Source organism: Hoplias malabaricus, chromosome Y (assembly GCF_029633855.1).
Source record: "Hoplias malabaricus isolate fHopMal1 chromosome Y, fHopMal1.hap1, whole genome shotgun sequence".
NCBI classification, from domain to species: Eukaryota; Metazoa; Chordata; class Actinopteri; order Characiformes; family Erythrinidae; genus Hoplias; species Hoplias malabaricus.
The window spans coordinates 75,510,153-75,623,272 of NC_089820.1; the positions used below are offsets into that span (position 1 = coordinate 75,510,153).

General features: G+C 42.5%; 3 protein-coding genes across 4 annotated transcripts; 1 reads left to right on the plus strand and 2 right to left on the minus strand.

Annotated features, from left to right (window-relative positions):
* Nucleotides 1-38,601: 38,601 nt before the first annotated feature.
* Nucleotides 38,602-41,393, minus strand: LOC136679092 (BMP and activin membrane-bound inhibitor homolog). The gene is made up of 3 exons (XM_066657380.1): nucleotides 40,927-41,393; nucleotides 40,291-40,542; nucleotides 38,602-39,587 (listed from the first exon to the last, which is right to left on the minus strand). Exons 1-3 carry the CDS (start codon nucleotides 41,000-41,002, stop codon nucleotides 39,166-39,168), a joined length of 750 nt encoding a protein of 249 aa, XP_066513477.1. The 5' UTR covers nucleotides 41,003-41,393; the 3' UTR covers nucleotides 38,602-39,165.
* A 2,079-nt stretch (nucleotides 41,394-43,472) lies between these two features.
* LOC136679569 (WW domain-containing adapter protein with coiled-coil-like) lies at nucleotides 43,473-55,060 on the minus strand. 2 transcript variants are annotated; one of them, XM_066658178.1, is made up of 13 exons: nucleotides 54,871-55,060; nucleotides 54,055-54,088; nucleotides 52,138-52,324; nucleotides 51,206-51,294; nucleotides 50,464-50,579; nucleotides 50,265-50,380; nucleotides 49,605-49,853; nucleotides 47,182-47,304; nucleotides 46,350-46,498; nucleotides 46,032-46,132; nucleotides 45,663-45,828; nucleotides 45,451-45,578; nucleotides 43,473-43,927 (listed from the first exon to the last, which is right to left on the minus strand). In XM_066658178.1, exons 1-13 carry the CDS (start codon nucleotides 54,945-54,947, stop codon nucleotides 43,858-43,860), a joined length of 1,605 nt encoding a protein of 534 aa, XP_066514275.1. In that variant the 5' UTR covers nucleotides 54,948-55,060; the 3' UTR covers nucleotides 43,473-43,857. The 2 variants fall into 2 exon arrangements, with proteins under 2 accessions (XP_066514275.1, XP_066514276.1); XM_066658179.1 differs by lacking the exon at nucleotides 54,871-55,060 and adding an exon at nucleotides 54,329-54,621.
* A 2,034-nt stretch (nucleotides 55,061-57,094) lies between these two features.
* LOC136679354 (MAGUK p55 subfamily member 7-like) lies at nucleotides 57,095-112,317 on the plus strand. Its single transcript, XM_066657829.1, has 18 exons — nucleotides 57,095-57,174; nucleotides 59,207-59,325; nucleotides 64,726-64,807; nucleotides 66,624-66,700; nucleotides 66,943-67,086; nucleotides 73,796-73,874; nucleotides 74,043-74,128; nucleotides 74,278-74,352; nucleotides 74,494-74,690; nucleotides 75,918-75,982; nucleotides 81,185-81,193; nucleotides 81,414-81,455; nucleotides 92,502-92,672; nucleotides 99,290-99,370; nucleotides 104,581-104,674; nucleotides 108,530-108,638; nucleotides 110,246-110,389; nucleotides 112,135-112,317. The coding sequence occupies exons 1-18, from the start codon at nucleotides 57,147-57,149 to the stop codon at nucleotides 112,312-112,314; spliced, it is 1,782 nt and encodes a 593-aa protein (XP_066513926.1). The 5' UTR covers nucleotides 57,095-57,146; the 3' UTR covers nucleotides 112,315-112,317.
* The last annotated feature ends 803 nt before the right edge of the window (nucleotides 112,318-113,120 follow it).

The window sequence follows — 113,120 nt, forward strand, 5'->3', positions numbered from 1 at the left end:
ATATTAGTCAAACCTACAATAAGTCTCTGGTGTTTTAAGGGGCCCTTATCCTGAAAAACATTTTTCTTACTTTATATTTATAACATAATAATAATATGACACATTAAAAATAGAAAATAACTTGCTTATACTTCCCATACTGGTTCATTCCCAGAAGTCAAGCACTAAAGTCAAGGAAAAGCTCAACATGGGTGTGATGTTATTTTGTACCTGTGCCCTTCATCAGCTAATCTGAGAAGTCAGGTCATTAATCAAAGACGCCTAATGCTTTACAGGCAGTCGTTTTTAAAGCAAAGTACTGTTGGGGGCTTCTAATGCTGTGTGGTGGAAAAGTAAATGCCAAGAGAATTACTGAATTATGATACAAGAACAACAATGTTGCAGTTAGCGCAGCGAGAGGGCTTTTATTAGCCTGGATCAGTCATCACCCCCTCAGTATTTATATGGAAGGGGAGCGGAAAAAAAAAAGACATGGCAAGAGAGCACAGAACACCACCCCAAAAAAATGTGTGTGTGTGTGTGTGTATATATGTGTGTGTCGGGGGAAGTGGCTCTTCACTCACTCTCACGAAGTAGCTCCATAAACCAGCGCTTCACACTCAGCACAGACTTCGGCCCAATGAAAACACTGTAAAAGCAGGAAAATAAATGTTCCAGTTGTTTCCTCTCGACTAAGGTGGGGGTAAAGAGGGTACACGCTGTTCTCAGGATTGTTCGCTCCAGTCAACCGAAAAGTTAAAGGACACAGGAGCAGGGAGAAGAGAAAGAGGCATAAATAAATAAACCAAAGAACAGAATGTGCATTCCAATACTGAGGACCAGAGAGAGAGACTGAGTCACCAAATGTGACTGGCATTACCAGGCACGGTCATCATTCTCTACTTTCTCAGAGAACAGGGGTACAGTGACAATCAGGGGCGTCGTAGTGGGGTGAAAAGTCGGGGGGCAGAGTTCCCAGGGCCCCAAGTTGAGGGACGGCCCTTGAGGAGTGGAATTTTATTTTCCTTTAAATATATAATTTAAAGATCACAATAAATGGTAAATGTAATGTTTCGGGTAAATAAATCAGTTGATTAATGGAATGTGTCCTAGCCTACATATAGTGTCTGAGGACAGGCACCCTCACCTCAAATGGCTTTGTCCGCCTTCCCCGGGCTTTTTAACTAGGCGCATTAAACTTGGCATTTACTCTACTGAAGTGGCACCCTGCTGAAAGACAGCATGCCCAGCTTGCATGTTTTAAGTTAAATGTGATGGTTTAGCTGAACTAAAAGCATGATTAACCTGACCAAGCTGGACCATGCAGGTTGACCCCCCATGACCAGGCTGGTTGACCAACATGACCAGCACCACCAAGCATGACCAAAATCAAATGCAACATATGCTATGCTGGTCAAGAGCTGGTCAACCAGTTAGCTTATCAGTATAGGGTATGTTTTCACTAAATCGCCAGCTTTCCCACCACCTTGACCATCAAAGACCAGCTCAAGACATCTGAAACCAGCTACCTGATCTTAAACTGGTCTTATGCTGGATTTTTCAGCAGGGCAGTGCGAGTCGTATCCGTGCTATGGAAGACGATGCCCAAGAAAGCTAAATCCGGTTTTCAGAAAAGAAACAGAGGCAGGAAAGAAGAAGGGGGAAAAAAGAAATGAGGAAAAGCAACTACCAACAAATACATTCCCCAAGAAAGTTGAGCCTAAATGTGAAAGCAAATAGCCTACATTAAATGAAGTCTTATGGATATAAAACGCTTCAATACCACCGCCATAGTCAGTGCTAAAATCTGCATGACACAAATTCGGAAATAGCATGATGCATTATCTGTAATCTGAGGTAAACACTAAATACGTTTTTGTTTGCATATATTTATGCTGTAGCTAATGTGATTAGCAGCACTAAAGTCATGCTCTGTGTTTTACAGTGGCCTATGTTTGGCTATAGCCTAATTAGAACAAGAGACTAAAGGCAGTTCCATCTAATGTTGACTTTCTTGTCACAGCCATAAGAAAAATATAATACCACATAGTTTTTACGATGAAAATGATTATATGAAATTTGCGGAACACTGAGGAAGTGGTTGAGGGGGGCCCATAGGCACCGCTTGTGCATAGGACCCAGAATTTGGTGCTATGCCCCTGGTGTAAATAACCCCAATAATGACAATCAAGGTTCCTCCAAAACTGTCTCTGCTTATGCTTAAATGGTTCTCCTCCATGATGGACAATCTGCTGTATATGTTTTCTTAGGTGATTTCAGTACACTTTTTATCAAATTCAGGGGAATGGTTCCTCACCATTCTGCTGGTCTCTGGTCTGTTTGCACAGTTGAAAATGGCCCTGTAATTGCGCTACAGCTCTGGATCAGTAAATGGGAAAGAAATGTGTCTCAGACCAAAATAGCTCTGCTTTTCTCTCCAATTTATTGTCCACTCAGGCGTGACGGATAAATGGCATCTGGGGGTGTTTGGATGGTGGAGAGACCGCTGAATTTTTTAAATCATGAAAAGAGATTAGGATGTTGCTCTATTTCTCCTCAACAGGTGGGTAATATTTACTTATTTTACTTTTATTTTGATGCATAATTAATGTGGAACTGACTCCAAATTTGGGGTCACTCAATTTGCATGAAAGTAAACACAGTCTGAAAGTGCTACAAAACTAAACAGCTCGGGTTACAAATGAGTTTCCAACAGTGAATAAAAACTTACAGACAAGTTAAACTTCAACCACCAACAAACTACAGTTGGTTCCTTATTGAAACATACTGCTCAACCATGAAAGATAAATAAATGCTGTAAGAAAAGTAGCTTTCCAGAATCACTTATGATGCCTTTACAGTAACTTTTTTCTAAATGATCACTTAAGAACTTGCCCCACTTGAACACTTCTTATTTGTACCACTCATTTCTCGCTAGCAGCTCAACACCATGGCACAACCTTTCAAAAACAAAGTGCAAACATTTCTCGAGTGAATGTGAGACCACAGTAATGAGGGAAATATTTGAATAGTGCACTCTCAGATCTTGACACTGATCTTGGAGCGTAAAGATCTGAGCGACTTTGACAAAGGCCAAACTCAGTGTTTTGGTCAGAGCATCTCCAAAAAAATAGGTCTTGTTGGGTGTTCCAGTACAGTGTGCTCAGTACGTAACAAAAGTGGTCTAAGGATTGACAACTGGCGAAGCAGCAACAGGGTCATGGACACTTTAGGCTCACTGATGCATAAGTGAACTGAAAGCTAGCCTGTCAGGTCCATTCCCCTAGCAGAACTGAGTTATCACAGGTTGTTATTCACTTCTCCTATCAGTGGTTTTAATGTTGTGGTCGATAAGTGAATAAATGGCCGGTTTCCAAGCTGATGTTACTAGATGATCTGGTTATAAACTGTAACCATTGAATGGTAATTTAGCCAACAAAGAAAAGCCACATTAATAAAAGACATCATCTGAAACAACACCTCAGATAATGTAACAATTTCTGGATTAATGCTATTCACACTGATAAACGATGGCACAGCAACTGTACTGTACCTTCAGAAAAACACCAGCGCACTGAGTGGCGTAGACCTGCTGGACACTGAGAGATGCCACATGCAGAGCCCACAGGTCCAGACATGCCGTCTGCAGAGGTAGTTGTTTGCATTCTCAGTAAACAGCAACAGGAAATAGCTATGGTATGAAACCCGAAGAGCCTGGCACTCCACTCATCCAGTGTGGTAGGAGTGCCAGGACTTTACTGGCGTGGTTTATTTGTGGGTTACACTTAGGTGCTTTTCATTTCATTTTTTTATATTACCTACGAATGTAACCTGCTATTAAGTTTAGTGTAGGTTCACTATAAATTGGGACCTTCTGAAATAGCTGCACATAAGCTTAAGGTCACCATTCCCAATGCTGAACTGTGCCTACAATCATTAAATTTCAGTCATTATCTGTTGGATGAGTTGGTGTGGTGTTTGTGACACAAAATTAATCATCCGACATCAGTGCCTGAGCTCTTTTTTTTTGGCATGGGTGTCATATTGAGGACTGATTGTCTGGTTACGGAGCACAGCACTATGTAATCAAACGGGGAAGACGGATCAATTTATATCATACACAGCTCCTCTCTCTGCGCTGGAGAGATTCTCACAACACATAGAAGCACATTGCATAATGTGAGGTTAAAAACTGTTATATTTTGTTAGCCACGTTAGCATTTTCATCAAAGGATCTAATGGAAAACTCTTAACACGTCAGAGTATAACAAGGGTGACCAGATCTGAGATGGTGAAAAAGAACCTTTATTTGCTACACAAAACATGGGAATTTCTTTTTTAATTCACCCGAGAACTTACATTTATGTTTCGGCATAGCTGCTCGTGATGAGGGTGGGTACATGAGCTTTGCCTGATGTAAACAAGGACTACTGACGTGCAGACTGACCAAATGTTTACAGAGAAGGCTATCGACCAATAACGGTAGCTCTACAGTCAGACCGTCCAATCAGAAGATTTTAGGCTACTTCACCACGACCCCTTCTCACTCAAGCGAACCAATTGGAGTAGGGGAGGGCGGGACTAGTTTGTGAACAAAACGCTTCTCGAAGTTCTATGTAAACTCTAGAAAAACAAAATCCTGGACGTTTGTGAAATTCTGCCCGACATTTTTTTTTAAGTCTTAAAAAGAGGACATGTCCGGGTAAAAGAGGATGTCGGGTCACTCTAAGTATAACTCGCTACTCTCCTCTTTTGTCTGAATGAGTTATTCATACACAGATCATATACAAGCTTCAGTAATCATGTTATTTCACTCATGTTTGTTTTAGAGTCTAAGAGATTACAGATGCAAACCAAGAATTGTTTTGTCTCAGTCTTTTCCCCTGTTTACAGGTAAATAATCTGATCCCACTGTCCCTGAGCTCAGAGAGTGGAACAGATTCTTGGAGGATAATGTTTTATTGCAACTGTCTGTTTAAATGATTCCTCTAATTTGGCTTAAAGTTGAGTGAAATGGTTCTGCTTGTCTGAAAATGTATGATCAGTGAGTGATGTTCCTGCACCGCAGCAAAACTGAGGCTGAATCTAAAATGTCTCTCTGCAACCTTCGTAGGGCATAGTTCATTCATTCATTCATTCATTATCTGTAAGCGCTTATCCAGTTCAGGGTCGCGGTGGGTCCAGAGCCTACCTGGAATCATTGGGCGCAAGGTGGGAATACACCCTGGAGGGGGCGCCAGTCCTTCACAGGGCAACACAGACACACACACGCATTCACTCACACACTCACACCTACGGACACTTTTGAGTCGCCAATCCACCTACCAACGTGTGTTTTTGGACTGTGGGAGGAAACCAGAGCACCCGAAGGAAACCCACGTGGTCACGGGGAGTGAGGTGAATGCGACACTACCTGCTGCGCCACCATGCCGCCCGCATAGTTTCAGACATAAATTAACAGTGTCTGCACTCACATAGGAACAGAGCTCTGTTTACAAATGTGACATGCACAAATGAGTTAGGGATCCATATTTATATTCCTGTCATTTTAATGACCGAAAGAGGACTAAAAGTGTGGAGAGCAACAATAAAACTATATAGATATCAAAGTTTTATTTGGGTGGTGTGTTTGAGTAATGAGTAGGTCTCCAACATGGCTGCCACTGTACACTGTGATGTCACCTGCAAATTTAAATAAAAATATATTATATATATTATATATTTTATTAAATATTATATATTTAATAAAAATATATAAAATGAAAAGCAAAATAGATGTCCATTTTAAGTAAAGCCAGGAGCCACATCTTTACAGTCCTACTTACAATAGGCATGACCTGCCCTCAGGGCTCCACCTCCACACGCTGCACAAGGAGTCCGTCAGTCATTCCGATGCTGATGAAAGTGTCTCAGAGGTTCACAAGCGGACCTTTGTTCACAGAGCTGGAGAGAGCGGTCTTCCTTCAGACCACCAGGCAAGCAAAGAGGAGGCGGGGCAGCGAGGGACAAGAGGGTCCTGATGACAGGCTGCGATAAACGAGTGTAACTGCAGCTCTTTCTCTCTCTCTCTCTCTCTCTTTCTACAGGCCCAGACACATCAGCCAACATCAGAGAGAGAGAGAGAGAAAGGTGGGGGGTGGTACAATCAAGACTAAGTGTGTAGTACCATTTCCCTGCCCTCCCCAGCCTGGAAAGAGGTAAAAATGTAGGAGTTACGTGGCTATTCTGGTACATCTATTCAACATGTAGTCATCAGTCTTAAAGAGGGAGAAATAATTAAAGGGCAGCCTGGAATTCCACTGCATCATTATGAGTTCAAAAGTGTGGCAAAAGCATGTGAATAGATTTATTCTGTTCTTCACGATAATATTGCTGTAGTTCAGATGAGTTAAAGATGAATGTAGTGTATTAATACTCAAACGTTAGAATAGTTTAACCCAATATTTTATTTTTATTTAATAAAATTAATTCATTCATTCATTTTTTCATTGTCTGTAAGCGCTTATCCAGTTCAGGGTCACAGTAGGTCTGGGGTCTACCTGGAATCCTTGGTCACAAGGTAGGAACATACCTTATGGACACTTTTGAGTGTCCCCTTACACCAACGTGTGTTTTGGAACTGGGGGAGGAAACCTGAACACCTGGAGGAAACCCACGCGGACACAAGGAGAACACACCAAACTCTTTACAGACAGTCACCCGGTGCAAGGCTCAAACCCACAACCCCAGGAACTCTGGTGCTGCCCCTTTGTTGAATAAAATGACAAATGTAATTTTTATTATACAGCAGTTAATATAAAATGACAAAACATTGTGAGAATGTTTGAATTAAAACTATACACAATAAAACACATCATACACATATTTGTAACACCTTGCATTGGCAGTTTGTTGGGCTCCACTTAGAGAGTGAGACAGACTGAGCGCTGGGATGAGAAACAAGGAGAGACGACTGCTGCGATGCACATATTATTCACACAATTCATACAGCGTTCATACAAGTCCCTGATGATCCCTAAAGGACACACCAGCCAACTGCAGACACGACACACGTAGTTGACTATCCTCAAACAGCTCTATGTTTAAGTTAGGCCACTGTCCATTGGTTTTACCTTCCCAATTGAGACCAACAAGCTCTTTTCTGGAACTATCCCACGTTAAAACGCTGACCTGTCATTGGCCATACTGCTGCTCCAACAAACTTTCTGTTTTCTGTTTCCTTGGAAAGCAACCATTCTCCCACTGCTTTTCCTGACCACATCCGTGAGTCAATAGACGAATCCTTGTGTCAGATTGGTGACTGGGCCACTGACTCTTCACTTCAGGCACATTTGTGGTAAACCAGCCCAGAAGCTAAGACTGAACGGCACCAGGAAGACGCATCAAGCTGCCCTTTGTTTCCAGTGGGCGATTGCTTCTTCTGCACCAAACTAAGGGGCAGGGCACTAAAATGTACAAGGAGTTACAGTCTGCTCTCCCAGGTTATTTATGTTCTTTCTTTTTCTATATGTCTTTGTAAGACTAGAATTAGCTTCAGACAGGCTTCAAACTATAGCCCTATCCAGATTAGATCAAATTTCCATGGAGTCCTGGGGTAATTCTCTCCTGTGCAGGGGGTCCTCTGTAGTTAAGTTTGAATTAACCACGTCTGTGATTTTCCCCGACGTCCTCTGAGAAAATTGCAGGCTGATTTACCTCCTGTTTTTCACTGAACTCAGCATTCATCTGATAATTTTAATACCATCTGTATGAAAATCTCCACATTTTACCAGGCAGATTGTGCTTTATGTTGGATAAATACCAAATAGGTAATTGGGCACTGCCGCACACCGTATTTAGCCTCTGAGGGCACATTTCCATTGATACTCCCAGAAGATGTTTTCAGAGCAGCAAAAGAATAAGAAAATGGAAGAGTTACTAAACAATTTAATTGGTGCATACCCTTAAAAGTAAAGGTGCTGCAAAGAGTTCTTTAAACAGTGCCATGGAAAACCACTTTTGGTTCCATAAGAATCATTTTTGTTTAAGGGATGTGTAAGTGTGAATAACCTTTTACATTTTTTTTTTTAAAACTATCACTCGATCTTTACGATTTTCACTCATTTAAAGGTATTAGCAAAAATGTCTCTTTATGGAACCAAAAGTGGTTTAAGGTTCTCCAGACTTCACCTGAGAGAGCGTTATCAAAAGAATGAAAATAAAAATAAAATCAATGAGAAAATGGAGATGACACCTGATTAAAGGAATGATTATAATGGCAGCTTATATTACCATTGTGACAAAACAATATATAATTCAGAAACTCACTGATCTTCTAGTATTTCATTTCCATTTGGATACGAGAGTTTTATCACAATTTATCACAGAGGAGGAAAGTAATTACAGACATCCCCCTGAAAGGCTATTCCAATCCGAAGAGGGTTTGAGGAAACATATTACTGCCATCTTCTGAGTCTATTAAACATGGGCTTGCTCTAAGACACATGAGGCCAAACCACCACTTCTTTTTGAACTGCTGCTGATAATTTAAATTTAAATTTTAAAAGGGTTCAGCTTTAAGAAAATAAGGAACGAGACAGGGATGAAGTGAAAGCAGAGAAAGGCAACCCCATTCTGATAAACACGCCTGGCTGGGCTCCTGGAAGACAGATTTATTGCTGAACTGTTAAGACCGGTTCTCTGAGCTCGTACAACGATAACACTGGGTATGAGTGTAAACAGGGAATTAAACAGAAAGGAAGCCCTTCCTGAAACACAATTATAACAGGAGCACGCTTAACGTCCTTAAACACCTGTGTACCTCAACTGCTCAGTTGAACAGGAAAAAAAAAGGAAAAAAAGATACAGTGAACCTAAATCTGTTCGTTTATCTGCAACCACTTCATTCTGATTGGGGTCACAATGGGGCCAGAGCCTACCCAGAATCATCCAGTCACACACACACATGTTCACACCTGAGGACAATTTCACACTCCTCCATCTACCAATATTTGTGTTTGGACAGTGGGAAGAAACCTGAGCACCTGGAGGAAACCCACACAGACACAGGTTGAATACACTACACTCCTCAGTCAATACAAACAGCGACCTAAAGTAAACACAGGACCCCTGAGACCCTTCCGTGACACCATCTGCAGCACCACCATGGCACCCTCAACTTACACGAGTTTTCTATAATGGTAAAATTGCGGGAAATCTGAAACAAATTATCAGATATTTTATCCCAAAATTTATAGGCAATGGATTTGTAACCATTTTGCATAACAACACTCTTTGTGGAGCTTTCAGAGGCTTTGGACGTCTGGTTCCTATTACTACTGGGAACGGTCTTAAATCCAGAGTGAAGCATTTCACATCAAAACAACATGATGTGGAAATTAAATGAGTTCCCCATTAAAACCCCTCTTTACTGCGCAGTGAAATCAGGAACATTTAGTCGTTTGAACGCTGGCTTCTTGCAACAAGAAAAATCTCTCTCTAAAATACTGTAGTTTTTATAAAACCAAGTATGAGGAGGTCGGGTTTGGGATTATTGTCACTGAAACGCCCCAAAAAGACAGACATGAGCTCTCACCAGGCCTACTGCTCCTCAGAGTGGCAGCTGAGAAGCTTCAGGGGCGTCGGCATTGGAAAAGCAGCCCAGCTCTCAACCGGGAGCACAGAGGGGAATGAGCCAATGTTGTTTCCGTAGATGAGCTTCTTTTTCCCATCACGCCATCCAAAAAAACCTGAAGATTTTTTCACTGTGCCCATAAAAACCGAAGCATAAACACACCCTGGTCCACAGCCAGAAGCTTAAACTCCAGGACAAGCATCATCTTCTGTCTGGTTATGCACGAGGCGGGCACCATTAGTCCTGAAGACATTGAGGTTTATGAATGACAGCTGGGCCAAGTGCTCGTAATTGTTTTCTTGCTCAATTCTGTCTGAGACTGGCCTGACATTTCATTCATGTCCTCCAACTCGACAGCATCTAGGCCTGCTCAGAGTTAGCTCCCACAAAAGTGTTTAATTAGCAAACCACAGCAAGAAAAAGGTTCTTTTTCCCCCTGCTGAAATCGGCCCTGGGGCCCTTTAAGCCGCCCCTGAGCTTTGATTCGCAGCCACATATTGAGCCCTTTTTCCGACCCAGGTCTGTAATTACGCCGGATTATCAGGAAGCCGAGTTTCCAGTGGTTTGCCGTTAATTCGCTTTTAAAAACATTGGAACACACACCTTCTCTGGATCTTATCTCCATTACTGTTGCCTTTTTGCAGCCACGTTAATTACCCGAAGCCTCCTCAACATGTGTTCATAACAGTGTATAAAGAGGCAAGGACGCTTTAAACAAAGGAGCTGTGTGTTTGTGCTACTTGCGGTCGCAGAGCAAATCTGATCTGGAGCCAGTGCTGATGTGTTATATTCATTATATTATATTTGTATGGATGTCAGCCTGATAGTTTACCTAAATGTCCGGTTCAATTTCATCCTCTTTAGGAACTTATCCAGTACAAACTTGTGTTTAGTTTCTATATATACCTACCAACAATAACATTATGGCCACCATCTTGTTTCTGCACTCTCTGTCCATACTCTCCGCTCCACTGATCATACAGGAGCACACTGTAATTCTACAATTACAGACTGTAGATCATCTGTTGCTCTGCATACTTTTGCCCACATTTCATCCTGTTCTTCAATGGTCAGGACCCCCAAAGAGCTGATATGATTTGAGTGGTTGACCGCTCTCAGCCCTGCAGTGACAGTGGCGTGGTGGTGCTGTGTTAGTCTGCTGTTGCTTTTGTTAGTCTGCTGCTCATTGATTTATCTACAAGCTTCAATTATACAAAACATATGTTTATATCTTGGAGAGGAGAGTAACGTAATATCAATCCTTTGCATGTCCTGTACATATGCAGAATTGACAATAAAAGTCTCTTGACTTGACTATATTTAGAGTCAACAGGTTTTTGGTGATTTGCAGCGAAACTGATTTCTGTGGTGATCAATGTGAAGAGGTTTAATGAAAACGTGTGTTTACTTTAAACGACTTTGCTCCAATTTTAGACATGTTTCACTACTTTTTGTTCTGACCAGCAGACTGACCACGTGACTCATTAGCTACAGGAATGCTTCAGCCTGTCATCTCACTGACCACCATCACAAAACAGACATTCCTACACACAGAGATCTAATCAGGCAGGGAAGTGGCACCTCAGGGTCATTCAGGTCAGATAACACCCTCACTCTCCTGGGGCCACCACTCTCTGTGACCGTCAGACTGACCTCAGCTTTTCAGGGCTTTCATCTCTCTCTCGCTCCCTCTCTCTCTCTCTCTCTGATGACTTATAGTGTGTTACTTTTTCAGGAGTTGCCCAGTTGTTAAGCTTGGAAGACTCTTCCTTACTGCAACAGTCAGATAAACATCATAAAAAAGTAATTAATAAAAAAAAAACTAAAATACTACTGTGTAGAAAGCATTTTTGGGCTAAATGTGGCTGAGGACTCATTCGACTGGGGAAAAACATTGAGTTATAAATGTATAAAACAATCCAATATTTTATTAAGCTTGAGTTTAAAGTTGAAGGTCATTGTGCTTGTCAACAGTGTCCAGTTGAAAAGAAGCCTGTTGTTAGTCGACCTGAGGTAAGTTATGCGTCCTAAAAGTTTCCAAATAAAATCTTGGTTAAACATATAATGTGTTTAAACTTTGGATAAACACATTACATGCATTACAAATGACCACTTGCAAGTGTTAAACGCATGCTACTGATCGCACCTTTGACAATACAATGCTAACTAGCTGTTAGCAATACTTGCCTAGCTCAATCAGATTATCAATCAGATTTTATTTATATAGCGCTTTTCACAACAAAAAGTCGTCACAAAGCAGCTTTACAGAGATCCGGGTCCAAGCCTCCTATGAGCAAGCCAGGGGCAACAGTGGCAAGGAAAAACTCCCTCAGCACACGAGGAAGAAACCTTGGAAGGAACCAAGACTCATACGGGGAACCCATCCTCCTCGGGTCGACACCGGAGACACAATAGAGAACAGAAGTAAAAGTGAAGGGGTTATAGTAATATAAATGTAGTATATTAGTGATGATGGAGAAGTAGAAATGAAAATGGTGAGGATGATGATATTAGTGATGTATGAGTCTTAGCAAGGCCAGGATCTTGTACAGGACACGGGCTGGATCAGGGCAAAACCTGGAGAGCAGCAGGACATCTCAAAGCATGAGAGAGAGACAGGAGAAAGAAAGCCAGACAAAGGGAACAAATAAAAATACAAAAGGTTAGTAGGGTCATGGTAAAGAACGGGGAAATTTGTCCTGCGAAAAAAGCTTCCACTGGTCAGGCAAGAGAACCCAGCGACAGACAGCGTTGTTGGCAGGTACTACAAAGCTAACTAAGAATGCTGTAGCTATGGTGATATGACAGGATTAATACAGAACAGTGATAATATGAAAACCAGCCCGAACACCAATAGAGAAGGAGTAACCTGAAGGTGAGTGATTAACCAAAAGCTTGTTTGAAAAGGTAGGTTTTTAATCTAGATTTAAAGATTGAGAGTGTGTCTGAGCCCCGAACAGTAACCGGAAGGCTATTCCAGAGTTGAGGAGCTTTGTGAGAAAAGGCTCTTCCTCCTGCTGTGTTTTTCTTAATGCGAGGAACAAAGAGTAGATGGGCATCCTGTGAACGAAGTGTACGTGACGGGCGATAAGGTATGAGAAGTTCAGTAAGATACTGCGGGCCTAAACTGTTTAGAGATTTATAAGCTAAGAGGAGTATTTTATAGTCAATGCGAAATTTTACAGGTAGCCAGTGTAGGGACGAGAGAACTGGGGTGATATGTTCAAATTTTCTAGCTCTAGTGAGCACCCTGGCTGCTGCATTTTGAACTAACTGAAGCTTGTGTAACGCTTTGCACGAGCTCCCTGCCAGGAGCGCATTGCAGTAGTCTAGACGTGAAGTTATAAAAGCATGCACTAGTTTCTCTGCATCTTTTAATGATAAAATATGCCGAATTTTGGCAATATTGCGTAGGTGGAAGAAGGCGGTTTTGACTGTATTGGATATGTGGGTATCAAATGTGAGAGTCGAATCAAAGGCTACACCTAAGTTTTTAATGATGGCATTGTGTTTTACTGTTGAATTATCAAGATTAATAGCAGCATTTCTGAGTGAATGTATCTGAGTATCTGTACCTAGTAACAAGACCTCAGTTTTATCAGAATTTAACATGAGAAAGTTTTGCATCATCCAGTCTTTAATTTCAGTTAGACATTCTGTTATTTTACGTAGACAAGCAACATCATTGGGTTTGGCTGATATATACAGTTGTGTGTCATCAGCATAACAGTGGAATTGAATCCCATGCTTACGGATTAGTCTACCCAGTGGCAGCATGTAGAGTGTGAACAATACAGGGCCAAGCACTGATCCTTGTGGGACACCATATTTAACTAAAGTATGATTAGAGGATTTATTATTCAGATAAACAAATTGGTAACGATCGGATAAATAAGATCTGAACCAAGAGAGGGCAGATCCTTTTATTCCTACCAGATTTTCCAGCCTATCAAGAAGCATCACATGATCTATGGTATCAAATGCTGCACTAAGGTCAAGCAGCACCAGAATAGAGATATAGCCCTTATCATGTGAAAGGAGTAAGTCATTAGTTACTCTTGTTAGAGCCGTTTCTGTGCTGTGATTTGGTCTAAATCCAGATTGAAAAATGTCATGAATGTCATTGTTTTGTAGGTAAGAGCACAACTGCTGTGACACGACTTTTTCTAGAATCTTAGCAATAAAAGGGAGGTTTGATATTGGCCTGTAGTTTGCGAGTACAAGAGGGTCAAGATTGGGTTTTTTAATAATTGGTTTGATTACCGCTAGTTTCAGAGGTTTTGGTACATATCCAATGTTGAGGGATGAGTTTATTATTGTGAGCAATGGTCTAATGACTTTAGGTAAAATTTGTTTAAATAATTGTGTTGGTACAGGATCCAGTAAGCATGTAGTTGATTTAGATGAGCTAATTAAACTAAGCAAGTCATTTTCATCGACAGAATTCAAGTAGTCTAAGTGCACCTCAGAGCTGGCAGGGGGTTCATCTACGAGAGCCGATGTGACTTTGGACTGATTTTGGATTTTGAGGCGAATGCAAGCAATTTTATCATTAAAAAACCTCATAAAGTCATTGCTACAGAAATCAGAGGGAACAATGGGGTTGATTTCCTTTTTGTTTCCAATTAGATTTGATACAGTGCTAAAAAGGAATCTAGGGTTGTCTTTGTTGTTTTCTATAAGGGAAGAGATGTACTGTGATTTGGCTTTAGATAAGGCATGTTTGTAGTCGGTGAGGCTGTGCTGCCATGCAATTCGGAAACATTCTAGTTTTGTGTGTCTCCATTTACGTTCATGGTTACGAGCAGCCAGTTTTAATGCACGCGTGCTGTCACTGTACCATGGAGCAAGCCTTTTCTCTCTAAATTGTTTGGTCTTGACTGGTGCAACACTATCTAGGTTTGTACACAATAAGTGGTGTAGGTTGTTTGTAATGAGCTCCAGGTCATTTGGGTGAGTTGGAAAAGAAATGGTGGTAAGGTCTGGAAGGTTGTTGATAAAATCACTAACTGTTGAGGATGTTATAGTGCGCTTTCTAATATAGCGTGGTTGTGGACAAATATCAAAGTTTAACGCAATTTCATATGTGATTAGATGGTGATCAGAGATGGTCTCATGTAGCGAGAGATTGGATAGATTCTTTATCTCAATGCCCCGTGTTAACACTAGGTCCAATGTGTGTTTGCATTGATGAGTGGGCCCAGTAACATTCTGAGTGAACCCTAGCGCATCCAAAATTGATTCAAATGCAATTTTAAGTGGATCATGGTCCTTCTCAAAGTGAATATTGAAATCACCAACAATTAAGGCCTTTTCTGATACGATAACTACACTTGAGAGGAAATCAGCAAATTCACAAAGAAATTCTGTATAAGGGCCAGGAGGACGATAGATTGTGATGAGCATAAACGAGTGCTGCCTTTTTGATGCAGTGACTTTAAGAGTAAGTACTTCAAAGGATTTAGTATCATAACTAGATTTTTGTGTTGTGTCAATGGTAGGGTCATAAATTGTGGCTACACCACCACCACGACCAGATGTTCGTGGGCAACTGTAATAGCTGAAGCCAGGGGGAGTGGACTCATTTAGGGCAATGTATTCATTGGCTTTAGCCCATGTTTCGCAGAGACATAATGCATAGAGTTTGTTATCAGTAATAATATCACAGACAGTGAGTGCTTTGGATGTTAGAGATCGTATATTTAAAAGCCCTAATTTAATGCTGGAAGTGCTGAAATATTGCGTTCGCTGCAGTGCCTTGGTGTTAATTCTAATTAGGTTGTTAAAACTGATTTTTGGGCGTTTGTGATAACAAGCTTTGCGGGGAACCGACACAGTCTCAATGCTGAAAAATTTATTAGCGTTAATCAGAGTGGGTGACATGGACATGCTACTCATCATACTAGCAGTAGAGAGATGGTCAGGAGGAACATTAGGAATTTTAATATTACTTACCTGCTCGCTATCCATTCCACCTACCTGACTGATGTGACTGGGAATGACCAGTCAGTTCCGGCGCAGAACCACCTCAATGTTCTCAGAGAGAACTGCGGATCCTAGACGGCTCGGATGAAGCCCATCCCAACGATACAGGGCCGGACGCTCACGAAAGCACTCCCAGTTGTCGACGTAGTCCACGCCGACAGTGCCGCACCAATCCAGGAGCCAGGAGTGGAGCCCGAAGAGCCTGCTAAACGCCTCGCATCCTCGACGGTAGGTGGGCAGGGGGCCAGAGACGATGATCCTAGCATCCGTCTTCTTCCGAGCGGTATCCAGAAGCGAACGGTAGTGCTCCTTCAGGACCTCGCTGCGGCGGGCGGAGATGTCGTTCGTTCCCACGTGGAGAACGACGGTGCCGAAGTCCTCGCGCTGCCGAAGCGCCGACGGAAGACGCCTGGCAACGTCCAGGACACGTGCGCCTGGGAGACAAGACACGGTTGCATTACTCTTTATCCCCGGCACTTTTAAATGTCTAACTATTGAATCACCAATAATAAGAACACCGTCCTGTTTAGTCTTCGGCGCTGGAGCAGGTGAAGGCCAGGAGCTGAGCACCTCAAACCGGTTGGCAGAAGTGAAGACTGGCTGCGGTGGAGGGGGGGACGGCCTCGGCTTCCCACGCCCACGCTGGCGCTCCCATCCCGGTGCAGGCGTGTAGATGGGTACCCCCGCAAACCGCCGCGGCAGAGGAGCCGGAGAGGCGACGGCCACGTAGGAGGCGTCGCGGGCTGCCTCGAGTCTCGTCTTCTCCCGCTGGAGCTCCGTCTGCTTCTCCAAGAGACGCTGAATCCGGCGACCGAGCTGCTCGAGCTCCGCGCCGAGCTCAGAAAGGGCTCGTTCCTCGGCAGGCGCCATGAAGAGAGAAAAATAAACAATGAGAAATAATATGTACGAAAAAAATGAAGTTAAGAAGCACGGTGGGTTAGGAATGATGAAGACAGCACACTAGGATAAGCAATGCCAAAGAATATGCAATAGAGATTGTAAATAAACGTCTAGAGGACTAAAACAGCGACAAACAGCAAACAATTTCAAATCAAGCACGCGAGTAGTCAGCCGGAAGTGACGTACCTCATAACTCGTGCGGGAGCTGGCAACCTAGCTAAACACATTACATGCATTACATAAAAGTCTTGCCTAGCTAACACATAGCGACTTTAGATACATAGGTAAATAAAAACTATCATTCAAAAAATGCTTTGCTTACATTTTTATTAATATTAATTATGGGGTTCAATTAGCCTGACAAGGTTAGTTAAACTTTAAGACAAATTAAAACTTTATAAACAAATTCGTAAGGTTGATTTTTCAGTTGATGTGGTAATCCATCATAAAATGAAGGACATTTGATCCCTACAGGAATGTTGGTGTTAATCTGAATCTGTTTGGCTGACACAAGACTTTGTTTTCTTTGAGCTGCTGCAAGTGGAAAAAGTTGAGATCTTTGATTGTGTTTAGAGCAGGAGACAGGCTTTTTACCTCTGTCTGGGGCAGGCGTCGGCCTCTTTAAAGATGAATGTTTTAATGATTTTAATGATATTCCTGCTGAGAGTTGAGTCAGCAGTAGACATTAGCGTTAGGATTATATTTTAGCTTTGAAATTTACCACAGAGTTTTTCTCAGACAAAATGACACAATTTTCCCCTCAGCACAAATTTAACTGATTAGCTAAGACTTATGGCATATTCCTGTTTCTTGTTACTTCTCAAACAAAATGGACACAATTTTCCATTTAATCCAAATTGAATTCATTCACAAAGATGTTTGTTATCTAAATTTTGACTTTCGCTCTTAGTTTAGCCCTGGAGCTATTAAGCTAATTTTCTTAATATTAGTTAAAGTTTCTTAAATTTCTTTACTAAACTTCCCCAATTTGCCCCAATCCAAATTTAATTCAGGAGTCAAAATATGTTTGGTGTATTGATCATGTCTTTTGATCCACATTTAGCTCTAGAGCAATAAAGTTTATTCCACTTTAAAAGCAAGTTTATCATTGTGCAAACTGCATTTGCTGCTTTCCTGCTAACACTAGCTAGTTGTTTGAGTTGTTTAAGAAATTAAGAGTTTTTAATTAACACAAAATATTCACAATTTCGCATTAAACCTAAATGTAATGAATAAGCCAAGGCATGATTCATGTGTAAATTTTGCTTCAGTAGTTTCACACATTGGACAGATATTTACATTTGAATTATATTTGAACCCAACAGGTGTTTAATTTATTTAACTAGGTTCATAACCCTAAAGAAAAAGTTTATTTTCTCAGAGGTAATCCAAGCCAATGTAGGTTTAGATTAGGAAATCACTTTCTAAATAAATGTTGAGGGTATAGCCCATTGTTTTTAAGCCCCAGACAAAGAAGCACTAGAAGTGATAAAACTGACACATGGACAGTCAAGAACGATTTTAGATTGGAGAGATGATTCCAGAAGTGGATCTCCATTTAAATTCTATTGGGATTAACCAACAAAATGGGCCACACTATTTTCCTCATGCTCTTTTTTTAGGAATGTATGTACCAGAAATTTTTCAGTGAGCACCTGCTACTATTAGATCAGCTTAATAGTATCTAGCATTCACTCAAATGTAGAAGACGACACTCTGGAGATGACAATAAGCATATTCTTGCAGATTTCAAAATTAAAATATTGTTGTTATTTTTGTTTTTTTGAGAGCTGAGCACTGGAGCCATTGCTTGATGTGTGAACGTTTTTGGGAAATTTTCAAAAGGAGAAGCATCAGAGAGCCCAGCAGAGACAAACTCTTACAGCTGAACTTCAGGTCAGGAAGGGGTCAGCACTGAGAGATATTTATGTGTTTGTACGGGTTTGGGCTAGAACTGCGCCCATAATCAGTGTGGTAGCAATTAATTCACAAAGAATATGGTTCAAAGAGGTAAATAAATCAACAAGAGACCTATTTGTGTTGGATGGGGAGAGGATTTGGAGAATTACTTTCTGGGTTTTGGTGCCAAAGTGAGAGCAACGGAGACGTGGTTAAGAGTGGACCATCTCTGGACACTTCTATTCCACTCTCCAAACTACTTGAGTCTGTGAAATGTAGTGTGCAAGGTCCTGGCAGGGTAAGTGTACACAATACAACAATGATTTAAATGATTTGAAGCATTCTTCTACTTCTGGAAACAGGCACCAAATAATTTAACCCCTCAGAAAGCTATTTCCTTTACAGTTAATAAATTACATTATACACACTGCATGATTTCTGTGTGTTTTGCACAGGAACAATGTTCAAACTCAGATATGAGTTCACAACTGAGGTAGATGTATAAAATTCCCAATGACTTTTAACTAGCATAAATGTTTAGACACTGACTGGCAGCTTTACATATATGGGTTCCATTTAAAACGATCCCCTTTGCCAGGTTGATTTTTCATAGTAAGTTTGTGTGAATGCACTATTTGTGTTTTTGAGAGTGTGCACACACCTCTGTATACGCACCGTTCCAATCCACTTCTCACCATAAACCACATCTGACATGCATGACAGTAAGTGCTTGCTAATTACAGCTCAAATGTTGCAGGACAAGGTTTTGTGTCACCAGCCTTCCGGAACAATCCCACGATTGTTGTGTGAGTTGATTAGGCAGACAGGGCAGGGCCGTTCCTCTCTAATTATCCCCATTTGGGAGACCATTTTCATGCCTCCATGCCCATGACAAAAAAGAGTGAAGGAAGTGAGAGAAAGAGGGGAGGCAGGAGAGAGAGAGAGAGAGAGAGAGAGAGAGAGAGAGAGGGAGGGGAAAAAAAAGACTGAAATTGTAGGTTCTGCTAGAGGATGGTTTTTATGGGGGCTGGTTGGAGGTCCTCTCAGGGGTATTTAGTTCACTTACAGCTCCAGTGTGGTTGGGGAAAAAATGCCACTGTGTCCAGACAAAAGAGAGTGAGAAAGAAGCACATAGCTATAGCAACACTAGCAGCTACAGTCTAGCTTTAGCTTTAGCTTAGCCTTTGGCAGTGAAAAGGGCATAATTACTTATGCTTAAGTACACAAGCAGAATTTGATTTGGACTTTGAATTAGGGAACACTCTGCACTTTCTAGACTTGTGCAGGGACAAATTCATGTCGCTGCTTGTATTAAAAACTACAATTAAAGACAACAACAACAAAAAAGCTAACATTTCAGACAACAGACACCTTATAAAAACCTTCCTAGCAGGATTACATTACTATTTTGGATAGCATAAATCTATTATTGTCTATTATCTATTATTGTATTCACCCATATTTGTAACAGGTAATTCACAATCCAAACTGGAGTAAATTTGTAACAATGGCCTTTAAAATATTGACTCTGCTTTCTACATAATATTACTGTTTTAAATGTAGTTGTAGTTGGTTCACACTTACATTTCTTCTCTGGTGCAACAAATGATCAAGTTTTGCCAATATTTTTGTCATATGACTTAAAAACACCAGCTGCCCATTACATTGTTTGAAAAAATACATGATAAACCAATCGTCCAATATTAGAACATGAATGTGTTCCCTTAGCTTCCATTCAAAGTTATGGAGGATTTTCAAGTTTTTTTGTGATATAGATTACATACTGATATCTAGAACAATTTGTTACACCAATGCAGCAGGATGTAGAAGGAAGACAACAGAGATTTAAAAAAGGCCTAACCTAAAAGAAAATTTCATTTCTGGTTTGAGTACAAGTATGAACTAATAAAACATTTTAGAACAAAAACTTATTTCCATTGTCTTCTCAATTATCTTTTTATCATTAATAACTGTAGCAAACTGCAGAATGCTAGTGTAGTTCAACAGTCACTGGAACAAGTCAAACCTTGCAAGTAGCTTTTGATTTTGCCTCAGGATTCAGCTTTAAAAGCTCTTTAACCACATCAGATATGCCTGTCTGATTATTTAAAGGTCCAGCTCATGTTCATGTGCTGGCATCTGACTTTTCTTAAACTATTACATAGATGCTGGAATTCCACCAAATTACACAGTGTTGGCTGCAGTGATAAGACAAAAATAAGCATTTTAAATTAGCATTTTACACAAAATATCCATAACGAAATACATTTCCTTACCAAATTCCTTTGGATGTGGCCAAAAGTTCATCAGGTTCTAAACCTGAAAAATAATATTAGCACACCAAAGAGAAAACTTTAATAAATTAAATGTTAGGTAAACAGATCGGATGTTGCACAAATAAGTGGAAAAAACGTGGGTCATTAATATTCATGTGACCTTATGAAGGAAAGGGCAATAAATGCTGCCACAAAACACTAGCTTTAAAAGTAAAATAATTGTTTTTAAATTTGTTCATATAATGGAGAAACAATGTTTTTTAAATGCAGAATGTTTCATGGTATTTAGACAAAATTGCGCAGCCTTCCTGTAGGTTTATACAGAGCTTAGTGGGAACATTAGCTGTTTTCATGCTAATTTTATTTTGGATGTAATGTTTGCTTCAAACTATGAGATTTTCCTTAAACATAGTCAATCATCCAACAAATTCTTAGTGTCAGACTTGGTCAGAAAATATGCTCATGTCACGTAGGGTTTTGACTAGAGGTTTGACATTTATGGCCCACACAAACACCCCCAGTAGTCTCTGTTCACCGCTGACTGACTTCTATAAGAAATGGAAAAATGTATAGAGAAATATTTAGGTTTCAAATGGCTGCTAAATTTAGACCATTTCATCTATTAAAACAATGCACCAAACAGAAACCACATGCAAGTCTGCTTGTGATTACTGAGTCAAGTATGCAAAATCAGACACAATGCTGAAGCTTTAAGTGTCCATTGTTTGTTAGCTACATTAGCCTCAGAGCTCCAGTGCAAAACCAGAGAACGAAACTTTAAAACACCTAACATGAAATGGCTGATAGAGTACAAATGGAGTTAGCAGTAAATAGAGTGAAGTACTTTCTGAATTTGTTAATTGCTGTGCTCCTCACAGACCAAACTCTGTTGCTTATCTGAGTAGCATTCCTAGCCATCTGTCAACTCCTCTGCTTCTTTAGGTGTCGATTTCATATTATCTCGCTGCTTTGGTCCCTCTGTGTCCCACTCTTGTTTGGCCTGGTGAAGTGAATCTGAACACACTGTTCTGCTCCAGGGTCTCCTGAGCTGAGTTACTGAAGTGGGAAGTAAGAATCATTTTTTAAAATGTCTCTGTTCCTGGCTAGGGCCTATAATTATGTGATTTATAACCAGAAAAGCTCTTTTTTTTCATTTTTGCTCCTCCGTTTCTCCTTGACAATTCACCCGTCTCGGTTTTCAGCGACATCTTTAAATCCAGTCCTGGCTTCATTCATGGGGAATTAACTGAGGAGACATTGGGACAAAAGTTTAAAATGAGTTTTCGACATCATAGCTACCAGTAAGAGGGTAAATGTTTCCATCTGTTTATTTTAATTTGACTCTTGGTCTATTTCCCCCCTCTCTTGCTTTCATTCATTCCTTCTGTCTTCACTTCCTAGTCACTTAAACCAGCAAAACAAGGTATGTCAGTGGGAGGAGCTTAAAGAGCATCTGACCAATCAGAGGATGCTTTACTAGTGTGCACTACTTCCTAGCTTTTTTTTAAAGCAGGTTTCTTGGGGTCCACATATGTTCCCCCAATAATGATTTTTCTACCCATTAGCTTAATAGTTGTTTATGGCTGTGAAATGCAGGAATGTAGCCCACTGAAAAAGAGGAGGGGGTAAAGCAAAGTAGGGGCATGTGGGTAAAAGATCACTGTGGTACTGAAGGTGCAACTCCAGATCTGAAAAATAGTCTTTACTCAATGCTATGAGTCTGAAATATCAAGAAATGAGGAAAAGAAATAGACACAAAAGAAGACTATTAGTGCTTGATCTCAATGACATCAGCTCTCCAGAAGAGAAATGAAGTTCTAAGCAGTGTTTCCAGAATGAGGCACAAAACAAGACGGCTAATCAGAGAGAGAGAGAGAGAGAGAGAGATACATATATCAGTTGTAAAATGTGCACATTGGTTCATTCAGCTTTCCTTCATCATTCTACTGTGTGGTTTCCTCTGTTAACAGGTGTGTTGTTGCTGTGTGTTTGATGGTCGTGGCCCTGTATGTGGAGTCCTGCCCCCGGTCCTCCTCCCTCGGCTCCTGCCAGGGGCTTAATGAAGTCCAGGCGGTCAGTAAAGGGGCCGGTCGCTCTCCTGTGTACAGTTGCTCATGGCGTTAACACAAACCTCCTGTTTGAACCAAATAAAAAGGGGCCCTCTCTGAGCCACTTTATAGAGAGTCGCACTGTCGGACAGATTTCTTTCATGGGGTTTGTCCTGACTTCTTCTCTTTCATTTCAGCCTCCTGAAGCCCCCAAAAGCGCTCGCAGCTTCTGTTCACTTTAACAATGTTTCCTCCATGTAAAAACACACACACAAAAAAAAAACAAAGATGCTAAGGCTCAGAAACCAATAAGAAAGAGACTAGCCCTATCAACTGTGTCATGAGTACCTCTAGAATAACAAACAACTGCATGGACCTTGGTTTGGACCTGAACCGAGTGATTTGTAATTATTTACTGAGCATAAATAATAACGTTCCTGAACATGCACAGCTAATCCAGTTAATACAGCAATAATGCCAATCAAATTGATTGTTTACTCTGCATGGCTTGTGCACTAGAGAGAGCCAGAGGGATGTGAGTGTGAGGACAGTGTGTCCTGCTCCAGAGTAAGGAAAGATGATGCAGAAAAGATGGACATATGGAGCAGGTTGTGGTCATTCATCCTGCAGCCGGTTCTAATCCAGTGGTTCTTACAGGGTCCCAAAGAGTGGCGTTAATCATGAGCCACATGTGCAGCGCAGCAGTGAGACCAAGCACAGATCCTGAGGTTTGGACCTGCACTGGGAGGACATTTTACCAACTGGACCTGGTCAATAATAACCATATAATCTGTAAAGTGCCATGTAATTTGATTGGTCAGCTGAATATGACATCAGAATCGAATTACGAATATAAAGTGACATTTAAACCATGCTTTCAAAACTTTATTTAAATATCAACAGATCTCTGAATCTACGATATTATTCTGAAGTCAGTGTTATGCCCATATTAGGATCTCCAAGATGGTGTTCTCAGATCACGTAAAGGCAACATAGACAGCTCTGGGGAACTACTGTTTCCACAGCAAAACAACCTCCCTTTCTGTTTGTGTTCATTCAGAAGTTCCACATCTTGTAAAGTGGAGCATGTTTGAGTAAGAAGCTAACTGTAGCTTGTTGGTGGTTGAAGTTTAACTTGTCTGTAAGTTTTTATTCACTGTATAAAAGGAATAGAGTAACATCCTCAAGCCGTTTCATGCTTTTCAATGTTCTGAGGTCTCTCCACCATCCAAAAGCCTCCCGATGGTGTTTCTCTGCTGTGGCTCAGCCAGCGACACACAAAAAGGATGCCTGAGCCATTTTGGACTGAGACAATTATTTTGACTCCTATTTACCAAGCTTATGGCAGTGTACAAACACTGAACCTTTTTCCAGTGCACAAACAGACCAGAGAGCTAGCACATGGTAGGAAAGTTTTGGATTGAAATTGGAGGAACATCTGAGGAACATCCCAATTGGACAGTACTCAACTATGGGCTTAGGTTAGCCGGCTAGCTCAGCTAAATCAGCTGCTGTGGTCAATTCTGGCCTCATAATCATCCCAAATCTTCATCTCTCCTTCTGGAGAAGAGAATGTAATGTACCTTTAATGAACAAAACTGGATTTTTAAACAATGTTGTACCTTTAGTGACCAGTAATGTACCTCTACTGTACCTTTATTTCTGAGAGTGTACCTCATAGCTGATGGGTGGTGATCGGCTGCCATTACATCGTCCAGGTGGATGTTGCTTGTTGGTGGTGGTTGAGGCAACTCCCCAATGTCCCAAAGAATATAAAGCACTTTGTGAGGCTTTATAAAATGCTGTCTAAGTTTAACTATTATTTGTTTATAAATCCAGCACAAACATGTTGCATTTTGAACATTTAACAAGTTCCAAACATTACAGTCCTCCACCCAGTGAGCTTAAAGTGCATTTGGTTTGACAGCAACAATTTCCAACCTGTCAAAGACCCAGCAACTGGGCCATTAGCTGAATTAACAAGCGTCAGTCAGAGTGCATGTTGTTGAAGATCATTGTTAAAGCGTTCCGATCGCTGAGCGCTGGAAATAAGGCCCACTCAGAGTTTGGGAGGGAAGTCCAAAACCACAAACAGATGTCAGTTTACTGAAGCACACATTTGTTTTCACATCCGGAGGCCTTTAGGGAATTATTTGGGATGGAAAGTAATATTCGTTTGTGGGATAACCGCAAGCCTTCCTCAGAGCCGCCGAGCTGTTTGAAGAGCCTATTAATACAAACAAACTACTGGCAGGAGCTGAGCTCTGCTGGAACTGTATCTCTGCTCCTCTTTCTGCACACAGGATTTCCACATACTGCATCATGGGTCGGCTCCTCCGCGTTTGTAAGGAGGATAGTATATCAAACACAACAGATAAATGTGTTCCAAAGCAAGCATCTCATATCATGTCTCATGTTTGACAGTCTCTGCTATAGTTATGTGCTTGTGTACGTCCGGTTCCGGTCTTTGAATACATTAACAAAATATAAAATGGAGTAATAAGAGTGTGTTCAAGTTGTAAGACCTATTCCTTTCTTTCTTTATTTATTCATATGACTGGATAAGGTGAAAATATTTCATGCAGTGACCCTATGGATATTTCAATGAGCAGCAAACTAACAAAAGCAACGCCAAAGTGGAACTCTCTTTTTAACAGTGTGCTTTGTAATGAGGATCCATAAGAATATGACAGTATTCATACATAGGATTTCCAAATCATAAATACAGCCTGCCAGATGATTAAGAACACTGCAGAATTGGAAAAATATGTTCATTTAATTATTAATAGTATTATAAATAATTAAAACAAACAGCAATCAAATTAAACCAAATCAATTGTTATAAAAAAAAAGAACCACATTTGTTTGGGGAAAAGGTCATTCATTCATTCATTCATTATCCAGAGGTCCGACCTGGGATCATTGGGCGCAAGGCAGGATTAGCAGCTGTGTATGTGTGTGGGGTGTGTGTGTGTGTGTGTGTGTGTGTTGGTCTCTCTCTCTCTCTCTCTCTCTCTCTCTCTCTCTCTCTCTCTCTCTCTCTCTCTCTCTCTCTCTCTCTCTCTCTCGCTGTAGACAGCTTGGCTCATGTATAATTACAGAGGAGGACATTAAATGTGGGGCGAGTTCTGGAAAGGCAGCACAGGACCCAGCAGGAGTCCCGACTGATAACACACTCCACACACACTCCACCCAGTTTAGAATTCAAGAGAAGCACAGGGACAGTAAAATGGTCACATGTTAACAGTTGCTGCAACCTATTTCATACAAACCTGTTTTATTTTGAACTAAACAATGTTCTATAGCACCCTGTGAAGGACTGGTGCCATCTCTGGGTTTCTGGATGGGCTCCGGACCCCACCACGACCCTGAACTGTATAAGTGGTTTCAGACAATGAATGAATGATTGAATGTTCCATATGTATACATTAGTGACTCTAGTACATCCATTGTACTGTTTCCCCTTGTGATATATATCAGGGATCACATTCATTATTATTTGACTCTTTTAAACTTTTTTAATGTCTTCGTATTACATTTGTCACTTTGTTAAAACCAATATATCATCGCTGTCCAGTGAAAAACATATCTCCAAAACAGTGAATTTACAGGAGATGCCATATTATTTTTCAATGGAAGTCAATGTAAAAGGAATCCTATCCATCTTGGATCATTTCTACTGGTCCCTTCACCGTGACATTTTGCTGGTGTTCAACTGATGAACTAAAGATGAACCACAAAAATGGAGATACATGTTTTTCTTTGGACAGTGATGTTATGTAAATAGTCTCTGTTCTGATTGGCTGCTCTGCATTGTGGTTCACTCTCAGAGCAGTATGGACTTGTGGAAGTGTGTTTTTATATTTTGGTGATATTACAAATACAGGATTCCCAATGGGCTGTTTTTCACAGCTTCTGTTTACAGACGCCATCTGACTCTTATTTTGAAAAATAACCTATTTTTCAAAATATGGGCCTTTTAACTGAAAAACAACAGTAAAAAGGAAGTTTTCTCCTAGAGCTTCAGATGGAAACGGCACATGTTGATGTTAAAGTTCAAGTCTGACACTTGGCAGTTCAGGAAGTCAGGTGGATGATGAAGTGTTTTTACTTTCTTTGTCACTGAGACATTCATCTTCCTCAGAAATTATAGTGGGAGCTGTTCCTCTGTTTTGCAGAGTGTAATTAGTTCACTTAAAATGCAGCAAAACAAGAAGTGAACGCATACATTACTGTTATGATTGAAATGTGTGTACCTTGTGGCGCCAGAAAATATCCACATACACACTGTCATTAGCCACAGTTTCACTGAAACTGAAATACTCCCTCCGTTTACCTCCAGTATTTACACACGTTTTTTAACTGTAAGAGTTCTTCATGGTCGCCAAACGGCTGTTAATAAATTCATTCTTCTGTCCACACCTCACTGTACAGCTATGTAGCATCATCTCAACGGAAGACAGCAGGAAAATATTTGTACTAGTAATTTTTTAAAGTGAGAGAAAGGGAGAGCTTTAGCATCTAGCTATGTCTCCAGCGGATCTCCAGTGCAGTCACAGATGGAGCTGAGAGATGACTCCAAACCCTGCAATCTTGCGGACCCATAATTAGAAGAGCGGGCTGGGGGGAGTGGGAGGTTGAGAAAGAGAGAGAGAAGCACTGAGGGATGGCATGCAGTGGCAGGGTGAACAAGGCCCTATTTTGAAAAAGTTTGAAGAAGAAAATTATAACTCTCCCCCGGCTTCTGCTGAGTCATGTGTATCCTCTGTCCAATCAGAATGGTTCTAAAGGGAGACCACTGTGAAGAGCCTAGAAGTCCTGACTGTTCTGCAGTGCTTGATGGCCATAACAGGTCAAACTAAAAAAATATTACTGCTAAATTTACAAATCCACTGCTGAATAAATCGCCTGCTCACTGACGGCTTTCAGGTGGTCAACAACAACCATCCTACCACACTATCCACTCCCCCAAATACCCCGACCCACCATACAATCCACCCCCTATGTGCTCCATACACTCCTCTCCCCCAATGGCCAATACACTCCATCCCACCGTACAATCCACCACCCCATACACTATAGTCCCCCAAATACCCCATACACTCCATCCTACCATACAATCCACCACCCCATATGCTATACTCCCCCAAATACCCAATACACTCCATCCTAGCATACAATCCACCACCCCATACACTATACTCCCCCAAATACCCAATACACTCCAACCTACCACACAGTTCACCACCCCATACACTATACTCCCCCAAATACCCCATACACTCCATCCTACCATACAATCCACCACCCCATACACTATACTCCCCCAAATACCCCATACACTCCATCCAACCATACAATCCACCACCCCATACACTATACTCCCCCAAATGCCCAATACACTCCATCCTACCATACAATCCACCACCCCATATGCTATACTCCCCCAAATACCCCATACACTCCATCCTACCATACAATCCACCACCCCATATGCTATACTCCCCCAAATACCCCATACACTCCATCCTACCATACAATCCACCACCCCATATGCTATACTCCCCCAAATACCCCATACACTCCATCCTACCATACAATCCACCACCCCATACACTATACTCCCCCAAATACCCCATACACTCCATCCTACCATACAATCCACCACCCCATATGCTATACTCCCCCAAATACCCCATACACTCCATCCTACCATACAATCCACCACCCCATATGCTATACTCCCCCAAATACCCCATACACTCCATCCTACCATACAATCCACCACCCCATATGCTATACTCCCCCAAATACCCAATACACTCCATCCTACCATACAATCCACCACCCCATACACTCTACTCCCCCAAATACCCCATACACTCCATCCTACCATACAATCCACCACCCCATATGCTATACTCCCCCAAATACCCCATACACTCCATCCTACCATACAATCCACTCCCCCATATGCTCCACACTATCCACTCCCCCAAATACCCCGTCCCACCATACAATCCACCCCCTATATGCTCCATACACTCCTCTCCCCCAATGGCCAATACACTCCATCCCACCGTACAACCCACCACCCCATACACTATACTCCCCCAAATACCCCATACACTCCATCCTAGCATACAACCCACCACCCAATACACTATACTCCCCCAAATACCCAATACACTCCATCCTACCATACAATCCACCACCCCATACACTATACTCCCCCAAATACCCTATACACTCCATCCTAGCATACAACCCACCACCCTATACACTATACTCCCCCAAATACCCAATACACTCCATCCTACCATACAGTCCACCACCCCATACACTCCACAACCCAAATACCCCATACACTCCATCCTACCATACAGTTCACCACCCAATAGGCTCCATACACTCCATTCCCCCAAATACCCCATACACTCCATCCTACCATACAATCCACTCCCCCATACGCTCCACACTATCCACTCCCCCAAATACCCCGTCCCACCATACAATCCACCCCCTATATGCTCCATACACTCCTCTCCCCCAATGGCCAATACACTCCATCCCACCATACAATCCACCACCCCATACACTATACTCCCCCAATGGCCAATACACTCCATCCCACCATACAATCCACCACCCCATACACTATACTCCCCCAAATACCCAATACACTCCATCCTACCATACAATCCACCACCCCATACACTATACTCCCCCAAATACCCCATACACTCCATCCTACCATACAATCCACCACCCCATACACTATACTCCCCCAAATACCCAATACACTCCATCCTACCATACAATCCACCACCCCATACACTATACTCCCCCAAATACCCAATACATTCCATCCTAGCATACAATCCACCACCCCATACACTATACTCCCCCAAATACCCAATACACTCCATCCTAGCATACAATCCACCACCCCATACACTATACTACCCCAAACACCCAATACACTCCATCCTACCACACAGTTCACCCCCCATACACTATACTCCCCAAATACCCAATACACTCCATCCCATCATACAATCAACCACCCCATACACTATACTCCCCCAAATACACAATACACTCCATCCTACCACACAGTTCACCACCCCATACACTATACTACCCCAAATACCCAATACACTCCATCCTACCATACAATCCACCACCCCATACACTATACTACCCCAAATACCCAATACACTCCATCCTACCACACAGTTCACCACCCCATACACTATACTCCCCCAAATACCCAATACACTCCATACTAGCATACAATCCACCACCCCATACACTATACTTCCCCAAATACCCCATGCACTCCATCCTGGCAAACAATCCACCACCCCATACGCTCCATACACTCCACTCCCCCATCAAACCTCTCCATTTGCTCTATACACTCCCTCCTAGAGCCACTTAATCTCGTCAGTGGACAGATTACATCTCTTCCTGTTTCTCAAAGGCAGCTTCATGCAATCCAGCTGCCCTTTCAGTGACCACGCTACAGGGTCACCATAGTTACCTGATCTTCATCAGCACAACCAAATACAGCCTACCCCTCTCTCTCTCTCTCTCTCTCTCTCTCTCTCTCTCTCTCTCTCTCTCTCTCTTTATTTATCACACTCAAAGCGTAGGAAAACCAGCTGAAGTCTGGCCTGACCCCCTTTTGATCAAATTACTCGCTGAACATATAATCAACAAGGAAGAAAAACATATCAAGCTAGCTAACATGCTAAAGCTTAGATCTTAGTGCTGCTACAGCTAACTCGAACCAAATGGAACCAAACAACTTCCCTTCCATCTGAGCACTGTGCTTCTCCTGGAGCAGCACACTGAGCCAAAACACATTCCCAGTTTGAGAGAATTATGAAGCTGGCTTTGATGTTGTTTTGGGAAAGTTGAATTGCAGCCATTACCTCCATAGTCTTCAGCAGTGTATAGAACTGCATCCACTTCCAAAATGCTCATGAAAAGTGTTCAGTCATATGTGTGTGTGGTGTTATTCACCTTTGTTAGTGTGTGTGTGGAGTTGTTTATAAATTAGAAGAGGTATTATTGTGAGTGGACTGAGACAGCCAGGGTTTCATACATCATTAATCTAAGCAACCAATCCTGTCAAATTGCAGGGCAAGGCTTTTGAACTGTAGGCAAACAGTGGAAGAGAGGGTAAACACAAAGGCGGAGACCAATTGCATATTCATAGATCTACACATACTGAATGAAGGCAAAGGTTTTACATCTCAGGCACTTTTAAGGATATTGAGAGAGAGAGAGAGAGAGAGAGAGAGAGAGAGATAGAGAGAGAGAGAGAGAGAGAGAGAGAGAGAGAGAGAGAGAGAAAGAAAGAGAGAGAGAGTGTTATGATGTTGTGTGAGAGCCTGGTTTTAAGGTAGACAGTTTGTGGTAAGAGCGTGACAGGACATGATGGAGTCAGTCTGTGGAAGCCGCAAAAGGGGCGGGGTTTTGCTTTGATCTCCAGTTCACCACACCTCTCTCAGTCACCTGTAATGTCAGAGTCCATACATCCATACTGCCATATATTTCTATATTTTCTTGATGAATGGTATCAGTTATCAAGAAACATCTCTTCTCATACAGCTTTAAAATTGAGGTGAGAAATTTTGGTGAGGATTAAATTGCATTCGGCCATGACAACAGGAAGTACTGATGCTGAGTGATGTATTCACTCATTGCTTTTTCAGTTCAACAGGTTATATAGGTGCACTTCATATTTCTACAATTACAGACTGTGTCCTTCTGTTGCTCTGTATATTTTGCCCACCCCCGGCGTGAGTGGATTAGACACAGCAGTGCTGTTATTATTGTTTCCTGGACTGTTCTCAGTCCAGCAGAGACACTTAAAAACTCTAGCAGACACCTGTATTGTAAGTGGAGCTATTGAAACAGACAGTTAATGATGAAACTAGAAAGTGGTTTTAATGTTGCGGCTGATTTGTGTATATCCTGCCTGTACATAGAGCTCAGTTTGAGGCCTACAGCTGAGGCCTTGAGGGGGAAGGGCAGAGCTGTTTTTATACACAATGTTCCTCTAAATGAGAGGCTTCTCTGACACGTAGTCCATACTCAGGATGCCATTACAATCAGAGCCCTACTTTTGTGGCTAGCCCACTGCCATTTAGCAGTTAGCGCTTAGCAGTTAGCCCCTGACAAACTGGAACGTGGTTATTCAGCTCTTTGCGACGCGGCTCTGTGGAGATCTCTCTGTCATTTTCCAAAACTTTAATCATCGTCCTGAAAATTACAGTTATGGAAATGACTCCCTTGTCTTAAACAGAGGGCAGAAAATAACCGGCCTCGCTAAAGCAGCCCTCAGACTGTTTATTATCCACAGACAACAGCGGGGTGAGGGTTAAAAGCAGCTAGGGGTTAGGGCCCAGATCTTACCAGATATGGGCAAGCATTTTCCCTTTGATTTTACAGTCTGACCATGACGTTTTTGTGAGTGCTGCTGATACATCTGAGATAAACACTGGAGGTGCGTGGGACGTTGTAAAACCTCAGGCCTGTGTTTCTGGACACAGTGAAATCAATGTTTTGGATGAGTGGTATGAAATAAGCTCATTCTGCATTGTTCTGCATTCGAAATGGTTTGGATTTCACAGTATACACATTTACTCACCCTTGTAGAGTGGATGGCAGTTGGTCCAGCCCAAAAGTGCTTCAGATTTACTGATACAAGTAGAAGGCCTTCACAATGCCTTCGCTTTGACATGGTCAGAATATTTATGCAGAACTATTAAATAAAATGAGTGAATTATACTTAAGTTTCCATAATTACATTTATGACTGAAGTGCTACAGTGGAGCGACTGAAAGACCACATCCCTGAATCCTATGGAGTTAAAGCTTTGCTGTTTGGTGAGATGAATGTTTTCTTAAATGAGACATATTCTCCCAAACAAGTGAACACAGTTCTGAGGTCTCAATTAAACATCTGTGTCATTCTCTGGTCAAAACACCACAAGGCTCCAACACCACAGCAACTTTCTTCATTCATTCATTCATTATCTGTAACCCTTATCCAATTCAGGGTCGCGGTGGGTCCAGGTCCTACCTGGAATCATTGGGCGCAAGGCGGGAATACACCCTGGAGGGGGCGCCAGTCCTTCACAGGGCAACACAGACACTTTTGAATCGCCAATCCACCTACCAGCATGTGTTTTTGGACTGTGGGAAGAAACCGGAGCACCCGGAGGAAACCCACGCGAACACGGGGAGAACACAACAACTCCTCACAGACAGTCACCCAGAGCGGGAATCAAACCCACAACCTCCAGTTCCCTGGAGCTGTGTGACTGCGACACTACCTGCTGCGCCACCGTGCCGCCCACAGCAGCTTTCTTCTGCTGTCTAAACAGTCCTGTTCAGAACGGCCGGGTTCAGCACCTGTTCCTTTAAATGATAATGAGCCACTCGCTGTTCACCCCAACCCCAGTGCACAGCAGTGAGCAGTGAGGGGAAACCCAAATGATTGTGCATATGTTCTGAACTTTTTTTTTTTACCTTTGATTTATATAAAGGAAGAAGCTGAAGTACACAGACTTGGCAGCTGAGGTGAGGGAAAGTGGGTGGCAGGCACATGTTAGTCCGGTGGAGATAGGTGTTAGGGGATTTGTAGTCTGCCACATCCCTGCTTGTGCAGTTCGGCATCAGGGGCCAGAAAATAAGGGCAGCTATGAAGGAGTTATCAGAAACAGCTGATAAGGAGAATACAGACTAGTTGGGGAAATGCACTGTAGAGGTGCTGTTGTGGTGGTTGGTGATGTAGCACGTAAAGATCTGATGGAACTGGTGGCACTGAGCATGCATTAATGGTGCCAGTGGGGCTAGGTACAGCCTTAGTCACCAGGGAGGCCAGTGTCAATTTATGGTTGTTCATACTTAAGGGTAAGGTAGGACTGTAAAGCTGACTTGGAGGGGGGTGGGTCTGGGACACCAGACTTCACTGGTGAGCCTTCTGGATGTTACGTGAGCTTAATTCAGCTTAACACTGACGAGGGGAGGTGCCTACCTGACGACCCCTGTGAAGAGCTAGTGATGCAGTGGGTGGTTTGGGTTCTCATGTGATGGGCTCAGTGAGAAACCGTATAAGTTAAGTTTAGCTGGTTGCAGATCGGATCATAAACGGCCACAGCAACCTTGGGGTGTAGATGTAGGAATGGAACAATAGAAATGATGTGGCTGCAGGTAGGAAGAGAGTGTGGTGGGCCCTATGTGAAGCTGTAATGGATTAGCACAGGATATTTTACATCTTATCTTGTGTATGATTATGATATGTAACCTTAAATGTTACAACATTTGCTAAATTGTCAAAATCTTTCAAGCTTTATATATGTCTGGGGAACTCGTTAATATCATGTTTATGAAAGTTCCAACAATATTCCTGGAAAATAAGAGCCTCATTTGTAAAATAACCAAAATATCTTCAGAAAATATTCACACAATGTTAGAAAAGAAACTTACTAATAGTGTGTTACTAAAATATTTTCTGAACATAGAGAAGCTTTCCTGTTTCAGTTCTGCTCCTAGCTTCGATAAACTGACCGTTAGCCACACTGGCCTCGCATTGAAGCGCTCATCCCCCAAGGATATGATTTACTGAAGCATTTAACCCAGGAAAACTGTCTTTCCAGAGCTAAATGAGCAGGAGAGTATGTGAATGCTTTATATTATATCCATTCATCATGTCTGTGAAATTATAGCAGGAAAAACATGAACACAACTCTTTGCAAAGCCCGGGTCTTTGAATGAGTATCATGTGTCCGCGGTTGGGGGACTGAGCAGCAGGCAACTAAGTGCTTCCTGTCTGTCAGCAAGGTTTGTGTAAAGATCAGGACATTGGGCAGGGGTGGGGGATGCCGCGAAATGCTTTACTGCCATATTAGAGCAGCTCAGCATTATCCCTGCCCCCAGGTTTCTACCGGTTCCTAAAGCTGCCTATGGTTTTACTCTCATTGGTCTCAGAGCATTTGGTTGTATTGCATCTTTTGACAAAATTAGACAACAACAGCTGCTCTTTAAAAGGTGGATGAACCAAAAGAAAAGTTCTGAAAAGAGTGAACTTAAATAACTAACTATTAAAAAGCACAATGCCCTGTTTTATACACTACATTGTGAAATTACACTGACCTGGATGAATCAGTTACTATACTTATTCTGCTTTCCATTTACCTTGAGCTGACCGCTTTCTAGTGAAACATTCAGAAAGCTGTATGCCCCAGGTTATCGTTGTTAGCTTGACCCTGGTTAGCATTGTTAGCAGTATCCGTTGACAACAGCACATTTTATGCAACCAAACACTATACACATACACTTTAGGCCTTTGGACAATATACTGTGTGTACGATTGATTTAATTACACACAAATAGATAGTACTGCTAATACACCACTGCTCTTACAGAGTGTTTATATGCAGGCAGCCATCTTGAAATCTGAACTTGGGATAAGTGAGGCTCTCCTGACTTTTCGAGTAGGAAATCGAACTGGTGGGTGCGTCCCAGTTGACATTTCCTACTCGTGAGTTCAAATTTTTCATATTTTTAACATTAAACCAACCTATGTAGGGGAACCCACTCTATGGAGCATAATCTGGTTTATTTCATGTGAGTTGCAGTTTATAGAAAAATGTCAGGAATGTTAAACACTCAATATATTTGCAGTTTTTTTTTTAAATGACTAATTGCTCTTTTAAGGTCTAGAAAGATTTCCTTTCTTGCATTTCTGATTTGTCTGTGATGTTATGCTCCCAGTCATTTTTTTTGCACTTAAATAAACCCATCACGTCCATGCATAACAGCCTAAACCTTCAGTGTTGGTGGCTTAGTTGCTGGTGGTTGGAAGACTGCCCATCAAACCCCTCCATTACCCACCCTCCACCACCCCCCAATGCGCTCCTGCATTAATCCACATTCCTTGCACTCCAAGTTCAAAGTGCACACTCGCTCTGTTGATCAGACTCTGCTCAAGCTAAGGATTTGAGCTTCAGTGAAGGATGGCCCTCCCTAAAAAGCCCCCAAATCGGACTCCCCCACCGAACACACACAAACACACTTAGTGACACAAACACACATACATACACACCCCTGAGAGGCTCTGTTCTCACATGACCTGTTGAAATGGAGATAATGGCTGAGGGGGAGGTGTGTGTTTTGGGGCGTGCTGGTGTTAGACAGACTAATGGGATCTTCATAATTGAGGCAAAAAAACATAGGTGGGTTTGGGAATGCATTTCTCCTCTCCTTTTTCTCCTCCTTGCACCTTTTCTTTGTCTTCAGTTGGACTGGATTTCGTCCAGCTCTGTAGTCTCTCATTTAGGACTCTTTGATATTATCCGACATGTTGGAGCAGGCAGAATGTTTCACCATACCAACAGAGGACTAGAGTCTCCTGTGTGGAATACAAAACCAAACTTTCAATTCTAGCTACATTATTAATGCTGCTTCATCCAAAATTTGTCAGAAGTGGGATTTGAACCTACGCTTCCATGTGGAGAACAGGGACTTCTGAGTGCTGGGACAGAACATGCTTTTCCCTTCTTGATCCCATGTCAGAATCCCGCCAAACTCAATTTTGGCACCTTTTATATTACGGCTGTTTCTGCTCTCCAAACAGAGGTGTGGATTCAAATGATGTAGTATGAAGCTGCAGTTATATCATCGCTAGAATTCAATGTGGGGGTTTTCCCCACAAGACAAAGCTTTACACAGAACATTCAGATCTTCTGCTTAACTCTGGTCAAGGCTTAGTGTGTATCTGCCCTTATCCAGATTCCTTGTTTCAGTACATGAGCTGTAATCTACAACATGCTTTCAATATTGCTAGCAGTAACTGGGACATTGGAGAGTTAAACCTTCCAAACCCATTGCCTAAAATATCTGTAAGGCTCCAGAAGGTGGGCCCTGTTATTAGTGTCAGGAGAAAATGTCCGCTGTCCCGTTTCTCTCTCGGCTGTGACCAGAAACCACTAACACAACACAATGTGCTGGAGACTACAGCCAGCGAATGGAACCGGGGGGGGGGAGACAATGTAAGGAAAAATAATGAAAGGTGTTTGGTGCACTCTTAAAACAAAAATGAGTAGAAGGATTAAAGAGAGAGAGAGATAGAGAAATATCATAAGAGGAGAGTGAAAGAAAGCATAAAGATACAAGAGAGACACAGAAAGAGACCATGAGCAATAAAGAATATAAAGAGAATGAAAGTCCAGAGAGAGAGAGCTAGCTAACTATTTGTGGCTAAGAATTTCCATTCTGAGTCAGCTCAGAAGCTGTGTTTCTTGGACTCGTGCCACAAGGTGATGGCCACTTTCGGCTTGCGGACGACCCCTACGGTCTGTGGAGAAATGAGAGGAGAAGGTCAGCAGGGAGTACACAATGGACAGACATTCAGCTGTGAACCTTCCACAAAAAATCTTGAAATGCAGTGATCATACAGAAGCACTTTGTAGTCTTTCAATTACAGAGGGTTTTTCTATCGCTAGACACCATCAACCCTGTTCTTCAATGATCAGGACCCATACAGGACCACCACGGAAGCAGGTATGATTTGGGTGGCAGATCATACTCAGTGCTGCAATGACACTGACGTGATGGTGGTGTGTTATAAGTGGATCAGACACAGCATTGCTGCGGGAGTTTGTACTGAACTGAGAATAGCCCATTAACCAAAAATATCCAGCCGACAGCGTCCTGCGTCCACTGATGAGGGCCTAGAGGATGACCATCACAAACTGTGAGCTACTGTCTCTGACTTTACATCTTCAAAGTGGACCAGCAAGGTAGAAGTGTCTAACAAAGCGGACAGTGAGTGGACACCAGGTTTAGAAACTCCAGCAGCACTGCTGTGTCTGAGCCTCCTAACCAGTGCAACACACACATCAACCAAATAATGCCTGCTATGGGGTGGTCATGTGAGTGTCCTGAGCACTGACAAACAGAAGGACTAAGGTCTGTTTCACTGAGACTAACAGAAATATATATTTCTATGGTCTTTTAAAAGGTATTTAAATGATTCCAGAGACCCATGAATCTCTCACCAGTGTTCTCTCCTCTGTGTGTGAGTTCCTGTAGCCCTCTGTAGTTGCACATATCTTCATGACAGCAGTCCAGCACACCAGCTCCTGAGTGGCACACACTGTCCGGTGTCATGGACTCGTAGCAGCCGTGAGAGAGCAGAGACCTGGAGCTCTGGAGGTCCAGGATCCGTGTGAAACAGTCAGCTCAGAAGCTGTGTTTCTGTAAAACATACCTGACAGCTCACACCGCTAACTGCTAAGCTACTGCTAATATCTCCAGTCTTTCCCTCTAGCCGTGTTCACCCATGTTGACAAACCAAAACATTGTGTGGCTAAATAAGCTTTTCTGAATAATATGAGCCTTAAAGTGCTAATTCAGTTAAAAGCTTAACAATATCCTTAACCAGGACATAATCTTAACAAGTGTCTGAAGTGTACTTTTTTTTACTTTTTACTGAAGCTAAAATGTTAATGTAGCTAACAAGCTAAAGAGCAGCAATTATAAAATAATCCAAACTGGCTAATACAGTGGCTGATTATTTATGAGCAAAACTAGCACATTTCTATTTCTCAATATTAATCATTCTCAAAATAAATACAATTTATTTGAATCGTACTGTACTAAAACTGCATTATGTTCCACATATATATATATATATAAAACTTTTTTTTTGACAACTATGGTGCTTCACTGCTCCCCCTTATGACGTGTCCCAAGACACGTCACTAGTCAACAATAAAGTCAGTATTAATGACATTACTCACTGTTTACAAGTTACTTAACATATGTACATTTCCGTTCCTTATTAGCAACAGCCTTGTAGCTTTCATGCCAAAATAGAGAGGCTAACTACAGATTCCTAACTGATTGGTGCATATTGCTGATATTAATAAAATGAGGAATCTTTTCAACTTCTTCAGCTTAACTATAAAAATACAACCCACTATTTATGACGTAATGAACAGACAGCAGACTGTTTCCTTTTCAGACATGTAATATTTACATGAAGACATTTTTACAGGGAATTAATCAACTTTCATCACTTTGATAAAGGATGAATGATTCTGAACTGTCCGTTTGCCAAGAAGACCTCCGTGCCCCTTTGTAGAAATGTCCTTGTATAGAAAAGAAAACATTATAGCAATTCAACCAAATCGGTCTTTATGCGGAAGTGCAAATTGGTACAAAACATTTCTTGTTTTTGTTTTTTGAAATCCTTCGGTTATTACACAGTACCAGGATGTCCCCCCGGATGATTGAAAGTCCTCCTCCGCTAGCTTTTAATTCAAGTAAAGTGCTTCTACAGCAGCAACAAGATGAGTCTCTTTATTCCTGCAGTTTGTCCTTTAGAAGGCAAAAATAACCACAGTCAAATGAGTCCACGAGTAAAGAAATCCAAAAGCCCATCAGACAAACTCCAGCTTGCCCCTACCACTGTACCGTCCCCAGTGGACGAGGGATAGAAGTCTCTGGCTGCTTAGGTCTGGCTGCCGGAACTTGTCACAGGTCAGGCAGCAGTTCTCGTGGCCTCCCAGAGGCACCATGCACTCCAGGTCCAGTTTGGAGGCTCCTCGGTTTTTAGCCAGTTGCTGCCTGTGCAGGCTGTAGTGCAGACGGGTCAACATCTCGCTGCGCTGCTGCTTTAGCCGTCTGCTTTCACTGCGTAACATCCTCACCGCAAGCATCACCAAGAGGACCAGAATGAGACCACCGGCAATGGGCACGGCAATGACTGCCGCCCGGAACCACACCTCTTTTGCGGAGGGAATTTCTTGGACTCGTGCCACAAGGTGATGGCCACTTTCGGCTTGCGGACGACCCCTACGGTCTGTGGAGAAATGAGAGGAGAAGGTCAGCAGGGAGTACACAATGGACAGACATTCAGCTGTGAACCTTCCACAAAAAATCTTGAAATGCAGTGATCATACAGAAGCACTTTGTAGTCTTTCAATTACAGAGGGTTTTTCTATCGCTAGACACCATCAACCCTGTTCTTCAATGATCAGGACCCATACAGGACCACCACGGAAGCAGGTATGATTTGGGTGGCAGATCATACTCAGTGCTGCAATGACACTGACGTGATGGTGGTGTGTTATAAGTGGATCAGACACAGCATTGCTGCGGGAGTTTGTACTGAACTGAGAATAGCCCATTAACCAAAAATATCCAGCCGACAGCGTCCTGCGTCCACTGATGAGGGCCTAGAGGATGACCATCACAAACTGTGAGCTACTGTCTCTGACTTTACATCTTCAAAGTGGACCAGCAAGGTAGAAGTGTCTAACAAAGCGGACAGTGAGTGGACACCAGGTTTAGAAACTCCAGCAGCACTGCTGTGTCTGAGCCTCTTAACCAGTGCAACACACACATCAACCAAATAATGCCTGCTATGGGGTGGTCATGTGAGTGTCCTGAGCACTGACAAACAGAAGGACTAAGGTCTGTTTCACTGAGACTAACAGAAATATATATTTCTATGGTCTTTTAAAAGGTATTTAAATGATTCCAGAGACCCATGAATCTCTCACCAGTGTTCTCTCCTCTGTGTGTGAGTTCCTGTAGCCCTCTGTAGTTGCACATATCTTCATGACAGCAGTCCAGCACACCAGCTCCTGAGTGGCACACACTGTCCGGTGTCATGGACTCGTAGCAGCCGTGAGAGAGCAGAGACCTGGAGCTCTGAAGGTCCAGGATCCGTGTGAAACAGACATTCTGCTCCGACTTACACATGTAACCAGTCGCCACACAGTGGGGGGCATCACAGTAACATCGGATTTCACCTACAGAAGGAAACAAGCCGAGTAAAAGTAAGTGACCAGGGTAACGGAGCTTTCCTCGCAGCAAAGAAGAATATATTTATATTAACTACAGCAATCAGTCATGAGAATAAGGCATGGATATCTGCAGATTATTCTTTGGAATTTGCTAAATGCATCTATATATGAGTGTAACCAGGGTTCACTTTCTCAGCAGTTGACCAGAGGTTCATATATTTCATATTAGTAGCCTATATTACTGGTAGATTAGTACATATTTATATGTACGAGTGTATGCATGGTATCCGTGTGTATTAGACAGTATATGCTCACATATCTTTACATATATTTCTATGCAGCTGTAGAGGAGAACTTAGTTTCTCCTCATTCCCTCTCCATTCGCCTCACCTCTGGTCAGAAGCACGGCCATAGCACACAGCTCCAGCTGAAGCCAAATGTGAACCAGACTCGAGTGTCGCTCCATTTCTGTCTCTCCTTCCCGGGCTTTTACTTTCCTCCACTCTTTTAGCTCTTCCACAACAGAGAGAGTTGACCACAACCCGAGAGATTTCTTCTGTCCTCCACATCCGTCTGCATCTCCTCGGAGACTCACACCGAGGTGTCAGAGAGGTTTAACTGAGGAATTCTGCCCAAAATGGACAAGAAAAACACCCGATACGTGTGACTTCGGGAGTCTGACTCATCAATGTAGATCTAGAAATTCCATATTAGTAGTTTCCTGGAGTTTAAACTCTGGAAATCTAAGCATAAATCCACAGGAACCCTGCCCAACTCCTCGCTGCTGTAACTTCACTGAAGACCTCCAGCATTAAACTCGACCAGCTCAGACTGCACAATCACAGCCGCGACAAGCCCCGCCCATAACTATTCGCATTGGCTCATTCCCTCCTTATTTACATAAGACGCCTGCAGTAAGGCCCCGCCTCTTGCCCATTGATAAAATAGTCAAATGCCAACGCTGTGTCAGATTACATGTTCTGTTAGTTATCATTAATGGTTTTATAAATACACACACACACACTATTTAGCACCCTTTTACCTTGTTCTTCAGTGGACCACCACAGACCATGTATTAATTGGATGGCGGATCATTCACAGCGATGCAGTGACATGGTGTTGAACTGGAAAAAGTGGATCAGACACAGCTGTGTTGCTGGAGATTGTAAAAACCTGTTTCACTGCTGGACTGAGAACGTTTTCAAACTCTGTATCCACTGATGAAGGGCGAGAGGACAACCAATACCAACCATGCAGCAACACAGACATATTCTGGTACACGTCATATTCTTTAAAATACCATATTTAAATTTGCTGCATATCAACACAACAATTTGACCAGCTGGGTTTAAACGTTAGCACACAAATGTAGCACAGTCTAAAAAGCTCATGATATAGGACAAAAAATATTGTGAATGGTAAAAATATAAATGCACTGAAATGTAAGAAAATAAATGATAATGATTAAATGTGGGGACAATTCAAATGATGGTATTTTCTTTTAGTGACAAAAGCCCAAAATCAACCCTGTCCTGCGTGTAGAGATGAGAGATAGCCCATGTGATCATCCTCTTGTTCAAGAATGCATTTTCCATTTAATTTCCTTGGTTTATAACATAGAAGTTTAAATGAAAAAGGCAGGGTTGGGGGTCCTGGATTAGGCTTCTCTAGTCTACCATCTGTGAGACGTTTTCCTCCATCTCTACTGTCTTTATTTGACTGATACATTAACTCATCTAACATAAAAAATAGGGTTTTAATGTAGTAGACAATTTTTTCCCCACTTAAGCCAAAGCCTCTTAAAATTCAAGGGGGGGGGGGGATCCAGGAACACTTTACAGTATGTCGTTAGACTACGAGATACCTACACAAGCCTTTCATGGAAAATAACATCTATAAAAAACTATTGTCAGTCTCACATTGCCTTTAGTTGCTCTTTTGACCAGTGGCACTACATGTTTGTATATATATATATTAATGTATATCTAAAAACTCATTATTTCTAGGTAATAATCAATGTCCCAGTTCTCCAAATATAAACGTTTGTTATATTTTTACATATGAATATTAAGTGTGAATGACCAGTCAAAAGAAACAAGGTGCCAGGAATTAAGCAGCAGAACATTACTTAGTAGATATTTTTAATTCATATATATTTTTAAGAAATGTACAAAGCTAGACACCACACCAAGTCCTTTCTTCCCAGACTGGACTCCACCTGGAGCACTGGTTCTGCAGACTTTCAGATTACAGACTCCTCACTGGAGGCACAGAATGGCATAAACACATCCTCACCAAGTACTCACAACCACTAAGCTGGGTGCAGAATAAGAACAAAAAGACCAAAGACCAAGATAAAGTTATTACTGAAGGCAGTTAGTGCAAATGGTGAAACGTCTACTGAAGAGCTGGGTGACGTTGGTCAAAAATCAGAATATCATCTCCTCTGTCCTCAGTGTGGATTCTGCATACAGATGTTACTCTTGAATCTTAGTAACCCTGTGCAAGGAATGAAAACGTCTGCACTGAGATGGCCAACTAAAAACAAACAAAACAGGTGACAAAACAGAAGGTGAGGCAGCACTGGGTGAAATCGGGCTATTCACAAAGCATGACAAAGTAACAAAAAATGGCCACGAAAAAAACATCTTTCAGCAGTGGTCAGAAAGCAGACAGCCAGGATCTCTTCTGATCCAATACACAGCTTTGTTTATTTAGGAGAGAGACAGCTGGTCTACATCTCCACTATGGACGCACACTCAGGATTCCTTCACGAAACAGTCACGGCTGTTGGAAGATCCTACATGATTCTAGCCTGTGAGTGAAGCCAAAGTGACAGAGCCTTCTAGAAAATCACCACGTCTCTTAGGCCTCTCTGGCCAAGTCCTGACTGACGGTTCATTTTGTCCTTTTCCGTTCAGTCCTGGTCCAGTTACTTTCATCTAGCTCCAAGCATCCAGCCCTTTCTGTTCGACTCTTCTCTTTAGTCAGACTCTACCGCATGCCCTATTAATCTGTCAGTGGTGATCTTTGTGAATGACATATGAATGGTAACTGCTTTTATGATAGAGAAGTGTATGTACATCAAGGAAACTCGAATGAATCTACGGGGCTCTCTGGGCTTTAGGTAGCAGAAACAGCATGACCCTTGTTAAGCTTTTATTATTATTTTTTTTTTGTTTGGATCCCCTGTCTGGGAGAAGAGCCCGGTCCTGTTCAGCTGGGGGACAGACCAGCCTTTAGGTCCACAGCCTCCAGGAGCAGTGAGAAAAGGCAGCCAGCTGCTGGGTTCCTTCTGAGGGACCAAGTACTGATGTCTTCTCAAACCATGAAGGAATTCTGATTTTTTAGTTTCTCTAATTCCTTGATCTGCTGTCTCAGGAAGAGTACCCTAAGGGGAGAAAGATTCAATTAGAATAAATTAAAGCAGGTTTTTTCAAACTTTTTAAGCGACCTACATTTTGTTCACTGAGTTTACTACGTTATAAAGTGAAATATAAACTGATGTTGGCCCATTTTTCCTGACCCCACTATTAACAGTTTTCAGAACTAGGGTGACCCACAAACCCACAATGGTCAGTATTTTCTCCTTTATAAACTATGATAATTATATTATCTTAGTTCAATGTAGTTTTAATGTGTTTGGCCCTAAGTAGCTAGTTAATATCCAGTTCCACCTTAAATGGTAAACCAATTACATTTAGCACCTGCAACATTTAAGGTGGAACTGGAAATCAGCTTCATATCACAGAAGAGTTAGCAGTGGGTGATGATATAGGACTGTTAAAAACGTCTGAAGGCCCATGACGCCTTAAATTTACTTAAAGTCCTGCAGTCTACTGATATCTCTGCAGACTGATGCACAACTACTTTAAGAGCACCGCTAGTACCCTGCTTTTTTTTTCTTTGTGTGTGTTCATAACCTATTGTGCTCTTGTAGGTTCATTTTACATTTATTTACATTTATGCATTTGGCAGACGCTTTTATCCAAAGCGATAAAAGAGTGCAATATGCCAGGAAGTCATAAGTGCATTAAAGAAAGACTTTCAGTGCAAGAGATACTCTCAGAAGAGCTGGGTCTATAAGGATTTCTTGAATGCGTAGAGGGTTCCTGTTGCTCTGATGGTGCTTGGAAGCTCGTTCCACCAGCGTGGTACCAGAGATGAGAATAGCCTCGACTGACCTGTACGGGGGGTTGGCCGTGTTAGTTGGCGCTCCTTTGAGAAACGGAGAGGGCGGGCGCTAACGGATGGTTTTAAGTGTCTATTGAGGTAGATGGGAGCAGAGCCAGTGAATACTCTGAAGGCCATCATTAGTGATTTAAATCTGATGCGAGCAGCTAAGGGTAGCCAATGCAGCTCAACTAATAGGGGCGTGACATGTGCTCTTTTAGGCTGGTTGAAAACCAGGCGTGCTGCAGCATTCTGGATCATCTGTAGCGGTCTCACAGCACAGGCCGGAAGACCTGTCAGGAGGGCGTTGCAATAGTCAATTTTGTTTAGTAGGAGAAGGTTTTAACTACATTTACTTTGTTTCAAAGATGACACTTGAAAATACTGGGTAGAGAAAAAGCTAAGAAATGAGATTCACCTTTAAAGTTAGAACAGCAGTAGCTGCAAAAACTAGACAGTCACATAGTGTAAAGCTTGCACAAAGGGTGTGTTCATTTACATGTTTGTTTATTTCTTTCTGAGTCTAATAAATGAAAAGAAGTGATTAAAAGTAAAAGTAATACTGTGCGATGGGAAATGTATATAAATGTCCATGTCCTAAACAAGATCATTTAATTTATAATACACTTCATGGTCATACAAAGCATCCACTGCCAATTCGCTGTGAACATAACCTTTAATAAGGAACCGTTGTGAATAATCAAGTTTAGAGCGTATTTACGCTATTATAATTTATGTTACCTTTGCTCTCTGAGAGTAGCTTGTATCTCACAAACTCGCACCAAGGACCGGAGCTTTTTCAGCTCTGTGCAGATCTCAGACATGTTGATGCTACCCATGATGTGCACCTCCTCGCGTGACCTTGAAGCCTGCGTTGAAACAGATTTAAAAACATCAGCATAAGGGTCTTTACACATCCAGAAAAACACATGCTAAAGCACACAGGGTCACACCTGCTTCTCTACGTGATCCGTAGGCCAGTTCTGAACATGTCTGATGAGATTCTCATTGAAGTGCAATGCTAGGGAAGGAGTGAAGGTGGTTGGAGGGCATGTCGGGGCACTGCCAATGTTGGTCACAACACAGCCGTTTGGCCCTGAAAGTGCAGATCCTTGGCTACTGTAATGAAATTGACAGAGGGCGTATGAGTATGAGATAATAACTCATACTGCAATATCACATGTTACCAGAAGAGGGAGCCATAAGCAAACAAAACTACCAAACACTCAGCAAATAGTGAAAACGTACAGAATAAAATGCAACAATATATTTGAGGTCAAAAATATAAAGGAACCCCAATGAAGCATAGAAGACAGTATTACTTTTGCCTTTGAAGCCGTGGGTCCTCAAGTTCAGTCACTTTGTCCGTGCTGCTGGAGGAGTGCTGGAGCGCTGACCCCGATTTCATCACTGACTCGCTAACCTGAAAGAAGAAAGACCCTTTGTTTCTTTCTTAAAGCAGACACTTCACCCAGCATAGAACTGCTGCCCGCAAGAAGGTATTTGCAGAGTGGAGAAACAAGAGGAGTGTTTGATAATAAACTGTCAGGTCACAGATGGAGAAAACGACACGTGACATGTTATGGAAAAGGTTTTTACATGTTAAAATAAGTGGTGCGTGGTTTGTGGCTGATGTTTACTTTTTGTTGAGCAGGGAGTGGTCCAGCACTGTGGAGGGACTTTGGGGTGGCTGTGTTGTTCTGAGGTGTGCTCACTATGGGTGACACGTAAGACCTTGGCGATGAGGCATCTGGCGTTACAGACATAGGCGACTGCCCAGACTGCTGAGCTGAGGATTGGAATTAGAAATGTGTTACAAATAACCATATAAACGCTAAATGACATAGCATTTTACAACAGGACACACTTTAAACATCTTGCAAACAGCTACAGCAACTGCACTATTTAATGTTTTATGTTATACATAAGGTCTATTTACACAGCATTAATAATACCTAGCAAAGATATTTAACATCCAAGTACTGGGTCCAAGTCCAAACATGAAAACTACTCTGTTTTGAATCATTTATTTAGTAGTGTCAAAAACAACACACAAACTTTTCAATTACTTTAGCCCAAACTCATTCACACTGAAATGATGGGAGTCTTTGAGGGCAGTGGGTTGTTCCACAAAGGATTTCTCAGTTTAGACAGATAACGTAAGCCCACAGTCAATGGGAATAGAGATAAGGTATATTCCTATAGGACCACCCTGATCCCTGGTCTTAAGTTGTGTCTCTAACTGAGAAATCCTATTTTGGGTATATGATACAGCACAACGCAACTGACAAAAACAGAGCCCATACATTAGTTTTAAGGGCAACGCAGTCTGTTTAATTATAAGGTTGAATAATATATAAAAATCAAAGCATGAACAGAACAGAAACTGCACTTTTGCTATATACTTTTCAGTGGCCATTTGTGGTTACGTGACATATGACGTGTCCAGAGTGCCTGGAACTGTGAGCATACCTTGAGTGGATAACTGAGCAGCTTGGGAAAGCAGAGTAGTGATGTTGAAAGCAGACGGTCCAGCATTGAGAAGTTTATGAAGCATAGACTGTAAGGAAGCTTGGGTGACAGCAGCTGTAAGGACTTGGAGAGGGAAACACAGAGAGAAAGAGACGCAAACACAGAGTCAAAGCAGGATTACAAACTGAAAGCCACTGCACAGAGACAACATAGGACTACACGAAACACAGTAGACTGTAGAGCTGGAATGGAGACTGTTAGAAAATCAAAGTATTATCACATCATGATCAGCTTTTCAGAGTGTACAGGGGATGTCCGTGTTTTGAATGATCTCAGTCTGGTGCGTTTTTCTATACGGCAGTAAACAGGAGTGGCTGAACTTGTGCGTGACAAAGTAAAATATTAAAACTATTTAAATAAATCGGTAATTTTGTGTCTTGATTTAATGTTCTAGTCACAAGTATATGTTAACCCCATGTTATCCACAGGCTAACAAGCTTGACACCAGTGCAACACAATATGACACATAATGACTAAATCCCAGACAAGTAGTCTAAGTATCATGAAATAATTTACCAATGTCATCCACCCCGTACACTGGATGTCATTAGTAGCCCCTGTGGACTAAGGCTTATGTTTGTTTGTTCAGACTTAATCTAACCTGAAGCAGAACATGAGAAACACAAGCAGTTAGCTGCAGATAGGAAGACCTGAGGCAAACAGAAAATAGATGAATCTGACTAAAACTACACAACATTTTATTGAAAACAAATATTCATGGCAGAGCAAAACTTCAAAAAGGTAAAGCAGGTCATGCCACCTAGTCACGATACCAAAATCACTATAATTCTCGATACCAATTTCGATACCACAACAAAAACTAAAACAATAAAACAAATGCAGGTCAACATAAATGCTTTTATATAAAAAGTCCCTTTTCAGCAAAAAAAGGGAGCAGTTTAGTTAATAATTTATTTATTTATTTATTTTTTGCTTACATTTGTTTCTAACCCAGTTCTCTACCCTTTAAATGCCAAACGTGTTGGAAGTTGGGAGCTTCACCCTGACTGGCTGTAGAGCAAGGCAAACTCTCTCAGACTACTCCTGTATTTTAACTGTCTCAGTTGGAGAAAGGCCCCTAGTGAAAGAAATCTAAGCTTTGAAAACACATTCATTGTGTTGATTGTTGTTTGTTCAGCTTGTGAGTCGTATCTGCGTGGGTCCTTTAGGCAGGGAAACTGAATGCTCTCTGAGTTTGTCCCACCTCCTTGGTTGTGCATTGCCATAACTTGGCTCCTGATTGGTCTACAGGTTTGCTGAGAGCTTTTTTTTGTACTTTGTAAACTTTTTGCCAGTGCTCTTTACACAAACGTGAGGATTGCTAATGAAAGTTTTGACAAAAAGACTCAAATTTGGTCTCGTTTTGAAGGGAACAGCCTAAAGTAAGGTAAGCTTTGTGGGTGAGTGCTTGTGGGTTCTTCAGGCTTTGTGATGGAGCATTCTTGTTTGGTCGTCAGACTCAAACACAAAATTTCCGTACGTAATTTTTTATTTTTTTTTTTGCTTCTCCTGCCGACGCCATTCCTCATGTTGTTGTTGTTGTTTTAGCTTTCTCAACGTATCGTAGGCTTATTATTGAGACCATCAGTGAAGCCTTCGGTACCTCTGGTACCACAGGAAACAAGAACCGTATCGTTTTCCGTATATTGGTATCGACGTGGTACCGAAGAATTGGTTCTTGTGACATCACGATCACCTAGTACAACAAATAAAGGTAATCTTCATTGCTCTTAAAGCCCTTCAAGGAGAATCAGGTTTGCTTGACAGGTCACACTCAGGATTAAGAGAAGATGACTTGTTCTCAAAGAATATTAAAATCATGCATACTCTCAATAAGCTTCCGACATGCAATGCTCTGTAAAACACTGAAAAAAGCTAAACGTTTTCACGAGAAGCACAACACAGAAAAGCTAGAAAAAGAAAATGTAATTGCTCTGATTATCAACAGGGCTGTCACTATAAGCTACACTAGAAATGTGGTATCTACTGATTATTTTGATGACTGAGTAATTATTATTTAACTTCATAAACATAACAATTACAAACCATGCATTATTTTCCAAAGCCTCCAAAACCTCTTACTAGAACAAGACTAACAAAGAGTCCTTGAAGAAGACAATGAAAAACATTGGAAAAAATTTTATGTAAATATTAATTTGGTATAAATACGTATAAATGGGTGTGTTATCTTGTTTAAACTGAGTAACCATGTTCAGCCATACAAAGGTGACAGCCCTAGACAAGAGAATTTTCACAGAGGAAGTGAGAGTATTAGTCACACTGTTAATACAGCATCAGGGCCCCACGTGACATGCAGAAAGCTTGAAGTAAAAGAAGTAGAGACCACTCTTGTGAGCGCTTACCCTCATTGATCTTGCTCATGTCCACGCTGGAGTTGTTGATCTGCAGGGTGGCCTGTAAAGCAGGGAGCAGCTGCCTGAGGAGAGCCGGGTCTTGCAGAAGAGTGGAAGTGTGGGACTGCAGGGCAGGAGACACTGTGACTGAAGAAGTCGACGAACTGGAAGGGGCTGAAACGTGCAGACCCACAGAGGAACTGGCAGACGCCTGAGAGAAGCTGGTATGTGATGAGGGCTTGTCAGCTGAAGTGGGCTCTAAAGATAGAGCAAATGTTTGAGCAGGAGAAGCACTGCAAGGCACATAAGGACTGCTGCATATACACAAAATATTAGTACTATGATTAAGATGGATGAACAAAGAAATAATAAAGAGGTAATTCTCTGTTATGTTAATCCAGGAAGCTCTATTCCCAATTTCTGTAATTTATAAATCTTGTGCAATTTTATTGCTACCCAATATGACACATCATACTACACAGAAACACATTAAAGGATGGATAATGTAACTTGCCCTTCATTATTTGAAAAGGTAGCTAATTTATCTGGTTAATATAGTGTTTAATTTGAGGGTTCATCTGTCATTTGCAATGACACTAATATACATTTCTAACCTTTAGATCATCCAGCTATTACAACATCACAAAAGCCCTACAACCCTGTACTTACTCATACCAGTGACCGCACTGGCAGAGGCGGCCTGCATGGCCTCTTGTCTGTAGTCTCTATCTTTGGGGAAACTGTTGACCACAACAGCCTTAGAAGCTTCCTTCTGTCGCTGCTCCCTACAAAAAGAGAAAAGAGGTTTAAGGGCTGGAGTTTGTTTGGTTAAATTGCTGTATTACACATAAACTCACAAAACACCCACCTCTCCAGCCACTCCTTGGGCTTCTCCCACTGAGACACCTCTGTTCTGCAGTTGTAATAGTACTTCTTGCCTGAAGAGCTAATGTGTTCTGACCAGTCATCAGCCAGCTCACGTGGCTGAGAGGAAAAAAATAAAAAAAGGGAAACAAGAATAATTCATGAAAACCAAAACCACTGACAGAGAATGTGACAGTATGCCATAAAAAAGAACATCAGGCTGTTTAGTCAAATGGTTGCGTACCCAAAAATCAAATAGGTCCAATCTCATGCATAACTGACTTTTCTCAAACAGGGGAAAATACAAAGGAAGTAACCAAACTTGCACCATGCAAATTTAACACAAGTTGACAAAAATGTGGGGCAAAAGATAACACAATGAGTGGCCTACATGCTGCTGCTGCTGGTGAACGCTTTGTGGAAATTTCCACAATTTGAAGAAGTCTACAAACCTTGGCTTATTTAATAAGTTGAAAATCCCATAACGCTGGACTTTGTTATTGAGATACAGTCAGTGAAATAACATGGAAATTTAAAAACTAGAGAGTAGGCCACTTCTTGGCAAGTACATTTTAATACTTCCATTTAGATTTAAGCCAGTGTGGTGCATCGAGTTGTACTGTAAAATTCATACAAATCGTATTTTTAATTTTGTCCCAAATTATCAATTCATCATCTCAGGTCTGTAGTGAACGTAGAGGGTACCCTGCAATTTTTCAACAGAGAACAGATAACTACACACTTACCATTTCAGGACATTTGTTAGGAAGGGAGTGAGAGTTGGAGCCGTGATGGCCATGATTGACGGAGTTCTCTTGTGGTGAAGAACTGGTGCCTGAAAAAAAGATATACAAAATTCAAATGCCCACCTAAACCCATTTTTGTATTTTAACAAGTCTTTGGCTGACAGGCTGCACAGTGTGGAAATGCTTTAGTTGTCTAAACTCACTGTAATGAGTCAAGACTTCATTTGAAATGTTTTACATGCTACACTGCTGTTAAATGGAGACATGTGCCACAGCTCAAACTGTGGAAACAGTGGTGTCAGGATAGGGTGAGCCGCGTTTTCCACTGACCTACCGATTTGGACCAATGGCATACAACACCGAAGCTAAACTTTCTGACATTTTCCAGAGATGTACCAGTTTTTTGTTTTTTTTTCACTGACCAAAGAATAATTCAAGCCTCATCACAAGCTGTCACAGCAGTAAAGCCTTTTCCGCTTGTTTTTAAAGCTTTAGTTCCAAAGTGAAACTATGTAATCATACAAATCTCTAAAAAATAAAAACACCATGCCCTGTCTGGAACTGTGTCACCCAAAGGAGGTAGAGAGAGATGCTTCTGGACTTGATTCAAGGGCTTTGAGTTCATTCTGACCTATGCGCATTTGTTCTGAGCGCCAAATTACCACCATTATTATTACTATCATTATTTCCCAACAGATTTTTATTTAAAAAAAGCTGTGTTCTAATTCTTCTCTTCTCCAAATTATAATCATATCAGCAAACAATATCAAAAATGTAGCTGCTGACCAATCCTATAAAAGGTGACCTTTGAAAAACAATAGTCTATATGGAGTACTACCAGAGTTGTGTACATATTATACATGAACAAGCAGAAACATTGTCTTCTGGGTTTCCCATTACAGAAAACCTTAATCTATACTGTTTGAACTTACTGCTCTCTTTAGGTCGAAGCATGTGGAGCGCTCTTGTGTGGCCGTGTCCGGAGCCATCACTTTGCTTGTTGTCTGGGCTGTCTGAGCGGCGTAGCATTTTATTGGGTGGAGTTTGGTCAGACGAGTTGTGGACCTTTTCATGACGGTGGTCATTTGTTGCGTGACTTTTAGATTGGTATTTGAAGTTCTGCAAAGTAAAGGATGAAAAACTAAAGGCAGGAAGATAGGAGATGGGGATTCAAGCCCAACAACATCCTTCACACTGCTGAAACTTATTAGCACAATATGTTTACTTGGATGACAAATTTAAGTTAAACTAAGTATTACAAGCAATCCAGGTGCAAGAGAGAAAAACTACAAACCAAAAAAAGGAATCAAAAACTAAGCCTGAAAAAGAAACAGACCACACAACAGATTTCCTTCCTAACAATTACACTGATGTAGAAGAGTTAATATTAGAACTTCTCTGATCTATTCTGAATGTCAGAAAATGTATGTAATAAACTGCTGCAGGGCAGTCTGTTAGTTGGTCTGAGGTAACGTAATATCCCATAGGATGTAAATAATCTGAATAAGACCTTATCTTAAAATCATTTACTTCTCCTAAACATTGTTTTATTTGACATCACTGTGAGATGTAAGGAACTGTTCAATATTTATTTGATCACTGCCTCACTAGTGGCTTAACTCTTTAGTATCAGACCCCTCTCACTCAGTACTAGCGGAAAAATATTTACAAAATGGCATGCGCAAGTGTAAGATCTCATTGACTATATAAGTACACACATTAATAAGCCATTATATGATTACCACCTCCTTGTTTCCACATTCATAGTCCATTCTCCCAGCTCTGCTGCCTATAGAGGTGAACGTTGTAGCTCTAAAATTACACAGTGTAGTCCACTTGTTGCTCTACAATGCTTAAAACCACCACAGTGGGTGGTGGATCATTCTCAGCGCTGCAGTGACACTGATGTGGTGGTGGGTGTTTGTATGTGTTGCCCTATTATGACTGGATCAGATACAGCAGAGCTGCTTAAGTTTTTAAACCCTTCAGTGTCACTGATGGACTGAGAACAGTCCTCATATACACATACACACACCTATAAACACCCACCCTGTCGATGCTATACTAAACTGTACTATATACATTTTTGGAACTCAAACTTATTACTTTGTAGTTTACTAAGATGCCCCATATTTGCACTAGATGTTTAAAAGTGGCTCTGAGGATTTGGTTGCATCCAGGACATTAGTGAAGTGATGCAATGCATATATGATGTGCTATGAATAATTAATTCCAATGAAACCCACTCCAAGGATACAGAATGGTGCTACATCACTTCAGAGAACAAGTTCACTATACTACACTCCAATACTGGGAGATTCATACCTTGATATTGGTTATGGTCACATTAGGCGTATATGCAAATATTTTCTATGGCGATAATATCTTTATAATGTTATTGAATGTCTGTGTCAGCAATGGGTGCACTTTAAAATAGCAGATATCACCCAGTACAAGAGGGGTCTACAGACATTTGGATACATAATGCCCCAGGCCTGAAGCAGTCTGCCTACAAATCAGTTAAACCTGAAACCTTATATTTGATAAAATGGTTTTCAGTTCGATATTTAACCTACAGTTTGTACGCAGTTAAAATGACGTAAGTCTAGTAAAGATTTTAAGCTGTCGACAATAGTCAACTCCCCTACGTTTATTGTTAGTTTATCATTGAAATTCACAGTTCCACCTTAAATTTTGCGGCAGCCTATGGAGCTGGAATGGAACCGCTGCAGCATTTAAGGTGGAACGGAAAAATTCGAATAGGAAGCTAAATTCAGCTTTGCTTATCTAGATTTCTTCGCAGCTAAAATAGAGATTTTATTTTATTTTCTACGTGGACTTTAACTTACCTGATAAGACTGATAATCCCTTCGGTCACTGCAGCTATAAAAAAGAAGGAGAGGGAAAGTTAGTAAAGTTAGGAACAATGAAAGTCAGTGCGTTAACTTTAATTTGATGTTTAGATGCTAACGTAAAGCTAAGCTAAAGCTACTCGGCCCTTAAACGAACTGCAACAGAAACGAGGCTAACCGTGGGCATGTTTAAAGTCTTTAATGTTAGTTTAAAGTGTGTAAAGGTGTTATAAAATGTCAAAATAAACATAAATTTTGTGGTTGTTTTTACCCATCAGCTAGTCTTGGTTGTTTCCGCGCGTACATTACCATTAACGCTTCAGCTGCGGATGTGGACACTCGCCCCAAAACACTGAGAAATTAAACTAAAAATAATACAAAATAAAATCGAAAAGTGCACCACGCTTCTGATACGTTTTACCCGTAGTCTTAACAGTCTAAATAAAGTTATAAGGATGTGTAATGTGCTGTTTTTTTGCTGGTTTTGCTTCTCTTTTCTGGGGCAGAAAGCCGCCGGTCCATCGCTCAAGGATTTCAGAATGGCGCCCCCTACACCACCTTCAACACATTTCTCTCATACAGCACTTCATTAACATTTCTCAACCTCGAAAATCATATTGAGATACCAAATCGATAGTTATACCACCTTAAGCTATAACACGACACATTAAAAAATAAAGAAAGAAAGAAAAACTATTTCATGTAAGACCAATGACTTTGTGATGGTGTGTTAGTGTGTGTTGCAGATCAGACACAGCAGTGCTGGAGATTTTAAGGTGTCCACACACTCTCCACTCTGTTAGACACTCCTACCTCGCTAGTCCACCTTGTAGATGTAAAGTCAAAGACAGTAGTTCATCTGTTGCTGTACAGTTTGTGTTGGTCTTCATCAGTGGACAGAGAGTGCTGCCCTCAGGACACTGTTGGCTGGATATTTTTGGTTCCTGAGAACAGTCCAGCGGTGTCTGCTGTGACAGATCCACCTGTACCAGTGCAACACACACTGACACACCAGCACCAGCATCATGTCAGTGTCACTGCAGCGCCAAGTGTGATCCAACACACAGATAATAGTCTACCTGCATTGTGGGCTCCTACCCAGTAAACAAGGAACTTCCCTGGACGTTCAAAATAGGTCTAAAAGTAGTCTGTCCGTCAAGGACATATTTTAAACGTCAATGGACGTCCAAAATCCATCTTAATGAGTTAGTTAATTGGTGACCAATCGATAACGTCAGTGGACGTCCAAAACGCGTTTTATACAAGTAAATTATTTCGGGACCAATTAATAACGTCAATGGACGTCCAAAATACGTCTAATAGTCGTCTTTTCAATGTCTGTGTTTGGACGTCTTTTCAACTTTCATTTCCAACCTTAAGAGAACGTTGATTAGACGGCAGTCATTACGTTATTTCAACGTTGAATCAACGGCTAATTGTTTACTGGGTAACCATTGAAAAACAGAGTAAAGGGGGGCAAAATGTCTGTAATTGTAGATTTACAAAGTGGTTCTGTGTTGTGTGAGAGGAGGGACAATTGTTGCTCAGTGTGTGTGAATATACCCACACACAGTAGATGATGGTGTATTTATTGGCAGTGGAAACAGGGAATGGAAAATCTCACTGAACTGAACCCTGGTACATTTAGGTCAGTATTGATCACTATCTTGTTGATCAGTTGCAAACTGATTCATGCTCTTCTCGGACAGTATTTTGGTAAGTCTTATATTGTTGTCATATATTCTGAATTTGTCACTGCTGATTTCCAGTGTGGCTAAACTAGATCTACATGTGTCAGCCATGTTTACCATTATATAAAACAAGCTATGCTGCAGGTAAACCTTTAAAATGACATTAATATTCCGATCTTGTACCTTTGTTTTGGTTATACGTGTGCTAGGAGACTGTAGAAAAAGAGATGTATCCAACAAGATGAATAGAGCTTCAGGTAATTAGAAGGATGTTGTAATGAAATTAATATTCGTAGACCTGTTTTACAAAAGTGATTTTCTTATACAATGACAGAGAGCTGCAGCATTTTATTTATGACTAATTTATTTTGAATTGCTCAGAAATACTTGATACAGAGAATGATGTATGTATAAACTGCTTCAACTATAGTTTATGTTATTGGCTGAAAAAAATACTTTTGAAAATAAAGGCTTATATATATTTATTATATAAATCATTTAGTCATTTACAGCGAATGCACCAGGTGTGAACTGGATTCACATGCTGCATAAATAAATGACCAATGATGGGTGTCATTTCACAAAAGCTGCTGACTCTTGTCTTGGTATTAAACATCGTTTGGATGATACATTCTAACGTACAGTATGTAATATAACAGAGTTTACGTGCCGTTTCCTTCGTTTTTAGCTTGAGACTGCACTTATTCTCCAACAGGTGGCAGTATGGGGTCAGTATTAAAACGGGAAGTAAGCTGGCCTCTACAAGTTTACGTCAAAACCACATATTACTTCACTAAATATCTGATGTATCAGATGGACCTAGTGAAGTAGTGTGGTTTTTGACGACGCAGACCCAAAGTCCGCACTTGCAGCTTATGATTAGATATATTTCCAAGTAAATTAAACGTATGTTAGCACTAAGACACTACACACACACACACACATATATATATATATATAATTTAAGGACATGAACACAGTCCACAAACCGCTAGCAGATCATTAATTTGTTGCTTATATAGTTCCAAACTAAACAGTGTGTCACTTGCTGATCTGAAATAAATGCACAATTAATTCTCCTTCTAAAAACCTTTGACATTTAGGCCTTTGTTGTGAGAATTTGATTGCCTTCAGCCCCAAGAATATTAGTGAGGTCATATATGGATTTTAGATATTTTTTGAATCACAACCACTTCTCCAGCTCATTCTAAAAATACTGGGTGCTGGACCCACATTATTAGGAGGTGTCTGGATACTTTTTGACTGAGACTGTATGTGTGAATGACACAACACTATGTGTGTACCATTTTTCTCTCACCCAGAAAGCCTAGTGAGTTGCTGGCACAATCTCAGTGACCTGCTGTGGATTTCTGAACTCTGTTTTGAAGTCTTAAAGAGATGTTGTGTCCGTCTTCAAATCCTGGCAGTAAGTTTTACCTCAGGCATGCATGAGTTTTGAATATATTCATTATTTTCTTTAGTGAAAATCATTTTAAAGCATATTTCCGTGGGTTTACCTGGCAGTTCTCAAGCTCCTTTTATACTTTCTGGTTACTCCAGGTATATAGGACGGATGTAAGTAAATAGACTCTGTTGCGATTGGCTGCCTTCTATTGCGCAACTTGGGTGGAATCACTCTAGAACTTCAGCATAAATAGCTATAGGCTGCAAAGGCAAATATATGTCAGTGCACTGCTTTTCGGGACATCTCTAAATAAATAGATAAAAATTATAAGTCAATAAATAAATGAAGGCTGGGGCTCAATTTCCATTTATGGACGTGGGGAGGGAGGTGTGGTTTAGAAACTTCAGTCGCATAACTGTTGTAAACTGTTTCATTTCAAAGAGTGAGGAATAGTCAGCTTTCCATGATGCTGGCCCTTTTTCAGCCAGTCAAGTAGGAGTTGCCCAGGAGCAGGTGGACTGCAGCTGGGTCAGGCTAAGCATGACCATGCATGATATAGACCTGCATGAGGGAGTAAGAAATAGCTTCGTTGTAGGGAGTTAACCAGCTTCATCAAACACTTCAGTAACTAAAGCTGTAAATCTAGCTCTGTAGGTCTGTGTAAGCACACCTGGGCTTTCAGAAGAGTATCTGTTGTCCAGATCCCTCTATGCGGCCTGTTTATCCGACACTCTTTTTACCAGCAAAGTTATTGGGGAGGTTTGTTGGGTTTGGACGCTTTGTGGCTGTCTGGCTAGTTTGTTATCCCCTGCAGAGTTCCTCCTGCCTCCCCTGCTTCCCCTAATGCGGCCGCTCTGCTGCTCTTCTCTTCAAATTAAGTTTAATGATGCGGTCTGAGAAATCACTGGCAGCCACATGTAATCATTTTATTTCGCACTTTGAACAATCCCCTCTCGGGTTGTGATAATGAAGAAAAGTCCGGTTTTCCTTTGCCTCAGCCAGTGCACCACATGCTCCTGGAACTGTAAACTTTTCTGAAAGGTGGTGACAGGCGTTCGGGACACTTCCTCAGCCTCGGTCACTGCAGCAAGGATCAAGGAGTGGAGCACAATCATTTTGATTTTTTGTTCAGTTACGGGGCACTGTTTGGTTTATGTAGTTATATGCAGAACCATCTGAGGGTGCTGTTTGAAAGATCTTGCTAGAAAAATATTTGAATGCTCTCCCGCTCTCTCTCTCTCTCTCTCTCTCTCTCTCTCTCTCTCTCTCTTTCTGTGTGTGTGTGTGTGTGTGGGTGGGTGTCTGGTTTCACTCACATTGTAGAGACCTAAACCAACTTACACACCAACATTTTGAGGGGGTGTGACTTCTTTGTGGGTATAATGTGAATTATAATGTGAATAATACATTTTTACAAAACATATTTAAAGCTAGGGCTAAGCCTAGGGTTAAGGTTAGGGTAATTGTTAGGATTACGCAAGTAGTAGTTATGGTTAAGATTTGGGTAAATCACCACAAATTAATATAAGTCAATGAAATGTCCCCACAATGCATGGAAAATAAAACTTGTGTGGATCTATGCACACACACAATTGTATGGTTGTCTACGTAATTGCAGCACAATGCAAGAAAACTGTCTTGAGTGTGTGTGCGTGCTAATTTAAGAACCAAATGTTCCTACAAAATGAAGGAAAACATTTTTCTGATACTCCTGGGAATTTATTTTGGGAAAGAGCAGGACACATAGTATATTAAAAAAAAAAAAAAACATGCAGCCAACAGACGGCATGTACAATTTAACACATTTGATGTACATTACACCGATAACCTCCTTTTAATTTATTTGTTCAGACAAACTTTCTAAATTACGGAGGTAACAGATTGTAAGATGCAAAAAATCTGAGATGATGTTGGGAATATGAGGATATTCCCAATGATAAAGAGGCAAAGAAACTGGGTGTTTCAGTGGAACAGCCCATAAAGATATTAATACAAGTGTAAGTGTGTTTGTGATTTGAATTCCCATCTCACTTTCTCATCTCCAATTCTCCAGGTGCCTGTAGGCTGCTGGTCACCCTGCTTTACGGACTGGAGTCTTATATGGACGCTACAGAGGACAGCCGTTTCCTACAGGACCTGCTTATGGGAAACACCCTACATGTCCTAATCAAGGTTAACACAGTCTGTCATATCACCCCCTGCATTACTTTATAATAACTACACTCAGACTGATAACATCTACATCATATAGCTCATCTCATCAGCTCAGTTCTGGGATTTGTTTTAAGTTCAGTAGTAAGTGACCCTCTGTGAAGCATCAACAGTGGACTGTCAAAATATGGCACTGTTTTTTTTTATGATTGAGTTTGTATTAATGAGGGTGTATTAATTAGTTATTATTATTATTACTGTCTTAAATAATTTTTATTGAATGTCCCAGAGTAATATGAATTATTGTATTAATTGCTTACAAGATATAGTTTAATGTATATAACAATTACTATTATTAGTGAATAATTCAGACTTTGCTTAACCACTTATTAATGCTTAATATCATTTTAAACATGATTCATCAATGTACAAATGGTGTATAATTTAATACAGCATTTTCCCTCTCCCATCCACACACACACACACACACACACAGATACTCACACAATTTTCAATGGAATAGACGGTAAGAACACGGTAAGACCACTCTTTGCCTGTAACAGCGGAGGGTAAAATAGTTCCTAAAATACTGCAGTTAGTGCACGCCCAGTAGCATCATCTGCTGGCAGATGCCTCTAATGAGTCCAGCACATGCTGTCTGCGACACTGAGAAAGAGAGAGGGAGGAAGGTGAGTACAGAGAGGAGTGGGCTCAATGTGCATGAAAAATCAATGTGAGGCTTTGGGTTCATCACATTCATTTAAATGTTACTTCAGGGATGTTCAGCATTCAACGATATGAGACAATACCGATTTGTTGATAAGCATCTGAGGATACAGGACATTATGGGATGTTTTCAGGAAAAATATCACTAACAACAAAATACATAAAAAATATAAAAAGGACTGTGCTTCTCAAAGACATCCAAAAATCCAATGAATAACAATGACATATCTAGACTGAAATAATACATTTAAGTTATAGAATCGATTTTTAAATGTACTCTTGTCATTGGAATGTCTTGAGAAGCTTTGGTGCTTCATACCAGTGTCTTTGGTATTTATTATGTGATTGTGTTGTACAGAAAATCTGGAGGGCAGGACTATACATGCAGAAATGAAAAAAGAAGCACAAAGATTTGTTCATAATATTTAACACTGGCACTGGTGTTTTTCTTGTTCGTTTTATTTAAAGATGAATACTAGATGATCTACTACCAAGAATGTTTTGTTTATTTTAAGAATTACAATGACTGTTTATTCAATGTGGGGGCAGCATGGTGGTGCAGCAGGTAGTGTCACAGTCACACTGCTCCAGGGACCTGGAGGTTGTGGATTCGATTCCCGCTCCGGGTGACTGTCTGTGAGGAGTTGGTGTGTTCTCCCCGTGTCCGCGTGGGTTTCCTCCAGGTGCTCCGGTTTCCTCCCACAGTCCAAAAACACACGTTGGTAGGTGGATTGGCGACTCAAAAGTGTCCGTAGGTGTTAGTGAGTGAGTGTGTGTCGCCCTGTGAAGGACTGGCGCCCCCTCCAGGGTGTTGCCACTTCTAGTCCGGCCCGGTAGGCGGTCTGGCAAAAAAATAAATTAAAAAAGAGTGTTATGCTGTTAGTTGTTCAAAGGTTGGTGCTAACTGAATGTAAATGGTGGTGTAAAGTTGTAAGCCAAGGTGGCTGGACATTAGCCAATAGGGCTTCAGACATTTTAGAGACAGCACCCTTCATTGCAGAAGTACCAAAACTGGGCATGGGGCACACAAGCAGCACTGGGTGAGAGATGAAATTGCAAAACATAAATATTATAAAAACAAACAAACAAAAAAAAAAACACGTTTTTTTGTTATACTTTGAATTTTTCAGATGTTCTACTATGGTAGCTAAAAAAATAAATAAGTATCAACATTTGTGAGGGGTGAGGAATGTAGCATTATTGAGTTTAGAGTCTGACTGACCCCTGGATAAGGAGAGAAACCCAGTGCTGGAACTCATGTTCTATTCATATGTGCTGCTGTAATTGTATTTTAAGCAGTTAATAATACACAGTAAATGTCCTGGACAAATGCTAAAGTCAACACACACAGCGTTGGGGGTTGGGATTTGAATTCATTGGGTTTGAGAGGCCATGTTCAATGTGTTTTTACCGACTAGTAGTAAAGTGCAGAACAGTTTTGTAGTTAAATTAAGTTCCCACTCTGGAGAGCGGGATTCATGTGCCTGTTCATGTGAGCACACTATATTATTCAGTGTGGCTACATATAATAAGTCCTTGCACTCTGGTGCTGGGTCTGTAATGTAATTTGATGTGCTCAGATATTACAACCGTAAATATTGTTTTTACTGTGGACGCATAGCACAATCACAATACAAATAAAATGAATCAAACAGTTCCAGACACAGTTCATCACAATAACGTCCTCATATCATAACATTGCCAACCCCTAAGTGAATCTGCAAAAGAAGCCTGAGATTTACTCACATTTTTAACACTTGCTCCCGCTGTTAGTGGAGTGGAGCTTAATGAGGTCATGAAACTTATCTACTCAATGTCAACGCCACCTGAAATTCTCCCCAGAGTGTGTGCATTGGCCTAAAAGCTGTTGCAAGAGACAAACACACACTCACATAGTCACACACACAAACACTCACACACACCTGCTGCAGCACCCCGTCAGAGAACAAGTGCTGCATTGGTGAAAGGCTCTCAGGAGATAAGCTGGGACATTATTTACGGCCTAAACACTTCAGCATGAAGTCGAAATATATAAAGTTGATATACGGAGTCTCAGGGCCCAGGCCGTGTTCCAGACATACCCCGAACTCATCTCAGCTGAGAACACAAACACACTGCTAAAAGATTACGCTGCGAGAAGTCTTTCCTCCGCAAACCCGCTGCTATGTGATTGTAATGGGGGTAAGTTTCTACAGGCAAGTTTACACGGAACACCCCCTTTCAAAAACATTCAATAGAATTCTCAGCAGCAGAATCTGGAAACATTAATTACTATATGTCTGTAAAAAGTGAGAAGTTCTGTTTTTTATTGTTTAGGTGATTTTTCAGTAATGCAGCATCTGTTAACAGAAATGTAGCTTATCCCCACAATCAACAGGGATCTAAAATAAGTTTTTTTATGTTTTAACTTGCTTTTATATCATTCACTCTTTTATCACATATAGCAGGTTGAAAAACATCCACAAGGGGGCACCTTTAACAGTCAAATAGCTATATTAGCATGCTAACCAGCTGGAATCAAGTAGCATGACTTACTACGTAAAATGATAAGAGAGTGCTTTCATCCTCTATTGTTGTAGATATTACAGTAATACATCCTGATAATCAGCTAGGATCAGAACAAATGGTTCACTATTTACATAAAATTAGTTCTGATAATGTGTCATAGATAACAAAAACTGCCAACTCAATGTGAAAAACAGCGTATCTTGAAAGATGAAAATTAGTTTACATTTTACATTTTTATTCACTCATTCACTCACGTTTAGCAGGATGGAAACAATTCCACAAGGGGGCGCCTTTAGCAAATAGCTTTTGATGCTTCATCAGGGTGATGTTGTTGTTGTTTTGCAGATGATTTACTAATACAAGGAAAAGGAAATCAAGAAATTAGCCAGGTGACATGTTGTACTTTACAGCTACATTTCATTTCATGTTTTGAAAATAATAGATTTGTGAGTTTTTCTCCAGTTTTCAGTCTAGACGCCTCATCCCCTCTTACTTCCCTTGCTCAAAGTTCAATCCTTTCTTATGTCAGTCCACCAAGACCATCCTGCCTCCACCAAGAGGACCACAATACATTTTTTTTCAGAACTCTCTTGAAATCGGACAAAATATTTTGGCCCATCCGTATATGAGGTGTGAGATTTGGCAGGATCGGCGAGTGCTGAGCGAGGGACATGATGTATGCAGGGGAGGGTTTTATGTGCAAGTTATGTAGGCTCTGTTCAAAAATCCAGTCTCTAGGGTCACAATCTGCCCAGACCCACAGCCTGCATGTGGCTGCGCTTGGCGTCCAGTATCGTCTATGAGGGAAAAAAAGCAACGCTGACATTGTTTTACTTAATCCAGCTGTTATAAAACATGTCCTTTTTATATGAGAGCTCTTAGCTGTGTGTGGGTTGTAAATATGATTACATCTTTCTTGGGCAATTGTACAGTAGTTTTTCCTTCTGCCTTCTGCAGGACAGAGACAGATAGACATTGCTGTGACTGACAGGGTGTTGATAGACAGGGAGACGGACAGTCAGACAGACAGACGAGCACCCAAACAGACGAACGCCCCGAGACCTTCTGCTTGTTATTCAATAAGGGATTTAGCTCAAGCTCTGTTTAACACATCATCAGCCTTGGCCCAGTGTAAAACTGAACTCCTCGGACAGACAGATTTGTTGGACACAAAGGGCAGTTGTGGGCTGTTCGGTTTGGGCAGCCGTGCCCCAGCCCAGATTTAAAAAAGGTTTAGCAATAAATCAAACTCATGGAATTTTCTCTTTACCTCAGATGTGACTGGTCAGCCAAGACACGTTTGGTGCCCCAATTCACTGAGACTGTGTTCACAAAGCTGGGCAAATTTGTCTTGCTTTTTAAATCTGGTTTCTAGATCGACCACATTGCAATAGGACCGAATCCAGTTCGTACATTGAGATTGTAGATTGATTTATTTGTGTAGCAATGTTTATTTTTCAAAAGAACAGCACAGACGTGAGCATGCTGAGGACAAAACATAAACTAATTACAGAGACGCTACGTCAAATTCAATCTGTCTGGTCAAACCCAATCACAAGGTCAGATATCAGATCTGAATCTGATTTCAATCCACCTACAAATAAGGCTGCTGTCCTTTTTTAAAGCAGATGTATAATGAAAAAAAAATCACATGTTCAGTGCATGTGCAAATGAATGTGTGGATCCGGTGCCCACCAACTCACACACTGTGAAACAAGACCATTCAGCGAGTTCATTGTGATCTTAAGCCTGCTTTTAAACATCAAGTCCAGAGACATTATAATTGCCCCTCCCCCTCGCCCGAGTCTCTCCAATCACAGCGGTGGATTGTAGAGTTTTTTATATGAGAATGCAAAGAAGTCCACTCTTCAGTGCTGTGCACTCGGGGTTTGGGTGAACAGCAAGCGGCTCATTATCATATAAAGGTACAGGCCGTTCTCAACGGTGCTGTTTAGACAGGGGGAGAACGCTGCTGTGAGACTTGATCCACATGGTGTTTTACCCAAAGCAGGTCACAGACATTCCATTGACACCCCAGGACTGTGGAAATGAGGGAGGAAACGCCCCCTTTAATGCAGCTATTGAGATTTTTAATCAGATTTAAGCTGCAAGTCTAAACATGTCCTTACATAATTCCCAATCTCTGTCACATTCTCAGTCTCTAACTAAAGTCCTCTCCTCTCACAGCTCCACGACAGACTGCAGAGGTTTGCGGCTCAGAGGCCCGCTCCGTTCCAGGACAACGCTGAAGGTCTGGCCCAAGAGGTGAGTGCTCCCTGAGGAAGGTCAGTGTCTGCCGGTCAATAAGAGCTACGAGAAGAGAGACAGAGCACCAGGAGCTGGGTGGAGTTTTTCTACTGAGGCCTCCTGCCTTTGGCTGTCGGTGTGAGGTATACTGAGAATAAGCACCAGTCAGGACCAAAAAATAACAGTAAGACACTGTGTTACACACACACACACACACACGGAGAGAGAGAGAGAGAAACACACACACAGATTACACACAATGGTCTCAGTCTTTTGATTGCTACAGTGGTTTGGCAAATGTGTTGCAGAACTGGATCAGGACCAGACTTACTCAAAAGTCCATCAACACACCACTTTATTAGGTCTTTCTTCTCTCAAGTGGACTACACTGGAGCAGTACAGCATGTTACATACATTATCCAGCTCCTAATCTTTTCAGCAATAAATGTACAAGCTACAAAATCCTGCAGCGAACTTTGCGTATCTGCCCTGGTCTCGGATTTGGTCCCTGAAGGAATATCAACCCCACCTCAGATATTACTTGATATGAAACTCGACTATGAGCGCACTAATAATTGTCTCATCTGTGAATCTTGCAGAAACCATTATCCCCACAGTGGGCTCCAGCTGGTATGGGTTCAAATGGGTAGTGATTGTCGAAACAGAAGATTATCTCTCGGCCACGATCGCTCACTGTATTTCATTAAAGCTCAAGGCCGTTTTGAAGTGATATCACTTTCCGTTTTCCCCGCCGCGCGAAGGCTACGAGGACGTTTCGTAGCACTGAGCTGCTAAAGGCATTTCCCCTATGTCGCCGCTCAGTGTTATGTTTCAATTGTTGCCGTTTAATGTATGTTTAACGTCAGATCCAGTGACATTCAGAACTGCTCTGAGGTCTGCCAAACTGCAGCAGAATCTGTGCTTTCTCTGAGATCATCAGGCTTATGGCTTTTTGGCCTGCAATCCAAACACTGACATTAAACTCACATTAAAAGCCCAGGGGGTCATCCATAAAGTAGGGGACCTCTCTTAAAGGCAGTGTTCATGATTTTAATCCAATATGCATTTTATATATTATTCTGAGAATGGTTCCTCACCTTTTGCTAACTTTCTTGTTTGTTTGTGAACTGGAAAAAGGTCCAGTGTTTGTACACAGGCCTGGCTCTGTAAATTGGAAATTGGAAAAAGAAAGTGTTTATCTGAACTGTCGTTCTCTCTCTCAGCCATAAAAGTGGTGGAGAGGCATCCGATCATTGAAAAGCATGAAAAGAGACAAAGATGTTGCTCGGTTCCTATTCTATTCCTGAAAGTAGACAGAAAGTGCTACAAACAGCTTGAGTTCAAAATAAAATTCTGTGGTAATTCAAACATACTGTTTGTTCCACATTAAAAGATGCGGAGCTCCTGAATGAACCCAAACAGGAGAGAGGAGTTTGTTTTGCTGTGAGAGCAGTAGTTCTCCCGAATCGTTTACATTGCCTTTAACCAGATAACCTTAGCCCATAATCAAGTCTGACCAGGAAAGTTTCCTCACAGGTTGGGCTTAAGGCATCCAGCTATATTTGAAATCCTGCTTTGGAATATCCCGGAATATCCCCCGGCTTGGACTGCTGTGGTTTGAAACCTCCAGTGTGAACACAAATGAGTCTAATTCATAATGTTCAGGACAGAGAAAGCAAAACTGAAGCAGCGCTGGCAGCACAAACAGTGACTAGTTAAACTGCAATGATTTTTTTTACAGCTTTATGGACCTCTTTTGCCACGCAGTTAAACAGACTCACAAGTAAGTGTTGCACATGTCCCTAACCTCCCAACATTGCCATCTTTTCTGCAGTTAGCTGAGGAGCTGCGTACTTTAGAAGCCACTCCAGAGAGTGTGGAGTTACTACATGTGCTTTCCAAACCACATTTTCAGGTAAGCAGTGGCATCTAGATGTGGGACGGTCCTTGTGTGTGCTCTACGTACATCCTTTTTTGTACTCAGGACTTGAGGATGCACAGTCACTTTTGACATTTTTTAAAAACTGCTTAGTTGTTTCAATATTAAATCTAATGATTAAAAACAACAACTTTACTACGGTTATAATGATTAATATTTTTATTATGCATTTCCTGATCACCAAACCAGATATAAGAGCATGTTCCTCATTTCCTCAGGACCTTCTCTCAGTGCATGATGCTGTGGCGCTGAAGGATTACGCCCCCAAACTCCCCCCACTGCAGCCTCTGCCAGCTACTGAGGATGAGGATGTGGAAGACTCTGTCAGAATTATTCGGCTGGTCAAAAGCAAGGAGCCACTGGTCAGTCTCTCTGGGTTAATGCGAGTACTTTTTATCTCTAAGAAACCTGTCTTTCGTGTATAAAAGATATTATATATGTATTACACAGGAATTCTACCTCATTGCCCTGATCAATAAATAAACACCAGCTTGTAACAAGATGGAATAATGTCAATAATGTAATTAATTAAATGATTAAATGCTTAAAAGAACTTAAGATATATTTTTAAATGATTAAAGAGTTATTGTATATTGAGAGGGAGGCACGGTGGTGCAGCAGGTAGGTGTCGCAGTCACACAGCTCCAGGGACCTGGAGGTTGTGGGTTCGTTTCCTGCTCCAGGTGACTGTCTGTGAGGAGTTGGTGTGTTCTCCCTGTGTCTGCGTGAGTTTCCTCCGGGTGCTCCGGTTTCCTCCCACAGTCCAAAAACACACGTTGGTAGGTGGATTGGCGACTCAAAAGTGTCTGTGTGTGTGTGTCTGTGTTGCCCTGTGAAGGACTGGCGCCCCCTCCAGGGTGTATTCCCGCCTTGCGCCCAATGATTCCAGGTAGGCTCTGGACCCACCATGACCCTGAACTGGATAAGCGCTTACAGATAATGAATGAATGTATATTGAGAATATTGTACTGTAGGTGTAAGTGGGTGCATTCATTTATTCATTGTCTGTCACTGTTTTATCCTGGTCTGGGCTGTGCTGGGTCCAGATCTGATACAGAATCTATTGGGTGCAAAGCAGGACAGAGCACCAGTCGATCACAGGGCGCCACAATTTCACACACTCTGCCAGTGACTCACACACTCACATCTCTTGATGAGGTGACTCCATCTATCAGAACATGTTTTTGGACATTTACACCAGAAGGAAACCCACTCAGACACAGTGAGAACACATCAAACCCATCATAGACAGTGACCCGAGGTGGGCATTGAACCCAGGACCCTGAGATCCTGCAGGATTGAGGAAGATGTCCACCGTGCCTCTGTGAGGGTCATGAAATACCCGGTGAAATCTAGTGTAAAGCTAAGAGGCTCAAACTCTATAAACACAAAACCTTATACGTAACGTATTTCAGACAAAGCGTAAATAAAATAATCACTCGTAGGTCTCGTGATAAACATTGGTTTAAGGTTGTTTTTTTTTCTCCCCTTTAAAGATTCATTTTAAAGCTCTCAGTGGACCATATCTAACATGGCCCTGTAGGACAGACTTTGAGTGTGCGCTTAAAATGAGAGCTACAAGCTCTCTGGCCATTTTATGAAAGAGATCACGATATTATGAAGCCACAAAGATGGATGCAGGCTACAATAATGGAGAAGATCAGAAGCGAGCCCCTGCCCTCTGCAGAACCTCAACAATCAGTTTTTCCATTTCCCCAAAGCTCCATCTGCACTGAGGCTCCGTTCATGTTTCCTAGATATAGCACTGCACTTACAAATAGGGAACATTAAACAGCACCAGAGTTTAACACGCACACCTCACAACAAGCTTCGTCTTTCTATTTCTAACACAGACCATCGTTCTCTTCCTGACGCATGACATGGCGTCCGTCCCGATGATGTGTAACTAATAAAATGTTTTATATTTTAACATTGTTACCTCTTCCATATCTTCTAACATCTGGTGAATAACACTGAAGGGAACTTGTCATTTATGAATGGAGCTTTTTTATGAAGTCCAGAGTCAGTAATGGAAAATTTATCATCACTTCAGTTAGAGTCCCAGAGTGCTATCTCCACGCTCTACTGCGTGTTTCACTTTCCTCCTTATTTCTGCCGCAATTATGACATTAAAGGCCGGCAATAATGTTACATTTTAGAGAGAGGTTGTGTTTTTTATGAGCAGCACGGAGGTGCAACTGGTAGTGTCACTGTCACACAGCTCCAGTGTTGTGCGTTGGAGCCCTGCCTCAGGTCACTGCCTGTGAGGCGTGTGGTGTGTTCTCCCTGTGTCTGTATGGGTTTCTTCCAGGTGCTTCAGTTTCCTCCCATAATCCAAGCACACATGTTGGTAGGTGGATTGGCCTAGAGTGAAATTGTCCATGGGTTTGAGTGTGTCAGTGACTGAGTGAGTGTGTGATGCTCTGTGATGAAGTGGCACACTGGCCAGGGTGTGTTCCTGACTGGAGCCTAATTCTGGGTCGACTCAATACCCACTGAGACCCTTATGAAGCGGTTACAGGAAGAAAATGAAATAAAAACGAGGGAATGCTTTTATGTTTGTTTTGAATAAGTCAGAGAAATATGCACTGGACTGTCTCCTAGTTGTCTATGCATTGACTCTATTATCAGGAGATCGGGGAGTCCAGGATAAAGTGTTACAAAGTAGCTGCAAACATATCCAAGGAGGTTGACACGGTGTTACTTTAACATAGCAACACTATGTTACAGGTTGTGCTTGCTAGGTGGTTTCTAGGGTATCCCAGGTGGTTACTAGGATCCCTATGGTATCCCATATGTGCACTTTATCATGGCCAGTGTGCATGTGCCATGATGAGACACACTTTCAGCCACAGACGTCCACAATTCAATCCTATTGAAAAAATGTGTCCAATCAAGTAAGAGTTCAGTGTAAATAATAATAACCTTTCGAGTGTTGATAGGTCTGTTTCGAGCTGCTGAATACATCAACTATAACATATAATCAGTGCTCTGTCATCTATTCAGTAGCAGCCTGACAATGTGATACCAACAAATATGGTTCCACTTCTCTGCACCAGCTTTTGCCTGTGCCCCTTGGGTCTCCAGTAACTGCCAGGGATGATTAAGCGTTAAAGAAATGTCTATAGTGCAGTGCTGACTGTCAGACCCTCGCGGACATATGGAGTCCATCAGATCTGATCATGCAGACGCTGGGTCATCTTACTGATGATGAGTAATTGGACAGCCATGGGGATACAAAAACCCCTCCCTTCACTCTGATTGTTCACCTTCCAAACTTGTCATTTTCAGAGAACCTCCATTCAGTAAGTGGCTATTTTCTCCACACTATGGCGAGCCGGCAGTAAACAGTGGGCCCCTGCGCTCCAGTCTGGGTTTAACCCTTTATTACCTAACTTATTGTTGGTGATATTTTCAGAATGCTGGATGATATTCCCTTTTTTTACTGATTAAAAGTTGCCCCTGGAATTGTCCCTGTTAGTAAAATGGATAAACATGTGGTATGTCTTTAGGGTACCAATTTAGAATAGCACTACACTTAAAAAGGTTTATAAATGGTTTACAATCTTTTTATTAATAGTTATTCATTAGCTGGTAAATACATTAAAAAGTAATTTTAAAAGATTTATTTTACATAGATACAAAGGGAAACAATAATCTGTTATTTGCCAAATAGTGAACCCATATTAATGTTAAATTTCAGATCTTGCAAAATACTGCCCTTAGTTTTTCTTATCCACCAGTCGATATGAACCCTTCCAGCTTCAACACGTTTGTTAATAATTGTAACCATTTAAGCAGCACATTTAATCAATTAACCACCAATTATAATATGGTGTGTACCTTAATATAAGAAAATGACTAAATGCACATTCTCAGGTTGTAGCTTATTCTTCACTTTGACATTTTTAGTAAGTTATCAGACACTTTCAGAATTAGACAAAAACATAATCACGGTTGCTCTTATTATCTATTAATAACATTTAAGCTGTTTACAACCTAATTAATAACCATGTAATAAATAGATTTTTAAACCATTTATAGACCTTTATCAATGTAGTCTTATTTTAAAGTAGTACCCTGTCACATTGTCTATCACTATGTAAAAGGGGCTCCATGCTTCTTTTATTGTTAGATTGCTGTAGTTGTCTGCTGTAGTTGACCACTTGACCAAGGATGACGAGTGACTGTCAGAGACAGGAGAAAGGAAGATGACTGTCACCTTCTTTTTGTGTTTTTAATTTCCACTGTGTTTCGTAATTTCATCATTTGATCCACTGCCCAAATCATACCTGCTCTGTGGTGGTCTTGTGGGGGTCCTGACTATTGAAGCACATGGTGATGGAGATGGACTTCATGCTGTACTTATAGAACTACAAAGTGCTCCTGTATGGTCAGTGGAGCTGATACAGTGGGCAAAGTGTGTAGAAAAATTTGAATCATTTTAATGTTATGGCTGATTGGTGTATGTTTTATTAATTTATGCTACTTTGTAACACAAACCAAGACAAAAATCAGTTTAACGTGTCACAGTAAAGTGATGGCTGTGTTAACAGAGGGAGGGAAAATAGTACAGAGCAGAGTAAAAAAGCAGAACCTGATGCTTTTCTTTCTCACAATTAAAGTGGTAGAAGTGGGAACACCTCATGATGAGACCACAGAAGCTTCTCCAGAAACGAAAAGCTCATCACTGTGGCACTATGATTAGAAAGTGGCGGCCATGTTGGCTGCTCCTGTGGTCAGGGAGCTTCTTGGGGTGCTCCTTCCAGCAATTCTGCCTGGTTAAACTGGCCACCAGTATCTCTTATTATTTGCTCTTCTGTTGGAGGCCATGTGGGGCCATGAGGCTGCGGGAGGAGTTTCTCAGAGGGGCCCTTCGTAGCCTGAATGGCTGTCTTTCCACACAGTTTGGACAGGAGTTTATTTTAGGAGCTTGCCTAGTTGTTGACATGTGTTTGAGGGCTTAACCTAAACAATTGTGGTTTAAGAGGCCGTGTTCATAGCAGTTCGCCCGCTGGCAGCGCTGGGAGTAGAAGTGCACGAGGTACTTCTTACAGTCGTGTTTTGAGAGCTTATTGCTTGAAGTAGGTGTAAGGTGAAGTGACATGAGATCATGTTAATGGATGTAGAACTGAGGCAAAACACAGAAAGGCATCAAGGCCAATAAAAACTCAAGGTACGGACCGAATGGGCATGATTCGTCATTCGGGTGCTGATTTTCTTATAATGTGGCTTTAAAGACGTGAATCAAATGTTTGACTTCTAATGTCAACAAACTGAAGGATTCGAACAAAGTTTCCTTGTCTGCATTTGAGCCCCCGGGACCAGTTTTTCACTCATTAAGTACACGCTTTCTTTTAGGTCCATAGCATTTGGCCTTATATTCCCAATGTAAAATACATTGACATTTTTAGAATCTCGCAACAACGATCAAAGAGGCTTCAGTCTTCACTAACATCCCTCTGTTCTGTTATTGTTTGTTTTGTTGTATGTGTTTTATTTTCTGTAAAACGTGTTTGAGTTGTATGAAAAGCGCTATATAAAACTGATGTATTATTATTATTATTATTTTACTGCCCTTTAATCTACTCTTTAATATCCTAATCAACAGTCTAATATACAACAAAAAAAAAAACACAGCAAATCAGATCCAAACCACATCTGGATTGAAATCTGATTCTTATCAGATTTTTACAGATGTGTTTCAGTTTGATTACTCTGAACTCTCAAATCAGGGTTGAAAGTGTCACCACACTTTCTAGTGAATGTCATCTGGTGCATTAGAACATTGGCCAACCACAGATCATCATTAAATGTCCTGAGGACTACTTTGCATCTGACTCCACACCTCTCCCACAGTGAAGCCCACAATGAACACTGCATAGAAGTTCAAATGTACAGTACATGGCCCCCCAGATATGTCCTACATTTTTATTGGATATGTTCTACAATAGTGATTGGTTGTTATGAAAATAAAATGAGCACTGTGTAATCTATTCAATTTACCACAAGAACCGTGACTACACCTTCAGCCAATAACCACGTCTCTGGTGTCAATAAGGTCTAGTGTACATGAATCCCTAAGTGAAGGAAAGTGGATAGCAAGTGTCTTGTCTTTTAGCACAAACTGACAATGCACTGCTTTTTTGGCTGAAGTGATGAAGTGAAAGGAAAGCCAGTGGGATTCATGTGTGGAGAAACCCTTGCCATTCCCAAGAAATGCAGAATTGAAGAAAGGAAGGTGCTCAGGAATAATCTGACCACAAAGTTAACTTCTTTCCAGTGATCTAAACAGGGTCTGGACAGTGCGAGAGAGGCAAGTGTGTGGTTAGATGTCTCTGTGTGTCTTTGTTGTGGCCTGTGGTCTGTAAATAATAATGTGGAAAAGGGTTCCCCAACCCTGCCTTAAAGGGAACATTGATTGTGTGGGGAAACACAACTCTAAGCTTCACGTCTTTTAAGGTGGAACGGTATGTTTGAGGGGAAATAACAACTGTCGTTTGTAAGTGACTGAAGTTGAACTTATCTGTAAGTTTTTATTCACTGTTTAAATTACCACAGAAACTCGTTTCTAAATCAAGTTGTTTCGTTTTTTTAGCACTTTCAATAATGCAGTTAGTCTTCTCCTGAATTTGGAGACATTTCCACCTTAAGTGATCTGAAACAGCAAAAATAATTCAATATTACCCACCTATGGATCAGGAATAGAGCAATATCCTCATTTCAGTTCATGCTTTTCAACGTTTGAAGTTATCTCCATTGTCTAAAAAACTCCAGATGCCTCTGCCATGAGCAGAGAGAAAGACAGAGAAAGCCTAGCATTCTGGACTGAGACCATTTTTTTTTTTTACTCATTCATAGACATTGGGACTTCGTAAACACATTAGACAGGAGAGGACGAAATGGCGAGGAAACATCTTCTGAATTTTCTTCAAAAGTGTTTTTTAATTACAATCATGAACTTTGCTTTTAAAGCCATCCACGAAACATGTTATTGGATGGCTAAGCACACTTGGAGGAGAAGGCTAACTGCCATATGTTGTTATAACTAACAGATATTCTGTGTTGTAGGGAGCCACCATCAAAAAGGAGCTTTCGGGTGGCATTGTGGTAGCCCGGATAATGAGAGGAGGAGCTGCGGACCGAAGCGGTGAGCGGTGGAGATTTTAAAATTCTATTATTTTTTAAGTAACAACTCAAGATTTTTATTATTTTTTAATAAAAACAGTTCTAACAGACATTAGTCAAAATCAAAACAACATAACTGCTACTTTTAGCTCAGTTAGTATCTTTCTGTCTTGCGTTTTTATTGAATTAGGTTTAATCCATGAGGGGGACAAGCTCAGCGAGGTCAATGGAGTTCCAGTGGAGAACAAGAGACCAGAGGAGATTGTTCCCATACTGGTACGTGGCTCTTAATTTAAGAATAGAGTATGTTATTTGTTTCTGAGGATTTTCTCTGTGGCCCATGCCTCTGGTTTTTATTTATTCTCTTGTGCAACTCGATGTGATGCTCCAAATCCATATTTTCGGAACTGCTTTCATTCTTCCAGGCGAAGTCAGAAGGGGCAGTTACTTTCAAAGTGATCCCAGGCACCAATAAAGAGCTGGAAGCTGAAGACACCAAGGTAACGTGTGCCTCTTTATCACAAATCCAGTGTTTGTAAGGCGCATGCTTTCTATCATTCGATTTGCACCACCAGATAATCGAGACCAAATGCAGGGGAGAAAAACAGACAACATCAAAGAGTGTTTGTGGATTCTTGTAGATTTTTGTCCGGACATTTTTCGACTACAATCCGAAAGAGGATCCTGCCATTCCATGTAAGGACGCAGGCCTGGAGTTCAGGCGAGGGGATGTGCTACAGATTGTAAGCCAGGAAGATGACACTTGGTGGCAGGCCAGAAGGCATGGGGATGCCAACCTTAGAGCAGGACTCATCCCCTCCAGGCAGCTTCAGGAAAGGTGAGGGACACCACACGCAAAGCTTACCAAGTCCAAATGTATACGGAGTAAAAATAAGGCAGTGAAATGACTTAATTCATGTGCGTACATCAGGAACAACTCAGTGTAGCAGCAGGTAGATTCGCTGCCACACACCTCGGGGTTTGGGGTCTTAGATTTCACCCTCACCTTGGATCACTGTCTGTGAGGAGTGTGCTGTGTTCTCCCTGTGTCTACATGGGTTTCCTCAGGGTGCTTCAGTGTCCTCCCACTGTCTAAACGTGTCTAGAAGTGTAAGAGTGTGAGTGACTGGGTTAGTGTGTGGTGTCTTGTGATGGACTGGTGCTCTGTCCAGATGGTGCCCAGTGATTTCAGGTAGGTTCTGGACCCACTCTGACATACAGAATGTGGATGGATGGATGAATGAATGAATGAATACATGAATGGGTATGTGTGACTTTATCAAATGATTTACCAACAGGTAGCTGGTGTAGTGTGGCATCAAACACCACTAAACTCCACTGAGCAAACTACGGTTTGATTCCTAGCTTAGGCAGGAGCCCTGCACAACCAATAAGAGTCCTTGGGCAGTTTCTTTTTTAAATGTAGTTACCTCAGACATATAAACGACAACCATTAACTGTGATACTAAAGCCACAACGACAGTATTCTCCATTGTCAAGCTCCCATTCAAACTGTATCAATCAAAGCCAAGCTCCTCCTGCTCCTCTCATCATGCCGTCCAAGGAGATGAGACATGGTCAGTGGCAGACAGGCAAAGGCCTCAGTCTATCAGTCAAAAACACACGTCTCACGAGAGCCACAAAGCATCCTCATCCACATTTTCAGAGCCCCATTTATTACGTCCAGACAGGTATGTACTGGCTTCCAAACAATGACGGGAATTTGTTCGACAGCTGCTCAGTTCTCTATTAGTGCATCTGCCCAGATCAAGTAATCACGCAAAATAATGGCACAGGTGCTGATGCGCTTTGGACACGGAGCGGATGGAAAATCGTGCGGCGCTCAAAGCCGATGATGTGTATCACAGATTTCGAGTCCAGTAGCACTTTCTTGGCAGTTCTCTGTGATTCTGGAAGCGGAGGTATTCAGCAGGCTGTGAATCGAAGCCTTTGTGTTTTGGGTTTGGGCGAGAGAAGTGTGGCGGGTGTACTCTGCTTTAAAAGAGAAGGTCGTGGACTGTGAAAGTGATGGTTTCAGATTAGCTCCTGTGCTCTCTCTGTGCAGGAGAGTCGCTTTGCAGAGGCCTGAAGCCCTCTTTCACGCAGCGAGAGTGCCAAAGCCAAGCGCCGGTAAGCTCATTCATCTGTGATTATGACCAGATCTGTATCAAGGGCCAGCTAAGGACAGTCCAAATTGAACAGATAAGAGCAGTGCTGCTTGACAGTGAACAGTACAGTGGCCACCAGCAACGATCACGTTCACCATTCGCCTGCATTGAAGTTCTGTGCTGTGATTTGTTCCAAATAAAATACTAAATCACTGAGATGTAAACTCTTTCACATCTATTCAAACTCATGCTAATGCAATGTCATTGTAAAGTTCAACACTTTCAGAGGAGAACACTAACAGCTAACCATGTTGTGTCCTATACAGACTGAAATAGAATCTCCAGTCCATCATTAAAGCAACACTAGGTAGTATTATTACCTTAAAATTACAGCATCCAAATGATTGTGATGATCCACTGACCTGTAATACGGAGAACAGAGCCTTTGTTGTTGCTACTCCAGGCTCAGGACTGCAGAAACTGGACTGTGTAACTTTTGGAGGTGGGTTGGTAACATGCTAGTGAGTGATAAGGACAGAGAAGGGCGGACCCATCCACCCAGAGGTCTCAGACAGCTGTGGCACCAACAGAGGTTGAACCAGGGATTGAAGCAGTTACCGCTTACACTGCTGAAGCACTTAAGAGCCATTTTGATTTCCTATTGTTGAGGAGTGACACCATTTTGTTATTTTTCAGAACCAATATTTTATTCTCAATTTCTATACTCTCCCTGACAATATGTAAAGGCCACATACATGAATCTCTTTTGCGCTGCATAATTGAGACTAATGTCAGGTTTCATTCCTGTTTTGTTCTATGTTTTTCTTGTGCCTTTTTTCCGCTTTTGTTTCCCTTAGCCACGCCCCACACGTGACACATTAATAATGTGACTGAGCTCACAGGTGCATCCTATTGTTTCTGTTTATTTCAGGACTGAGTGTGTAGTCTGTGCTTGCAGTTCATTTTCAGTGTTTTTGTTAAACTCTGTGTTCGCGTCTTTGCCCTTGTTGTTGATTAAATGGTTTATTCACCTTCTGTACATTCCTCCCCCTCTCACTTTATCCAAAACTCCCTGAAAATAAGTCATTTCTAGATGTTTCCTTCTGGATACTTGGCTAATGCCTGCGCTAAATCTCTGACATGAGGTCCATTTCTCAAAGGGAAATCTTCATCCAAAAACATTCTCTTTAGGTTTGAGATGTCCTTATTTTGTTTGATGACATACCAGCAAAGGACCCAACACTTTGGGAGAGTGGAGTGGCTAAGATATCGAGTGACTGTGCCTGAGAAATGAAGACAGAAGGAGATAGATGGGGTGTTTCTGAGCCTGGGCGGTGAGTGGGATGAACAAACACGATAGCGCTCATGGAACTGCTGTAAATCCCTGCGGCTTTGCTGGACACTTTAAAAAGTGTTTTACTGTGTGTGAACAACGCATCCACCCTTAGAGACCGGAAAGATCCGCGCTCAGGGTCAGGGATTGCAGTTACTTTACACACACCCCCGTCCTGAGTGGCGTTTTTTACGGTTAAAGACTTCTGCATGCCTTCGCTGAACAATGCAGGGCACTGTGGCATTTCCCAGCCAGGGATGAATCGTATGTTTTTTTAAGATATTATACTGGACACATTAAGTATGCAATCAACTGTTCAAAGATTTTGGGTCCCTTATGATTAATGGTTTGTTTATATAAAAACACATAGTTTGGGATGAAATATTCTAATCTAGACATATAAAGATAATTTGATTACAATTATCACTCTACATGACACCGGACACCTGGGAATGTCTTAAATTTCGAAAAAGTCTTATATTTAACAGGCAAAGACACGGTTAAACAGAGTGAAACAAACACAAAGAGTGCAGAGAAGTATGAGCACTGAGTAAACACAGAGAAAACAAAAACAGAAAAGTAAGAGAAATGAGCGAAAACGGCTAAAGACCAGAGCTTCTGCTACTCACTCCCCACTGCTGAGTACTCAGGTCAGGATGAACAGCGAGTGGCTCATTATCATTTAAAGGCTAAGACCCAGCTATATGAAAGTGTCAAACAAATAAATTCAGTGGAATTTGAGTTCCTAACTCAAAATAAAACCTGTTATTTCTTACTAATTCAAGGAATAAGGTTTAAAAGACCATTGGTCCCCGCCCAATGGTGTTCGAAAACTCTAATAGGCGTCTTGCCTGTGACGTAGATGGTGGACAACAACTCTAGAAGTTGCACTTAATTTAATGCAAATTGACGAAAAGGTGTGTTGTTTTTGGCTGCAATCATTCAATGTACAGTGGGACATCTGTGCACAAATGGCCCAAAGATCCCAAAATATCCAGAAAATTTACTATATTTGTCAACTTTAAATGGGCACTTTGTAAAGGACCATCGGCTCACTCCGTTATCTGTAGCTCATTTCACTGGCGCTTTTCCAACAATATGGGCATGTAAGGACACCAACGAAAGGTGTTCAAGAGCCTCTGTAACATGGAGGTAAACAGGGTGAGTACACTCACTTCGCCTGTTTTAGTTGGTGTTAGTTAACGTTAGCTTGACTTGCTAAACTCGGTGGCTCAGATTATACTCGGCTACGTAGCTGCATTACGGAGGTTTATAGTGTCGGATGAATTCGAGTTCGACTTCGATCACATTTACAAGAATAACGGTACCTCTAACTTTGAGTTTAGTTTATTGCTAGGCTATTGTCATGAATAATGTTGGTTATTTAGCTAGATACTGTCATAACAGTCAGTCATAACGGTGTTTTTCCGCCAACTAAATTGTCAGTTTTAAAGAAAATTAAGCTGCTATTTTCATTTTAATTCATACTTATATATGTCAGTAACTAAAATAATGTGAAATACTTTAGAGGAGGTCCATTAAGTGGTGCTTAGCATTTAAAGGAAAATGGCAGTTCTAAACAGGGCTGCTTAGAAAGGGAAACACTGCTGGGAGTTGACCTTTGTGGTATTTTGAGGAAAGCAGGTCAATAACGTGTCATTAAGACGCAGAACCATGTTTCCTTGTGGACAAAGTTGTTTAATATGTTTCCTTGGGAAATGAAGAAGTTTTTGAATATTAAATAAGGTTCTGTAAATAAACGATGTACTGTAAGTTAATACTGTAGCCATCCACTCCATATCTCAAAAGTGGGGCGCCCTCTATGTTCGTTTTATTATAAGCTCATTATTAAGGTTATGTAAGTCTCACATTCATTACAGATTCCGAATGACGTCCAGCTCTGTTCATCACTCTAGACACTTTCTGGATTGTCTTTCACATTCCCCAAAAATAATTTTGAATCCAGTAAAGTGGGGAGAGTTCCAGCATTGTTTCAAAATATCATACATCTATCTGCTCCCAAACTGCTTTAATATACATTGCAATGCTGAATAAAACAGATCCTGAATTTTGAATAATAATTCCAAATTTATCACCATTCATAACCAAAACCTAACAACTGTATTTCAGTTGAATAGGTCAGTGTTATTGTGGCTCACTATATAATGACCAGTCCAGCTGATGCAGGGATGTAGTCTTATCTGGAATATTCTCAACACCTCGTCTTGAAAAGTCATCCCACATCTGCAGAAAGTGATGATCCATCCTATAAAAGCCCATCTGTGCTGGCTGTGGCGAGAGTGACAGCTGCCCTGTATCTCTGGACCTTCTCACACTGATGATTGCAGAGGACACACATTCAGAGCTTGGTTTTGTACCCTACTGGGACGTGGGGGGAGGGGTCACACAGCAGCATTTGATGTGGCCACAGCATTGTGCAAAAGTCATAGACCAGCCATTAATGTAAAAGACCTTATTGCAGAGAATATTTATGGGCAGCTTATTTTGAGGCACAGTTGTGATTGGAAATTGTCCTAAAAACGTACAAAAACAAACGTAAAATAACACAAACTCACTTTTGTTTTCATGCATTGTGGGGTCATTGCCTAGGCTATCATTCATTTTGTTGAGACTTACCCTAACAATATACGAACCCTATCCCTTACCAAAACTCAAATCCTCAACCTTAACCCTTAAACTCCCACTTACCCTAACTTTAACCATTCCTTTCCCCCTACCCTAAGCCTAACCCCAGTTTTAAGTCCACACAGTGTGATGTATTCCTGGTACACCCTCACAAACCCAAACACTCCAACTTGGGACAAAACACAAGGTCAAAAACACATCACCTATTAAAGCTGAACCTCTGCTTTACCACTTTAACTGTCCTCCAAACACAGTGGACCGCAGCATGCCTTCCTAAACTCCAGGTCAAAAACCTGGCCAGGACAAGTAGAGCATAGAGAGCTGACCGTTTCCAAAGGCCACTGTTTTTGCTTTTTGCCAGCAGGAATGTTGATGGTCTGGTCTCGTTTTGTGAATCCGTCCTTGACCGAGGCCACACACACACACACACACAAACACACACACAGTGAGCTTTGGCCTTCCACTATCCACTTTCCCTGCTTCTTCTGTTTGTGACATAAAAGCATGTTCTTCCTCATCCAAAATACTCTGGCTTCTTCTAGTCTTTCCGTCTTTTACGGCACATCCCTCCTGAACCCTACCATCATTACAGTGTTGACGTCCAGAAGGGCAGTGAAATGACAGAGCAGCGATGGCGAGAGGTGTCTAGCTGTGTGCAGTCGTGTGTTCATTCTCTGTGATGTTCCAGATATAGACTTTAAACCTGCCACCACCAGCTCTGATTATACAGCCAGGCTGATTGATGAGGTGCATGGCATGTGGCTGTTCCTGTGTTTTTGCTATAACAGATAACGCAGGCGACACTGTACAAACTCTGTCAGTGTTTTCGACTGTTACACGTAGGTCACAAGTTCAATCCCTAGAAAGACCACTGCCATCAGCAGGCTGGTGTCTATCTTAACTCACTCTGTCTGGGTGGGTCAGATGGCCCTTCCTTTCCTCCGTTATTAACACATATGGGCGTCTCTGAGGATGTATTCTCCAGCAAACTTGTTGAACTGCCCAATGACAGCAAATGGACAAAGTTTAATTCTGTATATTCTTGAATCTGTAATGTTGATTCATCTGTGTATGATCAATGCATGTAGTGGGTCAGTCCACTTTTATGTGAAATCCACAAGCTTTGCAAAGGTTCTTGTATGTTTTTGTGATTGTAATTAGGATAGTATTGCCTTACAGGTGCCTAACTGTTTATTTCCTTCTCTCTCTCTCTCTCTCTCTCTCTCTCTCTCTCTCTCTGAACAGACGAGGAAGGTAATATTTCATTGGTCGTTATTTCATTTCATTCAAATGTTCTGTTCCACATCTCTATTTTTCCCACTCAAATTTTAGACTTAAGTGTTTACATCATGTAAAAAATATTACCTGCAATTCCCACTCCTTCCCTTTGCACTGTATACTTTTACATTGCCATCTTCTTTGCTTGTGTTTATCTTTATTTTATTTGTCTTGCTCTGTCCGTCCATCACATCAGAAGAAGACACAGACTACGGGGCCATAAGTGGAATACACATTGGTGAGGAGTTTATTTCAGTGTTACATCACATTCTCTCCCATTTATATGTTAAACTGCTTCTAAACTGAAAGTTATTTTAAGACATAATATTGCACTTATAATATGTACCTTCTGTAAAGGCTTCATCAAGTTCATGACTAAGAAGAGACTAGATGCTTGCCTTGCGCTTTCAACAACTCTGATACTGAGGATGAATCCTTTTTTTTTTTAATGGAGGAATATATTCAGATACATGTGGCTGTGGCCTCTGAGTCTGTTCAAAGCAAAACAAATGTGATTAAGAACAGATCACAAGAAGACATTGCAACTCACTTATGAACTGGCGCCATGTCCAGGGTGTGTCCCTGCTTTGCGCCCAATGATTCCGGATGGGCTTCGGATGCACAGCAACCCTGATCCGAATGAAGGAGCTACAGAAATTGAATGAACGAATGAATGAATGCAGGGTTCATGATTGTAGTCTTGCAATGTTGCTGTCACACATATAGCATAGATTCGTCTTACAGCTGAGGATCTGGAACATTACACATTCTCTTGCTTTTGTTAGTTTGCTGCTCATTGATTCATCAAAATGTGAGCACTGTCCAGTGCAGTCTGCTGAAGGTGATAATATAAGAGCTGTTTTTTTCTAGGCTAAAATAGCATATAAACAGTGAGCTGCCTTGCTTGAGCCTGAACCACTACAAAAAAATATAAAATGTTAAGAAATCATTTTACTAACATTAAAAATGAGTAATTACATTAGTTTTATAATCTCTACGGGCATTAAACTTTAGAACTGTGGAAATTATTGCATAACCATCTCTCCTATCATACATCTCAAGATACTTTTGCCACTGCTTCTACTTTACTGCGCACGTAATGTTTATTCAAGGCTAGGGCCATTAGTTTTAGATTTACACCGATCTGGTTTGAGCATTCATGTTAATTCATGCCACATTAATAGCCCCAGACTGGGCGTCTGCTTCTGGCCCAAAGATGATAAAGGCCATCAGCGGGCAGGAACAGGCTGAGTGAACATGCGCTGCTTTTTTCAAGAGCCCCTGCTACTGTATGAGTAAAGCAGAACCACATCTCATTTTCCCTTCTCTGGCAAGCGTCCTCCATTTTAAACGTCAGCTTGTCCTCTGCGACTCTGAGGGACAGAGACAATGGCCAAAGCTTGCATCAGTCCCGCTGTGACCCCTTCAAGAAAACATGCTTAAGGCATTACGACCAGGTCAAGCTATGAAGGCCTTCTTCAGCTGGAGGCCAAAAAAAGCTTGAGATTTATCGCAGCATTGGTTCAGTCGCTACGTGATGGGACACGATGGACGGAGAACTTTTTGGTAGCCACTTTCCACGTTGGACATTCTTCAGTCGATTCAATTCCTTCTTTAAACTGCAGAGATGTTCTTGTGGCCTTTCACAACACAACAAACCCAGAGCTTTGTGGGATATGAAAGAGTTTCATGGAGCAGGGGATGGGCGAGCCGAGACCTGGAAAAGGTATCAGGCGAAATCCCAATAAGATCCAGACATGGAAAACAGGGGCACGTTAAAAAATAAGCTCTATTTACAAACCAGATTATTTAATCAGTATGCAGTCCCACAGGCTAGTGGGAGCCAAGACACTAATGCATGGTTGAAACTCCAGATTTGCTTTCCTATTTCTCCAGATCCTTTGGATGCTTTCAGTGTCAGGTAGCCACAGCATGTGTGCATTAGCAGACTCTGGTTATAAGGCGACTGAAGGGCCTCGTTGCCTAGGTAATTATTTTACCAGGCCGCCTCATGCCTGATATCTCCAATGTTTTTATCTGTAGCCGGTGAGGGATGATGTAGGTGAGCTACATAATGAAGTTAAGAGCGGTGTTCAGCATTTGATATCATCACATTTTTCTTCAGAGAAGACAGACTGGATTCCACAGGCTGGGATGCGGTGTCTGTCTGCACCGGTCGTGGACTTCTGCTGCTGATTTAATGTATCTCACATGCTGGGGACAAGAGGACAGCTGGAAAGAGGTTTCTCCTCCACCTTCAGGATGTCCATTAGCTTTGTACTCTTGGTCCAATGAAGCTCATGATGAAGACTTTTTCTATGCAGATATTGTGCTGAGAAAGAATCCCAAGATGGCACTCACTTTGCTCTTACTGTACTTCAGAGTTAGGGTTAGGGTTAGTGTTAGGGATTTCAAACTGGGATTCAAAGGCATAGACCAGAGGCATAGAACTTGTGAATGTATAAGCTACATGCTACATGCGCTATGAGGTACGTAAGTGATTCTGGGGTCTAAATGCGTCCAGTTCCACTACATTCATAGAGACATTCAAACCAGGGGTCTGTGTACCCCTTGAATCTAAGTGGAGGGTTGGGCAGCAGAATGAGATGTGAAACTATTCTGACATTTTCTTATATTTCACAAGTTTCCGATGCTGAGAAATGGAACCTCATAGATTTTAAGGTGCTGATGGACCCCAGGATGAGGTGAGAAAGCCCCCCAGAGCAGCAGCATGCGCTGGTTGTTGAGAGTTGGTAAATCGGGTTTGTACTATTCTTAACTGGATGTAGCATAAAGCATTGCTGGTACCTACTAAACCGCTAATTCAGTGTGTTAGTTCCATGCTGAATTCCATAACCCCATGTTTGAAATCCATCAGTCTCTCATTTCCATCCATGCTCTCCTGGTTCCATGTACACAGACTTTGTCACTTCCAGGCCATGTATATGTTTCTTAAGAAACCATATCCAAAACACCACTAAACACCAGCGTTCTTTTAAACATATAATGACAGAGAGCCAGACAAGTCTACCCACGTCGTTACAGTAAGCCTCAGAGATGTGCCCGCAGCAGCATGACTCCTCCTTACCACATCCGTGTGGTGAGGGCTCAGCTTTGCTCCAGCCCATGCGTGAAGTAGGCATCTTCTGCTTGCCCTTGCCTTGGAAACTGGATGTGTGTCCTAGAGATGAGTGGGTCTCTGGAAGAAGAGCATGCTCAGGATCTCTAATCTCTAGGTAGTAGATCCTGAAGGTTTCTTCACAGTCTTCATAATGTTATGGTCACTTTCCAGCAGCTGTTGTGAGACTTCTGGGACTCTGTCAGAAAACGTCAGAAAAAGATTGACATGTGCACCCACTCACTCACATTGTGAACAGTGTTACACACTCACCCTGTCACTCACACCTGTCGACAGTTTCACCCAGTCACTCACACATTCACACCTGTGGACACTTTTACACAGTCACCCTGTCACTCACACACTCACAACTGTCGACAGTTTCACCCAGTCACTCACACACTCACACCTGTGGACAGTTTCACCCAGTCACTCACACACTCACACCTGTGGACAGTTTCACCCAGTCACTCACACATTCACACCTGTGGACACTTTTACACAGTCACCCTGTCACTCACACACTCACACCTGTCGACAGTTTCACCCAGTCACTCACACACTCACACCTGTGGACAGTTTCACCCAGTCACTCACACACTCACACCTGTGGACAGTTTCACCCAGTCACTCACACATTCACACCTGTGGACACTTTCACACACTCACCCAGTCACTCACACCTATGAACAGTTTCACACACTCACCCAGTCAATCACACTGTGGACAATTTCACACACTCACCCAGTCACTCACACACTCACACCTATGAACAGTTTCACACACTCACACCTATGAACAGTTTCACACACTCACACCTATGAACAGTTTCACACACTCACACCTATGAACAGTTTCACACACTCACACTGTGGATAGTTTCACACATTCCCTCAGTCACTCACACTGTGGACAATTTCACAAACTTACTCAGTCACTCACACACTCACCCAGTCATTCACACACTCATCCAGCCACTCACACTGTGGACAATTTCACACATTCACCCAGTCACTCTCACACACACCCAGTCATTCACACACTCACCCAGTCACTCACACTGTGGACAATTTCACACACTCACCCAGTCACTCACACACACACACAGTCATTTACACATTCACCCAGTCACTCACACTGTGGACAATTACACACATTCCGTCAGTCATTCACACTGTTTACAATTTCACAAACTCACTCAGTCACTCACACACTCACCCAGTCATTCACACACTCACCCAGTCACTCACACACTCACACCTATGAACAGTTTCACACACTCACCCAGTCACTCACACTGTGGACAATTTCACACACTCATCCAGCCACTCACACTGTGGACAATTTCACACACTCACCCAGTCACTCACACAGTCATTCACACTGTGGACAATTTCACACAATCACCCGGTCACTCACACACACACACAGTCATTCACACACTCACCCAGTCACTCACACTGTGGACAATTTCACAAACTCAGTCACTCACACACTCACCCAGTCATTCACACACTCACCCAATCACTCACACACTGACCCAGTCACTCACACACACACCCAGTCATTCACACACTCACCCAGTCACTCACACTGTGTACAATTTCACACGCTCACACTGTGTACAATTACACACATTCCCTCAGTCACTCACACTGTTTACAATTTCACAAACTCACTCAGTCACTCACACACTCACCCAGTCATTCACACACTCACCCAGTCACTCACACACTCACACCTATGAACAGTTTCACACACTCACCCAGTCACTCACACTGTGGACAATTTCACACACTCATCCAGCCACTCACACTGTGGACAATTTCACACACTCACCCAGTCACTCACACAGTCATTCACACTGTGGACAATTTCACACACTCACCCGGTCACTCACACACACACCCAGTCATTCACACACTCACCCAGTCACTCACACAGTCATTCACACTGTGGACAATTTCACACACTCACCCGGTCACTCACACACACACCCAGTCATTCACACACTCACCCAGTCACTCACACTGTGGACAATTTCACAAACTCAGTCACTCACACACTCACCCAGTCATTCACACACTCACCCAATCACTCACACACTGACCCAGTCACTCACACACTCACACCTATGAACAGTTTCACACACTCACCCAGTCACTTACACTGTGGACAATTTCACACACTCATCCAGCCACTCACACTGTGGACAATTTCACAAATTCACTCAGTCATTCACACACACACCCAGTCATTCACACACACACCCAGTCATTCACACACTCACTCAGTCATTCACACACTCACCCAGTCACTCACACTGTGGACAATTTCACACATTCTCTCAGTCACTCACACTGTGGACAATTTCACAAATTCACTCAGTCATTCACACACACACCCAGTCATTCACACACACACACAGTCATTCACACACTCACCCAGTCACTCACACTGTGGACAATTTCACACATTCTCTCAGTCACTCACACTGTGGACAATTTCACAAACTCACTCAGTCACTCACACACTCACCCAGTCATTCACACACTCACCCAGTCACCCACACTGTGGACAATTTCACACATTCACCCAGTCACTCTCACACACACCCAGTCATTCACACACTCACCCAGTCACTCACACTGTGGACAATTTCACACACTCACCCAGTCACTCACACACACACCCAGTCATTCACACACTCACCCAGTCACTCACACTGTGTACAATTTCACATGCTCACACTGTGTACAATTACACACATTCCTTCAGTCACTCACACTGTGGACAATTTCACAAACTCACTCAGTCACTCACACACTCACCCAGTCATTCACACACTCACCCAGTCACTCACACTGTGGACAATTTCACACACTCATCCAGCCACTCACACTGTGGACAATTTCACACACTCACCCAGTCACTCTCACACACACCCAGTCATTCACACTGTGGACAATTTCACACACTCACCCGGTCACTCACACACACACTCACCCAGTCACTCACAATGTGGACAATTTCACACGCTCACTCTGTGGACAATTACACACATTCCCTCAGTCACTCACACTGTGGACAATTTCACAAACTCACTCAGTCATTCACACACTCACCCAGTCATTCACACACTCACCCAGTCACTCACACACTGACCCAGTCACTCACACACTCACACCTATGAACAGTTTCACACACTCACCCAGTCACTCACACTGTGGACAATTTCACACACTCATCCAGCCACTCACACTGTGGACAATTTCACAAACTCACTCAGTCATTCACACACACACCCAGTCATTCACACACACACCCAGTCATTCACACACTCACCCAGTCACTCACACTGTGGACAATTTCACAAACTCAGTCACTCACACACTCACCCAGTCATTCACACACTCACCCAATCACTCACACACTGACCCAGTCACTCACACACTCACACCTATGAACAGTTTCACACACTCACCCAGTCACTTACACTGTGGACAATTTCACACACTCATCCAGCCACTCACACTGTGGACAATTTCACAAATTCACTCAGTCATTCACACACACACCCAGTCATTCACACACACACCCAGTCATTCACACACTCACTCAGTCATTCACACACTCACCCAGTCACTCACACTGTGGACAATTTCACACATTCTCTCAGTCACTCACACTGTGGACAATTTCACAAATTCACTCAGTCATTCACACACACACCCAGTCATTCACACACACACACACAGTCATTCACACACTCACCCAGTCACTCACACTGTGGACAATTTCACACATTCTCTCAGTCACTCACACTGTGGACAATTTCACAAACTCACTCAGTCACTCACACACTCACCCAGTCATTCACACACTCACCCAGTCACCCACACTGTGGACAATTTCACACATTCACCCAGTCACTCTCACACACACCCAGTCATTCACACACTCACCCAGTCACTCACACTGTGGACAATTTCACACACTCACCCAGTCACTCACACACACACCCAGTCATTCACACACTCACCCAGTCACTCACACTGTGTACAATTTCACACGCTCACACTGTGTACAATTACACACATTCCTTCAGTCACTCACACTGTGGACAATTTCACAAACTCACTCAGTCACTCACACACTCACCCAGTCATTCACACACTCACCCAGTCACTCACACTGTGGACAATTTCACACACTCATCCAGCCACTCACACTGTGGACAATTTCACACACTCACCCAGTCACTCTCACACACACCCAGTCATTCACACTGTGGACAATTTCACACACTCACCCGGTCACTCACACACACACTCACCCAGTCACTCACAATGTGGACAATTTCACACGCTCACTCTGTGGACAATTACACACATTCCCTCAGTCACTCACACTGTGGACAATTTCACAAACTCACTCAGTCATTCACACACTCACCCAGTCATTCACACACTCACCCAGTCACTCACACACTGACCCAGTCACTCACACACTCACACCTATGAACAGTTTCACACACTCACCCAGTCACTCACACTGTGGACAATTCCACACACTCATCCAGCCACTCACACTGTGGACAATTTCACAAACTCACTCAGTCATTCACACACACACCCAGTCATTCACACACTCACCCAGTCACTCACACACTCACCCAGTCACTCACACACTCACACCTATGAACAGTTTCACACACTCACCCAGTCATTCACACACTCAACCAGTCATTCACACACTCACCCAGTCACTCACACACTCACACCTATGAACAGTTTCACACACTCACCCAGTCATTCACACTGTGGACAATTACACACACTCACTCAGTCACTCACACTGTGGACAATTACCCACATTCACCCAGTCACTCACACACATTAAAAATGTCACACAGTCAATACCAAAATGTGTGTTTGGACTATGGGAGGAAACTGAAGTGCCTGGAGGAAAGCCACACAGCCACAGGGAGAACACAAGTCCCTGGAGCTGTGTGACTGCGACGCTACCTGCAGTTCTACCACGTTGCTGTTACTCAGACTTTATTCTCAAAATACTGCAGCTTTTTTTTTAATATTATGTTTTTATTCTGAAATCTAATATTTTTTATTTTTAAACTGCGCTCTTAAAATGCCATACCTCAGTGTCTCAGATGTGCTGTAAATGAACCAGCAGAATGACTGGAAGGCCCCTGAACCCTTTCTGGAGTTTTCTTGTCTCCGTGTCTTTTTCACTGAATGTGTTCTCATTGTGTTTTATGAGCTGTCCGACTGATTTCCATGCAGTGTATCACTCGCTCGAGCACAGACTTGCTTGGAGTGGGCTGAATGCCCTGCATTCCTACCACAGCAGACGTCAGAGCAGATTTAAATTTGTCTAGCACTATTCCAAAAGCTGCCGTATGCTTTTCTTCGAAAACTAAAGTAACGTGAGAGGAAAGCTATCACTCCTCTCAGATAAAGCCCAGGATTGTCTCGCAGCCACACGTTATCCCCCAAAATAAAGAGAGAAGACTCGTCACCTGGAGACTCAGACTCAGTGGGAGGCTATCAGTCTCCGCAGATAAAATTCATTTTCAGGAATTAGTTTAATCATTTCGCCGGCGGGCCTCCTAACCCCTGATTTATTTACACAGAAGCCGGCTGGCCTTGGGGCCGGTCATTACTCTCCGTATGTGACAGAAATGTCTGGAAAAGTTTAAGACATGTGGTCAGATTCATGTCATTGCTGCCAGTACATGCATTTGTGTTAAGGCTACTCCAGCATACAGCAACTCTGAGAGGGTGAGAATGAGCTCGGAGTGTGTTTTCGACAACTGATATTGAGTAATGCACATGTCCAAACTTTGCAGAGATGGTTTATACTCACTGAATTCAAAATATTATGGTGCATTGTGCTATAAATTAAAATTAGAATCACTTCGATTCCCACTCCGGGTGGCTGTCTGTGAGGAGTGTGGTGTGTTCTCCCTGTGTCTGCGTGGGTGTCCTCCGGATGACTGTCTGTGAGGAGTTTGGTGTGTTCTCCCTGTGTCTGCGTGGGTGTCCTCCGGGTGCTCTAGTTTCCTCCCAAAAATACACTTTGGTAGGTGGATTGGCTCAAAAGTGTCCGTAGGTGTGAGTGAATATGTGAGTGTGTGTGTTGCCCTGTGAAGAACTGGCGCCCCCTCCAGGGTGTATTCCTGCCTTGTGCCCAATGATTCCAGGTAGGCTCTGGACCCACCGCGACCCTGAACTGGATAAGCGCTTACAGATAATGAACGAATGAATTAATCACTTTATTGGCTACAGTGCTTGCACACAGAGAAATTTGTTCTCTGCATTTAACCCAATCCGTGCAGTGAAACACACATGCCTGGAGCGGTGGGCAGCCCTAGCCACCGTACCTTTATGGGCTGAACACTCACACATGTTACAGGTCTACAAGGGTTTTTGATTCAAGACAGTAGTTCTTATTAGAATTACTTATATTTAGAAGCATTTGTACACTCACATGGACTTTGCAGGTTGATGGAGGATGTGTTGTGTATGGTTCTGCATGTAGAACCTTTATGAAAATGGTTCTATGTTGAACCAAATAGGTTTCAAGCTGGACATTTTATCTTCAACCTTTTATGATGCTATTTAAAACCATATATTACACATACTCTAATAATTCACCACAAAAACTCACACATTTTTCTATACAGAACTCATGGCTCAATGTAGGTGCACTGTCATTAATCAGGAACCCTCCAGTGTAGTGTGTATACTTCCCAGGAAAATAGAAACTGTTTCTGAAGGAGATGGGGGACAAGCTACCAGTTAATACCCTTCGGCTCAGAAGAAGAAGTTGGATGAGCCGTTTGGATTAGCGTTGTGCTCCCTGTGAATCATTTATGATTGTTAGTACACCCACATAAGTGTGCATATTTATATTTATTGCATAATGTACGTGTGCTCCGGTTAGCATTTGATATTTATGGGCCTTGTGGGAATGGCCAATAAGTCATGTCAATTAGTTTTAAGACTACAGTGAAAAAGAAACCTATATTCAGCTTGATTCATTTTCCCCTCAACAGAAAAAACACTCACCAGAAGACATTGTTGTTAGTAACGCAATACTCCTCCTGATTCATATGCTGCTTTTACAGCGTCTGATGTCTATATGTTCTGTTTATGCGGCTGAGCTGGACGTTTGCATCAGCTTTATGAGTTTGGAGCGATCCGAGAGAAGTCTGGGATGCAGCGCTTTAGCTCGCCCTATGCAGCGTTTGTGGTTTCGTTCTGTTGTGGAAAGTATTGGAGCGATGTGACTTCTTTTTCCATTCCTAAACTCCCAAGTCCTTTGAGCATACACAAGCATTTTGTCCTCATTAATCATGGTGTGAAAAGCCAGAAGCAACATATCGAGTGTCCTTGCATGCATTTGGTGGTCACGAATCAGGATCTGTCACCATTATACGGCACTCGGTGTCTATATGTTAGATGTCTTCATGAGTTGGTCGCTTCCTTGTTCGGTTGCTGTGTGGGAGACGGCCGTGAAATGCTTTGTTGTTTTTGGCGTGAGGGCATGAAAACGCTTGCCGTTTGTGTCTGAACACTGTGCAGGCTTATCAACACTGTCATTTCGAGACTTGAAAACACCAGCCAGCATTTACATTGTGTGAAGTGGTCACAATTAATGGGTGGAAAGGAATGGTCCAAGCTTTCACGGCATTAATGTAATCTTGGATGTTTTACGCATTTGTGATTTTAGGCCTGATTTTTTGGTCGCAGGCAAATGTTTGGGATCTTCAACAGACATTATTATTATTGCTCACTCTCGGCTATAGACCTGGATTACTGTAACTGCTTTGAGGCAAAGTCCACTGCAATAATGCTTTGCCAATACACTGCGCTGTGGTCATGTGTTAGTGCGTGTTGTGCCGGTATAAGTGGATCAGACACAGCAGTACCTGCTTGAGTTTTTAAACACTGTGTCCACTCACTGCCCACTCTGTTAGACACTCCTTCCTTATTGGTCCAGTAGCTAATATGTCGATGCACAGTTTGCGTCAGTCCTCCTCTAGTCCTTCATTAGTGGACTGAGAAGGATCCACCACCCAAACCATACTACATAGACTACTACAGTGTGCTAAATTGAAGTTGTCCATATTCTTTCTTGTAGCCGGCTTGAGGAGAAGTTTCCGGCTGAGCAGGAAGGACCACAAACCTAATGAGATCCAAACAAGATGGAGGAAGAGTGAGAGTGTTGGGGCTAGAAATATCCCCAGCTACCAGGAGGTGGCTCCTTACAACAGAAAGCAGGGAGACCCCTACCGTCTGGTGCTTCTGGTTGGTAAGTTCGCTAAAATCAAACGCTAAGGGTTATTATTATTATATTGACTAGATTTAAGACATTTTAACTTAATAAATGTACTATCTCCATAGTTTGAGGGAAGTGTGAAAGTTAAATATCAGTTTAAAGTTGGAGTCGGTTTCAAATGCTACGCCTAATGCCACTTATTGAGGTTAGCACGTTTGCCACTTGGTAATTTTTACAACTTTGACTTTGTTGACTTTGTTGGAACTCTCTTTGAGACCGGGTCTCAAAGACGTGGTGCCTGTTAGTGCCTTTATTGTTTTGTGGTTTTATTAACAGTGCGCTGTACCCTCAGGGTCCACTGCACTCATTTGTGTTTTATTTAACTTCGCTCTCCTCTGTGGTCTGTGTGCAGTAAAAGCTAACGGCTCCTGAGCATCGCAGCGAGCTCTGGCCCTCCTCCACGGAATCCTGAACAAACATCTTTCAATTAAACCTCTCCTTCTTATCTGGCCTGGTCTGATTTTCTTTCCTCTGAGCTGACTACACTTCAGAGAGCAGCTTATGGATACTTTTACAGTCTGGAAAGTTGCAGCGAGACATGGCTCTGAGGTATGGATCTGTTTTCATTGCTCTGCCTGGGGCCGGCCTGCAGAATGTTCTTCCTAATGGCATTTCAAACGGCAGGCTCCGAATGGTGCATGCTTGTCCTCTAAACACGAAGGCTCTGGTCATTTAGCCTCAGCCAGCTCCTCTCACTGTTTTTCTTCGATATCAGTCCAGTCTCTCATTGCCACAGTTCATCAGGTGCAAGGACTCAGAAAATGGCCATATTGAAATGTCCACCTCCCATTGGGCAAAAGGCAAGACAATGTGTGTTTGTGGACTCAGTGTAAAGGGTGTGCTCTTTTTACACTTTGTTTTGGCCAGAATCCTATTTTGAGGTGGGAAAACATAATTAAGAATCCATGTGACACAGTTCTGGGTCTAAACAAAAACGTCTGTGACCTGCTTTGGGCAAAAAGCCAAAAGGATCAAACCTCACAGCTGCATTCTCTCCATCTAAAAAGCCCAGTCCAGAATGGCTGGTTTCAGCACCTTTTCCTTTAAATGATAATGAGCCACTCACTGTTCACCCCACCCTGAGCACACAGCAGTGAGAAGCTGTTTTCGCTCAGTTCTCGTTCTTCTTCGTTCTCATTTCCTCGGTTTTCTCCACCCTCATTGTGTCTGTTTTGCTCTGTTTAACAGAGTCTTTGTACTCTCACATAAACACGGGTACAGGGCTGTAATTGGAGAGACCCAGAGAAGGGGGCGGGGCATCGGAAGCTGCAGAGAATCAGAACGGCTCGTTTTATCCCACACTTTCTGATTGGGCAGCCCATAAAAACAAACTGGTGTATGGTCACAGTGTATGATTTGGTAAATACATCAAATGCACACAGAAATATGCATCTGCACATAACATGTAGAATGATTTTTTCATAATTTCATAAGTTCTTCATAATGAATAAGTGCCAAACCACGCAATGAAGCATTTGTGAATTTTAACGGTTTTGTCAGTGTTTATATTTTGTACAAAATCATTGCCTTTACTCAAGACAATAAAAATTTAGGGCGCGAGTTTGCAAAGCCGAACGTAAAACAAATGTAGAAAGAGCTTGTCTAAACCTTTTCATTTCTTTCAGCTTGTTGAAATAAAAATGTGTCTCCGTGGTAAATTTAGGGCCTTCATTCTTAGATATATCAGAGGTGAGAACAGCAGCTGGCGAGAGGATGAGAGCAGATGTAAGCCCCCAAAAAGAGAGAAAACAACAGAAAATGCACAGGAACTTGCTAATCTCTCCGCCAGTTCTTGAAGGTCTTCAGCTGAGCCTTGACTGGGGCCGGCACGAGAGCCAAACTATTTAAGGACTGCGTGGATTTCTTTCAAAAAAGCTTAATCATCTCAGCTAGGTCAGAACCTGGCCTGTCTGCTGTTGATATTTGCAAGAAATGGACCAAAAATGTTGCACATCTAAAGGACAACACACCAGAGAAAATGGATTCTTGGATTTGTCCGTTCTTAACAGCTTTTCCAAAACAGTGTGTGTGTGTGTGATAACCAAGACTGAACAAAGCTGGACATTCCTAAATGTTTATTTTGTTGTGGTCAGAAACGGCCATATTTAACAGCAGAATATAACATCAGTCATTCCTCTGATTAAAAACAACAGAGGTCAGCTCGGACCACTCTCTCACTCACTAAGAAGTTGATACAGCGCCTCCAACAGGAGGAAACCTTTGCACATCATTTCTACAGTGATAGGAGTCATAGGGCACACAGAGACCTCTGATTCTGCCCTGGTTTATTTCAGTCAACGCAGCATGGACATGCACGTGCAGAGACTCCTCTATCAGCAGGTTACACAATGATAGACCTGCGGGGAACTTGAGTTTTGGAAACTCCTGTTTATTCACTTGGAGGTTTTATAAGACGCGTCCATCCTCAAACCATTTTTCCAATTGGGCCTTCTTCAGCAGAGGTCTGTCTCACTTTATGAGCTGTTTTTCACATTATATTTCTTACAAAACAAACAAGACATCCATGCTGGTTTCAGCCCACCAAAGCAGTGTTCAACATCCCTCATCTGCTCCAAATGAGCAGGTTGTTGTGCAAATTGCTAGTTTCAATTTTCCCGTATGTCATTGCTGTGGGTTTTCGTTGGCCCTGGACAGAGGACATTAGCAGCCTCCAATTTGACCAGCTCTGTGATCTCGGCGTGGGTAGGTATGCGATACAGGGGCATAACTTTGAAGACGGTGCGCAATGAAAATACACTGGATCTTCCGAAATGTGTTTGCTCAGGGGACCACAGGCAGAACTTGCAAATACTTCGGGGCCCATCTTCCCTCAGGTTTGTTTGTTGGATGAGTTCTGGTAGCTCCACTGGTGTACGGTGACACTGAGGGGGCAGACTGCACGCCCACATGAGGTCAAACAGGAAGAAATTAATCCACTTATTTCATCCCCTTGCTCACTCCTCCTCTCACTTCACTCTGTGAAACCTATTTGCAGCACGGAGCAGGACAGGATTGTCTCCAATGCTTTCGTACATGATTAGAACGGCAGGTATTTGTGGAATTCTGCTTTACATCCACACAGCCATTAGGACCAATCCTTAAAGGAATATCTCCGGTGTTTATGCCCTGAATCTCCACCTGTAGCTTTTATACCCACAGACATTAAAATACATACACCATGTCACTCACACTCTCACATCTGTGGGCAGTTTCACACACTCACCCAGTCACTCACACTCACACCTGTGGACAGTTTCACATACTCACCCAGTCACTCACACTCACACCTTTGGACAGTTTCACATACTCACCCAGTCACTCTCTCACTCACACCTGTGGACAGTTTCACACACTCACCCTGTCACTCACACTCACACCTTTGGACAGTTTCACACACTCACCCAGTCACTCACACTCACATCTGTGGACAGTTTCACACACTCACCCAGTCAATCACACTCACACCTTTGGACAGTTTCACATACTCACCCAGTCACTCTCTCACTCACAGCTGTGGACAGTTTCACACACTCACCCTGTCACTCACACTCACACCTTTGGACAGTTTCACACACTCACCCAGTCACTCTCTCACTCACACCTGTGGACAGTTTCACACACTCACCCTGTCACTCACACTCACACCTTTGGACAGTTTCACACACTCACCCTGTCACTCACACACTCACACCTGTGGACAGTTTCACACACTCACCCAGTCAATCACACTCACATCTGTGGACAGTTTCACACACTCACCTTGTCACTCACACTCACACCTGTGGACAGTTTCACACACTCACCCTGTCACTCACACTCACACCTTTGGACAGTTTCACACACTCACCCAGTCACTCTCTCACTCACAGCTGTGGACAGTTTCACACACTCACCCAGTCACTCACACACTCACAGCTGTGGACAGTTTCACACACTCACCCTGTCACTCACACACTCACACCTGTGGACAGTTTCACACACTCACCCTGTCACTCACACTCACACCTGTGAACAGTTTCACACACTCACCCTGTCACTCACACTCTCACACCTGTGGACAGTTTTACACACTCACCCTGTCACTCACACACTCACACCTGTGGACAGTTTTACACACTCACCTTGTCACTCACACACTCACACCTGTGGACAGTTTTACACACTCACGCTGTCACTCACACACTCACACCTGTGGACAGTTTCACACACTCACCCAGTCACTCACACACTCACACCTGTGGACAGTTTCATACACTCACCCTGTCACTCACACACTCACACCTGTGGAGAGTTTCACACACTCACCCTGTCACTCACACACTCACACCTGTGGACAGTTTCACACACTCACCCAGTCACTCACACTCACACCTGTGGACAGTTGCACACACTCACCCTGTCACTCACACTCTCACACCTGTGGACAGTTTTACACACTCACCCTGTCACTCACACCTGTGGACAGTTTTACACACTCACCCTGTCACTCACACACTCACACCTGTGGACAGTTTTACACACTCACCCTGTCACTCACACACTCACACCTGTGGACAGTTTCACACACTCACCCAGTCACTCACACACTCACACCTGTGGACAGTTTCATACACTCACCCAGTCACTCACACTCACACCTGTGAACAGTTTCAAACACTCACCCTGTCACTCAGACTCTCACACCTGTGGAGAGTTTCACACACTCACCCTGTCACTCACACACTCACACCTGTGGACAGTTTCACACACTCACCCAGTCACTCACACTCACACCTGTGGACAGTTTCACACACTCACCCTGTCACTCACACACTCACACCTGTGGACAGTTTCACACACTCACCCTGTCACTCACACACTCACACCTGTGGACAGTTTTACACACTCACCCTGTCACTCACACACTCACACCTGTGGACAGTTTCACGCACTCACCCAGTCACTCACACTCACACCTGTGGACAGTTTCACACACTCACCCTGTCACTCACACTCTCACACCTGTGGACAGTTTTACACACTCACCCTGTCACTCACACACTCACACCTGTGGACAGTTTTACACACTCACCCTGTCACTCACACACTCAAACCTGTGGACAGTTTCATACACTCACCCAGGCACCTGTGGACAGTTTCACACACTCACCCTGTCACTCTCACACTCACACCTGTGGACAGTTTCACACACTCACCCTGTCACTCACACCTGTGGACAGTTTTACACACTCACCCTGTCACTCACACATTCACACCTGTGGACAGTTTTACACACTCACCCTGTCACTCACACATTCACACCTGTGGACAGTTTCACACACTCACATCAACATGTATGTTTGTGCTGTGGGAGGAAACCCACACAGACAAAGGGAGAACACACCACACTCCTCACAGCCAGTGACCTGAGCAGGGGATCAAACCCAGAACCTTACACTAACCATGACCTTCCTTGGTCCCCACAAGAAAACAAGTCTCCACAGTGTGAGAAAGTAAACAGATTTTGCACACACACATAATACACACACACACACAGAGGTTGGTTCTGCTAAACTTGTGAGGACCTCTATTGAAATAATGTTTGCTGTAGCTCATTAACACCACACCTAACACTATCTCATCATATCCTTAGTAAACAAAAGTTATCATTTCACTCTTAGTTTTTCACATTAAAGTTTGGTGAGTGAATCTGATACAATGGACAATGAGTGTATAAACCAGGAGATCATTTTCATGTGTTACCACATGAGTCCATCATTGGACAGTAGTCTACAGAATACTCCGTGAAAACCAGTGACCCTTGTGATTTAAACGAGGTTTAAACATCGTCCCAGTGGTGTCTACTCTAAGTGACTTTGGAGTAAACAAGTTCTCTCTTCAAGTTCAAGCACATGTATCAACATTATTGTCTGTGGTAACGGCCTGAATGATACAAATGGAACAGAAAGGGATTCGGTTGAAAAACACCACTGGTGTATTCCTTTAAGTATGTTTCCCGAGAGCTCATCCCATCTTTTGCATGTCACAGACCTTCAGCTGGAGGCTTTGTTGAACGGGTATCAGACGGATCCTTCATCCCACCGCAGGAATATAGCTTTTCCTTCTGGGAGTGTGTCGTCCAGGGCAGAGACTGGCTGTGTGTGTTGTGGAGGCGCGCGAGACTGAAATCAATACAGCATTACCCCATCGGCCCACACTCACGCCCCACTAATGTAAACTGCAGATGCCTTCTGGGAGACGGAGCCACTTCATAGGCCGGCGAGCACACGAACACAGGGTACAGGGCATGTCTGCGCTGATTTCACACATCAGAAAGTGCTTACAAGTGGGAGCAGCTCAGCAGCAGTTTGTACTGAGGCTTAAGCCTGGTATATGGAGTCATCGTGAAAGTGTGAATGTTTACAGCAGAATGATGAGTACGAAGGCTGCAGGGTGATGAAAGTGTAAATAGTGAAAGAGGTGATTTAGATAAGTGTGTTTTTATAATGGCTATGAGTGAGCGCTCAGGACGTAATGCCTTTTTTAGTGCTGTTCAGTAGTAATTCGGATAATGAGGGCACTATGTGTGTGTGTGTGTGTGTGTATTGCAGGACCTGCTGGGGTAGGTGTAAGTGAGCTGAAAAGAAAGCTGCTGCTCTCTGACCCAGAACACTTCAGTGTGCCTGTACCATGTGAGTTCACCCCTTTACAACCTTTCCACACTTCCATGCCCCATAAAGATCTGTACCTGACTATAAACCCTCTACTGTGTGCATTTCGCTGAAGGCTAACAGCTTACCAACATCATCTCAGCAAACATTTCTCTGAACTAAGAGTAGTTTCTGCTGAGGTTTTGCAGTGGGAGCCGTGGGAGACAGTTAAACATTGTGCTGTTCATGGCTGTCAGGAAGAAAGCGGCCCACTGAAGCCTCTTAAAGTGTCCGGCAGCCAGTTAGCCTCACTTTTCATTGGTGAGATGGCCCTCCATGTCTCCCAGAGATACCACATGGGTATAATAATGCAGGCAGCTAGTGGGTGGAATTGATAAACTAGGCTTGGGAGGGAAACTGAAATTGAGAAGGTTGGCATGATAGTGCAGTACGTAGCTCCAGGCTCTTGGGGTCCTGGGTTTGATCCTCACCTTGGGTCACGTTCTGTGAGGACTGTAGTGTGTTCTCCCTGTGTCTGTATGGGTTTCCTCCAAGTGCTTGGATTTCCATCCATAATGCATGTCATGTCCCAGAGAGAGAGAGAAAGAGAGAGGGAGAAATGATGGCTTCTCACAGCCAGACTGTCAATGTGGAGTGATGGAGGCCTGAGTTTTTCTCCCTTAGTTGGACGCCTGCCATCCTCCTGCCTCCGGCTGGCGCTTTGGCTGGCCTTTCTCTATCCACCCCCACCCCCCTGCAAGCTTCAACTGACAGCTCGCCGTATTTCTGACCACACTGCAGCACTCCACACTGCAGCACTCCACACTGTAGCGAAACAGGCCCAGGGGCTTTACTCACTCTGACAAACACATTTATTTGATTTACACCTCTCAAGCCGTGAGCGCTGGAATCGCCCTGTTAGACAGAGGCCTTGATTTAACGTCAATACGAGCTGCTTTCTGTATGTGACAGTTACAGCTAACAACGGAAAAGGTCTAACCCACAAAAGATAAACAGCCATGTTGCCATTGTTGTTTTTTTTATTCTGTGATCCATAAAGGCTAAGGTTTCACGTCTTTCTCACTAAAGACATGTAAAGCACTGTCAAATCTGTCTTCTTTGTCTTTTTCACAACTGTAGCTCATGTTATAAACAACACGGTGCAAAGCACCTACTGTGGCTAGTCATTTAGCTGATGTAAGCTAGCTGATAGGGCGGCACGGTGGTGCAGCAGGTAGTGTCGCAGTCACACAGCTCCAGGGACCTGGAGGTTGTTGGTTCAATTCCCGCTCTGTGACTGTCTGTGAGGAGTTGTGTTCTCCCTATGTCCATGTGGGTTTCCTCCGGGTGCTCCGGTTTCCTCCCATAGTCCAAAAACACACGTTGCAGGTGGATTGGCGACTCAAAAGTGTCCGTAGGTGTGTGTGTCGCCCTGTGAAGGACTGGCGCCCCCTCCAGGGTGTATTCCTGCCTTGCGCCCAATGATTCCAGGTAGGCTCTGGACCCACCGCAACCCTGAATTGGAGAAGCGCTTACAGATAATGAATGAATGAATGAAGCTAGCTGATGTTAGCTAGCTCCAAAAAGAAAGAAAATTGTTATTAGTTATATATATATAGTCCGCGACCCTGAAATGGAGAAGCGGAGAAGAAAATGATGATGATGATGATGATATATATATAGTATTTCTATTGTTAACTGAGTAGAAAACCAATTGTGTACCGTAAGACAAGGCCTTATCGTCATCTAAAGTTGCACCGGTTAGCGCTAGTATTATTAGCTCATTGAAGCTTCTGCTGCTCATGTAACTTTGAGTTTAATGTATACATTATAAAAACACAATTATTTACATACACAAAACAATTTTAAATTATGAGCTTTTGCTATTATCTACACCTGAACATAAATAGAATTTTGGTTGATTCTTTTCCTTACCTGCAGATTATGTAGAAATCTAGCTTTTGTATTTTTTTTTATGAAATATCCCACCCTATATTTTCAACCTCCCCTAAAACAAACAAATGTGCATAGTGCACTCCTAGAAAACATTGAATGTACCCTCAAGTTCCTCCACGATTTAAAAAAAAACAAAAATGTTTACTCCGGGACCTCTGTGGCATTATGCAGCCAGTTTTTGTTGGAAGCCTTTTTTTAACCTCTATTTTCTTTTCAATATTTATTTAGCAATATAAACAGTTGTAAGATTTTCTGCCATTATTTCAGCTTTTGAAATCTCCAAGTATGTGCAAATGAATACATGTGACACCTGCACATGGCAGGGAGATTTATGTGGGTAGACAGACAGGTAAGTCATCCAATCATTTCCTTTACACTGAGTGAAATGATTGGACAAGGTTTCACAGTCCTGTAACCTATAGATAAAATTACTATATATATATATATATATATATTTTCCCCTTTTCAGATGAAATGTAAATAGTTTTTCAAGAAGCACAATAAAAAACAGTTTTTAAGAAAAAATTCCAGTTGCTGCCACCTTCAGAAGGGGTTGTTAATTAACTCTTTACCTGTCAGGTGTGTCGAGAGCAAAGGAATCTCTAAAAGGTGCAGGGCAGTAACCCACCAAGACCAGCATTGAGAACCACTGCTTTAAAAGGACTCTCAGTTATCAAAATGAGTTGGAATGCAAACGCCTACTCCTTAATATGATAAGTTACCAACTGACAAAGGAAGCATGCTCATTTGTACCGAAAAGCCATTCTGAAAAGCAATCAAGTGTCCCCAGTCTTTAGACAGACAGTGTGTGATGTTGACTGTCGTCCATCATGTTGATGAATCCAATGATTGCTTTTGCAATTTCTCTTTATGGCAGATTTATTAGGTTCAGGCTTCCATGGATTGCTATGTTATTCGCCTTATCACTCAGCTGGCTGGCTCCAGTCAGGGAATCGCTGGTGTGTTTTATCTGACACACACACACACACACACACACAAAGAAAAGCATTTGGCCTGCCTTTGTACCCAAGCAGGGGTGGTAAAAAGTTTATAGTTTGTTTTGGCTCTCGTGTGAAACGTGTGGACAATTAGAGCTGGGGTGTGTGTGCTGAGCTCCTGTAGCCTTGTTAAACCCACCTCTGAGCGTGCTTTCGCTGTGACTCAGACCAGTTAAACTGAGGCCTTCTCGCTGCCTAACCCCAGCCTAATCTCACACACATTACCACAGACTGTGGCCCTTGCTCTTTCTGATTAGTTCTGGTTTTATGAACCACCCCAGTTCATCCTTCTGACATTAAAACACATGGCATTGGGGCTGTGCTCCATGAGCTTAGGCTCATGTGGATGTCCCATTTAGATCCGAGAGCATTTTATGATTAAGAAGGTCTCATTTGGGATTCACTCACATATGGACCGTTCCTGGCTGGGTTCTATAGTCTTTTCTTTGGCTACAGTCAGCCCTCCATATCCACGGGTTCAGTGTCCTACGTATCGGAAAGTTTAACGAAAAAAAAAAGCAAAAATTCAAAAAGAATATCTTGGATTTACGGTGCAGAGCACTACACTGTATCCACGAATTAAGTGATTTGAAGTGTACCCTGCTGTAGCCCCCTGCCATTTCACACATTTGAATTTAGTCATTGTTTCCTAAACGGTACAGTACAACTATATACAGCATGGAAATTAGGGATCATCTGTGAGGAGTTTGTTGTGTTCTCCGGTGCTCCGGTTTCCTCCTACAGTCCAAAAACACGCGTTGGTAATTGGCTTGGCTACACAAAAATGTTCATAGGTGTGAGTTAATGTATGTCACCCCACAATGGACTGGCGCCCCCTCCAGGTTGTATTCCTGCCTTGCACCCAGTGATTCCGGGTAGGCTCCGGATCCACCGCGAACCTAAACTGTATAAGCAGTTACAGACAATGAATGGATTAATGAATATGAATGAATTAGGGATTATAAGTTATTGTAACTAATATTATCCCATTTAACACAAGGAACTTTGCCACTATTTTACTATAATCAGTATTATATAACAGAGTTTGTGGATGTTCACTGGTATATTCCAGCTGTAATTAAAATGCTATATTTGTGTTGTAGATACTAAAATCCCTAGTTCTTATCATTCATTCATTCATTCATTATCTGTAACCCTTATCCAATTCAGGGTCGCGGTGGGTCCAGAGCCTACCTGGAATCATTGGGCACAAGGCGGGAATACACCCTGGAGGGGGCGCCAGTCCTTCACAGGGCAACACACACACACATACAGACATTTTTGAGTCACCAATCCACCTACCAACGTATGTTTTTGGACTGTGGGAGGAAACCGGAGCACCCAGAGGAAACCCACGCAGACACGGGGAGAACACACCAACTCCTCACAGACAGTCACCCGGAGCGGGAATTGAACCCACAACCTCCAGGTCTCTGGAGCTGTGTGACTGCGACACTAACCTGCTGCACCACCGTGCCGCCCTAACTCTTATCATTACAATTTTAAAGTAAGTTGACAAGAAAACAAAAATAAAAACAATAGACAGAAACAGTAAAATACATCAGCACAAAGAAACAACAAAAAAGATGTATAGGGGGAGATTCACTGATTGCCTGTAACCGCTAATCCAGTTCAGGGCCACGGTGGGTCTGGAGTCAGAATCCCAGAATCACTGGGCGCAAGGCAGGAACACACCCTGAAGGGGCGCCAGTCCATTGTGGGGTGACACACATTAACTCACACCTATGGACACTTTTGCGCAGCCAACCCACCTACCAACGTGTGTTTTTGGACCATGGGAGTAAACCAGAGCTCCCAGAATAAACCCATGCAGACACAGGGAGAACACACCACACTCCTCACAGACAGTCACCAGGAGCAGGGCTCAAACCCACAACCTCCAGGTCCCTGGGGTTGTGTACCTGCTGCACCACCATGTACAGGTATAGGTGCAGCTTATTGCAAGAGGTAGATAAAGACTCCAAATAATATTTTGCACTATTAACAAAGTGATAAAATAAGGTTTACTCTTTTGCACCTTGCTGTAGTTTGCAAGGACAGTAAAATAGACTCATTCTAAACGGTATTTAGAAAGTTTCAGGGTTCCGTCATGAGCTGAATTAAATGTAATTGTGTACAGTTGCAAAAAAAGAGGATTCCTGTCTGAAACAGAGGCCTGTTTACATTATGTAAACTAAAGTGTAGCCAGTAACTGTCAGCTGTGATTCACTCTGATTCATGCTGCTGTTGTCAGGTGAAGTATTACCTTAAGCACTAAAGATTTTCTCTCTTTTCCAGACACCTCCCGCGAGCACAGAAGGCTGGAGAGAGAGGGAGTGGAGTACTACTTTGTCTCCAGACGCAACTTTGAAAGAGATATCCTCAACTGCAAGTAGGCCAGACCCATTCTGGCATTTGGTCTAAGTGTGGTATAAGTTGTGTGTTGTTTACACTGATTTTAAACCCACTGTGAAGTTTACTCTATTACTGACCATTAAAAATCATAGCCACTGCTCCATCTGACTCTCTCAGAGCATATGAGCTGCTTATGCCCAGTGCCACATAGAGTCACTTAGTCACATAGAGGTGTGTAACACCCCCAGCACTGAGCTGTGGAGCAGTGGAACTGAGGTCTGTGGAGGGATTCAGCACCTGTACCTCTGAGAATAGACTCAAAAGTGTCCATAGGTGTGAGTGAATGTGAGAGTGTGTGTTGCCCTGTAAAGGACTGGCGCCCCCTCCTGGGTGTGTTCCTGAGTTGACCCTGAACTGGATAAGCAGGTACAGACAATAAATGAATTAATTCTGTGCTCAGCACCTGAAATGACATCAGACAGAAATGGACCTGGTTTCAATACAATTCTCACTCCCTAGTCTCTTTCCGTCTCATCCTTTTCTCACTGCACCCTTCTGACTACTCTGTTCCAGCCTTCAAAGATGCTCCTGGAATTTACATCACATATTTAATCCTTTTTCGGTTTTAAAAGCAGCCGTTTCACAACCAAAGACTGACAGGAAATACCCACTTTCCCCTTCTCCCCGACTCTCGCTCTAAAGCAGATGGAAATCTCTAAAGCATGCGTCGGCGAACAGTGTCACGTTATATTGAACGGAGGGGATATTTTAAGAGTCTTCTGCGGTTTAAAATGACTTGTTAGTCGGACATGCGGAGAGCGGAATGGTGGCATGGGCTCTGGTGAAGCAGACAGCCAAACTTTTCCAGGATATGGAGCTGAGTGGGAGGGAGGGAGAGGTGCTGCTTTTCGCATGACTGCACCGAATTACATTCATCTCTGATCAGGAGACGGGTACCGGAGCCAAGGCGAAGATCCACTCTGTTTGAGCCCTTGCTTAGTGTACGTGAAAATGGAGGCCTATAGGGCCAATGTTTTTTAAACACCCATTCATCCAACCTGTCATTTAAAATCAACCTTTGCTGCAGTTACTACTTGACCTCTTCCGAGAAGGTTTCATGCTAAATGTTGGAATCCACCGGACAGCACAGTGGCCAACACGTAGTGTCAGGTGTTCGGTCCCCACCCTGGGTCACTGCCTGCGAGGAGTGTTGTGCGTTCTCCCAGTGTTTGTGTGGGTTTTCTCCAGCTGCCCTGGTTTCCAGCAGAAACAGCTCTTCAGTTCAGGCCAGAGGTGTTGACTGAAGCTTTATAACCCACAATGGGAAACTTAAAGCAACACTATGTAGTATTTTTACCGTAAAATGACAACTTCAAAATCAGTGCGATTTTTCATTGACCTGTACTAGGGAGAACAGAGCGTCTGTCGTTGCTACTCCAGGTACAGCACTGCAGAAACTGCACTATGTAACTTTTACAGGAGGGTAGGAACCCACCACCCACCCCCTTCTCCTATTTAGGACAGTGCTGGTAAAGTGAATTACACTCTGTAGGGGAGTCCATTAGCAAAAATACCAAAGAAACACAGTGTTCTGTTAAACCCTTCTTGCCAGTGCTTGGTCGCACATAAGGTGACCTTAAGGACATGTGCATGTCCTCTTTAATGTGTCCACAGTGGGTTCACTTTAAAGTCTCTGGATTGGCTCTAATGGGTGTTTACAAATGTTTGGAACTATATTGTTTATCTACCATGTTATGGAAAATATTGTTATGGTGATTTTATAACGCACACTTGCCATAAACCCATGATCTATGTCCGTGACCAAATTTAATACAATGCAGTCCGTTAGTGTCAAATCAAATTGGATTAAAACCCCAAAACAGTGAGCATACATGGATGGCTTAGTTTGTTTTCTTGTGCCTAAGTGACAATCCTATGGAAAAAGGTTGTGCTCCATTTTCCCCGGATGGAAGTCTTGGCACCAGTCCCTCAGTGTTTGACCAAACAGGTGGCTCCAATTTAAAGTGTAACATAGGAGATTAGATAAAGCCGTGCAGTGCCAAAATGTCTGGAAGGTGATCTGAAATACGCTACATCTCACTCCAAACACTGCTGCTGTTCCCTCCGGTGGAAGCCCGGCACGTTATTATCTCTAATGTTAACCCAGAACAGGAGATGAGAGGAGTAAAATGTGGCGGGTGGACCAGGGTTTGGGCGCCGTCCCGTTTTCCCCTCTCGCCGTACGAGCACATGAAGAACCGGGCCAAGCGCTCACCACTCTCATGTGCCACATATACGAGCTGCACAGGGATGAGTGAGGGGAGCTGACCGCAGGCAAATTGGCTGCAGGCCCTTGCTTCCACAGTCGCTTAAAAAGACCCGTCAATCACAGCTGATGATGACTGACTGTGATGGAGCCGTGGTTTGTGTGTTCATTTCAGACTTGGCCAAAGTTACAGTATATGGACTTTTTATTGTGTAGCATGTAGCCGCTGTCTTTTGTAAACCTCATATCTCAGAAACGGTAACATCATAGGAGACAGTAAAATTAGGTTTCCTTAATCTGACATTTGTTCATGTAACTTTAAAAAAACATGACTGTAATATATATCAAATTTTCGAGCATCTCTTTAGGTCCATTCATCATGACGTTTTCACACAATATGAAGTACAGCTGCTGTGTTCAAACGAACATGGAGATGTTTTCCTTTGGACACCAATGATAATATACACACAGATCAGCTACAAGGTTTAAACCCCTTTCAAGAGACTGGGGGTGGAAAATATCAGGCAACAAACAAGCAGTCACTTCTGGGTGTGTGTAAGTGTCCAGTGGCAGCTTTTGCCAAATCTCTCAGGGGGGTAATGGTTGTGATGACGGCTCGTTCAGTGGATAAATTAAGAGCTAGCCACTTAGACTGGGACACTGCACTGTAAAAATTAATCAGGAATCTCACTTGACAGTGTCATCTAACAATGAAGAGTTTTATTTATGTGGTCACCTCATGTTGAAACACCACCAGTAACTAATACAGTCATAAAGCTTTCTCTTACTCTACACACTGTACAGTTGTGGGGTTTTATCCAGGATTTCATTATAAAAGTCTTCTTTAACAATGTTCCTCGGCCTCTACAGCAACAATCAACTGTGGTCATAAACAAATAAATTGCCATTGACAGATATTTTGAAGAGAGACCAGCTTTATCACTACTCATATAAAATTCTATACACTTTTCACTATTCGGTCTTCAGATATTTTATTTCAGGGGTGGGAGTCCCAGAAGGTGTGACGAAAGTACGTTGGGACGAACCTTCCCAGAACCCACTGAGAATGAACTGAAGGCTCTGCAGCTCGAAAAAAAAGAGCCTTAACGTGAGAGATTATGAGAGAAGTTTGGGGGAATTTTCCACCATCTTGAAATTGCCCCAAAAAAAGCATGTTGGAAAAAGCTGTATGGAACAAACCCTAACGCTGATTGGACTGCGATACTTAGAGGCGTGACAAACAGAGCTTGGTTAATACAGAGCCATAGGTTTTTAATGTAGTAGAATGAAAAAAGGAATTCCTCCCTTTACCTTTTGGCAGTGTGTCGCCCCAATGCCCTAACAAACGAAATGCCCATGTAAGGGTCTCCATAACGTGAAAATTCTCACCCAGCTTTCCTGCTTTCAACATCAGCCTCAAGAACTGACTGTTCATTTGTGGCTTAATACATCCCCCAATGAGATACTCAGTGTTATACAAGTCACTACTCAGTGGTTTTAATCTTGTGGCTGGTGGGTCCATATTAAAAGGCTGTCCAAACTTTTGCATCCCACTGTAAGTGAAGTCTATTCCTTACTCTCTGAGGGAACAAGCGCGACTCATTTTCTTCATCTTTCCATCAATAGGTTTCTAGAGTACGGAGAACATGAGGGAAACTACTACGGCACCAGCGTGGATTCGGTGCGCAGGGTCCTAGCGGAGAGCAAGGTGTGCCTGCTGGACGTGGAGCCGCACGTGAGTGGTGTTCCCTCTGTGTGTGGCAGCATTCAGTTAAAGACATGTGGTAGTGTGTCAGCAGCCCATGTGGAAGGATCTGAGAGAAATGCCCTATTAGGCGCCCTATTATTTCATAAGTTGTATTACAGGTTATTATGGCCAGTGTGATTCAAACACAGTGATCAGTTACGAGACCTCCAACTCTACAAGGCAGAGAACAGGGGGGGGAGCGAGAGAGAGAGAGAGAGAGAGAGAGAGAGAGAGGAGATGGAAGGCTATATTACATGTCATATTTGTTGACTTTGGAGCTCAAACCCAAGGGCAGGAATTATGTCATCCTGGACGAGAGGCTTCTGTCAGCTCCACTCCAGTTGGTACGGTTCCTGCGGTCCGATTATTTTTCATCAGCTTGTAACATTTATAGAAACATTCTCACTATATTAACAAATGTATTCATCAGTATCGCTGTTGTAAGAAAGTTGTGTCTCAGACGTGTTTCATAGTCGGCGAGAAAAAAAAAATTCTTAAAAAGACTTGATATTAGTTCCCTGTAACACAAAAAAGGCATGACACTCATTGTCCATATAGGTGCCTAATTTTGCGGTGTGGAAATTTCTACCGTCCTCTAGTTACAGACGTCACTGTGTTGCTCTGCACACTTTTGTCTGCTTCCTTTCACCCAGCACAGAATACAAAATACCCCCCACAGAACAGGTATGATTTGAGTGGTGGATCATTCTCAGCGCAGCAGTGACACTGATGTGGGGGTGGTGTGTTAGTGTGTGTTGTGCTGGTACGTGTGGATCAGACACAGCAGTGCTGCTGAAGTTTAAACCCTTAAACCCTGTGTCCACTCACTGTCCACTCTGTTAGACACTCCTACCCCGTTGGTCCACCTTGTAGATGTAAAGTCAGAGAGAGTGGCTCATCTGTTGCTGCAGTTTGTGCTGGTCCGATCCGCTCGTACCAACCCAACACACACCACGTAAGTGTCACTGCGGCGCTGAGAATGATCCACCACCCAAATGTGGTCCTGTGGGGGTCTTGACCATGGAAAAACAGGCTGAATAATTGGTCTACAGTCTGTAACTATAGAACAATACAGGTTGTGCACCCATACATACATAGTGGAGCTGAACAAATGGGCAATAAGCTGATCTGAGTACAGTTATGTGTAAAATGTCTATGTAAACTCCAGACCTACTGGAACATTTCCTGTGGTCATCATCTATGAATGTGGACGACTTTCATAAACCATCCTTACTGCATTAAAGAATAAGCTATAGAGGCATGTGTCTGAAATGGGCCATCGAGCCTCGGGCAGAATCCCGAAGTGCTTTGGTCAAGTGTTCCATGCTCCTAATGCACGGAGAGAATTTCTTGTACTTTCTGGATCTGGAAATAGGATGAAATGAAATTGTGGTTTTACACAGAGTTGATGGCAGACGGCAAAGTCAGCGCCGACTGAATGGAAACAAGCGAAATGCTCGTCTGCCCAAAGGATGTCCCTGTAATGCTCTGACGACTGACTTAGCAAATTTGCCTTAACATACTAACCAAACTGTTATCTCTCTCTCTCTCTCTCTCTCTCTCTCTCTCTCTCTCTCTCTCTTTCCCTGACTAAGGTTATTAAGACTCTGTACACAGCAGAATTCAAACCGTATGTGGTGTTTGTGAAGCCTCCAGCAATTGAACAGCTGAGGCTCAGTCGGAGAAGAGCTAAAGTCCTGTCCAGTCACCGGGAGCCAACGCCTTTGAGGATGTTTTCAGTAAGGTCACTTTACTCAGGTTGGGTTAGGATTTGAACTCTTTATTAAGGATACACTACATGACGACAAGTTAAACTTTACTTCTGAACTGAAGGGGGTTACTCCACAACCATCCACAGAAATAACCCCTGTATTACCCCATATTAATCCCATGCTGTAAAACAAGCCACAGAAATAGCTCAACAGTAGCTCATCTTTTGCTGCATGAGTTGCTGTGTGAGTCATGGTCTCGTGTCCTTCATCGGTGGACACAGCACACTGTCGGCTGGATATTTTTAGTTTGTGGACTATTCTCAGTCCAGCAGTGACACTGAGGGTTTTAAAGGCTCCAGCAGCAACTGCTGTGTCTGATCCATTCGCACCAGGACAAGACACACTTACTCACCACCACCACCACCACCGTACCAGCTTTGCGGTGGTCCTGAGCATTGAAGAGAAGGATGAAAGGAAGCTAACAAAGTTTGCAGAGCAACATATGGACTAGTCTGTAATTGTAGAACTACAAAGTGCTCTTGTACGCTCAGTAGAGCTGATGGACAATGAGTGCAGCACACACACACACACACCACATTTTCACTACATGATGTAGTCAGACATGAGTCTTCAACACACCCAAGTTAACACAGGGTCATGCATCGTGGCCACGTGAGGCACGACCTTTTACAGGCCTCATGGCAAAGGTCCCCTTTAAAACTGCTGCAGGGTGGGCTGCAGGTGTGCTCCTGAAGTGCTGAAACAAGTTCTCCTCTGAGCCTAGGATCGGTGGGGTTTTCTGGGGGTAGTGGAGGTCTCTGGGCATTAGGGTGGAGAGTTCGTTGCTGACCCAAATGAGCCAGCATCTGTGCACTAACTCACTCTAAAGCGCGGAGGTCTTGTAAAACCCTTTAGGTCATCCCCTACACACCTGGACACAGTTTCACATTCGACCAAGCTCTGAGGTGCCACACTGTTGCTCCTCATTCCATATTAATCTTGGTGCAGTGCTTTAACAAGGGTTGTTTGGACATGGCTTCAGTCATGATCTAACGGTCGGGTCTATCTTTACGGCCCTCTGCAACTTTACAGAGCACTCTGCATCTCGTACAAACATGATTCAACGTCAAGGCTTTTATTTCTGTTTTAATTTTGAGATGAAATATGAAAATTAATTAATAGTCATTGTACAGCAATACAACACAGTGCAACACAAGATGCATACCATTGCAACTGTTCTGAGCAAAATAGCCACGTCATTTTCTGATTTTCTTCTTTCTTGGCAATTTCCTTTTCACAGTGCAGGTTTCTCTCCAGCTCCATATCCTTTCAGTCCCATAGAGTTCAGTCGTTCTACTCACACTGGAAGGATGGACACACACACAGCAAGTTATATTTATTTATAACAATATTTGGACAGTAGGAGCACCCGGAGGAAAACCCTGCAGATACAGGGAGAACACACCAAACTCCTCACAGACAGTCACCCAGAGCAGGACTCAAACCCACAACCTTCAGGTCCCTGGAGATGTGTGACTGCGACACTACCTGCTGTGCCACCGTGCCGCACTCAGAAGCAGCCTTTATACTTACTATTTTTTACCATCAGATATTTAGCTTCTTGCCTCACAACAAATGTAGCATTAGCCTCCCGAGATAAAATGTTTGGGCATCTCTGAGCTGTGTAGCTATGCTAAGCTAAGTCTGTGCATGTTTTGTGCTGTCAGTGTGTTTACTGCAGATGTAAAACTCATTTGTTGCACGTTTTACAGGACGCAGACTTCGAGGACATGATTAACACAGCCCAGGCGATGGAGAACAAATACGGCTGCTTGTTCGAGAAGATCATCATCAATGATGATTTGGCCCTGGCCTTCACCGAAATCAGAGCAGAACTGGCGAGGCTTGAAAAAGAAACCAACTGGATCCCGAAAACATGGGCTCAGACCTGAAAAATGTGGACACTGTCATAAGAACTGACTGGATAAACTCTTCTAACTTTGCTTTTTGTCAGATTTCAACAACAGAGTCACAGAAGAATGTTGTGATTGCAAGACTATAACCAAAGTGGTTTTATTCAAATAAATGTACCTTGTTTAAGTAAAAATTAATACCACCTTGATGCCCAACTAAGGTATGAAGACCCACAGTCGAACTGGGGCTTTTGTTTTTGGGAAAGTTCAACATGTCTGAACTCTAACCCAGTACCCAACATGCATCACCCAACAGATTAGACTTATACAAGCATTTTTATACCAGAAATTAGCATTTAATTCATTAGTTAATTCATTTAAAAACAGGAGCACACCCTGGACAGGGCACCAGTCCATCCATAACACACTCTCCCATTCACTCACCCACTCACACTCATGAAGAGTGTCACAAATCACCCATTCACTCACTTACACACACATACACACAGTGTGCCTGGAGGAAACCCACGCAGACACAGGGAGAACACATCAAACTCCTCACGGACAGAGACCCAAAGAGTGGATGGAGCCCTGGAGCTGTTCCAGTGACAGCACCAGTGTGCTACCCATTCATTCATTTGTTCATGAATTCCACTCTGGGAATTAGCCCAAGGACCACCATTGTGTGCTTCAGAGTCCTCCAGTGGTCCACAGCCCAGTGGATGAGAAACTCTGGATTAATACTGCGTCCTGAATCAGTGCTTGTTGTTTTTCTGTTGCGTTGGGAATATGTTCATGTGTTGGAAAGCAGACGTTCCTAATTGCTTCATGTCTCCGTCCAGTTC

What these genes read in the sequence shown, in the direction of transcription:
- LOC136679092 (XM_066657380.1), bottom strand. Translation starts at nt 41,002, where the DNA reads ATGGAGCGACACTCGAGTCTGGTTCACATTTGGCTTCAGCTGGAGCTG. An exon ending in GGCCGTGCTTCTGACCAGAG is followed by an intron (nt 40,543 to 40,926) that starts GTGAGGCGAATG and finishes TTCCTTCTGTAG; the next exon opens with GTGAAATCCGATGTTACTGT. An exon ending in ACACAGAGGAGAGAACACTG is followed by an intron (nt 39,588 to 40,290) that starts GTGAGAGATTCA and finishes ATTTCTCCACAG; the next exon opens with ACCGTAGGGGTCGTCCGCAA.
- LOC136679569 (XM_066658178.1), bottom strand. Translation starts at nt 54,947, where the DNA reads ATGAAGACCAACACAAACTGTACAGCAACAGATGAACTACTGTCTTTG. An exon ending in GCTTCGACCTAAAGAGAGCA is followed by an intron (nt 51,295 to 52,137) that starts GTAAGTTCAAAC and finishes TCTTTTTTTCAG; the next exon opens with GCACCAGTTCTTCACCACAA. An exon ending in CAGTGCGGTCACTGGTATGA is followed by an intron (nt 49,854 to 50,264) that starts GTAAGTACAGGG and finishes CTCTATCTTTAG; the next exon opens with AGCCCACTTCAGCTGACAAG.
- LOC136679354 (XM_066657829.1), top strand. Translation starts at nt 57,147, where the DNA reads ATGTTGTGTCCGTCTTCAAATCCTGGCA. An exon ending in AGGTCTGGCCCAAGAGGTGA is followed by an intron (nt 64,808 to 66,623) that starts GTGCTCCCTGAG and finishes TTCTGCAGTTAG; the next exon opens with CTGAGGAGCTGCGTACTTTA. An exon ending in CATAAGTGGAATACACATTG is followed by an intron (nt 81,456 to 92,501) that starts GTGAGGAGTTTA and finishes TCTTTCTTGTAG; the next exon opens with CCGGCTTGAGGAGAAGTTTC.